This window comes from Daphnia pulex, chromosome 10 (assembly GCF_021134715.1).
Source record: "Daphnia pulex isolate KAP4 chromosome 10, ASM2113471v1".
NCBI lineage: Eukaryota > Metazoa > Arthropoda > Branchiopoda > Diplostraca > Daphniidae > Daphnia > Daphnia pulex.
In genome coordinates, this window is record NC_060026.1 from 9345230 (window position 1) to 9458105 (window position 112876).

Sequence of the window (112876 nt, forward strand, 5' to 3'; positions counted from 1 at the left end):
CACCCGGACTTTCTGATTGTGCCTCATCTTGTATGAAAACATGCATCCAGAAGCACTCGTTGAAACTGGTGCAATATATTAAAGGAGAGGGAGATTTTTGTTGTACGTCTCGTTTGACACTGCTAGCCGGGCTTTCTCGTTCGTAGCCAATCCCCGATTTTCGTCCCTTTGGGTAAAACAAAATGTTGGTGATTGATACTGGGGGGGGGGTCAACTCGAGGAAAAACAAGACGGTCGCAACTGTTGCGGAAACCTCGTGAAAACTGGGCAAGTAGAGTGAGCCTCACACACTCACACACACGCTCAACCTCACACACTAAAACACAACCAAACGAAAGTGAAACGCATGAGCTGGAATGAGGGAGATGGGCAAAGCAGAAGACTCTTTCTGACTTTGCCTTCTTTCACCTTTCAGCTGTCGCTTTCATCACATCAAACAAAATTTCTGCTTTCGAGAATCTACTTCCCATTCTTTTTCTTTTTTTGAGAGGTGAAGTAACCTTGCCTGAGACTGAATCGCTTTACCTATCCTCGATGGGGTTTTTGTTGTTGTTTTAGTCTTTAGAATTCTGTCTCATGTTTTCACTTTCCTCAACTTTTTTAGCTGCCTCTTTGTCCAGTTTTTGAGAATCTTGTCAATGCTATCACCAAAATGTGCTGGGTGAATAATACGTGGCTTTTCTATAATAAAAACTATTGTACATTACAATAAATTGTGTACATTAAATCACACACACTCACCGATATAAGTTCCAATTCCATTTGAAACTTCTACATCGAACCAGTTGCTGATATCTTAACAGCATACCGATTACACTTGGTGACCATTTTTCTCCATTTAACAAGTAACTTGCTGGCTGACTCACTTGGCGTACGCATCTACTAGTGACAAATCTTCCATGTCTTTAGCAATGTTTGCGAAGACATTAAACGATCTTTTTGTTTCATCACATAATTTTTAATAGTTCTTTTTCACTAGTACTTTATGAAGAATAATAAAATTATACAAGTGAATTATCATTTGTCCGAAAATATATATTACATAGAAAAATTAGATTGGCATTGTTATCCAGTTAAGCTGCAATGTATCTTTCTTACCATTCGAAAAAAAATTTGCTTGTTCTTTTTATCGGTTGGGATATCTATTTCAATTTCAAATACTGTGGAGGCTTCGTTCAAAACACCACTAGTTCCACCAGTCACCTCAGACATGTTTAATGTTGACTCGTAAAAAATACTTAGATAAAAAAAACTAAATTGAATTGGGGCTAAAAAAAGTAAAGTAATAGCGAAATGAACTAAGCATCTAATGTTAAGAAGGAAAAGGGTAAACTAATCTTTTAGATAAGAAAACACATAAATAATTTGCAGAAGTTGATTTCTCCATAAGACACTGTCACGTTTGTCCGACAAGGCTAAAAATGAGTCATGTGTGACAATCATACCGCAATCCGTTTGCTGCACAAACCTATCCATGATCTACGCATCAGACACGTCGACATTCTTTAGAATTTAATCCTATAGTAGAAGACATTGATGAAATTGGTATGTATACCACCGCTCACCAACTTTCCGATATTTTTACTATACCATTGCCAGATGATAAATACATTTTTCCAGGCCCACAAATTGGAATTTCTGATTCGCTGACCAAAGAGTAGAATCTTATATTATTTAAAATCTTATATTATCTTATCTTTTTTTTCGTTTGGCGGGGGAGGGGCGTCCAGTTTTTGCAAACGAACGATCAAACTTCAACTCAGATACGAAGTCCAACTTAGTTTGTCTCTCTGTCAAGACTATTTTACTTTATTGTTTTCTTAAAAGGAAACGTTCACTGTTCGAATTGCTTCTCTTTTCTTTGTCTTTTCTCACTTGCTGTCCTGCTTTGTGTTAAAGTTGATTCGCGTGTGTCACTCTACATCCCAATAAACGATGTATAATTAATAAACTAGGTTCTTTTCGTTACATGAGAGAATCGAGCGTCACATACGACCACCTTCTTGATGAGTAAAGAGTGTTAGACATATTTGCCTAAAAAAGTTATAAAAAACGTGGAAAAAGCGATAATTTTTTTCTATTCACTATAGGTTGCCAGATTCATGATGGCCACAAAAGTTTATGCACTGAAAATCTTTAGTATCTAAATGATAAAAAATCAATATAATAAGTGAAATTTTTTATCGAAAGACAATCCAATGATTAATTTAGACATAACTGTCAATGTAGTAGTAGCAGTTTAAGTGAAAATACTCTACACGGGAAAGACCGGACAGTCTTTAACGAGGTGATTTCTGACACAAGTTCAATAGGGCTGGAGAAGCGGCGAAAGCTAACAGCGCACAGGGGACTACTTGTTTGCGGTTAACTCTTATATTTTTTAAGTCGGTGTAACTAGACTTGTATCAATGGGTTGTATAAGACACATTTTTCAAGTCATTCATATTTTGTCAGCCACACTGTGAAGTTATTTCTAGTTAATTAGCCATGCCACGAAGTAACAAGAAAAACAAATAGATTCTCCTCTAGCAGAGGAAATTTTAAGTTCTGCTATTACTGAAGTTCTTGAAAAACAAATCTCGGTGTTCGGAACCACCTGTTGATGTATTAGCCACGGGCTCAGCACCACTCAGGTTCGAGAACTTGCTTATAAGTTTGCTGTCTTCAACCAAGTAAAGAAAATTCCAAAGACTTGGATCGAAAAAAAGAGCATTAAAAGATTGGGTCACCACGTTCCAAAAACGAAATCCAGCTCTTTCCATCCGTAGTAGAACCAACAAATTAGTGTCGTTCAAGTTGTTTCAATCTTGAAGTCGTCCAAACATTTTTTGACCTTCTGATGTTCTTGATGGTAAAATACAACTTCCTGCCATCCAGAATATGGAACACGGACAAAACAAGCATTCTTACAATGCTCGCGCCACCAAAAGTAGTTGCTGTTCGAGGACTGAAACAAGTGCAGAAAATTGTGCCACAAGAGAGAGGAGTTAACACTACGATAATAGCTTTTTTATCAGCAAGCGGAGCAAACATCCCCCTGGTTTCCTTGGGTTGTCCCATCCGTCTTGGTGGGTTAACAAAGACACTTCTTAAGATCGCTAAACATTTCGTTGAATGTAAAATGTGTTCTACGCCAAACCCCCATTTGCTTCTTATCGAAAATCACAGCAGTAACTTGGATCAGGAAGTGATCAGAAATGCAAAATAGAATGGCATTATAAAGCTATCGAACCCACCACATTCTTCGCATAAGTTGCAGCCACTAGACATCTCCGTGTATGGCCCATTCAAAGCTTCCTTGAAAACTGCTTTTGATGACTGGCTCAAGCTTCATTATGGATCCCAGATTTCGAACCACGAAATCACGAAGCTGAGCAGACAGTCTTAAAAAACAAAAATTTAATTTAGCCAACATTGTCGGAGGATTTTTAAAATCTGGCATCCATCCATTCAATCGGCTTGTTTTTAACGACAAAGATTTTTGGTCATCTACAGTCACGGAACACACATAAGGTTCATGTTAAACTTGAAAAAACGTCATTGTAAATAAAATTTAACTCGAAACGTCGATTGCCTTATCAACTTCATCAGTGATTCCCGATTCTGCTGTAAAAACTGCATAAAATCCGCTTTCCAAGACCTGTAACCTTTCCAAGACCAAATGATCAGACGGAAAATTTGAGGATTCTTCCTAAAGATATACGACCGTTATCAAATGTCGGTCAGGAAACAAATTTTAACTTCAACACCAGAAAATAGTGGCCCCATAATAGAGAGAGAAGGTCCATTATCACCTTTAAATGCCAAAGATAAAGCTTGCAATGTAAGAAAAGGCGAACCAGAAAAATGAAAAAAAAATTCGCATCAAGAATTATTCCCAACATGGTGGCCAGCTGCTCGTCTTGCCAAAAAAACCGTCGTAAAATCCAGTATTGCCTCTTTTTACCATCCGCCTCTCGGTTCATCCTTTTCAGATGGTTTCTAACGACATTTCCAATTTGGTGTTGTTCATTACCTGCCCTTGGTGGATGAGTAGAGTAAGTGGCCATGTGTGGCGAGACTCCGTACGCTTACGCCAGCCTCCAATATTGAGGCTCTGGATGGATTTTTCGCCGATTTCTCGACCCCGGAGGAGATTTTGTCTGATAATGGAAAACAGTTTAACTGTGTTGAATTCAATCGTATTTGTGCATCCCATCAAGTTCGTCATACTACTTTAAGTTCTGAGTTTCCGCAGTATAATGGCCTGGCGTAGTGGCACATACAGACGGTATTGATGTCTATGCTGCAAATAATCCAGTATGACAAGACATTGTTGGAAATTTTTGCAGCGATCCGTTCCACCACAGTGTCGAATCAGTTGCCGTCTTCGTCCGTCCTCCTGCAAGGCCGCCACCTTCGTAGTTCCCTTCCGTTCCTGTCATCTGCTCTTCCTCCAAAAGGTGATACTACCTTCGTCATTTTTTCGGCAGTAGTTGCCCCGACGCCAAAGAGAGGCTCACCTTCAGAATGTGCGCTACACCGATGTTCTTTCTTCTTCCCTGGTGGTAGGTCAGCTTATGAGGACTCGTGTAAATTCTTGGTGGCAAAAGGGAGTAGTCAAAAGGTTGTGTGTGGAGCCGATTTCATACTTGGACCGGTTATCGGATGGCCGAATATTTCGTCGAACGCGCTGGGCCATCTAAATCAATTAATCTTCGTCATCTTCTCTGGCCGCGTCTCATCAGCTTTTACCGTCGCATCTTCCGGATGGGGTAGCGTGGTAGATCAAGTAGCTTTTTTTCCTCGGATCGTCTCTTCCTCTTCGGAGTTCGTACAGTCTACCCCAGTGGCTGTGCAACTCCAGTAGCTTTCCTGGCTCCACCTGCTGTCTCTTTGGATTGCTGTCATACCTCTTTGAGAAGTGCTGCATATACCAAAGATTTCCAACCTGTCCTTTCTAGTCCAGTACCTGGTTTCAATCGTTCTGGCCGGCATTTTCACGTTCCGTTGATACCCCGTATAGGCCCCATTGATACCCCATATAGGCCGTTGATGGCTTGAGTGCTGCAGTGTTGGCTTACTGTTGTCGTTTGCATTATTTTCCTATCTATTTCTTTTTTTTTTCGCTCTCTTAGTCAATGTTTACTTTCATTTGCATTTAGTCATCGTTCGCAATCATCATTTTGTTCCTTGTGTTCGTCCTTTCATTTTTCGTATTTATTTCTTGTCGTTTTTGTCTATTTATTTTTCATAGTTCACAGTCATGTTTTCATTCATATTTCTTTCTTGCACTTTTCTTTTCCTCTCTTCTCATATGCTTTACATTGGTGTGTTCTTCTTTCTCTTGGTTTTGCGTTTGCGTGTCAGTCACTAGGATGCTTGGTGGTCGTCTCATCTCGCCCTCTACTTTCCGAAGTGCTAGTGTGAAGCCTCAATACATCAGTTGTAACCAGACACTAAAGACCACAACACATATTTACCACAATGCATGATGACTTTCAGGATTAATCTTCCAATGTTACGAAGTGGGAAATCAAGTCATTTTTTAACATGTCCTGTAGTGCAGTGTGAATCCTACCTGTGGTACTACGTTTCAATTTCTTGCGAAGAAATGATTCTCTCATATTGAATCGGTATGCAGTGGAATCAAACTCATATCGTTAGTGTGTCAGGTCAGCCCTATATCTTTTTTTTATAGTATCGCACAAACATTAAAGTTACTTCACAGACTCAGGGTTACAAGAGTACAAACCAATTGTCCTTTAACCAATTTTGCCATACTGCAGTGACTAAATCTGCAACACATGATGGCAGTAGATCAGCCAAGTATTTCATGTATACTTGATTTTGGAGTTGCTGGCTTGTCCAATTTACATATCTTTGGTTTTCCACAACCCTTCTAGTGGATTAGAGAAAGTAACGATCATGGCTGCAAAACAATGTTTAGTATTAAAAGAGAAGCATATTCGGAAAACATAATTTGTAGAGAAAATGTTTGAAACTTTTGTTTTGATGTGGCTGCGATTACCATAAGGGAAGAATAATTTAGCAGTCTTAAGAAAATGCTGAAAACAGTAATCCAAACTTTTTGGTTGTAAAAGTTTCTAAACTAGGGGGAAGGGCATTTTATCTTTATCCACTCATGGTTGAAACCGTTCTTAAGGTTAAGACAAACATTTAAGAAAATTAAACAAACAGGCAGTTCTTAAGACAACACACGTGGGAGAAAAACATCCACACAATCAAAAGCATCGGGAACACGACCAAATCTTTTCTGGATGACAAGAATCTGGTCAATGTTAAAAAAAAAACATTTTCCTTTTTGCGAATTTCGTCATGGTGAAATCAGATTTTAGTTCGATGATTATAACCGCTTGGTCTACAAGTCGTATATAAGTTACCGGTAGGCGGTAACTTGCAACGCAGTTGTAAAACTGGCCAATTATCGCCAATTATCATTACTTCGGGAGGATTTTCATATTCCGGCGGCAGATTCGAGTCAATGATTGAAAGCCTTTTCCGGTTCTGGTGTTGTTGATCCTGTCACCGCACGAGGTTCGTGCAACGAAGGTGTGGGGGGTGGTATAAAATTTGTGGGTATTTCTCCAGTTTTGGGTGTGACTTCTTTGTTGGCTGTTATTCCAGTAATTCATTGTCACGTCATTCTAGTAACGTGGAAGTTAAGTTTCATTTTCACTTGTCTGCCAAAAGCTATCTACTGCTAACCGCACCAAAAAAGCAACAACGAAGCTCTTTAGGTAGCCACAAATAAATTCTTTGTCAAAATTAGAAAGGTTATCTGAGATTACAAAGTATTTAATTGCCATGGTGAAGTCTATACCAACTTCCAATTCGCCCAGTGCAAGAACTGTCAGCGCAACCTCCACCTTCCACTTCCAAAATTAGAGGTTGTGCGGCTGCTCGAGCGTCAGAGTCATCTGCATACGAGCCAAGACTTTGAAGCATGAAGAGTCAGAGAAGACTTTCTCTAACTCCTAAATGTCTTCGTCTTCTTCTTCTTCTTGTTCCCCCATATCTTTGCTGCCTTCTTTTTATTCTTCAGCATTCTTTAACTCTTTTTCTCTTTTCTTCTTCCATCCATTAGTTCAAGATTTAAATAACATCTTTAATCTCGTTTTTCTTCTTCTGATCTATTTTTTACTCAGTTTCATTTTCTGAATTGATCGAATTTTTTTCAGGAATTTTTGACATTTTTTTCAATTTTTTAGATTTGGAGTGAGCCATGACCTGGAATTTTAAAAATTATAATAAGTAATAGGTATCAACACAACCACGCCAAAGATTAAACTGTGAAGAAAAGGTAAAAGATGGTCAGATGAGGTTAGAAGTAATAAGAAAATTAGCTTACGTTTTAAACTTTGAGAATAAAACTGGGAGGCTGAGCTTCAGCACGGAGTATCAGAATCATCATCGTCTGAAGGATTGAAATCATTATCATGCAATCACTACTAAAACCACAACCACAACCACCACTACAACCACCTTCACAACCAATCTACGATTTCCTTTGGATTTTGTAGACTGCATTATGTTACCTTTGGTTGCGTGTAGTAGTCTAAAATAGTACCGCAATGTTTCTATAAAGATGCCTACCTTAGCTTCTCCCGTACACTGATCATGGGCTCCATCGGTCCTTACTTTGGATCCGCCTCCATATTTTTTTTAAATCTTATTCATTGTTGAGAAGCATAGACGGTGATCTAGTCTTTACTAGTTACAGATTTTATAATGGCGAATTCAAAAGAAGAAGCTACGGATTTTTTTTCTCTATATAAGGACGACCTATGGGATTCATCGGTCAGAAAACGTCACAACAAGAGCAACAACAACAACAAATCAACGGATTGGGTCTAGACGGTTCTATGACGACACCTGTTCAAAAACAAATCTTAGCCTTCGAAGAAGCACTTGCCAACTTGTTACTAGATTTTATTTCTGGCAATTTTACTACGTGATATACATGGTGATTTTTCTCACGTGAGTGGTTACCCCCGAGGTAGCAGAAGTAGACATCCAAAAACGTTTGATGGCCACATGTAGTAAACCAGGTGCTAGTGTCAGCTTCGGTGTGGAGCCTGCTGGACCGCTTGAAGTTATAACCTCTTCAAAAAAATTTGGAATGAACCTTTTAACAGAAATCATGTATAAATATTATGACAAACAACAATTTGAAACAAATCCCCTCCACAAAAAAAATTGCTTACCATCATGAGTACGCTTCACAACACTATCCACTGCCTGTTCAAATTTTGATTGGCAAACAGGAAAGGTTTGATCCATTGTCACCCTTACTGGGATATATTTTCCCCTACCGGTAAATTAACTGATAAGTCGAGCAGTGGCAGATAAAAATAATGTATTCAATTACAACAGGAACCCCCACAGCTAGGGAAAACAATTTTAAAGGAAATTGATTCTCATAATCTCTTCAAATGATCCTTTCCCCCCCCCAAAAAAAGAGGAAAAACTATAGGAGAAAATATGTATCTTATGAGATATATAAATATATATATCCTATGCCTCTGAAAAAAAAGAAAGGTAGTTCTTGGGAAGGGGTGAAAGAAAAGCAAAAAAGAAACTTACCCAAATTTTTGCCCTTAGCGGAAAACCGGCGGTGGGAACAAAACCTTTTTGAACGCGCACCCTAACTTATGAGATGGCGCACCTTAAGAGAGAGACAAACGACAAAGAATTAGGTAGAAAAAGAACATCTTTTGCAAAAAAATTACATTACCATTACTGGTCGAATAGAGGTTAGGACTCGTGACTTAAGCTGCTGCCAGTCCTAGCACACCTACAATGAACAAATCTTGGCATCCTCAGAAATATAGAAAGGGAGGGGGGCAACAGTCAATTACACGTTTGAAAAAAATTATCTTCTGATTACCGTTTGGAAAATACCAACGGGCTGGGGCCAGTTCGAGACAAAACACGTTTGACGCTCACGCAGCGAAATAATTTTTAAAGGGCACTAGATGCAACTCACGGGAAATATATAGATAAGCAACACACACATACAGCCCCACACTGACACAGACAGAGTGACACAAACGAGCTAAAAGAGAAGTTCTCAAATTACAAACGAAATGTATTAAGTTGAACAAGAACAATTATGTTGGTTTAGCCTATCAAGTTACAATTCAGAATAAAATAACAAAAGGGGTATGCTATCTCCCGAAAATAAATTTTGATTTATAATTTCTCTCTTTTAACAATATTTATCAAAAACTTCCTGAAAATCACCCCGCTTTCAAAATATATAACTCAATTAAGTGCCATCAATGCCATCCACTGACTCCGAAAAGTGGAAATTATGGAAAAATTCGTGGAAAATAGGAATTTGAATTCTTGTGTGATTTATTTCGGCCTATTTTAGAATTTATTGCAACTTGAAAGGAGTGAATTCGCTTCAAGGTTTCTTTTTCTGATGCTACACCAATCTAGCAATAAAAAAATAATAATTAAAGCTCAAACTGATCGGTGATTTGGGTTTCTTATTCATACGTGCTTATTGATACGTTTCTTATTGATCGTGCGACTTAAAAATTTGATATACTAAGGGATTACACTTACAAAGCCATGGTGGAAGGAAACGGAAAAAGGTGGAAATTGTATACAATGAACGCATATTTTAAGGAGAGCGACAGATGGTTGGTAATTAAGATAAAGTATACAGCGTGATGCGATACATCAGACTGATCTCGGATCCCGGTTTGGATGTTCTTTTATGTCCCATTTGACGGAAATATCTGACACTTCCTGTTCGGGTCTGTTCTGCATGCTTCCGTCACGTGCTATGTTATTCGACTAAAGGCTATTGATCTAGCCAATACATCCCCCTTTTTTACTTTCTTAGCCTGCTAATCAGTCAAAATAATTTTACTATACTTGAGGCTACTTATTAAGCTACCTAATGGTGGTACTTTACAGCTCATTGTTTACAGTTATACATCATACAATACACATTACTGTTGAAGTCTCCTTTTTATGCTGTCTACTTTAGGTGATGGGGACAAAGTGCTCCACTTTCCAGCCTCGCTGAGAGCATCAACGATACATTTGCACTATAACAGGAATCACGTAAGTAATAAGTTTTTTTTCTTTTTTCTTTGTCCACTGTTCCACTCCTTCGGAAGGTTTGCGTTTTTTCTTCTTGTATCCTTCTTCTGTCTCGTCCTTTTTGTTTTTTTTTCTGCCTTCTTCGTCGGCATCTCTCTTCTACTCCTGCTTCCGCTTCTTTTTCCTCGTCTTATCGCGTACTGCCGAATCTTTTTTTGGCTTTATTCTCTGCTTTCTGCCTCGTCCTTTTTCTTTCTCTTCCATCTTCCTCGATTTTCTCAGTAGGTTTTTGTCTTCTCGTTCTTCTCATTAGCGGTTTTTTCCTCGTTTGCCTTAAGTTCTGGTCATCCAATAGATTTTCTGGTTCTTCTTTCACTCGTTTTTCTGCTCTTGCTTCCTCAGCTTTTTCTTCATCTTCTCGTTGTCTGCTGCTTTTCTCTTGACGCCTCCCTCGTCTTTTTTCTCGCTCTTGTCATTTCCGCGTCCTCGTATTCTTCTTTTTTCCTCCACTGTATCTTTTTTCAGTAGGTGTTCTTCATCTTCTTCTTCTTCTTCTTCGCCTTCTTCTTCTGATTCTTCTTCCTCATGTTCTTTCACGCCCTCGTCCTGTTCGGGTACTTGTCTTCTTCTTCTTTCTTCCGCTTTACCTGTACTGTAACTGTACCTGTCTTCAGTAGGCGTTCTTCTTGGTCTTCTTCTTCTTTACTCTGCTGTCCCTGTATTCGGTATGCATTATTCTTATTCGTCTTTTACTTTTCTGCTCTTGCTTACACGGCTTCTTCCTGTTTCTTCCAGTACACCTGTCTTTCTTAGGCGTTTTACTTCTTCGTCTTCTTCTTTTCTGCTCTTGCTTTCTCGGCTTTTTTTTTTTGGCTTCTTCTGCTTTTCTCTCTTCTTCTCGTGTTTTGCTTTTGCTTCGTCGGCTTTTTCCACGTCTTCTCACGTTCTCCTGCTTCTTCCTTGGCATCTTCCGCGTCTTCTCTTTTGGCCTCACCCTTTTTGCTTCTTCGTCTTCTTCTTTTCTCCAAATAAAGCAATCATTATGGCGTCTTCCTCGTGTTATCTCTCGTCCTTGTCCCTTTCGGGTCATTGTCTTCTTCTTCTTTCTTCCACTTTACCTGTCTTCAGTAGACGTTTTTCTTCTTTGTCTTCTTCTTTTCTGATCCTGCTTTCTCGGCTTTTTCTCAGCTTCTTCGGCTTTTTTCTTCTTCTTCTCGTGATCTGCTCCTGCTTCGTCGGCTTTTTCCACGTCTTCTCACGTTCTCTTGCTTCCTTGGCGTTTTCCGCGTCTTCTCTCTTGTCCTTGTCCTTTTTGCGTTTTTGTCTTCTTTTTTTTCCAATTATGGCAATGGTTATTGCGTCTTCCTTATGTTCTCTCTCGTCCTCGTCCTTGTCCTAATTATCCTGTTGTCAGTAGGCCTTCAACGTCTTCGTCTTCTCGGTGATGTACCATCTAGTAGCTCCGCCTTTTTCGTGAAACCAACAATATACGGTCGTCTTTTTTGTCTTCGCTATTCAGTGATCTCGCCCATGGTCCCTGGTTCGTTCTCCTTTCTTGTCATCCGACAAAATGGGGTCGTCTTTTTCGTCCTTGCCTTTCCGCAACCGGGACCTCTGTCCCTTCGCCCCGTTACCATGTAACGAATAGGTTCTCCTTTCTCGTCAACCGAAGATATAGGGTCGTATTTTTTCGTCCCCGCCTTTCGGCGATCTAGTCGTCTTTTCGTCCCGTGCTTTCTCTTAGTTAGCCGCGGATAGAACTTTCTTTCTCGTCCCACTGACGATGTAGGGTCGTCTTTTTGTCCACGCATTCCGGCAATCTGGTCTGGTCTGATCCTCTTTTCATCCTCGTGTTTTCGGCAATCTGGCCGCTGGTAGGTCCTCCTCTTTCGTCACCGACGATCTAGGGTCGTATTTTTTTCCCTCGCCTTTCGGTGATCTGGTCTCTGGTCTGATCTGGTCATCGTTTCGTCCTAGTGTTTTTGGCAATCTGGCCGCTGGTAGACCCTCATTTCTCGTCAACCGACGATATAGGGTCGTCTTTTTTTTTGCCCCCGCCTTTCGGCGATCTGGTCGTCTTTTCGTCCCCGTGCTTTCGCTTAGTTAGCCCCGGGTAGGCCTTCCTTTCTGCTCCCAATGACAATGTAGGGTCGTCTTTTTGTCCTCGCCTTCCGGTAATCTGGTCTCTGGTCTGGTCTGGTTTGGTCCTCTTTTCATCCTCGTGTTTTCGGCAATCTGGCCGCTGTTAGGTCCTCTTCTTTCGTCAACCTGGCTGCTTGGCTGCTGTGGTTGAAAGGTTCAGCCATTTCTTCGTTTCAAAGATCGCTGCAATCAAGGCGACCCTTGATGCAGTCATCAGCAGCTGGACGCCGGAGGCCCCAAGACCTGTTGCTGCCATCTCATCTTTCTCAGCAGTAAACGTTCATGATATTTCGTCTCTTATTTTGTCCTTGCCCGTCCAAGTCCTCCCCTATTGATCCAATACCAACTTTTGTTCTAAAGAAATGTTTGCCTGTTTTGGCTCCTCCTGTAACGAACATTATTAATTTGTCTCTCTCTTCTGTAATTTTCCCTCATGAAATGAAACTCGCTCTTATCACTCCATTATTGAAAAAACAAGGCCTTGACCCTAATGTGCTCTCAAATTATAGACCTGCGTCCATTCTCTCTTTTCCCTCCAAACTTCTTGAACGTGTCGTTGCTAAACAGCTAATCTCCTACCTAGAATCCCAGTCTCTGTTGCTCTCCGTCCAATCTGCTTACAGAGCTGCTCATTCCACTAAAACTGTCCTTCTAAAAGTCTTGAACGATCTCCTATCGTCTGTTGAAAATGGCAATGCCTTCATTCTCACTCTTCTGGATCAAAGCGCTGCTTTCGACACCATTGACCATGGCATTCTACTGGATCGCCTGTCTGCTCATTTTGGTGTCTTTGGCCTTGCTCTTTCATGGTTCACCTCGTATCTGGACGAAAGACGGCAGTCAGTCAGTGTTGGTGGCGTCAGTTCAACTCCAACCCCCTAATCTATGGTGTTCCCCAAGGTTCCATGCTAGGTCCTATTTTTTACATTCCATGCAATTCTCCCATGCACGAGATCTCAGAATCACCGGGCATCTCCGATCATTACTTCGCTGACGATTCTCAGGAAAACGAGTCTTTCATCCTATCACCATCTGCAGCCGACCAGCAACGGGCTTACAGCAACCTAACGGCGTGCCTCGCCGACCAGGGAAAGTGGCTTGCTGCCATTAGCCTAAAAATGAACGAGGACAGGACTGATGTTCTCCTCGTATCTACCAAAGATAGCGTTAAGAAGCAACTGAGCATTCCGCTAGTGGTTGGTAGTGCCAACATTTTTCCCTCCCCAGTGGTTCGAAATCTCGTTGTGCTGCTCGACTCTCACCTTTCGATGGAAGCGCAGATCAAATCCTCCTGCAAAAAAGCCTACTACCATCTCAGGCGAATTGCTAGGAAGAAGAGGTTCCTTTCCCAATCCGCTGTTGTTCAGCTGGTCCGGGCCTTTGTGCTGTCGCAACTCTATGGCAATGCCTTACTCCTCGGTCTACCCGCCGTGCGCATTGCCAAACTTCAGCGAGTACAGAATTCTGCAACTCGACTAATTTGTAGCGTTCGTCGTTGTTAATCCATCACCCCGGTTCTTCTCTCCCTCCACTGGCTTCCTGTTATCAAGCGAATAGTGTTTAAGATAGCATGGCTTGTGTTCCGCTGCTTGGTCGGCATGGTTCCCCTGTATCTGTGTGACCTAATCAAACTACGTGAATCTGGTCGTGACACTCGCTCCTCATCCCAGCTTATTCTTTTCTCCCCCCGTAGCCGTACGAAGAGTTTTGGCGACCGTGCCTTTTCTGTTGCTGCTCATCGGATATGGAATTCCCTCCCTATTGAGCTGCGCCTGCTGGCTCTTTATCCCCACACTTCTCAATTTTCCCTTTCATAGTTCAGATCAAAACTTAAAACCTTCTTATTCAATGCGACCTATTTAAACTGATATATCCATGTTTTTCTTGTCAGAGCTAGTAGCGCCTTTAATCACTCATATGGAAAAGGCGCTACCAAATATAAAATGAAATACATTATTATTATTATTATTATTAACCGACGATATAGGGTCGTATATTTTTCAAAATCGCCTTTCGGCGATCTCGTTTCTCTGGTCTGATCTGGCCATCTTTTCTTCCTAGGGTTTTTGGAAATCTGGCCGGTGGTAGACCCTCCTTTCTCGTCAACAAACGGTGTAGGGTCGTCTTTTTCGTCTACACCTTTCGGAAATCTAGCTTCTTCCGGTGATATGGCCTCTAGTATGCCCTCTTTTCTTGTCAAACAGACGATCCAGGGCTTTTTTCTTCCTCTCCCTCTCTCGATCTTTTCCTCGTCCGACAATCTTTCCAACCCACGATCTGGCCTCCACACAGACGTCTTCTCCTTTGTCGAACCGCCGAGCCAGCCTCTAATAGGCCTTCTTCTTTATCCGTCTCTTCACTCGATCTCTTCCTCCTCCTCGTCGAACCGACGATTCCGCCTCCTTTAGGTCTCTTTTTCCCTCGTCAAACGGTCTTCTTGACCGGCGATCCCATTCCACAAGGTCACCTTCTACCTCGTCGACCCGTCTTCCATTGGGCCTTCTGCTTCCTCCTCTTCCTCTCTCGATCTCTTCCTCGTCTGTCGATCTTTCCAACCGACGAACCGATTTTAGCGAGGTTGTCTTCCGCCTCGTCAAACCCACGAGCCAGCTTTAAAACGTCTTTCCGTCTTTGTCTGACAGCCAATCCGGCTTCCTGTAGACCTTTTCTTCTCTGATCTACTCATTCTTGCCCCTCTTTATTCGTCATATGTCTTTCTTTTTCTCCTCTGGTTAGGGACTGTTCTACTTTGTCGGAAAGTCGTGTCCGTGACCTTATGTCTAAGGAGTTAAAGGTGCTAGACCGGCTGAGTCTTTCGCAAAGGTCTCTAGACATGACGCGCCTTTTTCTGACTCAATAGACTAACACATAATACTTGACTTTACGTTTGTGTTTGGGCTTACCTTTAACATCCCCACCATGTAACGAGAGTGAAAGATGGTTGGACCGTTTATTAAGATGAAGTATACAGCGTGATACGAAACAACAGAATTATCCCGGATGCCCGACTTGGATGTTCTTTTATGTCCTATCTGACAGAACTATCTGACACTTCCTGTTCGGGTCGGTTCTTCATGCTTCCTTCATGTGCTGTGTTATTCGACTAAAGGCTATTGATCTGGCCGTTACAATATAGACCATTCAGGGTACACCACCTACATGGAAGCGCCAACCATTAGTAGAAAGCAAACTCAGAATTTCTTATTTTCATAACTATGACGGATCAGCAGTAAAATCAGTAAGACTGGGTCTTATCGCCATTAGATGCAATGTTGAAAGGGTAAAAAAAAGTGAACAATTGTAGAATATTTCGAATTGGAACTGTAAAATTCGCCATCTCCCAGAAAATGAATTTTATTTATTTTAATTTTCAGATCCAAGAAGACAGACGAGCCATTTTGAGAATAGGTAAATAAAAACGGAGAATTAATTCAACAATAAAGAATCGTATCTAGAGAAAGAAGATAAACATAAAGCAAATAAGGCTAACAATTAGCTGTTTAGAAGAGAGGAGAAGAAAGAATTTGGGTTGTTGTGAGAAGAAAGAATATAGATGTTGAGGAGAAAGAAGAAAAAAGAGGTTTTGGTAAATAATTGAATAATGAACTTACTATTTCCAATCTTGGACGTGTCCCAAAATACCCCACCATACCCTGTCGATACAGATATTTGGGTTTCGACCTCGGCCTGTGCGACAGATGAGATTCCTCTGGTTTCTGTTTATAGTTACTTATTTGCTTATTTCTGGTTCGTATCGCAGTGTCAGCAAGGACTGGGTAATCGACCGCACAATGTGTGACGGATGAGATTATTACCAATTTTGGCTGTCGTGAGGCCAATTTAAAATATTTCATTTGTTACAGATGGTGTGATCTAGTAGTTAGGGAGAACTAGACTGCGGGAATAGTGTGGATGGAACTTTGGCCAGTAAATTCCTTTGATTTTTCGTGGTGTTTAAAAAAAAATTCCATTCCGCAATAATCTAGGATAGCGGCTGGTTCAAAGAAGTAATCAGTTTCTGCTTAAAATTTTTCTGCTAGACATTGAACTTTGACCAATCCCATCAGTTTTCTTTTATTGGGAAACAATTGTGCCGTCTCCGATGAGGTGTAACAACTTCCGATTCTTGTTGGAGTGAACCAGTCCAACCGATGATTTTGGGAAAGAAGATTTGACCAAGATTTATGGTTCTGGAGAGCACCTCGCCTTTAAGTTGTTCACTTTTTTGTAAAAAGTGAACTGGCTGGATGCTTAATTTTTTTAGTTGACCAAATATTTGACCAATTGCCGAATCCCACAATGTTGAATCTATTTCCCTAATGGACGGCGAAAATTTTGATTTCTAGAAGGAACAAGTTTGGTACAGATTCAAGCCGGGCAAGTTTCGAGCGACTTTTTCCTCCAGCTTCCCAAACCTAGAGCCTTTTTTCTGATTATCTTTGCCTTTGGCGAATAAATGAATTTTTTAAGTACCTTTCCTACATTGGGGATGTCAGTGTCTGATGATGCGAAAATGGTGAAATCACCAACAATGATTCTGACAGTAAAATCGATGCTCAATAAATTGAAACCACTAAGAGTGAAAGTCGAGTAAGCAAGTTTACTGTAGTGGAAGAGACGAGACGGTATTGAGGAAATTGTAAATTATGTGACCAAAAGCGTCTTACGTCACGATAGATGTTGTCATCTTTAAAATAGATGGCTACTGTTTACCACTGGGCCCAGGTTCCGACAAAAGTGAGAATCGTGCGTGGAAGACAGAGTGGTCTGAAACATAAGTATAATCGAGTTGGAAATCGGAGATATGACGGCTTATCAAGCTAGAACAATAGATTCTATCATTGTTCCTCGATATTTCCTGGTGTACAAGGTGTGACATAGTTTCCAGGGACGCAATCATAGCCTTCAAACACCGTCAAGTTTCAAGTTGGAATCAAGTTCCAAGCAGCTATATAGTTATTGGCTACCGTTATATAGGCTACCGCCTTTCCTTATATTTATTTCATATATATTATATTATATTGTTGTATTTTTCTAGATATTTTACTAATATATAAACATGTGATGCCAAAAAACTGTAATTAAACGGGAATTTGGTGCAATATCCTTTGCCTTTGGTGGAAAGACAAAGAGAGTGCAAAAAGAGGGACCGGCCCCTTTCTTCCCCACTCTATTCTTCCCTTCCTTGACAGTCATTCCATTCGTATCCTTTTCTTATGGAAAATTTCAATGCTTTTGGGTTGGGGTTGCTCTAAATGTGGGACTTATAACTATCCAAGATGGCAACCTCAAACAACTCTATAAAATACAATCCTACAATGTGTTTGTGTGGTAAAATAATAAATAAAAATGAACAATATCTGTGATAATTTAGACAATTACTTTTTTATTGTAAATTGGCAATGACAAAAAAAATCAAAAAAACAATTTTCTCGGTGAAACTTAAAATAAAATAAACTTTACCTGCGTTTCTTGTCTTCGTGTGGTACTATCTGAAAATTAATTATAAGTCAATAAAGTTTTTATATTAATAACAGTTTTTTGGTACGATTAGATGCAGTAGATAATAATCCATCAATTTTAGATTCTGGTGATTCTGAGATCCTGTATTCGTTTCAATTTGACATTCACTTCTCCTCTATCTAGCATTTTCTTACCGGAAAAAAATTGTAAAATTTTCTGGTATGCCAAAAAAGAAATCTTCAGTTTCAAGAGTAACTTCAATTCCCTACGGCATATAAGATCCGGAATCTGGATCAATTCCAGCGATTTCAAAATTCTTTGGATTTGAAACCTAAAGCAGAATTACATATGAAAAATATAACTAAAATATTTCGTTTAAAACATAAAATAAATAAAAAATTATTACGTAATTTGAGATTTTTCCATTGTAGTCACCACAAGGACAGTTCTTCATGTACCCCACTTTCCAACAAAAAGTTACTTGAAAAGTGGGGCAACATAACACAATTGCAAATGTAAATCTTCTTCATCAGCAACTGAACGATCATGATGTAGCAAGAATTCTTTTGTGCCAAGAATTGATCCATTAGCAGCCGATTCTTGAATAATATGATAAGTAATCAAGATTGCTATGGTGACACAGAAACTGTTTGATTTTCCAAAACATTGGGATAGGCCTAGAAGAGAAATCTCAGCCATATCCAGTGTTTCCTATGAGAATGAAGAACCTTACACAGGTACTCAAAATCTCTCTTTAAATAATAGAGCCGTTAGATTTGGAAATAATTCAACAGATAAGCGCAATCGATCTACTCATAAAACACCTCGACCAAGTGGACAAGTTTTGTCTTATACAAACAGAACTCCTAGTCCATGTACCAGAACTGTATCATTCAATGGACCTACTAGTCCTTTTCAAATTAATCGATCACCAAGTCCTTTCCAAAGAGAAAGATCAGTTAGTAGAGACCGTGCCTACAATAGAACGTGATCCAACAGTTACGATCGATCCTTTCAAAATAACTATAGACCAACAACCCCTATAAGAAATATTCCTCCCCCACAACATTTTTTAGAAACGTTCTGAGACCTTCATATAATACCTCAGCAAGATATATTCAACCAAATTATTTTAGAAGTAGAAACCTTTCACAGATTCCTCGTTGTCGTAATTGTAGACGTGTTAGTCACATTCAACCAAAATGCCAAATTTCATCCTCCTCAGGCAGGAACCGCATCAATTAAGAAATAATCAATCCATTATTTTCTTAGATGATAGTCACAATTTCTATTCGATTAAGCTTTACATTTTAATAGGAAACACTTGAATTATTAGATACAAGCGCTGAATTTAGTACCGTTAGTACTATGTCTGATGCAATTTGTGCCACTTGTTATTGTTTCCGCCATGGACTACTTAAGGTAGAGGACGGGATACTTCGACGATTCCTATGTCGGCTATCAATTTTTTTTTATTCCTTTCATCAACAGAACTTTAAAAATGAACTAAAGCCTAATAAATTGTTCCTATGTGGAAAATGTTTAATTTTGGAGATATTTTCTTCCAAAATTGGAGGGGTCGGGATAGGTGGTCGTTGGTTGTCTCCATATAGCGCTCAATATGGAAACTTAGTTTCCTTTCTTTCCAAAAAGAACCATATAGTTTTTCTTTCATCTTCATCAAAATAAAGCCATGGATCAAGAAGAAAATTAGTCGAGCTGTGAGGAAATAGCTAGAAACATTTATAGAAGGAAAAGGCAAAACACAATTGTTTGCCAGAAAAGTGAGAAAAAACAGGGTTTTGTTAGTCTGCAGAAAAAGTCGAGTTCAGTGAACGTTGTCAGACTTCTTATTTTGAATTTTGGTTTTCATGCTTTCATTGTAATTGTTTTCGTTGTTTTTACCCCTATAACTAGACAACAGTTTAAATTGTTCAGCACCAGGTAGAGACAACCAACGACCACCTCTCCCGTCCCCTCAAAATTAAAACGCAAATATCTTTTAATTTCATATCTTCACTAGAAAGGTGCATTGGAGAGTCCATGTCTCCACCAAGTTTACCTCTCGTCGATGCTTATAGACTTGCACTTGATTCCCCTTGCGGCTTATGTCGGCCCTACTTCTATAATATATAAACTTTCCATATAAAACTCAATAACCAAACCAAACCAATATAAAACTTTAAAAAAAACCTTTCCAACAAAAACTTCAATAATGAACAACAACATTAACATTTTACCCTGGAATATCACACCAGGCAATTTGTGTTGTTTTTTATAGCTCGAATTACAAAACTTGAGATAACGAGTGGTATAATATTTAACTATCCCAACTTCTTCAACGTTGATGCATCGTTTAATTTCAATGTCCACAATCCCGTACACAGTTTCAGTAGCAGACCATCCCCATTTTAGTCTCACTCCTTTATGCATCGTAGGACATTTTTGCATTGTTCTCTTTTTAACAGATATCGCTCATGGAATAGAACATCCATTTTATATCGTCTCCAACTTACGTAGGTAAATTGCATCGTAAAATGTAATTAAAACGCATATTTTAAACGCATTCGTCGTAAAATTTGGATTTTCACGTCCGTATAAACATCGTCCTATCGAATCGTGTTTTAAACTACAATACATCTTTTAATCAACGTGACAATATACGAAAGAAACGCTGGTTTCATGCCACGCGTGCGTAAACAAAAATTTAAGAATCCAAGTTCGATTTCACGAAGTCAATGAGTAACGAAAAATAACGTGAGAGTAAGGAGATTTCCCGTACAAGAGGTCATTTGATTACGAAGGCGTGTCGAATACAAGATATAGATGGCCGGATAACTGACTAAAAATTAGTTGATTTGTCGTTGGCTCTTCTCTTCGTTACTGATTCCTCTACTCGTCCTTTTCTTGACTCCGATTTGATCCTTTAAATTAACGTATTCTTCAAAACGTACCTTCATGGCGAGCACAAACTCTGTAGCATCGCCAACCCTGCGTTTAGCTTGGCCAACCGCAACTCCCCGGATACGTCCGAATTCCGACATAACTTAAAGCCTAGTAGAGAGAAGTAATAAAATGAAAAGTGAATGAATGAATGAAAGGCAATCGCGTTTGGTTTCGTAAGTAAGGATCATAGCAGAACGTACGACTCCGTAGGCACATCAGATTCGCGATGCTATAAGGAATAAGTGATTTGGCGTCAGACATTCCGGGTCAGATTGATCTTCGCTTTTTGGCGTTAGTTTTCGACTGTCAATTTATAACAAACACGAGCGTGTTGACTAGGATATTTTTATTTGCTTTTAGTTGCCCTGAACGGTAAAATATGCGAACAAGGCGTTCGTTCCAAACCATGCACACTCATGCACCTCCTCAATTTGTATTGACGGTGTAAGAGGTGTAGACTAATTTATTTGGCTGTCGACCGAGCTGTTCAAGTATGCATGTAGTTTTTGTTTTGAAAAAATTTAGCAAAACTCACGTTGAACCCCATTAAAATGTGTAGTTATTTTGAAAACGGCCCAAGAGGGAGATAAATCTGGTATCCAGATATTACGCCATCTCTATAGGTATCCACAGCAAAAAGTGAGGCAACTGAAGAGACAACATCAACGTTAAATGGTCTGCCTGAAAATTGTGGCCTTGATTGGGCTGAATTTATCCACACCCGTGTGGATGAACGCCAGATAACCAATTTTCAGTAAGGATTCTGGTAATTATGCTATCATCGGACGTCATAGCCCTTAACTTATTGCGATAGCATAAGGTGTACAGTGTATCCTGCGTATAAATTGGGACAATGATTTTTTCGGTAAATCCATATAGCGGTGCGTTGAATAAAGAAACATGACAACGACAGTTGGAAGTGCGATGCTGACGGTTTTTCAACAGCTGACCTAAAGAATTCTTGTTGGACGCCTTTTTCTTATTTTGTATCTTAGAATTTACTATTTTTGCTAAACACTTTTAATGCTAAATATGTAAAGGTAATTCGATACACTTATGCATGATTTTTAATTGATAGTTAACATTATGTTTGATAAGCCTAAACAAGTAGTCTGACAGAAAGTTGAGAAGGCTAATCGTTATGCAATGTCAGCTGTCAGCAGAGGTAAATGTAGTCTAATAATTTGCAATACTTATTCACAATGTTAAAATAATAGTTTTTATGCAATAGTTTAGGGCAAAACCAGACACTACTCTACCCACTCCACTGCAAAGTGGATAGAGCCAGCAAAATCAACCTTGTTAAATTTTATCCATGCGTCAAGCAAGAAGAACAGGAAAAACCAAAAGGTTTCCCAGTCTTCATGGTAAACAATGATAAAAATGTGAAACCTTCAGAACAGGAGGAAAAGACTATTTGTTTTAATCTATTTCAAAATTGCTGTTTTTTTCAACATAATTTTATTATGTTTAGATGCCGAATTGTATTCTGGCATGAGAAAGAAAAGACGAGACGGGCACTGGGCATTCTCCGGCAACGACCCAGCAACGGAAAACAACTGCAGCAACAAAAGTGACGGGATCCTTCCTCCCCGTCTCTCATCCACCAGGCAATGGCCTGGCCTTCTAATTACGTTGCCAGTCCGGCAATGAGTTGGTCGCCAAAACGCTTTAAGCCAATGAGGATTGTGTCACTCAAGTGAAACCAAATGCGGAGGAGGCCGTTCACGACGTGAGGCGGGCCGTAATTGCCGAACTGCACAGTGCCCTGCCGGAGGAGTTATTAGTGGCGTAAGCGCGTCGCCAGGGATAGGAAGAATCTCTTACACTCGGCCAACACACCCATGATGGGTCAAATTCACCATCCAACATCGCAAGCCAATAAGGAAGTGTGCCGGAATTGTTATAGAAGGGACAACGAGACCTGCAGCGGCTACAACGTGGCCCGTTATTGCTCCATGTTTTGCTAGCACAACTTTTGGGAGATCCACTATAAAATGTTCAGAAGGATTTTTCCAGGTAATGCTGGTGTCTGCAGCTCCCTTTTCAGCATCGTCGACGGATAAGCAAAGTGAATCTGGCGGTGAAGGCTGTCTGTTCTCTTCGTCGCAGCAGCCCAGCAGTGGCCAGTGCAACAGTTCCAAAACACAGAGCTCAGTCAAGTAGATAAATGGATGGGGTTTTGCTTGACACGTTCACTGATTGATAGTTTCATAATTGTTCGACACTTATGATTTCAGTCTTAATTATAGATCCCATGTAATCATCGTTAAAAAAATGTAAATGCTAGTCACCTCTTGATCATGTATGTTAATGTGCTGCCTACAACCACACAGGATCGTATGATTGATGCAATGATTGCATTGACCCAATAAAACATATAATATGAAGATGAATTAAAAATTATATTTTATTACTTTTACAAGCTGTGTCCCTCAGCAATATTGTTGAGATCAATCCACAAATGCCCAGCTGTAACTGCGTCCACTTCGTTGTCTTTTCGAATTAAATCATACCAACATTGATGGATTTCCGCCCACAGTTTCTTTACATAAGGGTGCAATTAAAAAAGAAAATACTTCCAGAAGATGGTAAGCGGAAAATGTCTTGACTTCCGGTTGGCCACGATAAACAGTTGAGATGGCCCGAAAATAAATGAGAATTATAAAAATAATTTACCCAAACCGATGTTCATCAATGAAGATGGTGTTTCTCCAAAATGAAAATGAATGATTTTGGGACTCCGTCACAAACGTGACTTTATCCATGTTGAACTCGTGTTTTAAATGAAAATCTGTTGGTCACGAAATGTTTCCCTTGTATAGTTTTTCCTTGGTTTTGGTTAACGATGCGCAAACAAAACTTACCTTGGTGGAAGTGGAAAAGTTATTTGGATAGGAAAGGTGAAAAATCCGTGACTCATATGTCGAAGCCAAGAATAGAGAAAATGACAAAAAAAAACTCCCCCTTCCCCCCCCAAGAGCACCCCGATATTCTACTATATTTCTTTAGGGGATTTTTTTTTAGTTTCTACTATTAACTCATCATTTCAGTATACTATCTGTTCAGTTCATAGTATAACTGCTTCCTGGGCATAGCGACACTATGTTTCGTCCAGATCGTGGTCGTAAGCACCTTTGTCTTTCAAAGCGTGCCGGAATTATTTCGATTTCCTCAGCGGGGAAATCTTTGAAACACATTGCCGACGAGTTAGAAGTATCAAAATCTGCCGTTGCGTATTGGCAACAAAGATTCCGTGACACCGGCAAAATAAAAAGAAAATCGGATAGCAATGGGAAACCAAAACCTAATCGTGAAGACATCGAAAATATCCGAAGCACTGTCCTGGCAAAGCCAATAACAACTGCTTCCAGACCAACCCAAACCCCCACCCCAGACCAACTCCTCTTATCCATGAGTGATGTGTCGGTGAACTGTGTGACGATACATCTATTTCTTAAGCTCATATTAAATCGATTACATATCACTTTTAATCTATATATATTACATAATGCAGCGCACTAGGTTCTTTTATTCCCAATATATGCTGCCAAATGGCTTTCTGGCATGATGCCGGAAATTGGGCCGATGAGCATGTTCCGGTTCTTATGTAGTATACCCCAGCAGATTTTGTCCTTCTTTTCCCAATTTCCGTTTCTGCTTATATATCCGTTCTTGCGGGATTGCTGGCCTTGGTTGCCCTTATATGCCACACGGTGTGGCGCTTCCATTGTAAGCGGAGGGCGGATCGTTGATCGTCGCCCCTAACAGGGAAGAAGAAAACCAAAAGTATTCAGTAGCACTGCCAGGCGTATACACAAGACATCATCAAAATATCAAAGCAGTGCTGTGTACTATCGCTTAGATTACACAAGTCCCTGATGAACCCGACATCTATATATCAATGCAAAATGTATAGATAAAAATTACCCTTTTGTGTAGATTTAGATTATAATTGCCATTTTGGCAACCAAGAGCACGTTCATGAATACATTGGCTCAAACAAACTTTGTTTTGTGTCTTACAATTTCCGTAACTCGCGTGGTCAAGTCATGCTTGCAATGACTCTAGCTATTTTCTTTCTTGTTGATCGTTGGAGTTCTAGTAGACGTAATTCAGGCACGTTTTGTTGTAATCTTGTGGTTTCAACCTCTGTTGGAGTGGTAAGCAATTTCGTATAGAAGTAGGTTGATGCTGGATCCCAATCCGCAGTTTAATTCAGGCTTGGAAGCTTGATCCTGGTGTCAGCTGAGTGTTCAGTTGATTGTAGTTCTGTATGAGGAGATGAGAGACTTGTATCTTGCAAAAAAATACTGGGTTCTGGCTGTTCTTTGCACTCAGATTCAGTCTCAGTTTTCTGTTGAGTTTCTAACGCTAACATAGTTTTAATGAAAAATTGGAAATTCTCAATGTTTTTTTAGTGGTGCTGATCATCTTCCAGTGATGAAAACTCGTCGATGAAGACATCGAGGCGGAATTGCAATTTTGTTTTGTTCTGGATCCCAAATTCGGTATGCTTTCGCCGTGTCACATATGCCAAAATAGATTCCAATCTTATTTTCAGGGCCCAATTTTCAGTTTTGATTCACTCGGGACTGAGCAAAAAATCAATAAGTTTTGAAGATCGGGTTTGAATCCATGGAACGCATCGAACGGCGTGATTGAGCCTCCTTTTGACAACGTTATTTTCAGGAGGTTAATGGTGTGATGGACAGCTTCAACCCATGAAAGGGGAAGTGCTCTGGCATAGAGCATTGTCCGTGCTGCTTCCATTATGGAGTGGTTATAACTTTCTGCAACGCCGTTCTCTTGTTGGGTTTATGGCGCAGTAGGGGAGACCGGAGTAAAATGGGACACCGGGTCAAAAGGGACAGTGGGGGGGAAAATAGTAGATGATAATAAAACTTTAAAAATTTTTAGTATGTTATGTAAATCTGTATAGTCTACTTCGGCATGAAATTTTGTTGATTTTTGTCAATAACTGCATGAGTTATTGACAAAACTAAAAAAACGGTTTTTATTTATAAATTTTTGTCTCCGCCATTTTATGTTTATAGAAACAAATAAACGGTAATGGCATGTAAATTTAATATTGAAATGAAGCTGATTCATTTCTTGATCGTTTAAAACAAAAATTAGAATTTTAGACCAATTTGTTTAGACAGTATGAACTTTAAAAAAAAAGAGTCATAATCGGGTTGATTGGGACAGCCGTTTTTGCCTAAAATGGGACAGTTACGGACCAATCAGCATACAGCATTTTTAAGAGGCTCGATTTCCTGACCTAGCAACGCAGGATGTCCTACAGCTCCATAAGGGTTTTTGTATATATAAGAAAAAAGGTTCATTAACACAATTATTTAATTGAAACATTTATAAACTCAAAGAGTCTATGCAGTGGAACACTTTTTCAATTTTTTTCAATTTTATTAATGAATTTTAAGGCGAAAACGGAGGACGTCCCTTACCACCCACCCCAGTGTCCTCACTTACCCCCAAAAATAGGCTCCTCCCATAAATCTGAGTAAACTTTAAAGGTCTTTTATGGGGAAATGGTTTATTATAAAATTATAAAAAAAATATGGGGGGTATATTACAATAAAGAATACATAAAAAAAAATGTTAACGAAATTAAAGAATTAGTTGGGGAGATATAGGGGGCAAACGAAAACCGTCCCGTTTTACTCCAGTCTCCCCTAGACTGACGAGTTATTCCTTCATTTTCAATCCATTTGATGAATTCTTTATGCGACCTTTATCCCCCTCTATCAACGCGAAGGATCTCTATTCCGCGATTAAATTTGGTGCAAAACAGTGTATTGAGCGATAAAAATTAATACGCAGACTCGCTTTTTGATTGTAGAAAGAACGGTTGCCACCCGTTTCGGCACTTTTCTCGGCACTTTGAATTTTGGCGGTTTCGGCACCAATTTTTTCCGTTTCGGCACTGTGATTGTATTTTTCGGTACCGCCACCAGAGGTGGTCCTAAGTATTGGTATTTCGATGCATGTTTTCTTAGCCACTTTTGTCCGTTTCGGCACTATTATTGTCTGTTTCGGCACCGCCCCCAAAATTCGTAAACAATAAATTCCACTAGGTTCCATTCGGCAGTCCTCGAGCGATTCTGTCCAACCGACTTCTATCAATCCATCTCTAACACCTGATGATGATATTGGTTCTACGCATAACTCTTTTATCGACGAAATAAATTCAAGGCAAGGACAAGGGAACAGCAGTAGTGCCAATGCCTTAATCGTCTTGGCAGACTATAAAAGAGCACCTCTTCAACATTGGAATGAGGACCCTTTTAAGTTCTGGAGTATGAAACAAGGGAAGGGGTTCTTCTTCCTCTTTTTCCAATCGCAATTAAATATTTGTGCGTACCAGCCACATCTGTTCCTTCTGAGGAACTTTTTTCGTGTGCTGGAGATCTCATTAGGGAAGCACGGAACAGGCTATTTCCTGACAATGTGGATATGTTATTGTTTCTTTATAAAAATGCTTGATGTTGTAGAATAAAATAAAATGACAGGAGATGGCAGGCGATAGGGTTCTTCAACATGTACTCATTTTTGTTATTGCTCCTTTTTCCAACCTTCGTCGTTCACTGTAGGAGAAACTACTTGAGAAACTAGATCTGGAACAGCGTTAGCGCCAGAGCTCCCGAGCGATCCTGCGAGGTAACTTAAATATGTTTGAGTCGCGGGAATTTTCTTATATAGCGCTTGCAACAAATTTGGAGAAATCAGATGTAAAAATTCTCTCAGCCACGTTTGACAGTTCTTTTTAAAAACGTTGTAGATGGGGATTGCTTGGTTGTTGAAACTTGTTTGGCTTTCGTCAACAGTTCACTGGGACAAGTCTCGATCGTGCTGAAATACTTGGCTTTCTCGAAGATTTCATAGTCGACACCCTCTGCACGGCTGGCTTGAAGAAGGCCATTTTCACCCTTGCCAGCTTCAAAAAGATACGTTTTCTTGCCTCTGGGAAAGTGAACGACAAGGGCCCAATACTCGATGTTCTTAGGATCCGTGTCAGTGTTTTCTTCACCTGCGGGAGAAAAAGAAGAAAGAAGCAGCCCAACTGCCTAAATCGTTGGAATCGAAATGCAAATTTGGCCTCTCTGATCTTTTCGTCACATTCTTCTTCACATTCTTGTAATTTAACAAGGTGAGTGTTCACAGATGGGCCGCCACTTGAACTTTCATTTTGTAACAACAAAGAAGAAGAAGAAATGAGATGAGTTGTTTTTATGTATGCCGATGAAATATGCCGCTCAGCCCGGACACGAAGAGATAAATTGTCAATATGCAGAACCAAGAATATTCAGTACGACCTCTTGGAAAACACATCGGTGGTATATAGCAATGAATCAGTTTTGGAGATTACATGAAGATGGCAATCAATTAGTTTGTCCAAGGAAGCCTCTTTAAATAGGCTTTTCTAAAGAGCGAAATTTCAAAACACGGTGCGATTTTTTTTATCGGAATCAAATCCAATGGAATTAAACCACCCCTCGGGCACAAAATTTACCTGTTTTGACATGGAGCTGCGGTAAAAACCACTTTAAATAAAACCCAAAAAATATGATATCCAAGAAATTTTTGCCTATTATAAAAAAAAAATAACAAAAAAACACAAGACAAATTCAATACAATTCTACAGATATCTTCAAATAGTATTGTTTTGTCTTCCTTTTTGACGGTGTGAGAGGTTTGATAGGCAGTTAATTCGACTAAAAAAAACCTACTCCGTCTTCTGTTTTTTTTCCACGAAATTAAGATGGTGTCGGCATTTGTCTGCACCGGTATCGGTATGGCCAGCTCCACATAACCCTGGGGAGTTTTGTCAATGGAATTCCGGGTGGATGCTAAACCATTTTTCATTGCCACAATCTTAGGGTGGCAAGATGGCATTCCGGCAGCGATTTTCTTAGAAAATACTCCTTCGATGTTGGAGGCAATTTTCGGCCAAGAATAGGTGATTCTGGCAGTAAAAGTTCCTGGTCCACTGCCCACAAGTGAAAATTCCGTGACAGTCACGCCTCCAAGTAACGAAGCGAAAATGATAAGCATCTCATTGCAAGTATCCGGATCTCTATAAACCTCCATCAAAACTGGTTGGTTGTGATGGGTTGTGGTTGAGAATTTTCCTACTTTAAATTTATGGTTCAGTGATTTGCTTACTTACTAAAGTGGTTTTTATCGCAGCTCCCAGGAAATTGGAGTGAAAAAAGCGCCCAAGTCAACATCATGTTAGAAAATGAAAAATATTAGTTAAATTGATAACAAAACACGAAACAAATACGACTAAGTATACCTTGATACGTTTTCAATGTCGTCGAGAATTAAACTTAAAAGTGATGTGTAATATGTATTTTTACCTGTTCATCTACCGCTTCAAGGAAACAACCACAACGATTCCCTTCTGCCAATAATGAAACCAATTACAGGAGAAGGATAAACCCGGTCGGGAATTACGGCAATAGATACGCATTAAATCTGCATCCTGTGATGGTAATATATTCGTGAATATAACCAAATTAAATACAAAAACGACTCGAGTATACCTGGAATCGTTTACGTTGGAGAAGTGCTCGGGCAATGGCTGGTTCTTACTCCTGAAGAGCAGATGACCACTTTTTCCGATAGCCATGGATTTTAGAGATTTTCTTCGTCTGATTCAAATTAGTTTTTCCTGTAAGATTTTTAAGTGTTGCTGATCTCCTTGTTGAACTGGGATATTGATCTTGTTCCTCAAGGAATTCCACGGCCAATGAAGCGGTCTCCTTTGTTGAGTTCAAGTAAAATTGTCTTCTCCCAGTTTCTTCGATCTTGACTGCTTTCAGAGGCTGTCAAGGATGACAGTTTCTTGCCATGGTGCTGCTTGCTGATTTATGTGGAGATTCTTTAATTCCTCTAATTTGATCTTCTAATTTGTTTCCGTTATCATGAAGACCCAAAGGTCTGACCTCTGACCAAACGATTAGTAGCCAGCCACCACAAAAGGGTGAAATCCTTATTCATAAGATGAAAAGTCAATATTATTTTAGGGTCCATGTTTGAAATTATTTCTCTACAAACCTAGTATATTTTGGAGAAAAGAAGAAAATCATACATAAGAATCTTTTTCCTAAGCCCGTACACGAAGAGGGTCATTGTCCATCTGCAGGGCCATGAATATGCACGAAGACATGATGGACAACGCATCCGTCTTATATAGCAGTGCATCAGTCTTGGAAATTATCTGAAGATGGCACTACACTAATTTATCCAAAGAAGTCTTTTTAAATTCAGCTTTTCTAAGAAGTGGAATTTCAAAACAAGAAGCAATGCTTGTGGTCGGAATCATACATCCAATATATGGAACTAAGCCTTAATTTAGTCTTCCGTCGTTAAAAAACCAACTGAGGAAGAATTCATCGGTTCTTGCAGAAACGCCCGAGTCATCATTCCGTTAAAAAATTTAATTATTAGTTAGCATGATCAAGCAAACAAATACAAAATACCTGGATATGTTTTCCATGTGGATTAGAATGAAAGGATAAAACCGCCGTTTTAAGTACTTCACTTTTTATTCAGCAGCTACCGCTTTAAAGAAAGTGGCATTCGCAACGCTAAGAACAATAATTGTGTCGTTGGTTTCAGCTGGCTTAATTTTTAATTTTCTCTCTTCTGACAATGAAAAATCCACAGGAAATAGATCAAATTCGTTTCTCACGTTGGAAAAGTGACGCGCCAATCTCTGGTTCTTCTTCCCCCTGAAGAGCAGCTGTCTACTTGTTCTGATAGATGGACAACCTTTTCTTATCGCTTATCGTGTTTTTTAATGTAGTTTTCAGTGTTTTCGTTTTGCTCAAATAATTTGTTCTTGGAAGATTTTAAAGTCTTGCTGATCTCCTTGTTGAATTGGGACGTTGATCTGGTTCCTGGAGAAATTTCACATCCAATATCTCCTTTTGTTAGATTCAAGGAACTTTTCTTCTTCACAGTATCTTCTGACTTTTTTCAGAGGGAATATATCAAGGATGACAGTTCCTTGCCATCGTGCCCTGCTTGCTAAGTTTCCTGTTGGAGATTCTTTAGTTTTTCTGATTTGATTTTCTTATTTATTTTCTTTGTGCCCGTTATCATGAACACCTAGTCTGGCCTTAAGGAGGTTTTCCATCTCACTTTACTTGGACTAGAAAAAAACGTGGAGTAGCCAGCACAAAACTACCCGCACAAGTTTGGTGGATTCGATGGAGGGCTCCAGCGGCGCCATTCCCGATATTTAGTGGTCGTCCGTGGCTGCAACTTGCTCCGTTTACCCAGTGATGGCTTTTTTCTGTCAAGCAATCATTGGTGGGTTCCCCAATGCAAATTGTAATCTCCCCCCTGGAGCTCTGTCCATTCTGGCAAGTGCAAAGCCAACTATCCCTCGACGATGCAGAAGGTCTCATCATGGTTGGCCCCACGAATGATCATTCCGACTTCCTTGCGTTAGGAGTTCATCTTCTTCAAATAAACCTGAACCAGCGCGATCTAACCAAGCAACGTTAACTTGTGATTAACTTGCGCCCAAAGCGCTAAATTTAGCGCAATTAATTTCATTGAATAATTTTTAAAACGCGCAAAACTTGAAAAATAAATATTTAGCGCGAAAAATAATATTTCGCGCTAGATCTAGTGCTATATAAACGCGCATGGCACTAATGATTTGCATGTGGCGGTGCGCTATTTTTTATTCAATTAATATCATCATATGATTTACGAAACGAGCAAGCGTTAATTAATGCTCATTGCGCTGAATTGAATAAAAGGGACGCACTTCTCGCAACTTTTCTTCCGCAATAAATTGCGCCAGTATTTCGCCCGATTTCGCCGTTAAATTATGGGTTATTGGCTGGACTGTCCCTTGTTGACGGCCCCCGCACACAGTATAGTCCAAAGGATCTGTCGTCGGCTGATCTGGTCCGGCTGATCAATGGCCCGCATTGACGGCCTTTCTATATTTATGGCCGCATCCCTTCGCTGCTCAACAAATTGAAGATGGTCCACCTTCAACACTGACCGGGGGCCTAGCTGGAGTAGCCGCTGCTGGCCACCGCTGCCGAGGCAAAACATTTGAAAAACTTAGCTACCACCACTCGCAACCCTTCGCCGGTGATGAGCCAAGAATTTACAGTTTTGTCTGGCGAAAATTGGCAGCTGCCAAACGTGCCCACCCGATTTTCAAATCAATCTCCATGAGCACACTGCCGGTCAGATGCTGGATAGCATTACTCACTTCACTCTGGTGTTGAAGTTGTATCATCTTCAAGTTGTTGAGCAGTAAGGGCATGCGGACATAAAGGAGCTGATCAGCCGGGACAGATTGACCATCGACAAGGTGCAGTCTGGAATTTAAAGGCAGAATATTTGTGCAATTAATTTGCGAGAATGCGCCTTTTAATTGAATTTATAAAGAAGCGCTTTATAAGTATTAGCGCCAAATATTTATTTCAGCGCATACGTGTTTAGAAAATAGTATGATGATGAATTCATCGCGCGCAAGTTGATAGTAAATATAGTGCCATGCACGCTTCGATAGCGCTATAGATCTTGCCCAAAATTTTTATTCGATTGTTTTTCTTGCAGAGCGAACCGGCTAAAACCGCGAACGGGCCGCACGCTTAGCGCTGAAATAGCTGACGGACGCACGATAAGCGCCAAATAATGGAAGGGTGAGCGCTACTCGTCAAACCAGTCGCCGCAATAATTTTTTCTTGTTGCACCTATTAATTTAATTTAGTACGATGCGCGTTAAGTAGCCATAATATTATTTTAGCGCTTGCGCTTGTCGTAAATAACACGATGAAATGAAATGAATTGCGCCATATTTTGCACATCAGGCCTACGTGCCAGTATCCCCGTTCGTAGTACATTTCGTTACATTTGCTAGAATAGGGGCCGGCGAGAACGTCTCCACTTCTTGCAAGATGTAATAGCGCTGCACTTCCGTTCCCTGGCTATAAAGGGGGCGAGGAATGAAACATTTATCAACCGCTAGGTGGGTAAATTTTATACAATTTAATTATAAATGGAATCGGTAGAATTATTTTTAATATACACATAAACACGTTAATGGTTTTTTCCTTGTTTATTTTTTATTAAATTCATAAATTGGTTTGATTCTTGTTTGATATGAATTTTATCGATTTATTAATGTTTGATTCATGTTTGATAACTATTTCATCTATTTATTAAGGTTTAATCAATTAATATAAATATCGTCGTTGATTTCTTGATAAAAACGTATTAATTGTTAGGTTTAATATTGGAAATCATTTAAGTTATAGATTTGCCGTATAAAAGCAAAGACGGCACCCCTATGGGGTGCCGTTGTACCTTTTTAACAACAAACCTATCATTTAACATCAATCTATAATTAAACAAACAACATTATATAAAACACTGATCTAATCAAACATCAAAGGGTAACATAGCGTCAAACCTGGGATATTAGATTTATGAAATCTAACTTGCAATCAAACCTAACCTTAAAATCAAATGTAAAATAATAGCTCCGTAAACCTGCATCAAACCTATTATCTATCATTCAATCGGGCAAATTAAAAAATAAAACAAAAATTCAGATATAATTGGTAGTATGTATTATAGTTATTAGTGAACTAGTGTATATTATTTATAGTATAGTAGAATTAGTGTATATTATAGTAATGTAGCCTATACTAACCCCGGAGCATTAACAACTCATATGGGATATGGCAAATGGTTTTGCCTCCATTCTTTTCTCCCCGCCCCTTTTTTAAACTTTGTCATCTAGCGGTCAGAATCACGCAACACAAAACACCAATTATGATGCTGTTGCACTTCTAATTTTGTAATTTAATTTCTGTACTTGATTTTCATTATAGTTCATGCCATTACGTTATATCTAGAATGGCGATCTACCATCAGCATCCCCATTCGCCCCCATCATTTTTACGAAAAATTATTTCAGATCGTATACATGTACCAGAAATAAGGAATCGGGAAATTGACTGGCTTCACGCAGAGATCAGGGACAACTTTTAAAGTAGCAAACAAATTCAAAAGTTAGTCATCAAACAAATTTTTTTTATTTTTGAAAATGCGCTGGTGGAACGTGTCCCGGGATTCGCGCGTGTTGGTTCACATTCCTTTTAATATGAAAATTATTTTCTGATAACAAATAAAAATTTTTAATCCATGTTCCCAAATATATATTTTGTATCAGAAATCGTGATATAAAAACGAATAAATGCAACCAATATGCGCAACTGTGATGGGACAATTTCTCCAGATTTCCGGTGATAGCTTTCGATATCGGCACGGCAAAAATGCATGAATGCATTTTCCTACAATTTTGTGGAACTATGTTGTGAGCCAAGTTCGTTCGTTTTTTTGTTGTTGTTGGAGTCCTCTCGCTGAGTTTCCACGTTTATTTTAATTCGCCCTATATATGAGCGGGACAAATTTTGCTTGTTGCGGACGGTTGCGTATATTAATATGAGTAGACTACTACGTGCGTATGAGTACTTCTGCGGACTTCTGTTATTTATGATGCCTCTAGTGGCCTGACAGAGAAGTATTCTACAAAGCCAATGAGTCTATTACCCAACAAATAAACGCTTTGCTGATTCCTTAATTGTTTTTCAAACTTCAATTACATTACAAGTTTAATGATTCTTTATTTCTAATTTTTAGCTTAACCTCTACACTTCATTTGTTTATTCATTGATTCAAGGAATAGAATTAAATATTCATTTTCAAAATGTTAACCATATCCATTTCCTTTAAATTGTTATTAAAATAAACTGTTTGTTTACATGATTGATCAATTTATAGCAATTAATTTATCTTTTAGATTGCGAATGATGTTTGATTTAATGTTAGGTTTGCCATCATTAAATAATAGCTTACCCGAAAGATTGTTTGTTTTCTCTAATGTTAATCGATAGATGGTTTGATTAATTTTACATTTCATTTTGTATGTTTTATTTGAATTAAAAGAGTGTTACCTCGGCGTTATTGGTGTTTAATGAATGTTAAATGAATGTTAGAATTGTGTAATGAATGTTAGATTTCTGTTAGAATATAAGATGACGATTGATTTAAGTTATTATAATGTTTAATTTATTGTTTAATATTTCTTTGTTGGTAAAAAGGTACAACGGCACCCCATAAAAAACGGCACCCCATACATGTCACGATTTACATAGAAGATCCAAACATATGATACCCTCGGTAAAGTAAACATCAAACTAAAACACTCCTTGAGAAACAATAGTGCGGCGAAACTATGAATAATAACGTGCAGGCCAGTGCAGGGCTCTTTATATTAGCCGGTCTTTGCGCAATCCAAAAAGAATCTATAAATAAGTATGACTTGATTTTTATTCTCATACCAAAACGACGAGTAGACGAACATATCATTATTGCTAAGAGAAAAGTTAGATCATACAGAAACGTTGACAAAATCCAATTAAAAGTAATTAAAGGGAAAGAAAAACATTATGGGATCTATTTTTGTGTGGTAATCACAGTGATGGCAAATAAAAACGCATCAATAGGCAGATCCCGAGACGGATGGATAATAGTACGTGACTGCCGTGGCAGGTAGTTGCCATTTAGCCGCTCTCAGTTCCACCAACTGCAGCAAAGTGCGTTGAGCTGCTCCAGGCAATGCATTCATCTCGAGGAACGCATCACGAATGGCGTTCCATATGGCAAACATCTTAGTAGGAAGCTCCGTTTCGACGTCACGACCGATGCCAGTCAGAACGAAAAACAAACATTCCAGCTACATCAAGAGACAGCTGAGATTAATCAAAGAACTTTGGCCATTGCGATGGCGTGTTTCCTGGCATGCGTGTAATCTAATATACAGTACCTCTTGAAGAGATTGCGATGATGGCTGTCTGAGTGTAGCACAGCAGCTCTCGGCCAATAGAGAGAGTAGAATCAAATCGGGAGACGGTCTCGTTGAACTAGTTTTTATTTTAGAGTTGAAATTGCGTCGCTTCAGCTGTAAAACGTTATTGACATTGGATTAGTTTTTTACGTGACGTTAACAAAAAATTACTTTCAGAAAAAGAATCGTTATTATTTACCTGTAAATACATTTCGTTCAAGAAATTAATGAAGGCCACCCAACGTTGGGATGATTCCCCTGCCGATCTCAAGATTCGGTCACGTTCCTGGAACGATTCTTGACACGTATTAAGCAAGCTCTCGCGGAAAGTCTCTTTAGTTTCTTTCTGCACATTTACGATTTCACAAGGTTTCATTGAAAATCTTAACGCAATTTACCCAATTTATTATATACCTCTATGACGTATGAGCAGTAACGAGCTATCGAAGACGCATAACGAGATGATTCAATCACTCGATTGAATAAGGTCTTGACAGCCTCCATCACAGAGCGGCTATTGGCTCCGTCTGGATCTGTAGAAATTAGAAAATTCTTAACTTATTCATATTGATAATTTTTTATTGTTTCAATTGCTTACCGACAGCGATTTTCCTGAGTAGAATTTGAGCTGCCTCAGGAAATGAGCTGACATCAGGTAATTCCGAATTGCCGACTTTGGGCGTTGCATTAGTTGACGCTGGAGTCGGTACGGGCACTTTTTGCTGTTGCAGAGTAAGATGGGATCCACTACTTTTGGATCTTTGGAGGACGAACTGACCCGCCGGTGATGCGGTCGCCTCGTTAACCGGTTGCTTTTGTATCGTGATTGAAGTAACGGTAGCAGCTGGAGCGCCCTGCTGTGCTACTTTATTATTAGCTGCCCTGGTGCTATTATTATTGAGTTCCAGTGAAGTTCGACTTTTGGTAAGACGTGGGGGCTGATGATCGGTAGAGTTCTGAGGGAATTGCCCCCGTCCACCAGCTGGAACTTCACCACTCCGCATACCTTTCAACAATAAAAAATAATAGTAATAATAAAAAACAACGACTTTAGAAAATATCTATGTTAAATCAAACCAAAGACATGCCGAAGCGTTCATTGCTGAGATAAAAACAACGTAAGGGTTAGCTCAGCAAATCATGTTTGGCTACATCCCGCATCCGGCCAATCAAAAGAACATTTCATTCAATAATAACACGTTGTTAAATCTAACTCTGTACCCGCATTTCGTTTTCCTATTTACAATAAAAATTCATTTTGCATCAGGGCAAGATTTCCCATTTTTGAAAGTTCTCAAAATCTATAAAGATGACATAGATATTTGACTGAATTCCAAGACGACGTGAAATCATTTTGACTTCTGCCTTCATTTTTCATTGTATAATATTCTACGTTATTCGCCGACTGCATTCTTACTGTTATTGTTTAGATATTGTTGCTAATAAAAAAAAGCAGTTTTTCCAGAGTCACAATGTCTATCAATGCGGTTTCAGAGAGAATTTTCCTCGAGCATCTTTCAGCTCAATTCCCCAGGAAATGGCCGACTTTCCAAGAATAAATGGTACGCTTGGTTTTTGGACAATCCAAACCAGCCGAAACCAGCAGTTAAACAATTAACAGCCTTTCATTTAGTCCACGATTGGAAAGCGAAAAAGTTGCTTAATTTTAGAAACTGGTCAAACAAAATTGTGCATAAAAAAAAAAGTTATAGAGACATACTTGGAGGCCGATAGATTTCCATATTCGGTTTGCTGCCCCTCCCGGCGGCTGCAGATGCCGGTGCTGCTGGCCCATTGTTCCCATTATGATAAGAGCCACCGCGTGTTTTACCACTGTTGCTTCCCACGGAATTCGGGAAAGCATTTGATGAGCTGCCGCCACCTGAGCGATTTCCATCACGAATGAAACTCCGCTCTCGTTGCTGAAAATGATTTCCCGTTGGCACATTCTGTCATTAGTAATAAAATCAAGTTATATCGCAATTAAAACTTGAAAACAACGATTTGCAATACACTTCTATGTTAGTCATTCAGCAGCTGTTTTGCACACAAAATGAACACAAAAAGAAAATTGAATTGTCGGAAATGCCAACCTGAGAAGGTCGTTGGAGGACAAAGCTGCGTTCTCGCCTAAAGAACTGTCACATTTGACAGAAATGAACAACACAAAAAAATAATAATAATAATTTACAAATGATATTAATGAAATGAAGCCAAACGGAACCACTATAGATAGAGATAGTCGTCCTCCTTTAGCGTGATGGACCATCAAATAAAAATATCACAATAATAAAAAAGCAACGAAATCGTGCAAAGGCAATAAGAACCAAGCTGCTTGTTCGTTTAGCCATGCGCAGTATTTGGCTGCACGCATTTTCACGAGATCTTGGTTGTAGTGTTTACACGGGCAGATTGTTTACCTGTTGGTTGCCGGCGGGAGTTGGGGCAAATCGGGTATCTTTTTTACTGACAGCAGCAGCAGCAGTCGAAGTCATTTTGAGGAAAGAGTCGCAGCAAAAATGTCTCGATGACACAAGAGGGGCGAGTGTATCGTTTTCGCGTCGTTGTCGTCGATTTGCAGAGCTTCAACTGTACGGAAAAAGCTGAGCAGGTCGTCGTGATTTCGTTTCGCGTGTCGGCACCGCAAAGACCCCTCGAGTGTGTAGTCAGGCTCACCTACATTCACGCCCCCCGCCAAACCGCCCCCAAAAATAAGAGAACGATGTCAACAAACAAGTCAATGCCATACAGAAACTTATTGTCGCTAGAAAGGAATGCAAACTGTTATTTAGTGACGATAAATGTTGAAGGAATGTCGGTCGAAACATTAAGGTCGAAAGGAATGGAGATCCGCTCGATTCGGCTGGAGAAAACAAAAATGTTACATGGCCGGGTGCCAAGCCAACGCAAAGGGCGGCCTCCAAAAGGATGTGGGTGAGGGGGGGGGGGGGGGGGGAAGATCACTTCTATTTTCGGGAGTTTGCTGGGGAAGCGCTAATGTTTCCGTCTAGTGCCTCGTTGTCCATATCCGCTGTGCGGGAGATATATACTGACGACAACTTATCCCTTTGTTTGTTGGGCGAAGGTCACAAGTTCACTACCGTTTACATTTCATGCAATGACTTCATCAGTCGAAATTCCAGTAATTTCTGCAGTCGATCGCAGTTTCCTCGTAGAATTTTGAACGGGCCCTCTATTCAATATTCAGCTCACGTTTTGGGTCGGCTGAAAACCAAAATATTGCTCACAATTTCGACCAACGCCCATTGTTGTCGGCAAAAATTTTCTTAGGCGGTAGTCACAACAAATATTTTGAGTCGACAAACGAAACGGAATGGAAAGAGAAAGACAAAAAAATGATGGCACTAGGGCAACCGAGTCTTACCTTTTAGTGACGGGAGCACGTTTCGTTCCGAACTCGACACGGGACACGGCACAGACTGCACTGAGTCTTTCTCCACCCAGATCGCTAACCTCCGCCAAATTCAATGTCCTTCCCCTTGTATGTAGCAGCAGCTGTCCACCATCCTTCGTGCCACATTTTTTGGCAATCGCTAGGGCAATCGCTAGGGCAGAGTCGTCTAGATTTATCACATTACTTGCGTTTTGTCTGTTTGTTGTTTTGTTTTTTTTATTTTTCCTTATTCAAGTGTTCGGTACTTACACTTGTGGGTGATGGCAACGTTGTAAAATATGTCATTTTCTGTCAAATTTATTTCCAGTATTTTATCAGGAATTTCAATTGAATTGGCCAACAAAGAAATTGCCATTACTTGTTTTTTTAACATGAATAAATCCAATAAAAATTTTAAAACAAAAATGTGGAAGCACGTACTGATTCTGAAGCACTGAAGGAAACAGACGCGACACGACACGACCACAGACTTAGCAGAATATGCCGTTAACTCTTGAAATGTACCAGTTCCCACTATTTAAAAATAAAATTTTTTTTTCCTAATAAATATCCCCAAAAAATTAATGGTGGTCAAATTTGTCATAATAATGCGACATACGAATACACTCGACCTAGTAAAATTATTTTTCACGAGCTGACAACAGTGTAGCATCCTTGAAGAGTCAGCCATTTTGACAAAGCTTTCTTAAAAAAAGTTTTACGCGCGTGCTTGCAACTGTCGTTTTACTTGAGTCGCGCACGCTCTATCACAGCCTACACGTCGATTTCCAGTCGTTTATTAAGTCACAATCCAAAATGAGTGGTCGCGGCCCTCCTCGTATCGAAGGTATGACCTCTTTGAAAGTTGACAACCTCACTTATCGTACTACATGCGAAGATTTGCGTCGAGTATTCGAAAAATATGGAGATGTAGGAGATGTTTACATCCCCAAGGATCGCTTTTCTAGAGAAAGTCGTGGTTTCGCTTTTGTCAGGTATGGCGTCCTTCCTGTTTTCATTGTTTGGTCATGTATTTTAAACATTTGTGTCATTTAGGTTTTATGACAGACGTGATGGAGAAGATGCCATGCATGCTATGGATGGTAGGATGATGGATGGACGGGAACTAAGAGTTCAGTTGGCTCGTTATGGACGTCCTGATGACCCACCTAGACGCAGTGGACGTAGTTCAAGAAGGAGAAGGTGAGCTCATTCATTCTACATTGTTGTTACATTCTGTCGTTCTGAGTGGTGTAGACTATTTGTTAGTACCTATTGATTGCCAAGGTGTAGAATACTTGGATGTAACTAGCTTTAGAACATTTTGTCAGTGAAGTGTTTATTTTATTGGCTGTTTTAAAAAATGATGCCACTGTACGCTGGAGGAAGTGACTATGCTTTGTGTAACCTTAACCAACCAGGTCTCGTTCTCGTAGTCGTTCACGTGACCGCCGATCCAGATCTCGATCTCGTTCACGCAGTCGCAGCCGAGACCGTGATGACAAACGAGGTAGTCGCCGTGACGATGATCGTCGAAGCAAGAAGAAGAGCAAATCCAGGTACCATCCTTTTGTTACCTCATAGCTATTATTAGTTCAACTGATTAATGTTTCTTCATCCTTTTTGCTATTAGGTCTCGCAGTCGCAGCGACAGTCGCGAGCGAAGCCGTGATCGGAGTCGTGATCGAAGCCGCTCTCGCAGCAAGAGCCCAAGAGAGGAAGGTGGAAACAGATCTCCGGTCGTGAAAGAAGAGCCCGCAGCTGAGGTAGACCGAAGAAATCACGATGAAGAAGACAACGGACATGATGATCGTCGTAGTCGCGATCGTGAGCACGACGACGATAACGACCACAGACGCTCTGCATCACGCTCGCGATCTCGCTCGCGTTCACGATCTGGTTCAAAGTAGGATGTTCCTGTAAGATTGATGTTGGTAATTGACCTTCTAACACGAAGCTTGTTTGTACAGGGATTGAAGTTTTTAAAAGGAATCGTGCGCCGTGTATGGGACTTGAAAAGGGGGGCTGTGGTGATTTTTTTTTTCCTTTTGTTTTTTCTGGTGGAGGCTGCACACACGAAGCGACACGAAAATGGCGCGGTTTCGTCCGTTAATCGAGAGGTATAAGCCCCCTCATTCAAGGCGTGACGTTTTTAATCACTATTCAATCAGATTTTCACTGACAACCCTTAACAATACAAGCGAACTTCGGCTAAACAAACAAAAAATAAGAGATGAAACATTAAAGAAATTCCATTGCTTTTCGTCTAGTGTGTAGTAGTATTTTGCCTTCTCATTTAGATTGATATCCTTTTTTTTTTATATAAGTTCTTTCTTGATTGATAACATGGTTTGGTTTTTTCTTGTGTCCAAATGATAGAAGTCAAAGCAATTCAGTAATACTTTGGAAAAAAGCGAAAGGCGGCCAATAATTCGAAACAGGAATCTGGTTCTCTCCAGCCAATACACACAGATTTCATCCACTTCATGCGATAACGGACCTAATGTTTCTTGTACCTCCCACTCTCTGTCACTGTGTGTGTCGTAACGTGGTATCTATATTGTATGTGCTAACATTTAAAGAAAATCAAGTTAATTTAAGTCCATGCCAAAGAAACGACGTCTTTGTGTGTTGTGTGACCCAATGTGAACCATCTGTTTCACTGCCACAGGCGAGCTGCCCGGGGGTGGTTTCCTGAGCTTGCTGTGTTAGCTGTGCTGATGATTGCCGTTGTGGCCGAGATGTGAAGCCGGTGGCAGAGCCGAGTTCAGCTGCAGCCGCGTGTCCTGACTTGTTTTCCCGCCAGCTGAAAGCTGTCCGTAAAGCCGCCCGAATTCTCTTTCCTTTAGCCTTTGTGCGAGACATTCAACTCGATTTGAGCAGTTTGGCGTCTCCTACCTGTTGGCTGAAGCTGCTGGCCGTGCTCCCGCCATTTCAGGGACAGGGTGTTTTCTTCCTTCGGAGATGAGGAGCGGGACTGGTGGTGGTGCGAGGAAGCGGATCCGGGGCAGGAGGACATCTCTTCTCCGTTGCGGCGGCTATTTTTTTTTTTTCTTTCTCTTCTTTTATTATACAAAACAAAGCAACCAACAACAAAAGAATTCATTTTCAGGTGTTTCTTATTGCCGAGAAAGTGCCTTGCAGATTCGTGCGGTGCCGCCAGTTTTTACTCCCTTCATTTTTCGCGGCGCTGAATGGAACGAAAACAGACCCCAAAAATGGGCCCCGGCTGTCCTCATTAACCGGATGGGTAGCCGCCGCGTGAACACTGAATCTCATTGGTCGACCCTGGTGGTGGTGTGTAGCTTCGCTAGGGGGAGGTGGGAATTCCCTGGCACACAAGAAATTTGCAGCAACAACCGAACGACATAAAATGCCTGGAAAAGAAAAAGAAAAAAAAAAGTTTGGTGGTGTCTACCGAGGAGGAGGAGGGTTCTCACGCGATGTAGATATTGCATGATGCTTATTGTGATGATACAAACGAGCGACTTGTTCTCCGGTAAGTAGCTAGACTGCACGTCGATAACGACTGTAGGGTTCTTCCATTTTCTTTTAGCTCCCAACCCAATTTAAAAACCAACGGCGTAGTAAAGCGGCGACTAGTGTGGCGTAGCATTTCCAGGCGCTGTCTAGGGAGTGGCGGGATCCATCCCCCTTAAAGGGTGCATTGTCTCGGTCACTGGACTCGACTAGAATTTGCCCGTTAGGTTAATACCTACTTTGGACGAGTCAACGTGTGATAAGGACTCCAACCGCAGATCGCCCAAAGGTTCGCCTCTTGCCAACAAAAACCAGTCACTCACGTTTCCAATGGGCATTCGACAGAAGGTAATGTGCGCACTTTTTCGTCAACGTACATTTTGCAAAAATTATTTTCTTTTTTTAGTTTTTATGTGGAACTTTTTTTTCGTTTGGTAATAAACAGATTGTTGATGGCATTTATTCTTTTCTTTCATGATAATAAATTAATAAAAAATTAACAAGGTAACAACAAAAAATAAATAATTCATGAAAGAACAATTTGAAAGGGGGAATGAACAACAGACTAAGTTTTTATAAATAATAAAGAGGTTATGAGCGTGACGAATGTGTGTTGTTCTGCGTGACCTGGAGATATGTGGTACGTCCACACACGTGTGTTCTTGTGTGTATGGCGCCATCAAGGCCTTGAACTCGTGTGATAGTCGATCGGCTTCCTGTTAGTTGGTGAGTTTTGTCGACGACCAGAGAACCCGACTCAAACTCGTGAAATCTACTTTTGACTATTTCTTAGCCAGTGTTATTAATCAACCCGGATGGATTGAACGATAAAAGCACGAACTATCAAGACTCGACTTTTGTGTGTGGCGATCGACCGTTTTTTTTTTTAATTTTTTTAATTCCTTTTCTATTTTATTAAATTCTAAATGATGGATGAGAATCTGCTTACTTCGTCTTGTTTCAACAATATGGTCGTCGTAGGTGTGGCACTTGGCAACCTGAGCATTTCACTATTAAAAGTCAAAACTACCGTATTCTTCTTGGCTAGATGGGGAAACCGTGTCACATTTCGTATTTGAGCATGCCGTTTTCAATGGCGTAGATGACGCTTTGGGAAATTTGATCGACATAATTCCAGTCGACCACATCGGTTTTGTCCTCTCCAACATCTTCTCTGCGACCAATCGCAAGCGCAGCGGTGCCTAATGGAACGGCCACTCCGACGACAATTCCGATTATTCCAAGGACTAAACCGATGATGGTAACTACCCTGACGACTCGGATCAACGTCCGGATGGTATCTGCATTGTTCACTTCGAATCGGGACAGTTTCTGGAAGATTCCGTGCACTATTAAATCCCATTGATTGGGGTAGGCGTGAAGCGGATCCGACGGGTTGTACAGTTTGCTGGCCGTTCCCAATCGCTTCCGGAGCGCACTAATCGGGTTGGTCTTCTTTAGAGCTCGGTTGAAGAACGTTAAACTATCATTCTTCACCGACGATTTGAATGAAGACAAACTCTTTTTCAGATTGCAGTTGGTCTTCTTGATACTCCATCTGCCTGACGATGTCGAATTTTTCGGAGATTTGAGGGAAGCGACGACTATGACGCACGCCAATATGACGAGGCACGTACGGAAACTGCATTTTGAAAAAAAAAAAACGTTACATAACTCAACTGTCTCGTGTCACGTCAAGATTTGTGAATTAATTTGTCTACCTGAGTGATGAGTGCGTCATGACAATGGAGATCTTTGAATTCAGACCAGGTCCACGTGTCAGGAAATAGAAATGAACGTAGTATATCCAATGGTAAATAACGACACACGAGTTTTTCGTTTGATTCACTTTTAACAACCAAAGTAAGGAGCCACTTTAAGACATGTCGCCAAATCCTTTTGTGCAACGAAATCGTGTGCAACGGCACTTGGTATAAATATTAATGAAGAATGCGGGGTAACTTTTTTCTTCTTCCAAACCCCACCCAAGCGGCACACACGTCCCAACTCTGTGATTCTCTGGATCGAAATGATTTTCCTCTTCGTCTGAATCACGCTTTTTAAATTTTCGCTTTTCCCAATCTACACAGCCATGGATACGACGACGCTGACCTGCTTTTCTAGTCCAAATGCGCCTCCAAAATGGGCGGTCCTTTGAAAAAGACGGAAAGGGAGACTATAGCATTACAACTAAAACCGGCTCTGTCTATTGGGGAAAAAATTACAAATAGAAATACAACCAGAAAAAACCTTAAAAGGCTTGACCGTTTCAATGCGGAAGTTTGAGACGGGCTCGAATGCGTTCTTGTCTCTTCTTGCTCTTTTGACTGAAAGATAGCTTAGATTTTGGGCGTGACGTTTCGGGTTTAGCTGACGGGACACGTCTATACACCGTAGCGCATTCCCAAAAGGCAATATAAGCTATAGTGTAGAGAGGCGGGCCACAGGTATGTCTCTCGCAGGCATCACTTGATGGATGAATTAAATCAAGTTGGCAAGTTTGCGTGTTTTATATTATACCTGCTCCTCTATACGAATTGTTTCCTTTTGGACATCTTTGTTTCCTAAAAATACAACTCAAGCCTTTCTTGGCCCAAATTGTTGCTCTTTATTATTCAGTTTAGTGATGGCTACGCCAACTAGGGTAGTATACTATAGTTGGCATATTATCGAATAAGGTGGTATGGTCGTAAGGTATCGTTATACTTCATAAACTCATTCTAGATGTCAACTAGCCCTTTCATAGCAGCGAAACAGGTACCGGTATATATTCTAAAAACAGAACTTGGGATATTAGACTTGTAGATGGCTATTACACAGTAGGAGGTAACCTATATTTATTGGGCTTGAGTTGAAGCACGTACGCACACAAAACTTGTATAACGTCCCTGTGTGTCCATGTGGCGTTCGACAAAAAACTTGAGATTCAAAAAGTCGATTTCAGCACACACAAAAAAAACACTCGTGAAACATCTGGTTTCGTCGACGAGGAAACTGAACCTTTTTTCTGATGCAATTTCTTTTTCAACGTGTGAAAAACCTTGCCCAACTTACACGCTTCGTTGAAAACATTTTTTTTTAAATATATTTTAGTTAAGAAAAATTATTCATTTAATGATAATTTCAGTGTGAAAATTAAATAGGGCCTAATACGGATGGTTTTCCTTTGTTTCATACTATTAACCAATTCAAGTCGCTTACGTAGTTGGTTAAGAAACTTCAATGGAAGGTATTATGGATGCGTCATGGTCCATGGCCTAAGGGCTAGTTCTTGAAAATAAAAAAAAGCCGAGTCACGATGAAATTTTTATTTCATTTCCGATCAGTGACAGCTGTTTTTATCCGGGTTTCGCTCTATTTTATCATCTACCTGTTTAAACTGCTTTCTTGGTTTAGAAAAATCTTTGTTACGTGACGAGATCAGATTTATTGCAAGTTATGTAATATTTTTCCAAAGAAAACGTTCAGAGGTAACAATCTGCTAAAGAATTCTTTCCCTACGAAAAATGACTGGCTAATCGCTTGAAGATTGAAAACAAATTTTTTAAAACCCAGAAATGACCCAGTTACTTAAAGGGTAAATTTGTATACCATTCAGGTCGGAATACTAGGTAGTGAAGAATCCAATCATGGGAAAACGGAACAAGGAAAAGAGAAATCCACTCCGGATGTAAACAGACCAAAAGGAGTATTTTGGACAGCAGTGTGGGGTGACTAACGGTAAAAGAAAGCAAGTTTTACCAGAAACACTCCTTAAACTGGCCAGACACACGCCGTTTCCCGGTACCTTGATATTTTCTGTACATTTTGATATCCTTAACATGGCTTTATTTTCAATTCTTGTTTGACTACAAATGCACGCTGGCAATCTGAATACTTGCAAAATAAAACAACATTGTGATTACATGCAAAAAATGTTAAAATTCTCGATCGCTTCGTAGCTTCCTGATATGTTGTTTACAGGGGGTATGAAGTGTATGCGGATGTGGCCGAGTGGTTAAGGCGACTGACTCGAAATCAGTTTCCATCTTGGAGCACAGGTTCGAATCCTGTCATCCGCGATCAACATTTTTTCAACTTTTTCTTGATTTTAAAAGATTTGTAAGAATTTATGAAAGTGCAGATTTTCGTAAGGTGTTAGCAGAGTTTTTTCTAGCAAAAATATGTAAACTTTGACCGAAATAAAAATTATAACAGTAGATATCTGCCATATGACCCTTTTTTTATACAGTTGATTGATTGTGATGGCTGAAGGGGATTTTGTGCACGATATATATTAATTTCAAATTTGAAGCGCTCTTGTAATTAGAGTTTTCAAATGTAGGCTATTGAATAAGACAAGCGCAAAAAACATAACATTGTACTGCTTCCCCGTTTTCTACTCCTCCCCTTCCAGCAGTAAGTTTTTGTTCATGAATCGAATTATTTTTCGATTAGAGTATTTTCATGAGCATGATCTCATAATACCGGTTTTCTTCAAAGCGATCATTATATTCGCGCTGATTAAATCAAGATCAATTCTTCATTAATTAGAAGTGCTAAAGCCATTGGCAATGGCACAGTTTTTGATAAGACGTGAAAAAAAACAAAAAACAAAACAAAGTATCAATATTTGAAGGAAAAAGAAATTGTAATATTAAAATTATTTTCATTAAGTTACAAAATGACTCGGCATAGCAAGGAATTATTATTGATTTTTAGCACGATACGATTCGATGGCCTTGTAAACTTGATTAGCCACCATGTTGAGCTTTTGACTGTCCATTTTAAAGCCCATTTCATCGGCGCGCCCCTTGACAGAATGGAATCCAGTAAGGATGGTTTTGAAGAATCCCAGTCCGGAAAACAAGGAGACGATCCAAACGGCCACGGCGAGTCCTAGAATTCCAGCAATGCCCCAGAATACGACTCCGGTGTCGACAATAGCGAAATTTCCCGAAGTTTTGAGTTGGTAATCGTTGCCAGGGTGGAAGACAGCTGGGAAGCCGGGTTGTGTACGGAAAATGGGCTCGTTATTACTTTCGAGAACGTTTACTGTCATAAGTGGCTCCTCTTGTTGTTGCTGTCTGCCGGTTCTGCTATTCGTTACTCCGGCAGTTGTCGTAATCATATTCCGACCAGATGAGGCGGCGACTGCGGTAGGAGAGCCTATGGCTGCAATTGCCGCTCCATGTGTCATTGAAATTGCCAAAACCAAGCTGAGAACAGTGGTCAAAATAAATTCCATTCTATTATTGAATGAAAAACAGAGAAAATTAGCCGTCGTTATAATTCATGTCTTTATATTGACTATATCATTTTTACTGGTAATAATATGCATACGATCTAGAATTTGAAATGCAGCAATTCAAAGTCTTCTTTTAGAAATTAAATTACAATTCAATTAGACCTTACTTTGAATGTTGGAGAGTTTGAGAGATCGGAGAGTAATAGGAAGCTGTTGAAGCTGGATGTGATAGATGAGTTTGTGATGTAGAATGAAGCAGTGTGACTGCCTTTTATTTGAAACTGAACTCGGATCGACCTTAGGTCAATTCCACAACCAATAGGGATCCAAGACAGTTTTTTTTTTTTTTTTTTTTTTTAATATGAGAATCGCCTCATTAGCCCACTCGTATCCGCTTTTCTCTTTCTGTTGCCATTTTTGTGTGTCGTCTGTGCGATTTATCCGAATCACATGGGATGCAAAATAAAATCAAGATTAGTTCATTGGGTCGACTGGACGTTTAGTCTCGAGATTTGACCCTACTGACCCACTTCGTTAACAATGAGACCTCGAATCTAGTTCTACTGTATAAAATTGGGAAATATGAAACTCTTTGAATCCATTGGGACGTGTCCTAAGTCGTCTTGCTCCAGACGACTCCAGACTACTGCGCTAATTCTTTGGGCAACATTATACTAAACTGTACGACGCCATTAAAATTAGTGAATTTAAACTTGAGTTAAAATGACTAAAATAATAGCAGCAAAGGCTCTCTAAATAGAAAGTAGATTCAATTTTATCGTTCATTTTGAACAGCTGTTGGTTCTTCCGCCCTGAAAGATTTCGACATCGTGTGCAGATGTTCGGGTATTTTTTTAAGCCTTTGCTGTATCCTATAAACAAAAAATGATGGGTGTTTAATGTTTCCAGATCCAGGTTTAGAAAGCAACTCTCACAAAAGAAAAAAACTATGCAAGCTCACCGAGTCATTGTGAATCTAATGCTGTTGAGGAAACTTTTTCCCACACTTGGATTTTATATTGTCACCGTTATGTACTTGTGAAAAGCGACTCATACCGAGCGACTAGCTGTCACATGGTGACCGCGTTTCTTTTGTAATGTGCTGGACGACTACGATGGCCATAGATTCTGCACGAATCGCCTACTAACAATAGTAATGGAATAAAAGGATTCAACCTTATTTCCCTCGCACGGTCTATTTTTATTTTCCCGAAAAGCGCAATATTCCACAGCCGGAGAGTGGCACTTGTCTATCAAAAAAGCTACTCGGTGTATATCCTGTTGTAGAATCCGCCAAGAAATTTTTTTTTTCACAAGGAAAGACAAAAAAGACATTTTTATTTTGTTACCGCAAGCATATAGCTAGTTTGTCTAACAGACTAATTACTAAAGTATGCAACTGGGCGATTACCAGTATGTTTCGGTGAGTTAAACTGTCTGTCGTTTAATGCTAGAGTGGCCTTGCTTCAATTAGTTAGTAAATAATTCATACGTTTTAGGTATCAACTTTAGCTTGGCGTCGTCAGTTCCTGTGATGAAGTTGGGACATTCTCCCATTCGCTACATCATCTATGAAGAACTATGTGGTTAATGCAATACTTTGCATTGTAATCACCCACAAGGAATTTTAGCGAGTTCTGCCAATGTCGGCAAGTCCAGTTAATAACCAACGGAGTCCGACATGGTTTACTTGAACCGGTTTAGAGGCTTCCAGCATATATTTTTAAATATATATATTTCTTGGCTATTTCTTATTTATTTTTTTTTTTATTTTCATTTATGGCTGGATTTTGTTGTCTTTTTTTTTAATTTTGCAGATATTACTATAGAAGGGTCGTCGTAGCAACGTATTCTAGTAGAACAAGTTTCAATGCAGGACTACCAAATAATAATATAAACATTCTTTTTTCTTTCATAACTGCCACTATAGATTTTTTCAAAATGACTCAACCAGAGGGAAAAGTCTGATAGCAGCGTTGGAAAACATTCAATTCACGAAGAAAGAGCTGCTAGTCATTTCAAAACCTGTTCAAAATTTACCAATATCTCAGCTGTGCCAGAAATAACAAAAAGTCAAGATAAAAATATCCATAAGAAGAATCAGGACTGATGGCCGACGGAACGCTGCTGTCCTACGGGGTAAATACAAACGGCATGTTACAGAAATCTAAGATTAATAATAATCATACAGATTGCTTCGGTTCTATGATCAGAATACCGGAATCTGGGTTAACTCAAAATCGCATTACATATTTAAGTAAAACCTTGTAAAATTGTTGCCTTAAAGCTTATATCTAGTCAAGCAATGTAACCATAATGATGTTGAATAAGTGTACAAGAACCGTTGATCGGTCGGTGGAAAATGCGGCGGAAGTAAGAATTGCTAACTGCGATTTTCACACGGTGCAATTTTTTAAATTACCGAAAGGAGAGCGTCGTAATAAGTATAGCATTCCAGATTTGAACGTGAACAAATTCAAAAGCGCTGTTCGACAAAGGAGTTATTTTTGAAGCAAAAGAATGAGATGAATATGCATTATATGCAGGGTCTTATAAGAATCGTTTCCCCTGCAATATCCAAGGGAAAAGATTCTTGTGAAAATAAGAATCAGTTCTAAATGTTTAAAAATTTTTCTGTACTTCAGTCTAATCAATTCGATGGCGACGCATATGGAAATTTAAAGAAAAAAAAGGGTTAAGGATAACGTGACAAACAAATTTCTATTTTTCATTCGGTTCATGTCACCTACCTAAAAAACCTCGTTCATTTTTTGTTTCTCCAGACGAACTACTGATAAACCTGTAAGCGTGCGACGCTGTTTGATCAGTACAACATTCTCTTGAACTATTCAAACCGGTTTGCCAAGAAAACTATTGACCCAAGTTGACCTACTTTCTTCGTACAACATATCAAAAGACGCAGCAAAAAAAGGGGGGGGGGAGAAGTATCCAGCAGTCTGTAAAGTCGTCGTTCAAGCGTAAATAAGGAAACAAGAACCTGTTCAATATTTGTTTCATCGCTTTCGGGAGATCTTGTCGTGGTATGTACATCTAGCACAGACTTGGCATCTAATATTTCCTTCTACTTTTTTTGTCTGATTTTTTTCAAAAGAAAATGTACACTCACGAAAAATTCTTATTCGAAATCATATTTTTTAAAAATCCAATATCAATTATCCATAACACAGGGATTTTTTTTTTCTTACACGCACCAGCGGAAGAGTAATTCGAGGTATATTATATGCAGTAATTTTTTTTTTGTAATCTCCGGAGAGAATGAGGTGAATGAACGACCTTTCATTCACCTTGATATACGTTATACCGCCGTTTATGCACCCGTAACTACTGTTATACATGAAGGTTACAAGTAGCGCCAATAGTGTTGATCCGTTATCCAATTTTCCATTGAATATTCGCGAGCTAAACACTTCTCTTTTATCAAAATTATAAATAATTGGCGCAGCGAATATTATTCGACGTACAGGCCTTACCTAATTAAGTAATTATGGGCCTAGTTGCCAAGTTTCGCCTGCTATAAATATAAAGTCACCGATGGGCATAGAGCTGAAGGCCAACATCTCACATTCTCATCATTCACACGATGCGTTCCAGTCATTTAGTGTCAAGTCAACTGTGTTTGGTGCTGGTGCTTTTTACGGCCGTTGCATCATCTAAACGTGAACTAGTAGAAAATGTAATCTCCAGTCAGCCGGAAGTGGCCGGGAGACTTTCTCCTGCTGTCCAAATCGGCACGTCACTGTGGTCCAGTCGTCAGCAGCCGACGCGTCTAGTCGGTGTCGTTGAACCGGGACGATTGCTCAACATTTTCTTGGGTATCATCTTGATAATGGGATTCGCCGTTTTGAATTCCTTTTTGTACATCGCCATCGGAATTACCGGCTCTTTGCCACCAAGGTTCGCAAGACCTAAACGGGGTCGACCACCTCGGGACGTCAATGATGTGCCGCAATTTTCTCAACACATTTTTCACGCCCTTCACGCAAACCAACAGCGGTACGGCATGGTACCACCATAATGGTACACTCCTATCCAGTAATGCACCGTGTGTACATGTACATCATTACGTGTAGTACCATAAAAAATGTTTTCTGCATAATTAACTTTTCCAACGACAACTCGTTTTCAAATAAGGGAACAAAATACAGCTTTTTATTTTTCTGTTGATGGAAATGGTCGATCAACGACCTTCCGACAAATAAAACAAGGCATCCGTTAATAATAAAATTATGGTCATTAAATTAGGGTTAAAAAAAATTGTAATTTCTGGAAACGACTCGCGTCCCGCTGTGTCTCTATTCCTGCTGGGGGTTGGAACAGGGGAATTGTTTCTTGCAGTCATCCTTGTAGGTGGCTGCCTCCTTAAAGGCGCGCAAAGTACCTTGCCAGCTATTGGGAACCCAACGGTCCAGAACCCTGTAGGGCATTAACAATGGACAAAAAAAGAAAGAAAAAAGATTTAAGTACACAATTCTTTTGAAGGTATACACGTGGATGACCCTAATTTTCATTGTTCCGGATCTTTAAAAAAAGCATTCTAGTCTAAGAATAGACTAAAACCTTTTTTTTTTAAATACAAATATAATTAAAAGTATTGTTTTTAAAAATGAATGTCTTACATCAAAACAATCTCCTTGCCGGTAACATCGGCTACGTAGTTTCCGGCTTTGCAGGCCGAATAGCGGAGACAGTCTTGGTCGCCCAAGGCAGCTCCGACTACAGTCGACATAACCTCGGGAGTGACATAATCGTAGACGGAAGTAGTTTTGTTAACCATCTTCTCAGGCTCTGTAGGCATGCCGGAATCTTCACCTGTTTGTAGAAACACACCAGAATGAAAAAGAAAAACAAAACCGGTAATAAAATATGTGCCATAAATGAGCCTGTTCGAAATGCTTTTCCTCCCAACAAGATAAATATTCAAATAATGATGGGCACGAATTTGACGCAAGATTGATTCACCTGAATGAATTCAAATGCGTTTTATATCGTACCTGTTTTGCCAGCTAACGGTACAGCCTCGACTGACAGGAGAAGGACCAAGAGAATCCAAACGCAGGAGATGATAGCCAACAGTCCGAAACCTCTCATCTAAATATTGAAAAGATATATTAAAACAAAAAAATAATGAATAAATTTCGACTCTTTTCTTGGGAAAGAGCGTATAAGAAAAAATAACTAACGATTGCGGGTTTGCTGTCTGATTGCTGTTGAAAAAAAGTTGAATTGACGAACGAAATCCAGTGGCGTGTGTGCGACCGGCAGACGAGTTTGGAGACGACTGACGCACTTAGCTCGCTTCCAAATCGCCAAATGCTGGAGCTCTTTCTTTTTAAAAGGTAGGCGGCCAACCGCAGAGCGCCTGGCGCAGCCCAAGTCGCTTTCACCTCGATGCGCTGCTGACCTGATTTCCCTTCCTGTTGTCGGCCAACACATTTATTCTGCCTCTTCTTCAAGTCGGACATTTTACCCTCGTATCCAATGGGGAAACACGGTTTTTTCATTCCAGAAGAATCGTGGGGCCATCACAAATTCATTTCGTCATATCCGTATACGCCCGCCTGACTGCCTGCCTGCCTGCCTCCTCTCCTTTTCTCTATACGTACATCAGACGAAAGAGAAAATAAAAACACACAAAATGGAAAGTATAGAGTGAAAATAGAGTAAGGCCTACTATATGTGTTAGCTGCTGCACACACCAGGACCAGGATGTGTAGCTTGGAAATCTTGCGAGTTTTCTAAACGCGTGGGTTATCATCCAACTGGTCACTGGGTAATTTTTTGTTTCGGTTTTCTTTTCTTTCTAGGTCAACTCTATTGTAGCAGCGGGGTTGCTCTTTGTTGTAGTATTCCCCCATCACATGTTAAACTATAGTAGCTAAATCGACTTTTTGTTTTTTTTTAAACATCAATCGAGCTTGAGTGTATAGGAATCTATCATAAATTTCGTTCGTGTACCGGTTCACGAGGCAACGTTAACAGATAAATAACCTAACGGATTTCGATATCAAATGGGCTTTCAGAGCATGACGACGATCATCTGCGCATATCAAAACCACCAGGAAACGAACGATAGAAAAAGTGTTTATTTTTTGTTTTCCCTTGTGAAATCCGGAAGACTTTTCAAAAGTCAACGTCGGAATATTGAAGATAGCCTATATGCACTCACAATGCTGTGACCTGCATAAATTGAATGTGTGATGAAATCTTTTCTGTCCAAAAGAGATCACAAAATGTAATCAATTTTCATGTTTTATATAATCTATTTCAAAGATATTTCATCGAATTTGACTGTCATGATATGAACGTTGTTCTACGTGTCTTCCATTGTCTTTTTCTTTATCAAGCTATAGCTTTTCTTTTCTTTTGTTTATCGTTATTATTTCCTTTATGTGTGCCGATGGGAAATAGCGGTTAGGAAAAACGTGCGTGTTTGCATATTTTCAAGGTTATTGACTCCAATTCTCTCGTTGTGCAATTTCTTTTTTTCTTTCTCCTTTCTTTGTGCCGTTTTTATAGGGCAACGGGTCGGCTAGTTCTCTTAGCGGGGTGCGACGGTACCTGCGTGTTCCGGGGGGAAAAAAACCTCCGACTGGTTTTCCGATGACTCAATTCATGGCCAGCATATAGCTCACGGACATAACCATCCATCAGCATAATTAATTTATTTTTTGCGAAAATGCCGTTTCCGTCTAACTGTTGTCGTTGAAAACTAATAATTTTATGCAGGACGAATAAAAATATAGTAGGTTTATCAAACGGTGCCAAATACGCAACAGCTGCGTATACGTAATCTGAATTAAAACTGATGAAGCGTGTAGCCCTATTCTTGATTTTTGACAGGAGGACTATATAACATGTTGGGACACTTTTGAGTAGCACGACACAATTCATTTTTGGGAAATTCGGTAGTTATCAGAAGAATTCTTTCCCGTTAGAAATACCCGCCTGCCAGCAAATAGAATCAGGTTGCGGGGAAAATCATCAGTTAACAGTGAGATAAAACATGACCAAATTAGTCATAAACGCGTTAGCACCGACTCGGCAAAACTAATGTTTTTTTAAAAATCATGTTGGACTTATTAGGCAAGTGTGATGGTTGAAAGATAAGAAGAGCTCGGTATAACCGGACTCTGCTCGAATAACTGTTGCCAAATTTCACGCACAAAAACGGAGAGCAACACCGGCAGCATTTTAAAACACGAATTTATTTAAGAATTGCCCCTATGGACGACCATGGTAAAATGGTTCATTTCGTCTATTTCACATTTGAATTTGAAACAAGTCGTGATTATCAAACCGTGTCGCGTGCTGTTTTATTTCTTACAATGTATATAGCAAAAGTACCTGTTGGCAAATCCGCTCAGAATAAAAAAAACTTCCACCTCTTGCAGCTAGATATTATGCAATCCATCATTATGCGATTGCCAACCAAATATAAACACGTTCTATGAATTTATTCATCAACTTCCTCTAAGCCCAGATTAAATTTTTTTTTTTGGGGGGGGGGGGGGGGGCTTTTATTATTAACCTACATTCCTCAATTAATTTTGCAGACTGCAAGTCTGCAACACAGTAAAGCAAAGGAGAATAAGATCGTCCGGTTTAACAGAATTTCTAGCCTTCAGTCTCGTGTTATCAAAGTCTTAATCAAACTTGCGGTTTTGATTTCTAATTATTGCTTTTGTTTTTACTTGAAAATAACTCACGCACAAGACAATTCTGAATAATAATAGAAATTGTGAAGCAGTCTAGTCTAGGAACATGTGGTCAAAAAACGATTTAAAATTGAAATAGGCAGAAACAGTGAGGGGGAGTAAAAATAAGAAATAACGGGAAATTTGTGATTACCTTTTTACCCTTAAACATTCAGACAAGATGAGAAAACGGGGTCAAAACTATCGCCTTTAGCTATTTTAAAAAAAACCTTGTTGACTTGGCTCTCCTTCCAAAACAAAAAAAATTCTACAAGATTTTTGAAAAACTTTGGACTTTTTCTTTGTCGATGACTAATAATCGCTCCCCTCTTCTTCACCCTCTGAATCCTCGAAGCACCTGTCCCAAACCTGCCCCCTACCCACACGAAAACAAGACAGCCCTTTACAGGCAATGTTAACAGGGAAAAACATCTTAATGGTTTCCAGGGTCATTTTGCAAGTGAATGAACCCCATTTATGACAAAAGTTAAGAACGCCTATCGATAGAATCGACAATTTCCTTGTCCTCACCGTCAAGCTTTGTGTTCCCTTTTCGTGGAAAACTGATCTCAGAAAGAAATCAATCTTTTCAAATCTCCAGCTTTTGTTATAACATAATGTCTTTCGAAGACAAAATTAATTGCATTCCCTATTTGCAAAAAAAAAAAAAAGAAGAAGAAGAAAGGAAACTGCAATGAAATGGAAAATTCTATATGGTCTCAAATAACTTGGAATATATTATCGATATCTGCAACGGGATCACTAAACCTTATAAGCAGATTATCTTTTCCCAGTTAGTGTTGGTGCGGGGATTTCCTACTTTTGCAGGTGGGAATAATGCCATTTGTCCACTACAAAAAATAAAATGTTATTTCCACATGCTTAGAAAACAATTACGCCATTTGAGTATACCTTCGTTTTCGATAATGGGTCCATCTGACAGTTCCGGACACTTCTTAACAATTTCCTGTGCTTCGGAAATAGAAACTTTGCACGGAGCACCCTCGGCACTTACGCAGGTACTGCAAAAATAAAAAAAAAAATTCATTGGCAAAAGAAAATCAATTGATTTTTCAATTAAGCGTTCTTACCTATTAACCCCATGACAGTCAACTTGACCGGCAACCATCTTCTTCCAATGTTCGTGAGTCTCTTCAATCACTTCTAAAGCAAATTCACGCGGCTTAGCCTCTCCATTGAACGCAAACTCGTTAGGGGGTTTTCCGTCAGGGATCTTGTAAATACGGAACCACTCTAAATAATAATAGCGATCAGCCCATGGTTGTAAATCGTAGGAAAATTATTCAATAGTACCAACAGTGGCGTTCATAAAACCAGGCATATGTTTCTCAACGTCTTCGATGTCTACAAAAACATACATTTAAAAATTGAATCCTTAAGTGTGTTAAATAATTTTCTCGGCTTACTGTTCAGCTGAGAAGCCAAAGGATCATTAACGTCAATTGCCATGACCTTCCAATCCGTTTCACCTGTACCCGTTAAAAGAATAAAATTAAATAAGCTGACAATAACGTAAAAGTCGCGTACCTTCATCAATCAATGCAATAGTTCCCAAAACTTTGACTTGAATGACGTCTCCTCGTTTAGCAACCCTGTGTCCAATTTCGCAGACGTCAATAGGATCATTGTCTCCCTTGCATCCAGTTCTTTCATCCACAATATTTGGATTTTCCCAAGTCTAAACACAATTCTCATTATTTTCTAGCCTTAATTACAGTATTACAGATGTGGCATACCTGAGGGAGTGCTCCATAGTTCCAGATGTAGCCATGATGGGGGAAACAGTTGGCAACAAACCTTAATTTTCCTTTCTTTACATCTTGTTTAATTGGATTAAGAGGCTCTTCCTTACATATCTGATATGGATGCAACAAATTGATAAGGTAAGCTATTTGAAATATGACAGGGGAAAACCAAGTTTACCTCCATTTTAGCATTTGTCCAGCGTGGTACTTCCACTACCATGTTGAAAACCTTCTGTTCATGATTGGCAAATAGAGGAATGTCATGGAAAGGGGAGATGGGTCCAAATTCATTTCCTAATAAGCAATAGGATGTTGTATACACTTTCAATTATACCTGACATGCAATCTAGCTCTTAGGACTGTTGTCATGACTACCCAACCTCTTGGATTTCAAACACAAACAAGGGTATTTGGGTTACAGGCCAAGATATGGTCAATGTGAACCATGTGAACCCAAGTACACATCAACATTATTTTAAATAAATTAAAAATCTAATAAATGAATATTCATGTAAACATTTACTCAAGCTTAAGCTTTGAACAAATTCTCACATTAATATAATTCTAAAATGTAATGTGTAGATCATTTATGAAAAATTCTAGAAAGTTCCAATCACTTAAATAGGCTATCTTGACCGAGATACACGAGAAAGTAATGTTAGATAATAATATATATGCAAACTCACGGAAATACACTCGGTGTTCCAAGGTGTTGGGAGCTCCTCTTTCTTCGATACGATACATATTTCGACGATGATTTGAAGTTAGATTTTGTGTAGCAAATGACGATTGGCACCTACGTGTGCTAATTAAAGCTGCTGGTGAACGACTCAGTCCGTTCGGACTCAGATGACGTGCAACAAGAGTAAGCCGGTTGAACGTTGATAACATTCTTTTTTCGTCCGCCATGCAAAATGCAGCGTTGCTTCTTGTTTCTTATCATCGTCTTGTTTATCTAATTTATATTGAGGCTCAAATCTACTTAAAAAAGTAACGAACAAATATTTTAGTTGTTTTGTGATAAAGAATAACTGTCAACGTTAAAAATAAAAATAATAAAACCTTATTTAAATTTAAATTCAAGTTTTTACTAACATCTGCCCTACTCGGTCGCTAGAGGGATCTCATCTCAAATAAAATAATAACATGTGACGACGTAAGGCAAGGCTAGTCTGCTTCCCCGGCTCATATAAATCTCGAGTCACAACACGAATTCATTCTTTTTAAGCCCGGAGATCGTCGCGAATAGCAGTCTTCATTCAAATTTTTAAAACACCTTTTCTAACAATCAAATATTGCGACTAAATCGTTTCTTTCCTCTCTATCGTAAATATTATTATGTTTACTATCTGTATAAAATCCTTTAATAATTAGATTATTTTGTATTACAGGCATTCAGGAAACCTTAGTTGAGAAAAACCAAAATGAGCCAAAGTGTTAACAAAGAAGAAATGGTCAAGAAGTTAAATGAGACTCTGGATGTTGCTGATCCAGAAATCTTTGAATTAATCATCAAAGAAAAAAATCGCCAGAGCAAAGGCCTTGAAATGATTGCCTCAGAAAATTTTACATCCAAAGCAGTCTTGCAAGCACTTAGTAGCTGTTTACATAACAAATATTCAGAGGGATTGCCAGGAACAAGGTGATTTGTTCATCCCTAAATCTGTAACTTATTTGTTTTCATTTTTTGAACCCTCTACAGATATTATGGTGGCAATGAATTCATTGACCAGATTGAAATTATGTGCCAAAAAAGGTGCTTGGAAGCCTATGGCCTGGATGCAGCTCAGTGGGGTGTTAATGTTCAGCCTTATTCTGGATCACCTGCCAATTTTGCTGTCTACACTGGAATTGTAGAGCCTCATGGTCGCATTATGGGTATATCATATCACACTTTAGTAATTGTGTGATTTGCAAAGAATTTAACTTGAAAATTTTTTTTTATTAGGTTTGGATCTACCTGATGGTGGGCATCTCACACATGGTTTTTTTACTGCAACCAAAAAGATATCTGCCACCTCAATCTTTTTTGAATCAATGCCTTATAAATCTAACCCTAAAACAGGTTTAATAGACTATGAGCAGCTAGCTGTCACTGCTAGGTTATTTAAGCCTAAACTGATCATTGCTGGTAATTAATTATTACTTTTCCTATTCCAGTACGCAATTTGAAAATGTTTCGTATTTTAGGAATCAGTTGTTACTCGCGTAATTTGGATTACGCCAAATTTCGTGCAATTGCTGATGACGTCGGTGCCTATTTGATGGCTGACATGGCTCATGTAAGTGGTCTGGTGGCTGCAGGTGTAGCCCCTTCGCCATTCCCGTATTGTGATATTGTAACAACGACAACTCACAAAACGCTCCGTGGACCAAGAGCTGGAGTAATATTTTTCCGGCGAGGTCCAACCAGTGCTCCTGGCGTTTCTTACGATTTTGAAAATCGTATCAATCAAGCTGTTTTCCCTGGTCTCCAAGGTGGGCCGCATAATCATGCGATTGCTGCCATTGCCATTGCTATGAAGCATGCTAAAACGGAAGAGTTTAAATCCTATCAAGAACAGGTATTTTCATTGTTGAAAATTAAAAAAAAAAAAAAATCCCTCTTTCATAGTTATTCGAAACATTCTCTTTGTTTTCGGTAGGTAGTAAAAAATGCGCAAGAACTTTGCCGGGGACTGCAGGAGCATGGCTATAAGATTGTTACTGACGGTACAGACAACCATTTGATTTTGGTTGATTTGCGTAGTGTCGGACTGACTGGTTCTAAGGGTGAGAAAATTTTGGAGGAAATTGGAATTGCTTGCAACAAAAATACGGGTAAGTTCTTTGTGCCGTGTACGTAGTGAATTTGTTAGTAGGACTTTTCGAACAATCGATGTTAAGAATTATATTTTTCCCTAACAGTTCCTGGCGATAAAAGTGCTTTAAACCCGAGTGGAATTCGCCTGGGAACACCTGCACTTACAACTCGTGGGCTTCTTGAAGCAGATATCAAGCAGGTGGTTGAATTTATTAATAAGGGGTTGCAATTAGCTTTGGAAGTATCCGCAATTTCTGGTCCTAAACTTGTTGATTTTAAGCGTGTTTTGGTTGAAGATTCAAATGTGAGTACCAAGGTCGTGCAACTGAGAACTGAAGTTGAATCTTTTGCGCTTAATTTCCCTATGCCTGGTTATGAATTTTAATTAAGCTTTGCAAAGCATATTTACTTCACTTTTTGTTCTATCTCTTTGTTGGGCATCAGAAATAAATAAACATTACATATTCTGTAATTATTATCCCTCAAATATCCGACAACACTTGACATTGTAATAACAACATAGAACCTCAATCCAGGTCTGAAGCATGAAGATTTGACCTTGCAGTATTATCTTCAGAATCAGAGTCATCCAAACTTCCTATCAGTGACTGAATAAGATTTCCTAATAATAAGAAAATATAATTTGTTAAATGAAATGAATCAGACATATAAATTGCCTTATTACCAAACATCCCTTGGTTGGGCATCCCTCTGGGAGGAGGCAACCCAAAATAAATCTACATTGTGATGCACCACATTAGAATATAAAATATTATTGGAGATATTCTAATTTGTATTACCTGTCCGATTCTGTCGAGATAATCTTTGTAGGAAGGATCGCGTTTAAGGCTCGGTTGGTAATACTCACAAAGTATTGCATAGGATGATATCTTAGTGCTATATCAGCATAAACAAGAGGTAAATAAATGGCCAAAATAGTCCTCCTAAAAGTTAAAACCATACCTTTGGATAGTAAGCAACAACATCCATGTGAAGTTAAGCAAAGGATACTTGAAAGGTGGCTCATTTTCCAGTAGAGGGTGACACTCCAAGTAATTATCAAAAAGAGAATTTGCAAAAGAAAGGTTCCTACATAAATAAATAATGGTTAGAATTTAAAATGTTAGTAAAAAAAATGAAATCGATGATTATACCTTATACAAAGAATTTGCAGAACTGCCTGTGTTACAAATAGATCAATTTCAGATGGATAACCAAGATCAACTTGGATTTCAACTAACATGGACCCCAAATTTTGCATATCATCTGATCTGATGAAGTGATATCTAGCCATATGATAGTTGGTTTCTGCAATGCAAAAATGATAATAGGCTACTTTTCTATGTTTTCAGTTGACTATAATTTACCTCTCCAATAAATATTTGCAACCATTTGATGAAGCTGGGGATGTCCTTCGAATTTCTTGGATTCTGGATTTTCACTCTGTGACCAGCTCAGTGCTGACATAAGAAAAGCTTGTCTTTCTGGTGCAGCTGCAGGTATTTTTGACATCATGTCAGCCAAGTTATTGATGATATCCTTTCTGACATTCATTTTTGCTTTTTGCAACACTTCCACATAGAGCTTAGCCAAATCTGCCCCACTTGAATGTTGTTGATGTTGAAACAATAACACTGAGCCGTCATACAAGAGTTTGAGTAGACTTTCGTATTTTTCTTGGCCCATGTACCTATATGCGGCAGTAATGAGATAAGAGCATTCAAAATATTTGTCTTCAAAAATTTTCAATTAATTGAAATTCAACCTGAAATACAGCGTCCGATACATTTGATGGGCCTCATAGTAATTCCCATCTTCGATGGATTTCCTTAATTTTTGTAATACTCTTTCGGCGCCAGGCCCGGCACGCACGATGCCTGCCATCTTTGTTTTATTATTTTTCGTTTATTCGTTTAGGAGCCAGAAATATACTAGATAGGAAACTACATACTGACAACAGACGCCACCTGAGGTGTAATCTTTAATTTAGAAACTTCGTTTACATGGTTTCTGGGGTTTCTAATACAAAGTAACGACTAAAATTAACATTATGACATTATTGAACATGAACTTCACTTTTTCGATACTTAAAATTTCACATTTCAATATCAAACGTATGTATCTGACCTATCTGTAGGTTTTCAAAGCACTTTGTATAAAACCATACTAGGCACCATCAGATGGCGTTGAACATCAAGGTGTCGACACAGTTGAGAGACAGACTTGAAGTTCAGAGTGGTTTGAAACCAGTCTATATTTGTCTATATAAGCAGCATAGCCATATTCGTAAGAAATATTTAAAAAAACTAAATTACAACAAATTAAAGTTTTAAAATCACAGCAAAGGCTTTTTTTAATAATTGAATTTTTATTTCGTCACCACGCTTCATTTATCAAGATATGAAAAAGCTTTTTTTTTTAATTTAGCATCTCATCATGTCCATTAGAATAGCTGCTTCAAAGAAGAAGAAATCGCGTGTTTTCTAAGTGTGATTGGGGAAAAAAACCTAATTCAAACACTTATTTGTTTTAAAGTTTCTGTCTACTGGTTGTAGAAAAATCAATAAATTAAAAAATTGTGTTAGCGGACCACTTTCATCTCCATGATTCAATTTGGTACGTGCTAATTTATTTCCATATTCTTCATCTAATGGCGGCCATATAATTTTCATTTCATTGTCGTATTTATAGTTGTTAAATAGGATTTTTTGTGCCAAGGATGAGAGTGAAAGAAAAACCATACCCTCTAAATCATGGAGTTGAAGTTGCTTCAGTAGTGTCACCCAATAAAAGGCAGATTCAGCCCAAGGTCACAACAGGAATTGAAGTAGAACCACACAACCAAGTATTAGATCTTTCTAAACCTAGTGAAAAGGTAAATGGATTCACTGGAACAACAGAAACTGATGCCATTCATAGAAGACTTGGTAGTCTAGACGGGTAAACACAAGTTGCATGCACATTATTTTGGTCTGTATTGCATATTAATGTTTGCTTTGTTCTTTCATTTAGAGATGTTCAAAATTTAGCCAAATCTGTTGTGGATTTAATGGAGAATTCTTCTGCTGGAGGAAAAAGGAAGCGAAGTCCTGCTAAAGTTTCTCCACTAAAAAATGTGAAAGAACCTACATTTGCAGAACCTTGTCAACCAGTTGGTCAACCAAGTGCTGTTGATGAATCTTTTGTGAAAAAGGAGTTATTTCAGGATGTTTCCCCTATTGACCAAGAAGTGAAGAAAGAGACTCCAACTCAAATGGTTGTCAATGCTGAGCCTAAAGGGAAAAAGAAGAATGCCACCCAGCAAGGGAAAAAATCTTTGAAGAAAAGAAAAAATGTAAAAAAAAAATCTTTTGCCAAAGATGATGATGATTTCCAAATAGATCCCCGGCTTGGAGGGACAAAAATCAAACAATCTCTTAGCAACAAAGGAAAAGATAAAAAACTCAAATCTACTGACCAAGAACTTAAAAAAAATAAAACCGTTGAACAACGTTGCCCTTATATACATGTTGAAGGATCTTGGAATGTTCCTAATGTTGTAAAAATCGTGAATGGCCATGTTAAAGTAAGGCCATATCTATATAAATATTTAAAATTTCGTTCTTCATTCATATACTAATGTAATCAATCGGCCTTAGGAGGACGAAAACGACGGTAAAGCATCAACCAAACTGACCAAAGCAGCTCAATACATTGACGAAGAACATCGCAATAAAGTTGCGAAAGTTGGGTTTACAAGTACGTTATCAGATAGATACGACACACACAATCGCGATGCGACATGGGTTTGTGTGTTTTGTCAACTGTTCACCCACACACAATGCTTAGGCGATCTCTATGGCCCTTACTACATTAGTCAGGCAAGATTTTTAAAAGGTTTCAATTATCTACTGTCATTATATAATAATTTGAAATTATAGGTCCCTGCTGAACCAATTTGGTTTTCTAAACGGAATCCTGATTCTCTTAGCCATTGTGACTCTGGAACTGTTGCTGAACCCGATTCTTCCGTTCGTACAAATTTGAAGAAAACAAAGAAATCGCCTAAAAAGAAAAGCCTCGTAAAAGATGAAATAACAGTCCAAACGATGCCATCAGGTGAAGAATCATCTGCAAGGGTTACATCTGAAATCCCTGTTGGGATTTTCCCTCTTGATCCAACCGATGAGAAAGTAGAAGTATGGTTCCACGAAAGCTGTCTTATTTGGGCTCCTGGCGTTTGTTTGGTACCTCCTCGACTCGTCGGTCTTGATGAAGCTGTTTCAGACTCGCAACAAGTGGTAATAATTAGCAAATTTAAATTTATGAAGTTCATATTAATAACCCTTTTTCTTTTGGATTAAAAGATTTGTGAATATTGCAAAAAGAGAGGTGGACACATTTTCTGTCGCAGTAGAGGATGTGGGCTGAGGACGCATTTCCCTTGCGCCGTTACTCATGGGTGGCTACTGCAAGAAGAAACGTTTATGGCGCTGTGTCCAACTCATCTTGACCAAGTCGATGTTACTTAGTTTAATAAGAAAAGTATTGTTTTTCTGAACAAGCTTTTTTTTTTTCATTACTTCCCAAATTACAGGAATGGAGAAATGTACACAGAGACAAGAAAAATTTTCAAAAATATTGTCACTGTCAATTTCACCTCTCAATATTGTACAGTTTCAATAAACATGTCGTAATTTTGTCTAAAATTTATTTCTGACTTCTTCAATATCTGCAGCTGTAATAATGGAAATTTTTTGCACCTCCACAACCTTTTTCTCTGCACTTTCCTAAGGGTGGTAAAAAATATTCCTGGTTAAACAAATGGATTGCTATTTTTATATTACTGAAAGCTTTACTGAAGCTTCAATTATTACCAGTTTGTCCATAAATTGATGTACACTTGAAACCACTTTATCAGTAGTGATCATTGAGTAATCTTCATATTTGTTACCTACTTCACCTAAACACTGGACCATGTCTATGAAATTCCTTTATGCATCCAGTCAGTAAAAAATATTAGTTATTCTGCTAAAATTATGTTATTTCAAAAAGCTGCATACTTATGTTGATTATAATGTAGAGGTAAGACATTTGCAGTGAGAGGTACTTTGAAGCAGTGTCTCAAATCTTCTTTGTTTTGAACCACTGTTTCTAATGCACTTGCTGCCATCTCAACAAATTGCAGCCCAGCATCAACTAGACCATTTGATTCATTAAGTACTTCCTCATCAGGCAAACATTGTGACCGACAATCAAGCCATTCACGAAGGGATGAAAACAATGGGTCAGAATTTGTAAGAGTTACATGGCTGATTTTTGACCCACTAGTTGATGACTGGTCAGCAGCAGAGAACATTGTTGTTGTTGCTTCATATCCTGAATGATCATAGTTTATTGAAGCTCCAGCCAAAAAATTCTCTACTTTATCTAAATAAAAAGTCATTATTTTATCCTCGCCAGCGAATTTCAGAATGTTGATTTGAGCACAAGTTGGATGTGTGATCTACACCACAGCCTACTTCAATATTTCAACACATAAATTAAACTAGCGCTTCGAAATAAAAGCCTGTAGGCTTAAATTTAGGATGAAAAGTTACACCACGGTGCACGGTTACACTTTCAGCTTTGACATTTAAATGGGTAATGACATGGACTACTTAAGCTAGAGGACGGGTCTCTTCGTCAATTCCTATGTCGGCTACCATTTTTTTTTTGTTACTGAAATCAATAGAGCTTTAGAAATGAGCTATAGTTTATTAAATTATCCCTATGCGGCAAATATTTAATTTCGATGATATTCTAATTAGAAATTGACGGAGGTGCTCGTTGGTTGTCGCCGCCTAGCGGTGATTGTTGGTTGACCACTCTGTGATTCTCTGGTTTTGGTTTGGTTTGGTATGATTAGGTGCGTCTGCTATCTGTGATTCTCTGGTGATTCTCTGGATTCTGTTTTTTTCTTTCTAAAAACCATGGAAGAGTTTAGAATTCTTAGCGCTAGGTGGAGACAACCAACGAGCACCTATCCCGTTCCCCTCAAAATTTAAGCGCAAATATCTTTTTTTTTAATATCTTCACAAGAAAGGAGCTTTGGAGACTTAGAATAGCTTTTTAAATCTCTATCGATTGACCCTTCTTCAAAAATTATGATTAAAAATCCACCCGACAAGCTATAACACGGCGGGATAGGACGAGAGACCCGTCCTCTAGCTTAAGTAGTCCATGGTAATGACAACTACAGTTCCTAAGTTTGAGTTCGCTACACCATTGCCATTCTGTGTTTGTAATTTTACTTTTCAGAATTTAAACAGATTAAATCATTTTAAACGGTTCTCAAAATATGATTTTTTTAAATGCAGATTTTTTACAACAAAAATTTTTTATTTTGGTTAATTAACGATTAAATTGAAAATTAGAATTCAGGTTACTAATTTGAAAACGCAAAAATAAATACGTTGAAATGGCAACTACAGCATTGGTTATTCTTTTCAGAAGTTGTAAATCAAGTAAACACTAAGTTGAGTAATTTAGATTGAACTAAATGATTATGATTTAGTTAATTGATTCCATAATAAGACATAGCAATGGATAATGAAAAGAAACCGTCAGCCGCAATTCCTAGAGTAGCTGGAGATGGTTTGCGATCTGTGAAAACTACAGGTTGTAACGACATTAAATTTGAAGCGTTTACTTATTACAGCCAACCTAACGCGTCATCTTTTCTTATTCAGGAGTATTTAGAGCGCTCAATTTTGAACTCTATGTGAAACCAGTAAGTGCAAACAACTGGTTTGGATTCAACATTTATTAATAATGAATTCTATCTAAATTAAAGAACAAAGTCATCATGGTGCTAGGTCTATTAGCTATAGCTGGTTGCACTGGATATTTGACATATATGAAGACAAAATATGAAAACATGGGTTACTATGTTGCTGTCCGAGAAGATGGATCCAAACAGCTGCATACAAAAAAGTCAAGATGGGACTAGATAAAATTTGGTTCCATACTGTGTAGCAGACGAAACAAGCTAAGTTGATAATTTAAGTAATAAATAAATTTGATAATTCCTCAGAGATTCCACATTATCCAGTGATTAACATAAGCTATTTTGACTAGATTAACTGTTGTACCACACAGAAAAAATTTTAAGGTAAAAAGTTAAACTATTTGTTAATTGTCCCACAGTTGTATGGGGGAGGCTCACGCCGACCTAAAGTAGAAGACCTATCGGAGAGTAGAGTTGTTGAACGTGGTGTTGGGAAGGTGGGGCGTGAGAGCGTTGAAACGGGAGTTGGCATAGCCGATGAATTCGAAGACATCAGAAAAGGACTAGAGCCACGGGTAGCTGATTCGCCTATTACAGAATCATAGAGTGGGTTTCGTTTTACTCGGCCCAGCGAAGGGGTTCTTGAATCGCGTATTAGTTTCGTAGAAATTTCGTTGCTGATTTGTCCCGTAGGTTTTAGCGTCCCGGTTTCTTGTTTAGATTTAAGAAATGGTAACTCCTCAAACGCGGCTTCGTAGAGCTGCATTAAAACAACAATACAGTATAAAGTTTTTTATCGATTGAGCAGTAATTTAAAGGAACAAAATACCTGGCCTTCTTCAGTCTCTGCTCCTTCTGGGTGAACGCCTAGAATGGCAGTCAGGAGGGCAGCCAATATTAGTAGTAACACCAGCGGAATGAACACAGCAACAACACCTTCCTCGGTGTAGCTACGTACGGGAATCTCCCATCTAATTCATAAATTCAACGAATTACAACTTTACGCCACCAAAATTAATAGCAATTTCACAAAATATACTTGGCAGGTGCGCTCCAGATGTCAGATGGAGGTATTTCTTCATAGAGTATTTGACTTGACTTATGGATGATACGTTCAGTTTTGGTATCGACGGTGGGTGGAGCAACGGAACTGAGCATCAGTAGCGAATTATTTTGGGGAACCTATTAAAAACTTATTACTTATTGGCTTTCCAGTGGCAAACGCTAAAATCGTACCAATTTAAAAGAGCACCAATCCACCAAGAATCCTTTGGATCGAAAGTAACGTTCTGATGAAGTCTTTTTAAAGTCACGAGGACATTGGCGAAGTGGCCATAAAGGACTGACTTCACGTTCTAATTCACGGAGTACTTCGGAAAATTCGGCGTTACTTCCCAAGGTCAAAAACACTCTGTAACATAAACACTTTTGAAGAAAATTGTTACATTTGTTGATTGCTATTAAATACCCTTCTCCATCTTGCTGGCGCGCAGGTCGTCTCCCGCCAACAGCTAAAGCTGAGTAAAGTTCCACAAAATGAAGATCTAACGAACTTGCTGGCCATAGTATTTTCCGAAAAATATCCAATAGTTTCATTTGCTTTTGCTCATCCATCAGATCATCAAGGTTTAGATTGTGAATTTTTAGTTTTATCTGACAAGTGGCAGGTTCTGTAACACATGATTTTTGAACGGTGAATTTGTTTCCTCAAAAGGATTCTATATGAGAACACCACAAACCTTCTTTAGGAAATATTTCAATAACAATTTCTTTTGCCGATGTTTCAAAAGTTAACAGATTGAATGCAACAACATCTAACTGTGAATGAAATTTGAAAAATTTTAAGTATTTGGTAAGTGAAAGCATTAAAAAACACAATGTGTATCATCAATTCAAATGAGTCATAAATATGTAAAGTTAAGTCTTAAGTGTATCCGTTATAGTGTATGGTAAAAATTAAAATAATTACCTTTAGAGATGCTAAATTATTTGGTGGTGTCCCATATAGAAAACCAAGTTTTAAATTTTGATTAAATACAAGGTTTATCCATTTTGGTAGGTCAGGCAAACCGTGCAGAGAAGCTGAATAGGAGAAGTATTCATCTGTAAAAAATGAAAAAAAGTTATGAAATTGTTCAAAAGGAAATATCTTATTTTCTAGTGTATTATATTTAACTTCAATTCTACAGAACATTTGCTACCTGAAGACTCCACGTCTGATAAATTGAATAACGAAGGTGACAACTGAATCACAAATACCTCGTCCGTTTGAACTTGGTATTGAGCATAGCAATATTTCGAAAAGAAAACTAAAAAAAGGGAGGTGGAGAGTGCAATATGCATTTTCCTACACTGCAAAAACAATGGATAAAAATATTCTTTGATTTTTGTCAACTAAGAAAATTCACTTCTCATTTACAGTGTTTTGTTGTTGTTGTTTTACACTAAAAAGCCAATGCTAAATATGGCGGTGCTGATCTAAACACTTAATCAGGCTTGACAGGCGATTTTTCCGAACAGGAACAAATAAGAAATAGGCCGTTCCCGCGGCCGTTCGTGAGTCGTGACTCCGATCATCCATAGACCCAAGTCGACGGATAAATTTTCCTGTCATGATTTTAATAATATTTAGAATCTATAACATAGTAAAGTTAACGATTTTACTGAAATTTATAGTTTTATACGTGTAATATTGCGTTTTAGAATATGTGTGAGGATTGAAGCAGAGCTCTGATTGAAGAAAGAAATTATTTAAGAAAACTAATTTCTTTATAAATTTTATTTCATAGCTATACAGAATGATATAATTTATCCAATCAATTTGGAAAATATCCAATTTTCAAATACGACGTTAACGTGTAATATAGGGTAGCACGACACAATTGTCTCATTTTTTGAATAGTAATAAAAAAGGAGACCATTTCCATGGTTACCAGGTCATAGGATTCATAACATTCATTTATGTGAGAAGTACAAATGTCGGCTTAAAAAACTGTTGTAGAACTATTTGGCTTTTTCAATGGTAAGTATTTTTCCCTCTGGATAAACATTCAACTTCTTATTTAGAACTGTCATAAATTTGAGTTGCTGACTTGCTGTTGATTGCCTTAAAAGCTTTTGCAAGAAGTCAGTGATAGAAAAACAAAATGAATTGTTATGGAAGCCTGACCTGCCTTGAAACTTGCTCTTCACATAACACAGGAATTTTTCTTCTTATACTGTAATTATTGTCATCCAAAGGGTTTGTTGGCTTTGCTGCGAAAGTTGCGCGCTTCTTCCGAACAAGAACTACGAATATTGCTGCTAGGACTTGATAATGCTGGTAAAACAACCCTTTTGAAGCATCTGGCCAACGAGGACGTAACCCACATTACGCCTACTCAAGGATTTAACATAAAATCCGTCCAATCATCGGGGTTTAAGCTCAACGTTTGGGATATTGGTGGACAAAGAAAAATTCGGCCATATTGGCGAAATTACTTTGAAAATACTGACGTGCTGGTAGGCCTATTGCATTTATGTCGTTCGACAAATCATTTTAAATTCGAAAATTAAAAAGATGTTTAACTAGGCCTATTATAAAGTTTGAGCTATGTTATTCAATTTATGTTGTCTTTACACAGATCTATGTGATAGACAGTTCCGATAGAAAGCGCTTCGATGAAACTGCCGAGGAATTGTCTGAACTTCTTAATGAAGAAAAACTAGAAGGAGGTAAACATTAAAATTCGTAGTAACGCTAGATTCATTAGTTAGTTGATTAATCTAGTTGTAGGCCTACAATATCAAACTTTTAGCTTAGAATGTATAAATTTAATATGTGTTTATGTTTCAGCTGTTTCAGCTTTTTTTTTTTAATCACGATGTAATCTCAATTGTTTTTAGTCCCCTTGTTAGTGTTCGCTAACAAACAAGATTTATTGGGTGCCGCGACGCCTTCGGAATTAGCTTTGGGCTTGGCTCTCCAGACAATTAAGGACAGAGGATGGCAGATCCAGGTAATATAACAAATCAGAAAGGCTTAAAGGTCATTCTTGTAATGAAAATCAGCAGAAATTTAATTTATTTTTCGTTGTACTTACATACAGGCCTGCTGCGCTTGTTCTGGTGAAGGCGTTCAGGTAGGTAGGAATTTGCTAAAGACACATACATATTTCCAAATCGTTAACTTTTTCACTCACGCACTATCCGTACGCGGAATGCACTATCTAGTTATGCGTTCGGTTTGTTATTTAGTAGATTAGATAAAAGTAGCAACATCATATTTGATCTTTTTTTTCCTTCGTAATTCGTAATAGTTTGAAAATAAAATAAAAATAGCACGCGTCCTCGTGATAGTTTTCTTTATCTTATTTATCCAAAATTCTTTTAATACAGGATGGAATGAACTGGATATGCCAAACGATTAAGAAAAAATGATTGCATTGTCTTTTCGTTAGAGATTGATGAATTTTCCAATCAGTTATGTTAATGAATGTTATTATTTGCCCTTCAATGTTCACCTTCCAACGATAATCGAAATTTGAACCCCGCCCGTCTCAATGTTTACTTTCGTAAAAATTGTTCTGCCACTGTCTGTCCGCAGTCCGCTTTATGAGCGAATCTTTTTAAAAATAAACTTTGAAAGAAAGACCTATTTCATTTACTCATATAAAAATCTGGAATTTTTTTATGCCTGCTTTTTTTCATTGCAAAAATAAAAAATTCTGGATTTGCATGATTCTTTGTTCTAAATTCAAGCAAGTTTGCAACATAGGAATAATCGCTCAATATGATGGTAAACAGAAAAAAGTGTTGTCTTGACGACGTTTAAATAACAAGAAATAACGTTCGCAGGAAATCATCTCGACGTTTATACTCGGGTAAAAAATAATTTGCAGTGGTTTGCACTTCGCTTTGGCCTAACTATTTTTCTATAATGGTACTGTTGTCAAGATTTGTTTCTATTGCATCAAAAATGACGACTTGGAGCAATAAAATACACTCTAAATGTAGAGGTGAAATATACCCTCGTTCAGATCAAAAGGTGAAACAAATTATTTTTTAAAAAATTATTGTCTGAAGTTATTCTTCTATATTCTTCCAATTAGCGACTCATCGTTCCTATTGATAAAGTCAAATGGTCTGTTTCATGGCCAGATTACGATCCACCTGCATATACATCAAAATCATTAAATGGACAACCTTGGGCTGATTTAGAAATAAGGTCTTTAACTGTGGGCTTTACAATTCTTTTGTACTGATCATAACTGTTCCTACAAATTAATGCAGTGAACAATTTTCTCCTAAATTTAATGAGGTAGAACATGATGAATATGTAGTTAGAAATAGAGTCAGCTACATGGGAGACTACCAGATCGCAAATGGATATCCACTGTAACATATTTAAATTTCTTTAGTTCATTATAAAATTATTAATTATAATATATTTTAAATTATATGTTACAACAGTAATCCAGTTGGCAGAACTGGACTGAAAGGAAGAGGTGTTTTGGGTCGCTGGTACGTATTTTCATTATATTCCATTTTTTTCTCGTTTTTCGTGCTGATTACGTCATCATTCACGTTTTTTTTGTATTCAGGGGTCCAAATCATGCTGCTGATTTTATTCTAACGCGCTGGTTGAGAGACCAAGCAAATGGCCAAAAGATTTTGAATGAAGATACCAAAAAACCTATCCTTCAGTTTGTCGGTATCCAACGGCGTAAGGGGGATGAATGGGCTATTCCAGGCGTGAGTCTTTTTTTTAATAATAGAGCATAACATTTTTTTGTTTCACTGACTGAATTGTAAAATAGGGCATGGTTGATGCTGGAGAAGATCCTGCTCATGCTGCTCAGAGAGAATTTTTAGAAGAAGCTATGGATAGTGAAAATTTAGAACAAAACGAACTAGAAGATATCATGAAACTAGTCAAGGAAATGTTTGATCAAGGGCTATTGGTAAAAAAAAACTTAACTAACAAGTTAAAATCAGTGTTTAATATCATAATATGATTTTTAAGATTTATCAAGGTTACGTTGATGACTCCAGAAATACAGACAATGCATGGATCGAGACTTCGGCAATAAATTGCCATGCTGAATTTCAAGAGGTCGATCATTGGCATTTGAAAGCTGGGAGTGATGCGAAAAATGTAGCATGGATAGAGATAACATCATCATTGAATCTTTTCGCTAGTCACATTGATTTGATAGAAGCTGTTGCTAATCGCCATCAAGCCCACTGGTGATATGTAATGGTGTATAATATTCAATAGTTGTTGTTTTTCCTATTGAATAACCCGCACTTGCGATAAAATAAACTTGGAACTTGGTAAGAAAGTTGTTGGTCAACGCGAAGTTTATTTTCAAAAAAGTGTATTCTGCCCCCAAGTCGAAGTAAGAACGGATTGCTTTACGGAGGAAACATAACCAAAAAGTAGAGGTGACAGCAGCATTAGTTTTCATCGAACCGAGCGAACAACTTTGTTTCCAATAGAAACAAAGGAGTGAAAGTACGGTAGGGTAATAATAGAAGTGATCAAGACCACAAGAGGAATTCGAGAGAATTGATGGTGACAATTGGTTCTAACCGAATTTTCCGACGTGAACCCAAAAGAATGATTATCGAAACAGAAGTGCAAACGTTACCAAAAGAAATGAATCACTTTTTCTTTAGGATGAAAAATAATAATAAAGGGGTATCGATAAACACTACATTGGTTTCCGCCAACACCTATGTAAAATTGAACAGTTTGTGTTGCTGGTAGATGGATGTTGATGATATAGCGAGTTTAACAAAATAAAAAAAAAAAAAATCTAGCAGTTTAAAAAAAAAAATGAATTACAGGAAACAGGGAATTCACTCGAGGACAATTACAAGAAAAAGATACAATCGCTGCTTGAAAACCACAAGGTTTGGTTTGGTTTCTTTTACTGAAATCTTAAACCTAATGTAAATCGCGACACAAAAAAAAATATGTTTTAAGGTGGTTTTGTTATGTGTTTCTTTTGTGGTGGTTGTTGCAAATTCACTCGAACAAATCAACAGACAATGTGAACGCTATCATTTCCCTCTGCGGGAGGCCGAGCGCAGTACGCGCTTGTCGGTGGGGGTGTTGGTCATCACTGGCGGACGGGTGTCGGCAGGCGATTCTCCCGGATCGTTGTCGCAAGCCTCCTGAGTTCTGGCGGCTTTGGGCGCCTTGGGTTCCGCCTCCCTATCGACCGTACCCCGCCCCCCGCTGCCAGCCAGTCACTTGCGAGCGGCAACCTCTCGCTCACGTACCTCACGCAGTTCGCGATCGTCTGCTGGAGCTGGAAGGGGTTGCATTGCCTGCATCGAAGAATTACAAAGTTGCATTCAAGCGAATCGACTAAGCCGAAATCTGATTTCTAGTACCTGTGATGAGCTGCCTCCTATGACTGCAGCCGAAGCCGCTGCCTTTTGTTTAAGCATGGTCCAATCAAAGGTGTAGTCGTACTGATGATTTAGCGTGCGGAATAAAATTCGGAACAACTGCCTCAAATACATATAATCGGGTTGCTCTTCGAAGCGCAAGCCACGACAATAATTCAAGTACATGGCGAATTCCGCTGGGAAACCCTATACGACAATAAAACAAAAAAATTAATATTGACATCAATTGATTCATTGTAGCAAATGCGATTAAAAAATTACCTTGCAAAGGACTTCAACTGGAGTTGACATTTTCTTCTCGCTAATTTTCTCATATTTTTGTTTCTTGGTGGCCGCCTTACCCACATGGAAATTAAAACGAACAATTGTAAGGTCAGTGAGAATCACTCAATAAGGTTCATTCAGTTCAAGCCAACTAATTACTTCAGAGTGATAAACATAATGAAATTATTTAGGATTGCTATACATTTCAATAGCCAAATTCAAGTTATAACTCATTTTGATTAACGGACAATGCCAGTCCGACAACAACTAAGCAATTAAATCGGATACCTTGAGCCCCTGCCAGGGTAGACTACCACGATTGAAGTACATTAAGACATAGCCCATGGACTCCATATCATCACGCCGGCTGAAATAATAGATAAATGAAAGCGCATAGGTCAGAGTATTGTTCCGCAATCACAATTTGCATTCTCTAATTACACAAAGTCAACAATGGAGAAACAATAGTCCAAGATAAGAACTCCGCCGTTAACACTGAATATTGGTCTCTTGATAAAGTGTATGAGGCGCAAAAATATGATACCTTTGTTCGATGCCTAAATGGGCATTTATGGAAGCATAGCGAGCAGTTCCGGTCAGGTTTTTGTCCTCTCGGTACGAGATGTGGAGGCGAGTACGTGAGTCACGATACTTCTTGGCCAGACCGTAATCTATCAGGAATAACTGCAAAAGAAATCGAAGATTACAAATGTGTATGTAACGTTTTAATTCACATGAGGAACATACCTTGTTACAATGACGACCAATGCCCATAAGGAAGTTATCGGGTTTGATATCGCGATGAATGAAATTTTTCGAGTGGACATATTCGATCCGACCAATCATCTGATCTGCCAGCATCAACACCGTTTTCATGGTGAAACGGCGTGAGCAGAAATTAAACAAATCCTCTAAAGATGGACCGAGAAGATCCATCACCAAAACATTGTAATCTCGCTCTTGGCCGTACCATCTGAAAGAACACAAAACGATTAATATGAAAGGAAAATCCGTTGCAAATTGGAGTAACATCACGCAATCCTAAACCCTGTATTTCCAACATTGATACCTAACAAAGGATTTCTTTTAAAACCACATTATTAAACATGGCGGGACACTGATGGGCTTTCACGGTAAAGTTAAATCCCTGATCCAAGCAAACCTCACACTTAGTTAATAATATGTTACGGTATGGAACTAGAAGAAAATCCGGGAGAGAGCGGTAGGGCACGATACTATCGAACGAAATGGCTGTCACGAACATAGGGAAAGTTACGGAAGAAGGTAAGAGTCTACACAATTCCACGTTTCGAATCTCGAAAGCATATTTTAGTCTGTTTATCCAAATGGCTGGCTGTCGCTTCTTTCGCTCCTCCCCTCCTTTCTTGCTCTCACCAAAAACTTTCGAAAGTGACTACGACTCTAACACCAGCCGAAGTAAATAATAATTGCTGAAAAGAGACGGATGAAACCACGACTGATCATACAATAGCCCCGAGGGGCTAGAGAAACCTACAATCGACGTAAACCGTCTATGGCTTGACTATGTTCAAGCTACAATGACAAAGGAAGGTGGGGATAGACGACTGACACACAAACTTCACAATACTTCACCAACTAAAATTCAGGGAGAATAGAAACTTGCATTGGTTAAATCTACACTAAACCAAAGAAACAATGATGAAGGTTAATTAATTGAGTTTGGGATTTGAAACTAGGGCGCAAACTATTGAGGTCAAAACCATATATGGTTGTGTGGGCATTGTGTGGCACACTTGCTCAACCACAGGCTTGACATTGCCAGAAAGAAAGCACATGCTAACAAGGATTTCACTTTCTGGAGAAAACCATAGATTGGAACCGTAGATTTAAAGAATAAAAACACTTGATGCATGAAAGTCTTACACATAGATGCTCCGCCTAAACTAAAATACATAATAATAGTTATTACCTGATGTGTGGAATCCCGAGGCCACCTTGCAAAACTTTATACAGTTTACTCTCATACAACAGCTGAGGATGTCTGGCTTTCATGGGTTCCAACTTCACTGCAACCTCCTGTAAATTAGAGAAGAAAATAAGGAATTTAAAAAAAAAAAAAGTTATGAGATGCCACAAAGAAAATAAATTTTTACCTCCCCAGTTGCAATATTGATTGCAAGATAAATGTCACCAAAAGAACCGCTGCCAATTTTTCTGACAAGACGGTATTTCTGTGCAATCACGAATTCGGGAGGCCTCACTAGGCTCGACATTTTATAACCAGAGTTATCGCAACAATGCAAGCGACAGATACAAATTTATATAGAACTCCAATCAGCAAATCAAAAACTCAAAACTTGGGTCAAAAAAAGAAAAGAATGAGAAAAGGTGGAGACGAAGGCAAGAGAACCAAGTTAATCGTTCACAAAAAGGTGGAAATTTCGCCTCACACCCGATACGGTGGATCAGAGCACAAATCTAACAATGTGAATCAGCAGCCATTTTGTTGTGTCGTCGAGCCGCGGCTCCACCGAGAAGGGGGGGAAGGGAACAGAACTGGCTGGAAAACCAGCTGTGGGCGCTGCAGTGCAACAACGACCTGGCCTCCTTTTCTTTTACTTATGATTTACACCAGGAATTGCGCACTTGTTATTAAGTTGATAGATTCTAACTGAAGAACACTAACTGCAGCTACTCGTACACAAGCTTCTCTTAAAACTATCACAGTTTTCAAGTTAACTTCTCCGAGCGAGAACCACGCACAAAAAGAGAGGCACCAGACCAGAGTTACCAGCACCTCCGCTCTCTCGCACCAGTCCCATTCTAAAGCACCGTTGTCTTTTGGCGCTGCACACCACGCACTAGTGGCGCACTCTTTTAGAAATTAAAATTTCTCGATCGTTTTTCTTTTTTTTTTTTTTAATTGGACGTGAAATCACATGATCACATTTTGAAATGATTTTATTTTGAGACGACGTTAAAAATTGATTTCCCTGGTTTTGCTATGAATTTAAAAAAAACAACAACAGTGAAGCGTAAAGAAGGATTCAAATTTCGATGGGTTTTAATGCAAACAAATTCAAAATTGGGAAGCAAAGATTTAAAATGTTCAGGATCAAAAAATCCTATTTTCGCCATGTTCATAGATATTTAGGAAGCTTAAATGCACCTTTTACACTCATGGTTGTAGAACAGTTAAAACATGTGATCAAAACATTTCCAGTTTTTAGACAGAAGACACTGGATTTCATACTATTAGGATACAATTCTTGATGGCAGTGAACACAGAAATCAGTAGGCTGAATAACATGAACAATTTCAGGTTTTTTTCTACTCCTAGTGTTTCTGTAATTATTGAAAGTTAATATCATGGATTTGTCTTTACATTTACTAGATCTCTTCCCCACTTTTGACTGGATTTTTTCTGGTTCTAACAGGTTTTTAGGAACTGATGGGTCAGGAATATTATTTACAATTTTCATTTTTAGCTTTCCAGTCTTAACAATTGATGCTGAATTTGTTTTTGCTTCTTGGCAACAAGAAATGAGACATGCAGCATTATGCTGGCTCTGTCTATAAGAATGAGAAGATGTGATGCTATATGTATGGTCACAGTGTTCATCTGGCAATTGATAACAAGATAATAATTAGTGGTGAAGATCAAAACAGATTAATATAACACATATTACATAGCAATTTTTAGGTTTACCTGGGTGATGCAAATCTATGCTTGGTAACAAGCAGTCAAATGTGGGCAAACCTCCATTAAGATTACTTTTGATTTCAATTTCAGATTTCATACAATCATGTTGTAGAGAAGGTATGTTCAAAGAGAAACTTTCCAGCAGTTTTATTTCATACCCATCAGATATTGAATCTATTGTTTGTAGAATTTATAACTGGGGATATTGTAATAAATGTATAATACTTCAGTTATCTTAAATACCTTTACCTTTGTCTAATTCTAACATTTTCTAGTTGTTGAATATCCACATTTTACAATTTCCTAATTAATAATACATCAAATTATGGATGGGCTAAAAATTACACTGGATTAATGCTTTGATAAACAAGATCACAACCTTATAATGTAAAGAAAGATTTGATCTGAAAGATATTCATGAATTACCCATAAATATGTCATCTTGTTTTCCTAAGATCCCGTCCATCGTCCGTTTTTTTAAGCATGTGAATTGCTCAATATTCCTGCTAATTCCCTTTAGAAAATAAATTCCGAACTATCTACTACTGACCTTTAATTTAATCATAATCTTATCATAATAGCTGAATACTAAAACCAAATATTGATCTCAAGAGTTTATGCTCAAACGATCTTTCCAAACAAAACTTCACATACTTTATATGAGCTGAGCATGGACTCTCAATCAGCCAACTGCCCCACATTTTCTCCTGCCATCTATTGTAGAAAATCTAGTAAATAGAAAGTACTACTGAGCCCCTAGCGCGCGCCTGGCCTCGTGCATTGGCGGACGCGGACTGTAAAAACGGGATCGTTTTATGGAATTCTTTGAATGATCGAAAGTAATATGGGAATGATTTTTATATAGGTTGCCACAACAAATAACGGAAAAATGATTAAATCCATTAAGAAATCCGAAAACTTAACTCAATAAATGTTCCATTTATTGTTTGTAAACAATAGTTGTAATCCGGGTTATGAAAGATAAGTATGCAATAAATACAAAAAAATATTTTTTACTACGAATTAAATTTAAAAAAAAAAGGGAAACCTAACTTTTGGGGATTTTGCTTCATGTATACTTAGTGATTAGTGAATCGGTGCCAACTTCACGAGTTCACGAAGAATGATGAAACATGTTCGTTTTTTTACGTTTTGGCTTCTTAGCGTTGAGTGCCAAATGGGATGATGATTCTTTCATAAAAAAAACGCTGTGTCCATGATAAGGAGAGCTGGTGAACACCGCCTCCGACCGTTCCGGTCCACTGATAGCAGATCAGGTGTCAAGTAGGCGTACGTCTTGGCGATCGCGATGACGCGATGGCAGAGTAAGTGGCCTTGGCTGGAAGAAATAAAAACAACTTAGAAAAGCTTATAAGAAATTATTCAAAATTATAAACATTTAAAAATTGCCCAGAGTTCGAGTGCTGCCTCGGACAGCAGTTTAGCAATCCTCAATATCAGCCATCTGCAAAAGTTTCTTGGGAACAGGAGCTGAGACAGTGCCTGTTCCTCGAGGATCAACCTCGTCCTCCATATCCACGATGACCAAAACCTCCGCGACCACGGACCGGAACTGCATCCGCCATTTCTAAAAATTATTTTGAAATCGTTATTAACACACCGCTGTGCTAGCGCCTCGAGATTTTCGAAATAATGAAATCTTCAATAATTTCATTAAACTCAATATACCTGCTGTTCTTATACTGTCCTCTTCTCCCTACTCGTTTCTCCTCCTCACTACTTCGCTCGTATACCCAAGATGAATGAGCACGGATAAAAAAAATTTTAATATGAAAAGTTTTTTTTTTAATTTTATAATTATAATTATTTTTGGTGAGTTATTTAACTCTCCAGAGGATTGTACTAAAGTTAACCGAATGGCCCACCATCTACAGACGAAAAATTGTTGTTTATACTTGCACTAGACTCAGCAAGGCCTGACGAAACAGCAAAAAAAAAAAAAATGAGAACTAGAATAATCGTTTTCCATACATGAACTAGTGGCTCCAAACCTGAAAGAGCTTTCTTTAACCACTGCAATATATTTGAACTACAATCTCGGCCACTTAAAAGTTTGATTTTATGACTACGAATGATCCACCGAAGTGGGTTATCTTAGAAATGCCGGTTATTTATTCCAATCTAAAATGGAACGGAATCTTGAAATGATGGTAGATAAAACAAACAAATCAATTTTTGTATTATCAAAAGTATAAAATTGGCTTTACGGTACTTCTGGAAATTTTGTACAACAAAATGGCTTAGACAGTAATGCACAAACAAAAACTTTACCAACTTTAGATATTAAAACGTTGAAGAGAAGAGAGGGGGGGGGGGGTGAACAATAAGGGACACTTTCCGTTCATCACAACTTTTTGAAAACATTGGCCATGACTATATGAACATCGCATCCAAGACAAGTTACTGAGGCGTTTCCGGTTTTTAAATCGATCTTCAACCCAAGAATGTCAAGGAGAGTCTGGCAACTGGGACATGAATCAACCACTTCTTCAGTAGTGACCGACTGTTCAGCTGGCTTAGGTGAAGAAGTTGAAGAATTTCCCGGGGAATCAACGTTGGCAACTTCTTCCTTGACGGATTCGCCCAATATCTGCAATGAACATGACTCGACACTTTGTACAACATTTTCAGCGGTAAGAGATAAAGTTACATGTTGTGATTTATCTTCCACAATTACGGGTGATTGAGGTACATCTACGTTTTCAGCATTATTAGAAGTAAGTACTTCAGATGAAGCAGACTGAATCGGTTTTGACAATAACAACTCTGAGGCGTCGAGCATTGAATTCAGTGATCCCAATGCTTCCAGTATGTCCGCTTCTACTTGACGGTCTATTACTGGGCGAGGAATGAGAGGGGGTATTACATTAGTCCGTAAACTAGGAATCTCGGCTTCAGTGCTTTTATGAGAGCTGGTTCCGTGATCACATTTAGGCGAAGAAGGCGAACACGATGTAGAATCAGCGTTCCAAGGCTCTTTATCCATCAGCTCTCCAGTTCTATTTGTCGCTGATTTTCCATCAAGGTCCACTACTGACTTGGTAACAGTATGATTCTCTTGAACTCCTCTGGCTCCGTCTGGGCAAGGTACTGGTGACTGTATAGACGCTCGATCATCCGGTGAACTGGACGGATGTGGAGCGGCGCACGTGGAGATCACGTCCCGACTGAAGCGCCTCATAAGGTTTCCTTCAAAAGAGACAGGGGAATGGGAAACATTGGCTTCCGTCCTTGAATAGGGTATAAATGTCGCACCAGTATTTTCCTTCAATTGTGCAGCCAGCTGATCAATCGATACATCTTCAGTAGGACTAGGAATTCTGGGGTTTGACGCTCTGCTATCAGAGAGTTGATTACCAGGGTAATTTGATGGTACAAGGTCTATTGGAATCAGCTTCCAGGGAATCCGCTTTTCGACCAAGTTGGGTTTCGGGCGATCGCAGTAGATGGGTGCCCATTTCGTGTTTAGGTTCCTTGATTCTTTCTTGTCCGACTCTAGCCTGGCGGATGGGATTTTTCTACGGGGATCGGTTGCTGGAACGGAGGTTTCCATAGGAATAACAGCCATTCCTTTTTGAATCTCGGACGTAGAAGGCGATTCATTTGATATTTTCGACGAAACAAGAATTGAGCTATCCGGACTTGTAATAATTGACTGATCATGATCTGTTCCCAAATTAGAAGAAATCATTGGCATTTTTACTTTACCTATATGTATAATACATACATTTAAAAATATGTATATATTAACTTATTGAAATCTACTTAAAAAATATTAATAATAATTTTAAAAAATATTACTCGATCCGGAATTATCACCACCCAACGCACTTATGTCTTTTTCTAGTACGGGAACAGGAGCGGGATCATCCAAAACCACAGAACACACATATGATCGTGCCCTGGACCCTGGACTGGGATCTTTTCCTCTGGATTCTGCATAAGAAATAAGTATAATTGTGGTAAAATTACACATCATTATTGGTTAGATTAAACCTTCTGCAGCAACAAGATCTGGATTTTGGCAAGCAAATGATCTATCTGATCTTGTATCAGTAGAAGATGAATGTCGTCGACGATCAGAATACTCATGTTCATCTAAACAAACAAACACCATTCAGTTTTGACAACCATTTAAGTAATTAGAATTTTTGTCCAAGTATTACATGCAGTTTTGTCATGGGATGACATGTGTTTAACTCGTTTTGCTGACCAATGATGACCAGATTCTGTAAGGTGCTTTTTTAGTTCATTGTGAGTATCAAACTCATGGAAACAGACTTTGCAAAAAATGCCATGATGTTTTCGTTTCCTGTTTGGAAATGTTTCTTCATCTTCAGGTACGTTTAATCTCGAAAGGGGTCTTAAATGCTGTGCAGCGTGCAAATGAGCATATAACTCTCTATTGCTTTGATAAGTATTCAAACACACTCTGCATTCAAAAGTTGATTGAGCAGATGTCCTATGAGAATTTGGTGATTCTGAGTTTGACTTAGAAGATCTTGCATAGTTGCCATCAAATGATTCCCTAGGGGAAGATTCATCACAATAGTTTGGCTGGTATTTACTATAGTGGTTACTAGGTCCTCTATTTCTTCTCTTGTATGAATCCATTGAAAAATACCTGCAAAACCCACCTTGATCTTTTCATCTAAAAAAATTTAGGTAATTTATATCTTTGACCTAGGTTATTGAAAGCCTTTAAATTAGTGTGCCATGTTCTTTGGTTACCTTGTTGTTAGTTTAGAAAGGCATGCACATTGTTGATACCGAGACCGCGCTTTTCAGTTAAAAAAAAAGGCGTCAGTTGACGTGAAAATGAAATATTTAGCAACTAACCAAAGATGTGTCTGTTTTATTAAGAATTATAAGGTAACCTTCTTTTTAGTAACTGAGTACTGACGAAGAGAACGAGAAAAACTAATTATGCTGACTCGAAAAACAATTACATGTAATGTCTGTTTGCAGCGCTGCCATATTGTAATCTTTGTAGGGTCGGTGAAGTCGTCAGGGCAGGGAGGCAGAGTTGCAGAGAGTCCAGACTCCAGAGACTTTTTAAAAATAAATCCAACAAAGTTCTGAAACCACGCGACTATCAAGTATGTTCAAAAGTGGGGAAAATCTTAAATATGTATTTAAAAAAACCATAAAGTTCTACTAGGTTATGCAGGTTATTCCAGAGCCACAGAAATGGATTGAATAGAATGCCAAGTATTTTTAGCTTTTTTAATATTTTCGTTATCAGCAGGCCGTAGCGAACACACGTAAGGACCATAGTCTGGAACGATAAAAAGTTAAAAACAAAGGAAAGAAGGGGAGAGTAGTGGAAATTGAAATCCTTGAAATCCAAAAGTAAAAGGGAAAATAGAAGTAGAAAAAAAAAACATAAAATTTCGCGCCCTACCCATTAGTTCTCCCGTATTTTTTTACTTGTTCCTTGAATAGAAAAAGATATTATTCAAATCAAACTTTCTGAGTGTTCATTATTTTTCAGTTTTTCACGTAATACTAAAACCAAATAAAATTTTAGTGAGTCGAAACTACTTTTTGAAAAACCATGTTTTTACTGGCGCGTAATACGAATCCTTGGTTTATGAGATGAGCGGAGGCAGGGTCGGGCTATGCTTTAATGTTAGTCATAATTTGAAATTCGATAAGATTTTGTTATTATGCGTCTAGAGTTTCGCACAACTTCGGACTTCCACTTGAAAAGATCGCCCGTAACCAAAACCGAACCATACTTATTTGGTTATTTACAAAGCATGGGAAAAGAGAGCTTGAAAAAACATATTTATAGCAAAAATCCCACACGTCTACAGATTTTTTAAACAAACTCTTGTAATCTTTTTCGTTAAAGAGATACAGGAAAATCCCTCTCCTTGCTTACTTAACCTTGCTTACCTTAAAGCTTAAAGGGAGGAGAATGAATACGATAAAAATCGCCTTACTAACCTTGAGAAAAACAAGTTTTATTTTTTTAAATTTTTTTTGTGATTTTGTTTTCGTTGTGTGATGGGGGGTGAGGACATCAAAAATATTCGGGTGCGAGATCCGCCTAGAGATTTTAGTTTGTTATTCGTTATTCCTTGTTCCAATCATCGTTCACCATCACTTCATCAGATTCATTCAGTTTTCGTTGTTGTTGTTGTGTGATAGTGTGAATTGATAATAATTTGTTAGTTATGTCATGACTGAGTTCACTTAAATAATTGGAAAGTATCAGATACAGATTCCTTTCACACGCATTTGAATTTTATTTGTAAGATAATGCAGCTGCGGTTATTTTGTGTGTAAGGAATGCACTTGTGATAGTACACCCGACTCCATTAATATAGCACTTTGTTAATTATCTTGGCTCTTAAAAAAACAACGATAACGTATAGAGGGATGGGGTAGAAAAATTTTAATCTTGTTTTTTTTACCATCGCTTCAAGTGACAAGTTACATTTCAAATAACTGTTTACTTCGTTTTTTTACAACATGTTTCAAAGTCCGACATGTATGGAGTCGGGTACCGGTTGGCTATGTATTGTTATACGAAGGGCTCCACAATATAATAATAATATATTCACGTTGATAAATAACAACGTGTAATATGAAGATCGAAATTTAGTGTTTTACTGCTTTGTAGGATTTTTGCGCTGATTTATTGTGGATCAGGTGGTTTGATTTATTCTGTCAAACTTGTGTTATTCAGTTTTCTTACTGGTTTTGATATAGGGGGTATAGCTCAGTGGTAGAGCATTCGACTGCAGATCGAGAGGTCCCCGGTTCAAACCCGGGTGCCCCCTCTGCTTTTTTGTAATGTTATAAAAATAATTGTTTTTTTTTATTGATTTCAGTGATTCTCAACAATAAAGTATGAATCAATTTAGTTACAGTTTCAATTTCATTTTGATTGTTAGGTATGATTTGCAGTCAGATAACGACTGTCGAGCTGGTGTCCTTAGTGCTTGTATGGCAGTCTGCTGTGTAATCTAAGCTGAATGTAAGATTAATCTTATACTTACACTTACAACGGGATTCGGGATAATTGGGTTATGGAAATGCCATCCCCAAAGGATATGACCGAATAGTAGGACAACTTGCAATAGAAATGTGATAATGGGTGATTATTGGGGTGAGTTTTGTGGACTGTGTCTTGAAAGCGTCATCCGAGCGTCAATCCTGCCTCGGCTTTAAGGAATGCGCGGGAATGCGTAAACGGATCGATAGATGCGGATGCGATACGCCTTTATTTAATATACGTTAGATTTACGTATATCTACATATATAATTGTATACATAATTTTTCGGTTCGAGGAAATAAATTGAAAATATATATTTGTCTGCCAAATTAAATTTTGTATTTCAAGAAAACTGTGGAAACTGTTGTCTAAATATAGTTTAGGCCACGTTCTGTTCCCACTATATATTTTCCCAAACACCTTAAACATTTCAAGGTAATGAAACCAAAAATACAGTTAGCTACACTGTGTTGCTTTTAATCCAGTCCATGAAAGAGGTGGTTCTCATGTATATTCCTGGGTAATTGAAATCCATACAGCCTTTCCCCCAGCTCATAATACCTACTTGACGGCCCTCGACAATGACTGGTCCTCCGTTGCTGTCGTCCTATAATGAAAAATAATGTTGTTTTTGTTAATTTTTTTCAAATCAACAATCCCTCTCCCAAACCCCTCAGCATGTCCGGCCCTCCGGCCACTTTAAAAAGTAATTACTGTAAAGTACGGAAACAACACTTACGTTACAAGTAATTCCCTCTTGAGAACCGGCAGAGGCGCACAAAGAATTGTCGTAAATCTTAAACTGGTACTTTGAACTGCACTCTGAATTGGAGATGATGGATACTGGGGCTTGCAGTAGAATTTTGTGAGTTGTACTGGCTTCAAAGGGAAATTGCAATTAGAAATTAGAAAAGATAAGAAAACATTTAGAAGAAAAACAACCTGATTTGGCTGCTCCCCAACGAAGGATTGTACCATGTTTCCCAACGTAATCATCCGTTGTGCCATCCGCAGGAAGACTCAATGGATACAGCGTCGTGACATTCGTTTCCAAAGTCAACACAGCAATATTGTTGGCCTATTTTGGTGGGGACGGACAAGACAAATTAACTTTGTTGAACCGCACACAAATTATAATTAACAGATAATTTTAAAATGTTGCTCACTTTCGTCTTTCTGTCGTAGAGTTCGTGAAATTTAATGTGGCGTACATTGCTGATGATTGCGCCAGGGTTGTATGTTTTCAAGGCAACCGTGTTCAAATAAATCCTAAGCTTTGCTAGATCGTTGGATTTCTCCGCTCCATGCAAACTGTGCAACATCAAATTATTCCAGTTATTAACGGCGTTAACTAACCACTGTGTCTAGTCATGTTTAACAGACTATAGTAATTAACATTATTTTATATCGCTGAACAAAAAGAAATATTAGCCTACTATAGTAAAAACTGAATATTATTATTTTATGTGAAAATTTTCTCTTTTAGTGGATCAACAGGCTAGATATTTTGTGTTTATTTCAATTTGACCCACAAAATACTTACAAAGACACACAATCGGCTCCAGTCAATACGTGGTTGGTGCTGATAAGAGTAGCACCGCAAATGTGGCGTCCATCAAACAAAATGGCACCCTAAATAAACAGCTTCTTCATTAACTTCAATACATACTACTTTTTTTAAAAAGTACGCACCGGTAGGTCTTTATTAATGTGAAATTTTAAAAAATGAAAAAATACTTGCCACATTTGGGAAGGCACCACGACGAGCAGGTGTCCCAACCAATGATTCGTTCGTATCGTCGTCATCAGCTGAACGCTTTTTCGCTGTTCAAAATAAAATACGCAACCCATTTTACGGTTCAGTGCGATTTTTACATAATTGCACGTATTCATTAAAACTATTAGAATTGCATCTAGTTCAAGGGATTCGATTAGCAATTGAGTGCGCATTTCGTCACTCGGCTGTGTGTCCCCAACCCAATAAAAAAAAATCAACAATACGGGTTTTAAAAATTCCGGCTTACAAAGTAAACTCGGAGAATGTTTAACCCAGCACTGGCATATATTTGCATATTATACAGTACCTTCCGCAGATGGCCATGAATTGGCAACGACGGCAAGCAACCCAATCACCTGTTTATTTTGAAATGCTGTTAGTATTAGAGCTTTCTGTTATTCAATTGAAAGAATGTATCAATTACTATGGGATTAATTAACTTACGAAGATATTAGTTTGCATTCTGTGACTATATGCAACGGACTAGATCTAAGAACGTCTAAATAGCAGAGCACTTTTCAGTGTATTGGTTTAACAGTGGCGATACGAGAAAGATGCGTTCGTCCCTCGGTCTGACGTGTTCACAGAAGCGGCTAATGTCCACACAGATTTTTTGGGGCGAAATAAGGGCACTTGGGATTGCCCAGAATTCGATTATGGGCCATCGATATACGCAGTTCTGCAAATCCAGGTGGTAATGAATCAACAATGGACAGGATCTGGTCATGCAGACATACTTGCGACCGATCACATATTCCCATTAGTGGTTTTTCCGTGGATATGTGTTTAATCAATATGTGCGGCAGTGGCGCAAGAACATTGGGTATTTGGATTAATCGAAAATCAATATCAATATCGAACAGGACCATTTAGCCTACTTAAATTACCCAACACATTTGCGCCTAAAATAAAAGTGTTAGAGTTAAAAAAAATCCGTTTGAGAAAAAAATTGTTTAACTATATAAAATTTAAGTTACTGTATGTTACCTTTTAAATTTCAAAAAATGTACGAAGAAATATGCTGCAATTTCGGTTTATTTTAACTGATTTTAACCACAGTAGCAGCATAGTCATATTCAAAACCTTGTCCGAAATTCGCATTTTCGCATTTCTATAGTGAGCTATTTCTTGTAAGAATGAGAATCAGCTTTCTCCTTGTTACATGGACCCTTTTGCAAAAAAAACAAAAAACAAAAAAACAAAAAACATTTAATTATACATGCACTTCTTTTTTTGCGATTGCAACTGATTCGCCGCTTGCTTGTGGGGCGCAGCCTGCCCGGATCTATTATGTGCCACAAGGAAAATCTTGTGTTTTCTGAACACATTCATCATTATAATTTTTTTATAGGTATATAGGGAAAAGAAAGTTAATTTTGTGTGTATACATGGTGGTTCCCCGTGGCAAAAAAAAAAAAGAAAAACGTTGTCCGATACTTTCTCACAGGCTCATACGCGAATCGAACAATACCGGTTGTACACTGGCTTTGTTTCTTTGTAAACAGCTACGAATCAGCCATCAACAGAACATTCGGTTTCTCCTGCATTAATTTGCAATTTTTTTAAGGACTGAAGAGTCACCCATCCAGTAATCCTCCCTTTTCCTTTTCCTTGTGTTGATGTTCTGTTACCGGTTTGAAAAGAAAGTGTTGAAGCGGGTGAGAGTAAAACATCTCAAAATCCTGTTCAACCGGTGAAAATATTTTCTGTCCCAATTGCTCGCAATGGATTTCCATTTTGGCTTAATAATTTCCATACAATTACAAAAAATCGAGCCAAATATGAAACGATAAAAAGGAAAGACTTATTTCATGAAAGTATGAAAAAATCTGCTTTCTTTTCACCCAAAACGCTTAACAATACTTTCATTTGTCCGTTCGGTCAAACTCAAATAGAGAGATCCACCACAAAAACCTTGTGCGAAACAAAATGGTCGTCCTTGAAACGAACAGTATACACGCGCGAATGTTGTGTGTACATTGTAAATTCTTTGGCTGTGAGTTGAGAGTATCGAACACAAGCATTAAAATAAACAAGCCCGAAAAGGGAAGATTCCGAACTTGGCCTTCACAACTCGGCCGGCTCGGCTCTCAATATTACGTACTATATTTGCAGAGTCATCGCGAGGTGACTAAAAAAACCAAATTATGGGTTCTCGGTTTTGTTTGTTTCTCTCGTATCATCGTGGTGAGGGTTAAAATGTAGGACAAAAGTACGTAACTTGCTCGTGTTGCAATCCGCATCACCTTGAATCCACCCGCCCAGCAGTCAAAATGACAATCTATAGCTTCTGGTATAGAACCGAGAATGCTTGTACAAATAGTTATAAAATGTTCTAAAATAAACTATAAAAACCTGCCCCCCTCAACCTAAATTTCATCACCAACAATCAAAACAAATCAATTCGTTGTCAAAAATAGCTGGAAAAAAAACTGGAATAAGAGAAAATCGCGCGTTCGCGAAATCAGTTGCTTTTACAAGACCTTGTCCTGCTTCCATTATTCTATTCTTGTTGTTACATGCGGGATAAGAATGCATTACTATTTTAACGAAATGGTAAAAAAAAAATTATTTTGGGTACGTGAACCCTTACGGAAAAATCTCATTAAAACTCATAAAGAAATACATGAGAATAACCTTAATTCTCATTCATTTTGTCGTGATATTTTGGTGAGATTAACAGCAAAATATCATTTATTTGATGACTTTTGATGAGAATTTGGGACATTTTCAAGTTTAAAATCAGCCGTTAATCATTAATTTCATGTGAACAAAGTGAGAATTATGTTATTTGTCATCTAAATATAAATGATTAGTCGCGTAAATATAATGATTTCTGACTGAGGGTTTACTGTAATCTCGCTTAATTTCTCTTTTTCCACAAAAATGTTAATGATTTTCTCACTAAAATTTGAATGAGAATTTGAGCGCTTTTTAATGAGATTTTAATTATATAAATTGAAAAAAGAATTGCTCTGACCAGGAATCGAACCTCGACTTCCAGGGTGGCTTGCCAATCTGCTAACCACTACACCACCAATTGATGTTATAATTGAAGCTTTTTAACGTAGAAATTAATAAATTGGTTAGTTTAGTGATATAACAACAGGGTTATGGGACTTAGAATAATTTACACAAAAAACACATACCAGAGTCAAACAGAAATTGCACTAAAATTTACTTAGCGCGTGAAAAAACTTAGTAAAAATTTCTATGATGCGTTTTGACATACCATATAATCAATTGGTTAGTTTAGTTAGATAAAAGCCAGATTTCGGGACTTAGAATAATTCACACACAAAAAAACACACCAGAGTAAAATAGAACTTTCACTCTAATTTACTTAGCGCGTTAAAAAAAATAGTTATCCCAGCCTATCTTGTGATTATAAAAACATCGTGTAATTTTTGTGAGAATTAGATAGCTACCATATATTTACGAAAGGTATAAAATAAAAAATGTAAAAGTTCAAAAAGAATTTAAAGTCAGAATATTTCATTCCAGGTAGGCCTATATACTTATTTGCTGATTTTAACTGATATTTTTAGGATTGTATTAAAAGAATACAAGAAAATATTTTGATGTCATATATGTAGAAATTTTCCGTGATTTTTCACACATCATTACAAAACATAAGAAAATATTGACGATTAAATAGTTATAATTTCACATCTGATCTGTTGAATTGTAGCTGATTATTACTGACTTTTTGTTATGAATTTGAAGATTTTAAAGCCCAAAATTGGGTAAAAATAATACCAAAGAATCTTTTGATTCCTTAGTGGGAACTGATTTTCACATGATTTTAATGAAAAATCTCACTATAAAGCATTAGAGAAATGATTGATAAAAAGCTCTTAATAAATGATAATATGCAAAATAATTATAATTAAATATCATGATCTCACACCTAAATCTACCTGATTTCTGATAGACATTTAAAAATAAATTTCGTGATTTTTAAGCCAAAAAACTGTATAAAAGAAAACCAAAAAAATCTTATAATGTCATAGGTAAAATTGATTTTCACATGATTTTATACAAGTATCTCAACACAAAACATCAATAGAAATTAATGATTAATAACTCAGAATATATGATAAAATATTGATTTATTATAAGAATATATCATGATATTCCCGCTTAATAATCACTGTTTTTTTGCAGATTTTTCATGCGAAAAAACTGTGGAAAAATCATGAGATTTTATTGATTTTCACATGAATTTATACAAGTATCTCATTACAAAATACCAATAGAAATTAATGATTAAAAACTCAGAATTTATGACAAATTACTTATTGATTTTAAGAAAATATCATGATATTCCTGCTTAATAATCACTGATTTTTTGCAGATCTTTTATGCGAAAAAAACTGCGGGAAAATCATGACATTTTATTGATTTCCACATGATTTTATACAAGTATCTCATTACAAAATACCAATAGAAATTAATGATTAAAAACTGAGAATACATGATATATTACTGATTTATTTTAAGAAAATATCATGATATTTATGGTTATTTATCACCAGTTTCTTGCATATTTCTCATGCGAAAAGTCTGTGGTAAAATCATGAAATTTATATGATTTCTTTCTGATTTCTTACTACGGATTGGGTTATATCTCATATAAAATGAGACAAAAATATTTTAAACACTTTTAATGATAAATATGAGGGTGAAAATTCTCATCAATTTAATGAGAAATATATGAGATCATCAAAAATGATTAAAAAATCATTGATGTCATTAATAAACATATGATTTCTCATATAGTTTGATGAGATTTTTCCGTAAGGGAACTTTTGAGTGTGGTTAAATCCGAATTTGTGAGATAATTAAGTCCGATAAAGTCGAATGGCAAATAATCGCATCTGACCATGCAGAAGGCATCACCTACTTTTACAAAATTGCCAACTGGGGCGCACGTCGTTTGAATGAACCAATTCAAATACTCGGTCAAAAACAACAGGCTATCGAGTGTGTCTTCTTATATAATGTGCGGCGAAGGATGTCTGAAATGGTTTTGATAGATTGTATTCAGTCCTGCAATTTAAAGTGAGATTGTTTGAACTACACTATAAACCCTAATAGCCCAAACAAAGGTAAATATACCACATGAAAGAGGTGCTTCCTCGCTATATAGTCTTCCACCACAATCAGCGTGAGAGTATTGATTGGGGGTACTACTATTCCGGCTGTTTCCATCAATGCATTTATACAATCGCCAAAGCACGTTTTACTATTATTACTGTGAATGTAGTATGTAGTTTCGGTCGATTTTACTGTGGGCAGTCCTACTTAAAAAATTCAGTTGTAATCTGATGTGTTACATTCGAGATATCCATTGGGAAATGACACTGCGAAAGATACGTCTTGTTTAACATTGCCAGTTAACGGTAGATAGCGTAGTAATTGCCATTGCTCCCGATTACTCCCGAAGGCGAATATAGAGAATCAAATGGGACAAATGAGCGCTGCGCGTGTCGTAATATTTGCGGTGGAAAGGGAAGTAAAGACCAAAGAGTGGGAAAAAGAACTATGAGGAGAAAAGCTATAAGAAAGATGGAGCGATATTTGAGTTTTCCCCGTCTTTTGTCCTGCTAGGTGAGTGTCGTATGTGCCTTTTTTGATTGTTTGTTGTCGTTTCCGTTTCACAAGGCGCATGGGTTCTTAACTAGCAGAGAGAGAGAGAGCTAAGGATCTCGTGACAACTGGTTTTGGTCGAGCATTCTCCCTCAAGGTTGCCCCATGCCCATTTCAGCTTAAGGACGCTATCTTCAATTCATACTAATAAGTTGTAAGTCTTTTGCCATGCAGTCGACATCGGTGCCAGGCGCGGGAAGAAACTTGGATATTTGAATTCACATCAAGGTCGATCGTCGACGCCAGCTATTCTGCGCTGTTCTACTAGGCTACTAGGCTCTTCTGTTTTGAAATTTTGTAGTGCGTGACAAAATTAAGGTCAGCGAAAGGGCTAAAACTGCTGAGCGCAAAAATGCGTTCGTGGGCCAAGATTTTTGACGGAAGGTGGCGTGTAACAATTTCTTTGAGAAATTTGGCAGTCAGTGCATTCACACCGGGACGACAAGCTGACTTGGGACTCTGCGCTCCTGGTCCGTCGATTCAGACGTATCACGTTGTTAGCTCTGCAACATCGTGGTGTTGAATCGCGCTCACGTTTAGCACTGCGTTCAGCAGGGTGTATAATAGTGCTGCGGTCAAGTGTACTGCTATTATCACGCTGTCTATCATCCCGATCGATATTGGTGATTTTTTTAATCAGTTTGTACTTTGCGCATTTTTTTATTGTTTTTGTTTGTTTCGGTAATGGAAGACGCAGACAGAGTTTTTTTTATCGGCCTGGGACGATAAAACTTGCGTAACCACTTTGGACAAAACTGAACGAATTTTTCTTTCTCATTTAAAAAAAAATAAAAATTGAAGATTCACTTTCGTGTGCGCAGTGACTGAGTTTCATCAGTTTATCGTTGATCGCCAATCTGTCCGGCTGCACCATGGACAAAGGGCAGCAACCATCGTTGTGGGCATGGGCGAGACATTCAGCTCTGCTAGTTGCCACCATCGTCGTGATTTTCGCAGCGTTTAGCAACAGTCTAACTTGGTAAAACAATATTTGACAACCGTGAAAGTCGTCGTGCAGCATAGCTGTCTATCTAATCGTCCAGTATTCGACCTCCACCAGAAGATTTAACGACTTTTTTTTCCTCATTTCTTGGCAGGTATTTGCAGCAACTTTGGGGAGCTTCGGGAGACTTTTGGCAATCGCTATGGAATCGATTCCTCGATCGATTCGGAGACGACGAATTCAGCCTCTTTGTTTACGGTTTGTTATATTCATTCTTGAAAGCCTCAGCACGGAATATTTTGTTTTTCCTTTTTAGTTCAATGTCACTACACAAGGAAGTGTCGGTGTACGAACGTGAACTGATACGGTCACGTAAGCCATGGCTTTACTGATGAAACGCTGATTTTTCTTTGTCCTTTTGTCAAGAACAGGAACGACTATTCTAACCATGGGCCTGTATTGGGGTGTTGGCTCTATCTACGTCATGATGGATTATTTTAATTTACCCAAATGGATTCGTAAATACAAAGTCCAGCTTGGTACCAACGAACCCGTCGACCGAAAGCGGCTCATCACGGTAAGACCTTGCTTTTATCTGCGTCTGGCCTACGAGTTGCGTGCTGTTGCTGTGCGTTATCCTAATAAAGAAAAAAGGAACTATCCTACCTGTCGGTTTGACCTTGGCTTTGACCAAGTGATGATTCATTCCAAGATCGATGTCTCGGTATATAATGAATACAAGGAATTGCTATATCATCCTTCACGCGCTTAGGCGTGGATAACAACACTATTCATGTATACTGCTTGGTAACAACTTGTACTTTTTCTTATTACGCAGGCTGTTGGTCATGTGTTGTTTAATCAAATATTTGTCGGCATTCCGTTCGCCGCCTTTGGATATTGGATGATGAAAAAACCTTTAGCGCCATTCCGTGAGCTGCCAAATTTCAGCCGTGTGCTACTAGGTAAATTATCGTTCTAAAAATGTGACAGACGAATAAATTTACAGTTTAGTTGAATCTAAACCTAAATCCAATCAAATAATTTGAAACGGCCTAATTAAATAACTTATTATATTTTGCGTAATAGAGTTGGCCGTTTTTATCGTCGTTGAAGAAATTGTCTTTTATTATTCACACAGGTAAGTTATTCAAGCATTTGTATTTAACCTTTATGTTTCTTACTATTTATAGTTAAAGTCATTAAATAACGTGTTTCTATTGGGTGCAACAATAATTTTGGAAATAGGTTTTTACATCACAGACGGCTGTACAAATACATCCACAAGAAGCATCACGAGTGGACTGCACCCATCGCTGTAACTGCTATTTACTGCCATCCGCTTGAGCACCTCTTGTCTAATATTGTGCCTCCAGCTCTGGTGAGTTGTTTGAAATCATATTCCGGGAAATACCCGGAAGAAACAAAAAATCTTTTTCTTCGTCATAGTTTAGTATCCGTGTTGCATATTTTATATAATCTCCAGGGCACAATCATCATGAGCTCGCACATTTCCACTTGTTGGCTTTGGTATTCTATGGCCATCCTTAGGACGTTGAATGATCACTCGGGCTATCATTTGCCCTTTTTCCCGTCGCCAGAGGCACACGATTTTCATCATCTGAAGTTCAATGAATGTTACGGCTTTCTCGGTATTCTTGACTACCTTCACGGAACCGACACATTATTTCGTTCCTCGCCTCCTTTCAAGCGTCATATTGTGTCCTTAGCCATAAAACCGCTTCGTATACAGTTCCCCGATGAGCCCAAAAGTAAAAAAAACCTGAATGACAAGTACAGCGAATAACGAGATCATTTGGGCTATAGCGAGCTCGATCGATCCCGTCAAACACTACAGCTGTTTCGTTTTTTCGTATACATTTTAAATATATCTGAATGAGTTTAGTTGTGAACTTGTTGGGAATTACGGGAATAGTCTGTGATTTATTGATATCTTTCATAATTTATGCTTTAAAAAAATTCAAAGGATATTACGCCATAACAATATGTCAACTCGATTATACCAGATAATAACGTCAGGTAAGAATTGTCGTCAACGGTAAGTAAGCAAGTCTCGCGATGCTTCAAATGCTTTAGCTTCATCACCTAACAAAAGTCCATCTGTTCGGAAATTATTCAAACTTATACTGTAAGTGTAATTGTTTTATACTGACACTGAATAAGTTTGCAATTTCCTTTCTATATAAATAGAATTAAATATATATACATAACGAAAAAAAAAATAAATAAAAAACCATCAAAATTTGCACAATCAAAAGCATAATCGTGACTTTTATTGGAACTAGACAACTAGTTAAGCTGGATGCTGCTGGAACGTACAGTGTTTGAGGAATCACCATTTACTTTGATTTATGAATAAAAATCAAAAATCATTTTTAGAAACTTTAGATGAATCAAATAAAAAATCAAATTAAAATTTTTTATTTAATTCATAAATCAAAATCAAAAATCAAATTTGTGCAATTTTTTTACATTTATCTTGGAAAAAAAAAATTAGTTGCTGACAGTAGAACTCAAAGGACAGAAGAACTCCTGATTTAGATATTTATAAAAATTATCCGACAATAGAATTCCATTTCCCGACAGTAGAACTCCAATACGCTACAATAGAACTCCAATAATTTTTTAAAAGGGGTCATTCCACGCCAAAACATCCAGTGGCCGTTGCGACCTGGCTGGGATTTCAACTATTTTTTGAAAGTGGATTCTTTTTATAAAGAAAATAAGATGTTCAAAAGGATTTTGCTACCGAAAGTATCCGTACGGCTGAGAGGATCAGTAGGGAAAAAGCCTTTTTTAAAACTCTCCCATTAATAGAATTCTCGGTGTTGGAATTCAATGAAATTTTTTCCTAAGGGTAATATTAGGGTGGGGTTTTATGTGACCTTTTTTTGGATTTTTTCAACAACGCGATATGCTGTTTTTATCACGTTGCGTAAGTATCCGTACGGCCGAGAGGCTTAGTAGTTAGTAGGGATTGGGCTTACTTGTTTTTCAAAAAATCATAACTCAAATCTAGTTTTTGATTGCAGTGAAAATTACAAGTTGTGACACATAGTTGTTCACTATGTCTTCTAAAACATACCAAAAATTGAAAAGTGTTATATTTTGTTTGGGAGATAATTTTTTTTACTGGAAGATATAAAACAAAACGAAAATAGCTAAAGAAAGGTAGGGAACAGGCGGGGTTGGGTAAATAAAGCTTAGGTTTTATGCAGAAATGTATTTTACGGTTCAGGGATATCCCAGTCAAGACTTCGATAAGAAATTTCAATGGGAAAACTAAAAAAAATTTTGTCAGTGCGAAAAAGGGTGGGAAGGATAGAAAAATTTTAGTTTTCATTCATGAGCTTTTTGTATGTTCTTGAAACTTATAAGAACATGGATTTTTATCCAAATATCTATTGACAATTTTTGAAATTATATTAAAATAACGGGTTCAGTTTCAGTACCCCCTGTTCCCGTGTTTAACAAGGCGCTTATGGACGATCCCTTTCTAAAAATGGGATTTGCTGAAGTACCTGATGAAGTACCTTATCAAACATAGTGAATTAGTATTCCTACAGGTAACACTGTTATAAAATAATGCACATTAATAAAAATATCTATATTTCATTCAGATTAGCGGTAATAATTGTTTCATCATAATTACATTTTGAGAAAGGGATCTTCCGTAAGCGCCTCGTTAAACACGGGATCAGGGGGGACCTTAACCCGTTTATTCATAATTTTGATTTTGTAAAATATATTTTTTCTGGGTCAAGTTATACACAAACGAGGGGTGAGTTTGCTGGAAAATGGGTAGGGGAGGGGTAAAGTCAGAGCAAGAATCAAGACGAAGGTTCAAAATCGATTTAAAATAAAATAAAATTGAAGATCGATATAAGTTTAACTCCCCTTTTTCTTTTGCATCCACTATGACAAACTTATTGCATAACAAAATATTTTATTTATCAATATTTTTTTAAAGAATTTATGTTGTAATTGTTCATTACTTAAATAACTATAACCAAATTTTTTTTTAAATTTTAAAATGGACCCTTATTCGCCATTTTCCGACGTCTAGCGCCCTATTGTTGTTGCCGGTTTTCCAAATACCTAGATTTAAAAAAAGGTCGAAGCTTTTTTCTTCCCCTGCCCCAAACATTTAAAATCTCGGCATTAGAACAAATTGGCATCTACGAAAGGGGGAACAAAGAGGGAATATCTTAGAAATACAAATTGCAATTTTAAAATAAAAATTAAAGTGATTTTTCATATGGCATGGTGGCCAAAATTATGCATGAGATTATAGAACCAACGATGCTTTTTTAAGCCCTAATGAGTCTTATTTTCTGTAGCGTAAAAGAAAGCCAAAGTAGTCCCATTTACTACTGGCCCTCTTGAATATGCGAAACTTTTGATTCCAATTTTAAAGGGCCCTTCCCGTTAAAAAATCCCTCCCAAAATACATTATATTAAACTTAGGTCTAAGAACCCCCAGTCTAAAAATTGTTTTCGTCGAACGAAAACTTGATTTTTGGCGATTTTTTTTAAGTTAAAGGGGATAGAAAAGATAACTTGTTTCTTTCAGTTGAAGAGCTTATAAGCTGATTAGCTGAAGATTTGTTGTCCAAAAAGAAATTACTGATAAATTGTGTTTGGAAATCAACGGAGATGTCAAGTAATACAAAAGTAAATATGCTACTGGAGGAAGACACAGCAATAATGCAAGTTGTATGTTGATATCAACAACAGTATTAAAAACTTCAAGAAGATTTAACAGCAAAACGTCCCGTAAAAAATATCCCAAACAGAAAAAAGCTTTTGGTTAACTGAAACTGAATAACAATTAAAGAAAGTGAATTTTTAACTTTCTGATTTCATTTTAATTTATTTCACTTCTATATCACAGAGTCGTTGAACAACCTTTAGCCAGTGAAGATTTAGAAGTTAATATATATTGTGGTGTGTGACAACATGATTTGGTGACATGGAATCAAAATCTAGTATTTATGACGAAGAAAACATTATGCTATCAATGGGGGTTGAAGAACTGGTGGATAAGTATTTTTATTAATGTTTCATGTTTATAAAAAGTGTCCACACCGTGTACTCATTTCAATCACGGCCTCGTAATAGCCCCGTATCGTTATTTTCGTCACTACTCTTTTCTTTACTTATTTCCCCCTAAAAACTCTACTTTATTTTATTAAAAATTATTCTAAAATGTAGTCGACGAGAGACGAGACCAATGTGCCCAAATGGAAGACACAGTATTAACGATAAAACCATTCTTATTTATTAAATATCGATTGTTAGATTTAAACCATTGATCACATTTATCGTAATCCAGTGCTATTCCAAAGAGCTCCTCACCGCTGTTCCACTTAAGAAATAAATATAAAAAACAAATTTCACAGTCATGTATCCATCCAGAAAAAAAATTGGCAATTATGGCAACACTGTTTTAATAATATTGCCAGTAAGCCAGTCTGCTATACGGTAGAGAACATAAATGTTATGTAAACCAACTAATCTTAATTAAGTAAAAGTTAATCAAAAGTTAAGTGATAGTAAAATTAGTTATCACTTAATTAAGTTAGAGTTAAGCAATTCATTAAGTAAATTTAGTAAGCTAAAATAGACTTTAACCAAAATCAGTAATTTTATTGTTCAAATCGAGCTGAGGGATGAACAAGAAAGATGGAGAACAAGAAACGATTCAAATGCAAATACCAGGGGAGGGGAAAGGTACTATCGGACTTTATACACCATTTCGCCATCCTTTCTGCCAGAGTTAATTTTACCCGACTCATGTTATACTTGTCCGAAAGGCTGAAAAAAGCAATAGCAGCACACGCGGCATCATAAATTGCAAAACGGCCGTTGTTTTAAATCTTTTAAGGTGGAAAATTATTCCGTATTTACTGAACTCCTCTTTTTAGCATACCCTCCGTCATTACATTCTCGTTCAAGTTTCTAATATAAATGCAATTCACCTTTACTGCCAGTACCTTCTTTTCCTTGAAAGCCCTGCAATATAAATCATAATTCGATCTTTCATTGTTTTTTTCCCACGTTATTACATGGAAAGTTCTTACCGAGTGAATATCAATTCAACCTCAAAATATTCATTTTATTCTTAAGTTTTTTACCAACCCTTCGTTTTCTTTTTCAGCTAGAGGTAAAACAATAAGTCAACTATAACAGTTTTTGCAAACACAAAGTTTAACGTTAAGTTTAGCGTTTGTTGATTAGATTGTTGAAGTATAAAATATGAGAAGCTAGGAATCACGCATTTTTTAAAGACCATTCGCGCTTATTCTTTCAGCAGATTCGTTTTGGTCTATATGTACAAGTTAAATTGATAAAACAGTAAATCATAGTTTATGAAAATAAAAATGGCTTACCAGGGCTTTTTTTGCTTTTTTGACTTCCTGTGCCTGAGTCAACTTTTCCAATAAAACAAAAAAATTCTTCCCAATAAGGAGGTTTCAATTTCAATAAATTTACTGAAATCCACATTAACCACATAAAAAATGATCCATTAGCTTGCTAATCTTTGATTTTGAATCCGCTGTTTCAACCATCGCAGAAGATCGTCAACATTTCGAGAAACACTCTGGCCACGCGACTGTAACGATGAAAACTACGCAAAAGCTAGGTAGCAAAATAAACCCGCTAGGAGGGGGAGGGACGTGAAAGTGCGTGAAGTTCAGAGAGTTTCACTGAGTCACGAGTTCTACAAGCAGCCGCAAATATCGTTCATTCCCACTTCGCTATTTTTCATCGACTGGTCGGCTCTTTACAAAACTCAGGTCGAATCCAAAATTCCTTGATTCAAAAAGATAATTAATTTACGTAGAATCCTCGTTTCAATTAGCAACAATCTTTAAGCCGAACGCTGCCAGCCAACGTAAACTTGCTCACTCTGGAAACCTTAAATCAAGGGAAATATTTGATGAGGTTGGAGCACATTTACGATGTCGGTGAAGACAGCATTTTATCACAGCCGGCTACAGTGTCGATCGAGGTAAATTGGCCAGTTTAATTAGGTAATATCATATCTAAAAGTAATTCATTAATTTCTATTTTATTAGGGTTTATTTCCTGGATTCACCGTTACTTCGGCGGAGGAAACTATGTTGGGCGGTAATCAGTTCAAGAAAGACTCGAACATGTTAGTTTGGAACGTTGCGTCCACTTCCAACAGAAATGAGGACGGACAGCAGATTTGGGACGAACGCGCTATTCCGGCAGTGCAATTAAAACCAATGGAAATCCGCACATTTATCATTACTTTAGTTCGCATTTAGTCTATTCAGTGTGGGTGTGATGTTATTCATTATAACCAAAAGGCATATTACGTATATGGAAATTTTGACAGTTTTAATGGGGAATACAATAGTGAAGGCCGTTGCAGGCTATTTTGCGCGCAAGTAATAAATGTTTTCGTTAGTTTTAGTCATAATATTCAGATGTATCGATAAACAAGATAATGCGGACTGAAATTTGGCCAGTTTATCTGCTTACAGATAATCCCAAGAAGAAAGCAAAACGTGTTAAGTCTAAAGAAAACAAAGTTTGCGCTCCAAAGAGTAACCTTCCTATCGCAAATTGCAAAAAAAAATAGATCAATGAAATACCGCGAAATTCGAATGTTTGAGGTAGGACTCATGGTCGTTCTTCAATTATACGACTAGTTTATTGACTATTATTTAGTTTCTCCAATGTCACCTAGAAAATACCTTTTGCCAGATAACCTACCAATTTATCAAAGGTTTTTTCGAGTCTTGCCATCAAGGATAACGGGATAAATCTAATCAATGATACAAGAGCATTGGTCAGGAAATCAAAATTACTATTTAGTTCCCAAGGAAAACCCTTCCAATCTATGGAGATACGCACTTTCATTTTGAATCTCGTTCGGAATAATCAACTCGATAAATAGTTTGCTTTTTATTCCCCTGTGGAAATGCATATTTTAACCCTAAGTTGTTTTTACTTCGATAAAAAATAAATCGAAAATCGGTACCACAAGTCGTTTTTATGTTAATCACGAAATGATATAACGAAGTTACGACAATAAAGTTCACGGTTATACTGATTGGAAATCTTTGAATATGTTGATTAAGAAGAAACTGTCGGTCACGATAGTCCTATACGTGCTGGTTCGTTTTTTTTAAAATAATTGATCAACATAAAACGCGTGTGCTTTTTATTAGTTTTATTGAAATTTGATCTGCCGACACCATGTCATTAATGTGGGAAAGTAGGAAAACTGAATGAGAATGAAAGAAACAGAAGGCAAAGCAGTGTACCTTGTGGTGTTATTACGGATACAAAATTTTGTCGTTGTTCACCAGCATCATGTACGCTTGGTGACAGTTGGTTCGCTTTCCGTAAATCGTCATGCCGGGGATGTTCGGGTTTGTTCGGTCAATTTTGACACCGCACTGAATAGTGGCATTTTTCAACGCGTGACCATACTTTTAAGGTTGGGGCAATCGACTACCACCGGCAGATTCTCGATGATGTCGTCGGAGGCCGCACGACGAAGGTCCGCATCTCCTTCTGATATCACGAGCTTTAAATTTTCCAATTTGTTTTGGCGATCTAAAAAATTGATTTTCACGCCGTATTCCCGTTCCAGACGCTGCGCATTTTGACCCCCTAGCCCAATGACACGGCTGCGGAACCGATCCGAAATGTTCGTCAGAAGGAGCCTGCTATTACCCACATCCTCTCGCTCAATTTCCTCGGAAGTAATTATGAAATCCTCGGCCGGAATATCTTCGGGTTGGCGCGGTGAAAACTTGATGATGGTGTCGAGTTGCATTGGAATCGGTTCAGAGAGTTCAACTTCACGCACTTTTCGCTTTGTCTAAGCTATAACCATGGGCATGGTCAGTAGTGTTTTGCGGATTGTTCGTGCAACAAAAAACTCACCTCAACTGCAGAAGACACGTCGTTCTCAACATTTCGAACTATTTCGGTGAGAAACGTTCTTAAGTTGTTTGAGAATTAGAAATTGTAATATTTTATCAATTACCTGGACTTAAACGTTAAAACGTTTGGCAATCTCCTCTACGTATGTTGAATGGTCACAATCACAAGTCGGGATAGTTTTGCGGTGCGTCACCCAGTCTTCAGTTGGTTGCTTCCGCGATGTTGCTGCCAGCATTTATTACGAAATGGAATCCTACCGGAAGTGTAATGACGTAGTCTCCTGGTAGTGGTTTCAGGGTCCAGAATGGAATGTTGGCCAGCAACAGTTCTTGTGGTAGCAAAACCATATTCTTGTGTCTCTAACGATGATGGGTATTTTTAGAGAAGAGTTAAATATAATTTTTTAAAAATAGAATTATTACTTACAAATCTGCGGATTGGCAATTTTTGTAAAGTTCTGGATATTTTAGTTTGAAAATGGCTCTTAGCTGTTTTTGGTATGTGTAAGATACTCTGCAAGATAAAAATGTTCTTAAGTAATCATGGAACTTGTGTGTTATTTGTAGTGTTATATTCTACTTACGCGACCCAAAATTTAGGTTTGCCAGATTGTAAATAATTGACACTACCAAAATTTAAATCCTCGGCGTGCCATCCTGATAGGCCACCAGCCTCACCGATAAACAGTTCAACGGTGTCTATCCGAGGCATGTTCAGTTTTTTTGGGGGGTACAACAAGTGCTTAGAAAACGAATTTGCCAAAGATTTCAAGCACATGTGAATTATTATTTATATGATCAAGGCTGTTAATAATGCTTTAAAGGGAAGTTAATTATATTAATGTAAAACAATATTACCACTCGTTATTGTTTTCCTTCAGGAAAATTAATATCCCTTGTCCATGACGTATTTAGGATAAGTTTTGGACTCGGTCACATTTGTAAGGAAGGATAGAATTGATGGCCAAAAAGAATATCGTCCTCCGAGGTCGTATCCTGGTGATCTTTTGAAATCTGCGTCGAGGGCCGCTTTCTGAATGTGTTATATGTCGCCCAGCCTTTATGTTTCTCAGGTTGCTGATAAACCGTGAAGCAGCCTTCAGAATTCTTTGTTAAGACTTCCACGTAACATGTTCCCGGCTTATGGATGTAATGTCCGGAATGCATTTCGCAGTGCACGGACGAACGAGAAAGGCAACATGCTCAGATCCGTGCTCTGCATATGTTCGGTGTACTTCGCCGTAGAAGTTTTCCGTATCTATGTCGATTACCAGAGTCAGACAGTTATGCTCATTGATTTCTGAAATATTGAAAAATTTATTAAAAATTGATGTTAATTGAAAGTGAAGGCGAAATATGTTTTTTACCTAGAAGGGTAAGACTCTCTAGTTCTGACATATTTTGGGAATTCAGAATTTAGTCATTGAGTTTTGAGCATTTGTGAAATTTGTGATCGAAATCGCCGCAATAGTTGCTTTTTACTCTGTCTGGACACTGGCGATGATAGTGGCCGGTTATATTGCAGGTGTAGAAAATCTTGTATATCCACTATCTCTGTTGAACCACTGCAGCATATAACGTGCGGAACTAATCGGCGATCTTTCTCTCCCGTGGAATCTAGGATGTTGACGCTGCGCATGGATACGAAAATTACGCTCACGGACTCTGTCTCAATCAGGGCCGCAGAGAGCTATTTTGGCGCCCGGGGCAGGCGTCGTCCGGCGCCCTGCCACTTTCGAGTAATACAGTTCTAAAAAAAATTGGACGAAATTTGACGATGAACCAAATAGGCTTTCATTTATTTAAGTTTGCAGTTTTCTGGGTTATTACATTTCAAGATAGCACAGTAGTCTAGTTTAACTAGTCACTTCATCCGTGCAGTATTTAGTATTAGTAAAGCACGTAAAATCCAATATTCTATGCGCATAGATCGTTATTCAGTAGATAGATCCAACAGGCATTCAAGACATCACAAATCACAATCACATATTTATGCAAGGCATATTTTGCGAGCTTTCCTCGACGCGAAATTTGAAATTACTTCTTCATACGACACGGATCTGGCCAACTCGTTTTCAATAGATAACATCATAAGGCTCGAAAGCCTTTCCTGTCCCATGGTCGCTCTAAAATAGTTCTTGATGATTTTCATTTTGCTGAATGACCTTTCTCCCTCGGCGACAGAGACTGACATCGTATTGAAAATCCGCAGAAGGATGCAGATCGATGGAAACATGGGTTCTAGCCCCTTAGAAAAGATCTGATTGAGGAGTTTCAATGAGTTGCCAGGATTAAACAGGGCCCCTTTCACGCGATCAAAGTGACGAATTTCTGCCACAAGATCTTCTTCATTCACGTCGGTAGAGTAGAACTTGGCAAGCTCACGGGCTTTTTGTTCTTGAGCAACAATATCATCAGTCAATGACCATATGAAATCAAATCTAGCATAAACCTCTTTAACGACTTCGAATCTTGATCGGATTTGTTGTATAAGATGATCCAATCCAACGTTGAAAACACTCACCTCGAACTTCTTCTCTGCGCCGTCGTGGAAGTAGGCTGTATTCGGAGGTTCATCATGGTGCCTTTTTGTTTTCCTTGTTCGTTTGACTTCAAAGTCCTTTTCAAAACCGAGAGATTCGGCCACCAATTTTGCTTCTGACAAAAGTTCGTTCCATGACGAACGAATGCGGCCCAAATCATCTAATAGCTGATTGATGAGGATAATTTCGTCGTCAATTGCAATTGAATTAGATTGCAAGAGACGACTGACGTCGTCCGCCGCTTGAAGCGTCTTGAGCCATACAGTAAGAAGGACCACCGTATCAAAAGATTTTAACCATTTCTTTAAGGATTTGGCTTGATTGACCATTTCGCCAGTGTGAAGTACTAATTGGAAAATCGTTTTCATATCGCTTACTCGCTTCTCTCACTTTCTCACTTTCGTCCTAAAATTCAATTTAAGTATGAAATAACATAGACGATTTCCTATTTCAAGACACATCATTTACAATCATTTATTTATTTCTTTTATTTTTTAATTTCTGTTTTTTTTTCGCGCCCTCCGCTTTTTGGCGCCCCCCGCTTCTTGGCGCCCAGGGCAGCTTGCCCCTCTAGCCCCCCCCTCTCGGCGGCCCTGGTCTCAATCAGAGTCCTGTTCGAAGCCCTCAGCATGTGGATCAAAAGCCCAATAATTGAAAACCACTTGGTGGTGGTTGGTTTCTACGGGTCCTTGACATTATGTTATAGCGTTTTTACTTGCTCAGAAGAAGGCAAGGTGACTTTCAAAATCTTAAAAGACTAAAAAAAATGAGTCTACGCCCTTAAGGTTTCTCTCTAATTCTTCCTCATACGGATAAACCAAAGATTGGATACATTGCTACTATGATTATCAAATATCATTTGAAACAAATGAATATAAAACATAATTTAATTTATAACAATAAAATAATAAATAAAAATGGTATATAAAGAACAATCAAGCACAATAATTAGACCAGAATTTAAAAAGTTCATAATCGTTAACACTTATGAAAAACCCAAAATGAGACAGGAGCCAACCGACACTTATTCCTCTTCCACACTCTACTAAAATAAAAATAACGAGAAAAACACAATAATACTAGGTGATTTTAATTGTGTAGTTGAGCCTAAAGACAGAGCCCAAGGAGAAAAGAAAAAAGGAAATCACAAATTTAAGAAATTAATGGAGAGACTAAAATATATTTATTGTTTTTAGATCTCTGCACCATATTTAATTCATAGCCTACATAACACCAAAAGGAAAATCCAGTATAGATAGAATTTATGTATTCACACAGCACAAAGAAAACTCAAAATTGAATAATTATTTTATGACGGTGACCACTCATCAGCAGTTTTGATGCAGTTTAAGGGAAACACACATGCAACTGAATCAGAATTATCTATGGGAACTTAGTACCAGTATTTTTCATAACTTAGATTAAAAGATGGAAAAAATTTATCAAAAAACGAAAAACAAAAAAATTACCATTATAAATCCATGGTGGAATGGTGAGAGACGAAAAAAAAACCTTGAAAATCGGTGTTCGACGTATTAAACCTCAAAATCAATAGAGAAATTTCATGAGAAGATATTTCACTAAATGCCTAGATAAAGTAAAAGCCAAAATTGACAAATATTATTGTTTTAAAAACAAATTTATTAAAAGAAATTTACAAACATATTTAGGAAGAAAAGGAAATTAGAGGAAAATCAACCCACTCAGTGGACTATGAAATCAGTACAGTTGCATGTACTATAAGAGAATTTTTTTGTTGAAGCAAGAACAACTAATTGGTTGGAAGATAATGGAATCAATCCCAGATCCTAAAATACAAAGTACAAAGTAAAAAACACATTTTACAAAGATACATACACTCTCAAACACATGATCACGCGAAAAGAGAGGAGGTTTTAAAAAACATAAATAAAACAGAGGAAGAAGCTTGGAGCGCAATAAAAACACTACTTGAAGGAAATTCCGTGGAATAGATGGGTTACCAATAGCATTTTACAGACATGACCCTTTTAAAAACTGAAATGACCAATATGTACAATTATATTTCTAATTCAAATATCCTCAGAAAAACTCAGAAAAATGGAATAAAATAATTCTAATATAAAGGGTTTATACGGAAAACACCACGAAATCAAAGACAAATAAGTCAAGTGTCAAGTGTTCCGTTTACAAATTTTTGCAAAAATTTTGATTAAAAGACATAAACCAAAAATATTTTACCTCACAAAGTAGTTGAAGAAAAAACCGATGGAATAAAAAACAGAGAAACAACCCAGAATCTTATCACCATCAACCCAGAAACGTCATTGAACACTTTTCATCAACAATCGAATATGAAAATAACATATTGGACCAGCTGAAGTTATACCTAGATCGGCCCATAAAAAGGGGGATGGGGTGAAAAATTGTTAGTTTAGATTTTGAAAAACCATGTGCCATGGTAGAAAGAAAATTTTTATATGATGCACAAAGAAAATATGGAAAAGAGGAAAATTTTATAAAAAAACATCAAAACAGTTTTTATCAATAAAAAATAGAGGAAAGTATTGAACAGGGGAGTTAGGCAAGGTTGGCCATTATCAATGTATTATCTAAATAATTTTTATCGAACCCTTTTTAAACCTCATAACAAACCAAATAAATCGTTCCAAAATAAAAAAATGTAGTGTAGTCAGTGCATTTGTTGACGAAATTTCCATTAAAAAAAAAGAAATATGGTATCCCAAAACTAGAACGGTCGAAACTTTTAGCTGTCAACCAATTCCAAAATGAACAGATTCTAACCCTATCCTTTCAAACAAGGGAGGTTGGCCACAGAAAGCCTGTGGCCAGTTACTTATTGGATAAAGGCACAAGAATCCATTACAATGTTAGGAATCCACTGGCATCAAGATATTTTAACCACAATGAAAACAAACTGACATATACTAGTTGACAATTCTAATAAAAAAAGATGAACAATTTTAACAGACTTTTAACCATTCACCAAATAATCTTCTGTGACACTTTTTTAAACCAAAAATTCACACTAGTAAAAAATTTTACCTATTTCAAAGAAGAACATAGACAAAATTCAACAACTTTAGGACACAACTTTTTGGGCAGCACAACAGAAAGTCTTACCTTATATGGACTTAATCACCCAACTGAGGGAGGTTTAAATTGATCAAATGCCAAATTTAAATATCAATCCTTATTTTTTAAAGAATTTTTAATAGTTTCAACGAAAAACACAACAGTGAAAACAGTAACAAATTATGTTTTATTGGACAGGACTAAAACTTCAAATCATATTCCATCCAGTAAAAAAGTGAAAATTGTGAAAAAACACAATTTATTTTTAAAGTTAGGATTCTTTGTCCCTTTTTTTTATCAGTGTCCCAACTAGGGAAAATGCGTTCGACCTTCCGCACCATTTAGCAAAAGCCAAAAGAGTGTTCCAAATTAGAAACAATATCATAGCTTTACGTAGGGAAAAAAATTAATGCGGGAAATATGAATATTTTCAACAATAGATAAGTAGTGAAAAGAAGTAATTGTTTTGCATCCAGGTGTTGTTGGAATGGCGCAATACATCGACTGTTACCTTTTTTACAATAATAATCGTTACTATTTACATTTCATAGGTTGCATAAGTGTTGCATAAAAGCTTATCAAATGCTGTCAAAATATGTAATCTAAACATTTTTGAATCTTGAGGTTGAACACAACTAAGATTTTTGCATTATTCCATTCAAAATTTAATTGAAATGTCTTTTTAGACAGAACACGCAATGCACAAAAAAGAAGGGAATAATTCAGAAAGATATTAACGATTTAGCAATTTTATACTGAACGAAATGCGAAAAAGCTCAAAAAATTTTACAAATTGCAGTTATGTTAAACATGTAGACAGGGGGAGTAACATTCAGATTTCATTAGACTTGCATTTCAACAAATTTTAGTCACGATGACACCAGGCAATTTAGTTTTTATTCGACTGATGAACTTGAAGTGGGTGTTCTTCTGGTGATTCTAACTTTTTCAGTTTGAATGAAAAGACTTACAAATAATTTTTTAAAATGTATTAAATAGGTATCTAGCATAGTAGAAAAAAATTCACCTTATTCAATGAGTCTTATTCAATAGAAAACTGATGCAAATGCATCAAAGAGGGGGGGGGTGGTTTATCAGAAAGATATAGTAATAGTTTGGCAATTGTATGGATTTTATACTGAATTAAATATATAACGAAACACTTGAACAATTTCTTTAACACTTTTGGCAAGTTTTTTGAGCAAGTTTTTCCATGGATGATGTATGCAATAATAGTCCAGCAGCTTACGGACTATCAGGTGCGTTGAACTGTCTGGTTGAATGATCAAGCAAACCATCATGTGTTGAAATTGAAAACGAACATAGGTTGAACTACACCAGTCCCCCCCCCCCCCTCTGGTGTAGTTCCAGTCTGACCCATTTTGAAGACACTAGAGAATATATAAAAACTAATGCGAACGTGATTTGCGTTGCATTTTTCATGTGATTTGTCATTATTCTAAACTGATTTGACGAGCTGCTTTTCCATCGATTTAAATAGAAGCGGCGGTGATTTGATACTATACTGATGATTTGATTTGATACGATATTGCTGTTTAAAAACGCAATTACCCATGGGAAGAGAGAGCCCATTGAGAAGACTCCAACCACCCACAATAGCTTACATTGGCATATTTTCATACGAGTCGTTAATCAAATATGTCTAAATAATGTGTTTGTTTGGAAATCTCTTTAAGTTATAGCAGTACGTAGGAAAATATAAATAAATGTATAGAAAATATAAAAATTCATGCCAATAGATTCATGCAGTGAAAAGAATGGCACAATTTATGTGGAAATCACGTCGAATACCCGTCCCAAATTGTAGTTGGTCAACCGATTCACTTCCTCGTACCTATAACCACCATCAAACATTTCCGGCGTATAGTATTCGATTTAAATACTTCAAAATTTTTTAAAACTTTAACTTAACCACTTTTAGGGTTTGCTTGTTGCTTCGGGACTGGAGCGGGATCATCGTTACTCACAAATAGCAAAAGTCAGGCCCATACTTGGCCTAAATTCGGAATAGAGTGGTAAGTTGGATTTTGCTTTCGTGTTGTAAAAACATCAATTTTCTTCAATTTGTACTTTGATCCTACTCAATTCGATTCTGTCCGCCCTTCTTTTCTGGAATTCCCTTTCGTGCTCTTTCTTTCGTCTTTCTGTGTGCTGTCTGATTATCCTCTTTCGCTGCCGTACATAGTTAATTGATTCGGAGATGTTTTGTTATTTTTCATTCTCTGTTTTATCAGGTGTTTGGCATACACGCCTTTATCCGACAAGTAAAGCTGGATAAAAATACCTGACAGGCATTTAAAAAAATATTGTCACCATTCTAACAATCATGTCCGCCAAGGGCAAAAGGGATAACGTGGCAGTTTTTTCCTCAATCCAACCTCATCAACTCATCATCCAAACTCATCAATCACCATACTGTAACGATGAGTAATGCTGCTGTAACAATATTGATAAATACAGAGTCCCACCCTTATATAGAATGTAATAAATCAAAAGGGGAAGACATGGTAAGCATCTTCTTCAACTTTAACGATAAACCTCACACTGAATCCAATTTTCTGATGTAGGAAGGGGACACAAGAAAACCGCATAAAGAATGAAGCCAACCTGCATTGGAAGCAGCAAATAAAAACAGACAGATGAAGAAGACATCTATATATGTCTTCAACCGCTTTCAATATCATTTGTTTGAAACACTTACATTCTAGTGGTAATCGAGGTGAAAAAAGACAACCCACATGAAATCAATCCAAAAGTAAAAAATGATATAACTGTTTCTGGAAAAGTTTTGAAAAATTTTAATGTGAAATTGACTTCCAGAAATCCAATGAGGACACTCAGTTTAAAGATGACTAGTACTACAGTAAAATTCATAAAGACACAGTCCCAGCTCGATATGAATTTACGGTTTTAAAAAAATTAATTTTTATTTGACCTTAGCTTTGACCAAGTGATGAAATATGCTCCCCCATTTTAAAAAGGATCAACGCCATGTTTTTTCGGTGGTCCTTAATTTCCGATGAACTTGCTGAAGACCTTTATCCAGATCAACCTTTTGGTGATGCCTACATCATCCCTCTTTTGCCCATAGGGCTTAAAATCCTTATTTTGCTTTAGGTTTTCAAAAATTATGCGTTACTTCATTATATATTTTTTTGCATAGGATCGTTTATTTATACTTTTTTCTTTTAAAAAAATGGATGTCAGAAAAAATCCTTACAGCCACGATGAAAAAAGACCCGTTAAACTTGGATAGATCTGATGGATCTGATCAAGGTATAGAAAAACGTAAGCCTCGTGTTGACTCAGGCTTACTTAGGATCACGCAACCGTATCCTATTCTTTACACAAATAGCATAACCTCGTAAAAAAATTAATAGCTGACGATGACAATTTGAGTCCCATCAACAATCAGCGGTACAGCGGAGTCACCCGTCATTAAAATTAGAAGATAATAACTAATTAGAGATATGCAAAGTAGTTAAACTTGTTACGCAAAGTTCTGATATTGATCATCTTTTTCTTTTATAGGTAAGGGAGACTGAAGTAAGCCGGGACGGTTTTCGTTTTCCCCCTATATCTTCCAAACTAATAATTAAATTTATTTATAATTTAGTTTTTATGTTTTCCATACCGTAATGTACCCCCCATATGTTTTGTATAATTTAACAATCAACCATTTTCCCATATAAGACATTTAAAGTTTTCTCAGATTTGTGGGAGGTACCTATTTTGAGGGGTATGTGAGGACACTGGGGTGGGTGGTGAGAGACGTCCTCCAATTTCGCCTTAAAATTCATTAAAAAATTTGTAAAAATTTAAATAGCGTCCCACTGCATAGACTCTATAAGTTAATAAATTCTTCAATTTGATTATTGTGTTATTAAAATTGTTTTCTTAGATGATAAAAATCGTAATGGAGCAGTAGGACATACTGCGTTGTGAGGTCTGAAAATCGATTTTGTGTACAGCCTCTTTAAAACGATGTACGCTGATTAGCCCTAACTGTCCCAAATAAGTCAAAACAGCTGTCCCGATTTCCTGATAAAGACAATTTTTTTTAAACGTTAATATTATCTAAAGTAATTGATGGAAAATTATAATTTTTGTTTTAAACGATAAAAAAATGATTGAGCTTCATTTCTAAATTTAATTAACATGCCATTTGCTCTTTGTTTTTTCTAAAAACCTTATCTGGTGGAGAGAAAATTAACTAAAAAAATCCGTTTTTTTGTTTTGTTTAAAACTGATACAGTTTTTGACAAAACTCAACCAAATTTCAAGCCAAATTAGATGGCATGTATCTAAATGACATACTAAAAAAGTTTTTAATTGGATTAAAATTTACTATTTTTCCCCCTACTGTCCCTCTTGACCCGGTGTCCCGGGATACTCCAGTCTCCCCTAAACAAGTATGTTCCAAGTATTGGATCATAAAGCCTAAGCGCATACCATTGAGGCACTGATTTTAGTTTCTTTACTTTCGGAATACATCGTAGAACAGTGGGAATTACTAATGCCTTGCAAGGGATATTCCATAAGCGTATTAGATCTTTTCCTGGTCGACGCCATGGTTTTTAGTGTACGTCCAAATCCTATTACTATGGCTCACCGGAATAACTAAGTTCTTGGACAATCAGCTTTGTGACACAGTAAGCACAAATAATTTCAATGTCAGAGAATGGAGAGTCTAACGTGATATCATTAACCTGCGTAGTTATTTTAAAAATAGCAATTTATGAAAATTCAACAATGATTTTAAAAAGTCAAATGTCTCACTAATTGACACAATAAGCAGCAATCAGAATGTGATTTGCCCTTTTTCAAGAGATCCGCCACAGAAAGATTCCCTATCACGTAACAAAGTGGCTGT

The 112876-nt window shown here is 37.9% G+C and overlaps 22 protein-coding genes and 2 non-coding genes across 39 annotated transcripts; 10 read left to right on the forward strand and 14 right to left on the reverse strand.

Annotated features, from left to right (window-relative positions):
- Positions 1-10330: 10330 nt before the first annotated feature.
- Positions 10331-12460, reverse strand: LOC124203495 (cilia- and flagella-associated protein 251-like). Its single transcript, XM_046600170.1, has 3 exons — positions 12331-12460; positions 10816-10985; positions 10331-10758 (listed from the first exon to the last, which is right to left on the reverse strand). The coding sequence occupies exons 1-3, from the start codon at positions 12458-12460 to the stop codon at positions 10435-10437; spliced, it is 624 nt and encodes a 207-aa protein (XP_046456126.1). The 3' UTR covers positions 10331-10434.
- Positions 12461-34995: 22535 nt separating this feature from the next.
- On the reverse strand, positions 34996-39066 carry LOC124204162 (polyadenylate-binding protein-interacting protein 1-like). Of its 2 annotated transcripts, XM_046601194.1 has the most exons (9): positions 38916-39066; positions 37951-38206; positions 37624-37668; positions 37251-37479; positions 36129-36536; positions 35945-36063; positions 35730-35876; positions 35510-35644; positions 34996-35419 (listed from the first exon to the last, which is right to left on the reverse strand). In XM_046601194.1, exons 2-9 carry the CDS (start codon positions 38023-38025, stop codon positions 35183-35185), a joined length of 1395 nt encoding a protein of 464 aa, XP_046457150.1. In that variant the 5' UTR covers positions 38026-38206; positions 38916-39066; the 3' UTR covers positions 34996-35182. The 2 variants fall into 2 exon arrangements, with proteins under 2 accessions (XP_046457150.1, XP_046457151.1); XM_046601195.1 differs by lacking the exon at positions 37624-37668.
- A 520-nt stretch (positions 39067-39586) lies between these two features.
- LOC124204028 (serine/arginine-rich splicing factor 2-like) lies at positions 39587-42862 on the forward strand. 5 transcript variants are annotated; one of them, XR_006878725.1, is made up of 6 exons: positions 39597-39919; positions 39981-40127; positions 40361-40483; positions 40558-40830; positions 40895-41044; positions 41596-42862. XR_006878725.1 is itself a non-coding variant. In XM_046601010.1 (5 exons), the coding sequence occupies exons 1-5, from the start codon at positions 39741-39743 to the stop codon at positions 40899-40901; spliced, it is 744 nt and encodes a 247-aa protein (XP_046456966.1). In that variant the 5' UTR covers positions 39587-39740; the 3' UTR covers positions 40902-41409. The 5 variants fall into 5 exon arrangements, 2 of the variants coding, with proteins under 2 accessions (XP_046456966.1, XP_046456967.1); XR_006878723.1 differs by having other exon boundaries at positions 39598-39919; positions 40346-40483; XR_006878724.1 differs by lacking the exon at positions 41596-42862 and adding an exon at positions 41304-41409 and having other exon boundaries at positions 39598-39919; positions 40346-40483.
- On the reverse strand, positions 42849-44506 carry LOC124204029. Its single transcript, XM_046601012.1, has 2 exons — positions 44126-44506; positions 42849-44046 (listed from the first exon to the last, which is right to left on the reverse strand). The coding sequence occupies exons 1-2, from the start codon at positions 44143-44145 to the stop codon at positions 43467-43469; spliced, it is 600 nt and encodes a 199-aa protein (XP_046456968.1). The 5' UTR covers positions 44146-44506; the 3' UTR covers positions 42849-43466.
- A 1877-nt stretch (positions 44507-46383) lies between these two features.
- Positions 46384-46465, forward strand: Trnas-cga. The gene has a single exon. It is a non-coding gene; the product is annotated as a tRNA-Ser (tRNA).
- Positions 46466-47015: 550 nt separating this feature from the next.
- LOC124204367 lies at positions 47016-47963 on the reverse strand. The gene is made up of 2 exons (XM_046601417.1): positions 47799-47963; positions 47016-47632 (listed from the first exon to the last, which is right to left on the reverse strand). The coding sequence occupies exon 2, from the start codon at positions 47629-47631 to the stop codon at positions 47092-47094; it is 540 nt and encodes a 179-aa protein (XP_046457373.1). The 5' UTR covers position 47632; positions 47799-47963; the 3' UTR covers positions 47016-47091.
- A 3816-nt stretch (positions 47964-51779) lies between these two features.
- On the reverse strand, positions 51780-53129 carry LOC124204362. The gene is made up of 4 exons (XM_046601412.1): positions 52833-53129; positions 52644-52740; positions 52269-52461; positions 51780-52065 (listed from the first exon to the last, which is right to left on the reverse strand). The coding sequence occupies exons 1-4, from the start codon at positions 53112-53114 to the stop codon at positions 51945-51947; spliced, it is 693 nt and encodes a 230-aa protein (XP_046457368.1). The 5' UTR covers positions 53115-53129; the 3' UTR covers positions 51780-51944.
- A 2929-nt stretch (positions 53130-56058) lies between these two features.
- LOC124204359 (inorganic pyrophosphatase-like) lies at positions 56059-58025 on the reverse strand. Its single transcript, XM_046601409.1, has 9 exons — positions 57799-58025; positions 57291-57406; positions 57104-57223; positions 56895-57045; positions 56774-56836; positions 56661-56711; positions 56438-56600; positions 56259-56368; positions 56059-56197 (listed from the first exon to the last, which is right to left on the reverse strand). The coding sequence occupies exons 1-9, from the start codon at positions 58019-58021 to the stop codon at positions 56163-56165; spliced, it is 1032 nt and encodes a 343-aa protein (XP_046457365.1). The 5' UTR covers positions 58022-58025; the 3' UTR covers positions 56059-56162.
- A 242-nt stretch (positions 58026-58267) lies between these two features.
- Positions 58268-60387, forward strand: LOC124204356 (serine hydroxymethyltransferase-like). The gene is made up of 7 exons (XM_046601403.1): positions 58268-58438; positions 58504-58754; positions 58815-58990; positions 59061-59243; positions 59303-59676; positions 59758-59932; positions 60020-60387. The coding sequence occupies exons 2-7, from the start codon at positions 58537-58539 to the stop codon at positions 60298-60300; spliced, it is 1407 nt and encodes a 468-aa protein (XP_046457359.1). The 5' UTR covers positions 58268-58438; positions 58504-58536; the 3' UTR covers positions 60301-60387.
- Positions 60367-61840, reverse strand: LOC124204360 (Golgi to ER traffic protein 4 homolog). The gene is made up of 7 exons (XM_046601410.1): positions 61681-61840; positions 61283-61605; positions 61070-61223; positions 60879-61004; positions 60716-60812; positions 60601-60652; positions 60367-60537 (listed from the first exon to the last, which is right to left on the reverse strand). Exons 1-7 carry the CDS (start codon positions 61797-61799, stop codon positions 60443-60445), a joined length of 966 nt encoding a protein of 321 aa, XP_046457366.1. The 5' UTR covers positions 61800-61840; the 3' UTR covers positions 60367-60442.
- Positions 61841-62173: 333 nt separating this feature from the next.
- On the forward strand, positions 62174-64607 carry LOC124204354 (uncharacterized protein CG5098-like). Its single transcript, XM_046601402.1, has 6 exons — positions 62174-62531; positions 62607-62855; positions 62928-63480; positions 63554-63775; positions 63836-64195; positions 64262-64607. Exons 2-6 carry the CDS (start codon positions 62635-62637, stop codon positions 64424-64426), a joined length of 1521 nt encoding a protein of 506 aa, XP_046457358.1. The 5' UTR covers positions 62174-62531; positions 62607-62634; the 3' UTR covers positions 64427-64607.
- LOC124204365 lies at positions 64446-65546 on the reverse strand. Its single transcript, XM_046601415.1, has 3 exons — positions 64958-65546; positions 64772-64886; positions 64446-64684 (listed from the first exon to the last, which is right to left on the reverse strand). The coding sequence occupies exons 1-3, from the start codon at positions 65338-65340 to the stop codon at positions 64598-64600; spliced, it is 585 nt and encodes a 194-aa protein (XP_046457371.1). The 5' UTR covers positions 65341-65546; the 3' UTR covers positions 64446-64597.
- An 810-nt stretch (positions 65547-66356) lies between these two features.
- On the forward strand, positions 66357-66968 carry LOC124204368 (small integral membrane protein 8-like). The gene is made up of 3 exons (XM_046601418.1): positions 66357-66554; positions 66626-66666; positions 66730-66968. The coding sequence occupies exons 1-3, from the start codon at positions 66479-66481 to the stop codon at positions 66883-66885; spliced, it is 273 nt and encodes a 90-aa protein (XP_046457374.1). The 5' UTR covers positions 66357-66478; the 3' UTR covers positions 66886-66968.
- Positions 66740-69198, reverse strand: LOC124204357 (epsilon-sarcoglycan-like). Its single transcript, XM_046601404.1, has 9 exons — positions 69083-69198; positions 68865-69015; positions 68633-68766; positions 68403-68481; positions 68132-68333; positions 67900-68074; positions 67703-67845; positions 67493-67634; positions 66740-67423 (listed from the first exon to the last, which is right to left on the reverse strand). The coding sequence occupies exons 2-9, from the start codon at positions 69004-69006 to the stop codon at positions 67061-67063; spliced, it is 1380 nt and encodes a 459-aa protein (XP_046457360.1). The 5' UTR covers positions 69007-69015; positions 69083-69198; the 3' UTR covers positions 66740-67060.
- A 407-nt stretch (positions 69199-69605) lies between these two features.
- Positions 69606-71290, forward strand: LOC124204366 (ADP-ribosylation factor-like protein 3). Its single transcript, XM_046601416.1, has 6 exons — positions 69606-69685; positions 69904-70164; positions 70287-70377; positions 70549-70661; positions 70752-70784; positions 71041-71290. The coding sequence occupies exons 1-6, from the start codon at positions 69683-69685 to the stop codon at positions 71080-71082; spliced, it is 543 nt and encodes a 180-aa protein (XP_046457372.1). The 5' UTR covers positions 69606-69682; the 3' UTR covers positions 71083-71290.
- A 112-nt stretch (positions 71291-71402) lies between these two features.
- Positions 71403-73249, forward strand: LOC124204361 (ADP-ribose pyrophosphatase, mitochondrial-like). Its single transcript, XM_046601411.1, has 8 exons — positions 71403-71525; positions 71599-71689; positions 71754-71869; positions 71935-72039; positions 72115-72165; positions 72246-72396; positions 72462-72605; positions 72668-73249. Exons 2-8 carry the CDS (start codon positions 71621-71623, stop codon positions 72893-72895), a joined length of 864 nt encoding a protein of 287 aa, XP_046457367.1. The 5' UTR covers positions 71403-71525; positions 71599-71620; the 3' UTR covers positions 72896-73249.
- On the reverse strand, positions 73006-77171 carry LOC124204358 (casein kinase I). 3 transcript variants are annotated; one of them, XM_046601408.1, is made up of 8 exons: positions 76464-77171; positions 76280-76386; positions 75076-75301; positions 74873-75012; positions 74617-74695; positions 74326-74400; positions 74047-74250; positions 73006-73980 (listed from the first exon to the last, which is right to left on the reverse strand). In XM_046601408.1, exons 1-8 carry the CDS (start codon positions 76581-76583, stop codon positions 73900-73902), a joined length of 1032 nt encoding a protein of 343 aa, XP_046457364.1. In that variant the 5' UTR covers positions 76584-77171; the 3' UTR covers positions 73006-73899. The 3 variants fall into 3 exon arrangements, with proteins under 3 accessions (XP_046457364.1, XP_046457363.1, XP_046457361.1); XM_046601407.1 differs by having other exon boundaries at positions 74326-74409; positions 76464-77138; XM_046601405.1 differs by having other exon boundaries at positions 74873-75301; positions 76464-77139.
- Positions 77172-77356: 185 nt separating this feature from the next.
- On the reverse strand, positions 77357-78716 carry LOC124204363. Of its 2 annotated transcripts, none has more exons than XM_046601413.1 (4): positions 78440-78716; positions 78263-78316; positions 78020-78187; positions 77357-77932 (listed from the first exon to the last, which is right to left on the reverse strand). In XM_046601413.1, exons 2-4 carry the CDS (start codon positions 78279-78281, stop codon positions 77451-77453), a joined length of 669 nt encoding a protein of 222 aa, XP_046457369.1. In that variant the 5' UTR covers positions 78282-78316; positions 78440-78716; the 3' UTR covers positions 77357-77450. The 2 variants fall into 2 exon arrangements, with proteins under 2 accessions (XP_046457369.1, XP_046457370.1); XM_046601414.1 differs by having other exon boundaries at positions 78393-78716.
- Positions 78717-80196: 1480 nt separating this feature from the next.
- Positions 80197-83174, reverse strand: LOC124204353. Of its 6 annotated transcripts, none has more exons than XM_046601398.1 (6): positions 82766-83174; positions 82201-82685; positions 82031-82132; positions 81836-81970; positions 81290-81742; positions 80197-81223 (listed from the first exon to the last, which is right to left on the reverse strand). In XM_046601398.1, the coding sequence occupies exons 2-6, from the start codon at positions 82646-82648 to the stop codon at positions 80379-80381; spliced, it is 1983 nt and encodes a 660-aa protein (XP_046457354.1). In that variant the 5' UTR covers positions 82649-82685; positions 82766-83174; the 3' UTR covers positions 80197-80378. The 6 variants fall into 6 exon arrangements, with proteins under 6 accessions (XP_046457354.1, XP_046457357.1, XP_046457356.1 ...); XM_046601401.1 differs by having other exon boundaries at positions 81290-81700; positions 82766-83173; XM_046601400.1 differs by having other exon boundaries at positions 81392-81700; positions 82766-83172.
- A 1579-nt stretch (positions 83175-84753) lies between these two features.
- On the forward strand, positions 84754-84825 carry Trnac-gca. The gene has a single exon. It is a non-coding gene; the product is annotated as a tRNA-Cys (tRNA).
- Positions 84826-85357: 532 nt separating this feature from the next.
- Positions 85358-87982, reverse strand: LOC124204245 (trypsin alpha-3-like). Its single transcript, XM_046601291.1, has 9 exons — positions 87806-87982; positions 87263-87720; positions 87126-87174; positions 86783-86865; positions 86585-86673; positions 86208-86352; positions 85984-86119; positions 85781-85920; positions 85358-85648 (listed from the first exon to the last, which is right to left on the reverse strand). The coding sequence occupies exons 2-9, from the start codon at positions 87278-87280 to the stop codon at positions 85502-85504; spliced, it is 807 nt and encodes a 268-aa protein (XP_046457247.1). The 5' UTR covers positions 87281-87720; positions 87806-87982; the 3' UTR covers positions 85358-85501.
- A 4856-nt stretch (positions 87983-92838) lies between these two features.
- On the forward strand, positions 92839-95318 carry LOC124204163 (fatty acid hydroxylase domain-containing protein 2-like). 3 transcript variants are annotated; one of them, XM_046601198.1, is made up of 8 exons: positions 92839-93093; positions 93292-93449; positions 93568-93671; positions 93845-93990; positions 94252-94378; positions 94503-94554; positions 94662-94794; positions 94900-95318. In XM_046601198.1, the coding sequence occupies exons 2-8, from the start codon at positions 93343-93345 to the stop codon at positions 95218-95220; spliced, it is 990 nt and encodes a 329-aa protein (XP_046457154.1). In that variant the 5' UTR covers positions 92839-93093; positions 93292-93342; the 3' UTR covers positions 95221-95318. The 3 variants fall into 3 exon arrangements, with proteins under 3 accessions (XP_046457154.1, XP_046457153.1, XP_046457152.1); XM_046601197.1 differs by having other exon boundaries at positions 92890-93093; positions 93162-93449; XM_046601196.1 differs by having other exon boundaries at positions 92893-93093; positions 93272-93449.
- A 4806-nt stretch (positions 95319-100124) lies between these two features.
- Positions 100125-100880, forward strand: LOC124204165 (lysosomal alpha-mannosidase-like). Its single transcript, XM_046601199.1, has 3 exons — positions 100125-100234; positions 100300-100449; positions 100517-100880. Exons 2-3 carry the CDS (start codon positions 100378-100380, stop codon positions 100730-100732), a joined length of 288 nt encoding a protein of 95 aa, XP_046457155.1. The 5' UTR covers positions 100125-100234; positions 100300-100377; the 3' UTR covers positions 100733-100880.
- A 3474-nt stretch (positions 100881-104354) lies between these two features.
- Positions 104355-105275, reverse strand: LOC124203496. The gene has a single exon (XM_046600172.1). It carries the CDS (start codon positions 105273-105275, stop codon positions 104355-104357), a length of 921 nt encoding a protein of 306 aa, XP_046456128.1.
- Positions 105276-112876: the final 7601 nt, after the last annotated feature.

Coding starts and splice junctions, on each gene's coding strand:
- LOC124203495 (XM_046600170.1), bottom strand. CDS start 12,460: ATGGCAGCAACAGGTCTTGGGGCCTCCGGCGTCCAGCTGCTGATGACT. Junction 10,986..12,330: donor CACAGCAGCCAAGCAGCCAG/GTTGACGAAAGA, acceptor ACGTGGAAAAAG/CCGACGAAGCAAAAGCAAAA. Junction 10,759..10,815: donor GTGTAAGCAAGAGCAGAAAA/GTAAAAGACGAA, acceptor GAGTAAAGAAGA/AGAAGACCAAGAAGAACGCC.
- LOC124204162 (XM_046601194.1), bottom strand. CDS start 38,025: ATGACTTCGACTGCTGCTGCTGCTGTCAGTAAAAAAGATACCCGATTT. Junction 35,645..35,729: donor TGAACGAAATGTATTTACAG/GTAAATAATAAC, acceptor AACGTTTTACAG/CTGAAGCGACGCAATTTCAA. Junction 35,420..35,509: donor CATCGCAATCTCTTCAAGAG/GTACTGTATATT, acceptor CTCTTGATGTAG/CTGGAATGTTTGTTTTTCGT.
- LOC124204028 (XM_046601010.1), top strand. CDS start 39,741: ATGAGTGGTCGCGGCCCTCCTCGTATCGAAGGTATGACCTCTTTGAAA. Junction 40,128..40,345: donor CGTAGTTCAAGAAGGAGAAG/GTGAGCTCATTC, acceptor TTAACCAACCAG/GTCTCGTTCTCGTAGTCGTT. Junction 40,484..40,557: donor AAGAAGAAGAGCAAATCCAG/GTACCATCCTTT, acceptor TTTTGCTATTAG/GTCTCGCAGTCGCAGCGACA.
- LOC124204029 (XM_046601012.1), bottom strand. CDS start 44,145: ATGACGCACTCATCACTCAG. Junction 44,047..44,125: donor ATGACGCACTCATCACTCAG/GTAGACAAATTA, acceptor TTCAAAATGCAG/TTTCCGTACGTGCCTCGTCA.
- LOC124204367 (XM_046601417.1), bottom strand. CDS start 47,631: ATGGAATTTATTTTGACCACTGTTCTCAGCTTGGTTTTGGCAATTTCA.
- LOC124204362 (XM_046601412.1), bottom strand. CDS start 53,114: ATGTCCGACTTGAAGAAGAGGCAGAATAAATGTGTTGGCCGACAACAG. Junction 52,741..52,832: donor CAGACAGCAAACCCGCAATC/GTTAGTTATTTT, acceptor TTCAATATTTAG/ATGAGAGGTTTCGGACTGTT. Junction 52,066..52,268: donor GGCAAGGAGATTGTTTTGAT/GTAAGACATTCA, acceptor AATGCCCTACAG/GGTTCTGGACCGTTGGGTTC.
- LOC124204359 (XM_046601409.1), bottom strand. CDS start 58,021: ATGGCGGACGAAAAAAGAATGTTATCAACGTTCAACCGGCTTACTCTT. Junction 56,837..56,894: donor TATTGCATTGATTGATGAAG/GTACGCGACTTT, acceptor TAACGGGTACAG/GTGAAACGGATTGGAAGGTC. Junction 56,369..56,437: donor GACTGTCATGGGGTTAATAG/GTAAGAACGCTT, acceptor TTATTTTTGCAG/TACCTGCGTAAGTGCCGAGG.
- LOC124204356 (XM_046601403.1), top strand. CDS start 58,537: ATGAGCCAAAGTGTTAACAAAGAAGAAATGGTCAAGAAGTTAAATGAG. Junction 59,244..59,302: donor GCCTAAACTGATCATTGCTG/GTAATTAATTAT, acceptor TTCGTATTTTAG/GAATCAGTTGTTACTCGCGT. Junction 59,933..60,019: donor TGCTTGCAACAAAAATACGG/GTAAGTTCTTTG, acceptor TTTCCCTAACAG/TTCCTGGCGATAAAAGTGCT.
- LOC124204360 (XM_046601410.1), bottom strand. CDS start 61,799: ATGGCAGGCATCGTGCGTGCCGGGCCTGGCGCCGAAAGAGTATTACAA. Junction 61,224..61,282: donor TGCAAATATTTATTGGAGAG/GTAAATTATAGT, acceptor TTTGCATTGCAG/AAACCAACTATCATATGGCT. Junction 60,813..60,878: donor TTGTTGCTTACTATCCAAAG/GTATGGTTTTAA, acceptor ATGCTGATATAG/CACTAAGATATCATCCTATG.
- LOC124204354 (XM_046601402.1), top strand. CDS start 62,635: ATGAGAGTGAAAGAAAAACCATACCCTCTAAATCATGGAGTTGAAGTT. Junction 62,856..62,927: donor AGACTTGGTAGTCTAGACGG/GTAAACACAAGT, acceptor TCTTTCATTTAG/AGATGTTCAAAATTTAGCCA. Junction 63,776..63,835: donor GCCCTTACTACATTAGTCAG/GCAAGATTTTTA, acceptor TTGAAATTATAG/GTCCCTGCTGAACCAATTTG.
- LOC124204365 (XM_046601415.1), bottom strand. CDS start 65,340: ATGACTTTTTATTTAGATAAAGTAGAGAATTTTTTGGCTGGAGCTTCA. Junction 64,887..64,957: donor CTACATTATAATCAACATAA/GTATGCAGCTTT, acceptor GGATGCATAAAG/GAATTTCATAGACATGGTCC. Junction 64,685..64,771: donor ATCAATTTATGGACAAACTG/GTAATAATTGAA, acceptor TACCACCCTTAG/GAAAGTGCAGAGAAAAAGGT.
- LOC124204368 (XM_046601418.1), top strand. CDS start 66,479: ATGGATAATGAAAAGAAACCGTCAGCCGCAATTCCTAGAGTAGCTGGA. Junction 66,555..66,625: donor GCGATCTGTGAAAACTACAG/GTTGTAACGACA, acceptor TTTCTTATTCAG/GAGTATTTAGAGCGCTCAAT. Junction 66,667..66,729: donor TTGAACTCTATGTGAAACCA/GTAAGTGCAAAC, acceptor TCTAAATTAAAG/AACAAAGTCATCATGGTGCT.
- LOC124204357 (XM_046601404.1), bottom strand. CDS start 69,006: ATGCATATTGCACTCTCCACCTCCCTTTTTTTAGTTTTCTTTTCGAAA. Junction 67,635..67,702: donor ATCTGGAGCGCACCTGCCAA/GTATATTTTGTG, acceptor TTTATGAATTAG/ATGGGAGATTCCCGTACGTA. Junction 67,424..67,492: donor CAGAGACTGAAGAAGGCCAG/GTATTTTGTTCC, acceptor GTTTTAATGCAG/CTCTACGAAGCCGCGTTTGA.
- LOC124204366 (XM_046601416.1), top strand. Junction 70,378..70,548: donor TGAAGAAAAACTAGAAGGAG/GTAAACATTAAA, acceptor AATTGTTTTTAG/TCCCCTTGTTAGTGTTCGCT. Junction 70,785..71,040: donor GTTCTGGTGAAGGCGTTCAG/GTAGGTAGGAAT, acceptor CTTTTAATACAG/GATGGAATGAACTGGATATG.
- LOC124204361 (XM_046601411.1), top strand. CDS start 71,621: ATGACGACTTGGAGCAATAAAATACACTCTAAATGTAGAGGTGAAATA. Junction 71,870..71,934: donor TGGGCTGATTTAGAAATAAG/GTCTTTAACTGT, acceptor AAATTAATGCAG/TGAACAATTTTCTCCTAAAT. Junction 72,166..72,245: donor AGAGGTGTTTTGGGTCGCTG/GTACGTATTTTC, acceptor TTTTGTATTCAG/GGGTCCAAATCATGCTGCTG.
- LOC124204358 (XM_046601405.1), bottom strand. CDS start 76,583: ATGTCGAGCCTAGTGAGGCCTCCCGAATTCGTGATTGCACAGAAATAC. Junction 75,302..76,279: donor CTCGGGATTCCACACATCAG/GTAATAACTATT, acceptor GTGTTCTTTCAG/ATGGTACGGCCAAGAGCGAG. Junction 73,981..74,046: donor TAGGAGGCAGCTCATCACAG/GTACTAGAAATC, acceptor TCTTCGATGCAG/GCAATGCAACCCCTTCCAGC.
- LOC124204363 (XM_046601413.1), bottom strand. Junction 77,933..78,019: donor CATAGATTTGCATCACCCAG/GTAAACCTAAAA, acceptor ATCAATTGCCAG/ATGAACACTGTGACCATACA.
- LOC124204353 (XM_046601395.1), bottom strand. CDS start 82,648: ATGGATTCATACAAGAGAAGAAATAGAGGACCTAGTAACCACTATAGT. Junction 82,133..82,200: donor ATCCCATGACAAAACTGCAT/GTAATACTTGGA, acceptor TTGTTTGTTTAG/ATGAACATGAGTATTCTGAT. Junction 81,971..82,030: donor AGATCTTGTTGCTGCAGAAG/GTTTAATCTAAC, acceptor TTTCTTATGCAG/AATCCAGAGGAAAAGATCCC.
- LOC124204245 (XM_046601291.1), bottom strand. Junction 86,353..86,584: donor GGAGCCGATTGTGTGTCTTT/GTAAGTATTTTG, acceptor GATGTTGCACAG/TTTGCATGGAGCGGAGAAAT. Junction 85,921..85,983: donor TTGGGGAGCAGCCAAATCAG/GTTGTTTTTCTT, acceptor TTCCCTTTGAAG/CCAGTACAACTCACAAAATT.
- LOC124204163 (XM_046601198.1), top strand. CDS start 93,343: ATGGACAAAGGGCAGCAACCATCGTTGTGGGCATGGGCGAGACATTCA. Junction 93,672..93,844: donor ATTCAGCCTCTTTGTTTACG/GTTTGTTATATT, acceptor TGTCAAGAACAG/GAACGACTATTCTAACCATG. Junction 93,991..94,251: donor ACCGAAAGCGGCTCATCACG/GTAAGACCTTGC, acceptor CTTATTACGCAG/GCTGTTGGTCATGTGTTGTT.
- LOC124204165 (XM_046601199.1), top strand. CDS start 100,378: ATGAGGTTGGAGCACATTTACGATGTCGGTGAAGACAGCATTTTATCA. Junction 100,450..100,516: donor CGGCTACAGTGTCGATCGAG/GTAAATTGGCCA, acceptor CTATTTTATTAG/GGTTTATTTCCTGGATTCAC.
- LOC124203496 (XM_046600172.1), bottom strand. CDS start 105,275: ATGAAAACGATTTTCCAATTAGTACTTCACACTGGCGAAATGGTCAAT.